The sequence below is a fragment of the Amblyomma americanum genome, chromosome 1, assembly GCF_052857255.1.
Source record: "Amblyomma americanum isolate KBUSLIRL-KWMA chromosome 1, ASM5285725v1, whole genome shotgun sequence".
NCBI lineage: Eukaryota > Metazoa > Arthropoda > Arachnida > Ixodida > Ixodidae > Amblyomma > Amblyomma americanum.
In genome coordinates this window covers 96,046,260-96,189,676 of record NC_135497.1, presented here as the reverse complement: position 1 = coordinate 96,189,676, position 143,417 = coordinate 96,046,260, and the positions used below count along the sequence as shown (strand labels likewise).

General features: G+C 45.1%; 7 protein-coding genes and 1 long non-coding RNA gene across 9 annotated transcripts; 3 read left to right on the top strand and 5 right to left on the bottom strand.

Annotated features, from left to right (window-relative positions):
• Positions 1-2,382: 2,382 nt before the first annotated feature.
• LOC144113286 (uncharacterized) lies at positions 2,383-8,692 on the bottom strand. The gene is made up of 2 exons (XM_077646273.1): positions 7,333-8,692; positions 2,383-3,367 (listed from the first exon to the last, which is right to left on the bottom strand). Exons 1-2 carry the CDS (start codon positions 8,556-8,558, stop codon positions 2,428-2,430), a joined length of 2,166 nt encoding a protein of 721 aa, XP_077502399.1. The 5' UTR covers positions 8,559-8,692; the 3' UTR covers positions 2,383-2,427.
• A 6,172-nt stretch (positions 8,693-14,864) lies between these two features.
• Positions 14,865-21,291, bottom strand: LOC144113284 (uncharacterized). The gene is made up of 2 exons (XM_077646272.1): positions 19,816-21,291; positions 14,865-15,847 (listed from the first exon to the last, which is right to left on the bottom strand). Exons 1-2 carry the CDS (start codon positions 21,039-21,041, stop codon positions 14,908-14,910), a joined length of 2,166 nt encoding a protein of 721 aa, XP_077502398.1. The 5' UTR covers positions 21,042-21,291; the 3' UTR covers positions 14,865-14,907.
• Positions 21,292-23,031: 1,740 nt separating this feature from the next.
• LOC144113282 (biotin--protein ligase-like) lies at positions 23,032-43,092 on the top strand. The gene is made up of 10 exons (XM_077646270.1): positions 23,032-23,501; positions 23,579-23,788; positions 24,399-24,755; positions 28,074-28,256; positions 29,319-29,590; positions 30,611-30,666; positions 36,843-37,003; positions 38,420-38,534; positions 39,405-39,624; positions 41,783-43,092. The coding sequence occupies exons 1-10, from the start codon at positions 23,448-23,450 to the stop codon at positions 41,943-41,945; spliced, it is 1,791 nt and encodes a 596-aa protein (XP_077502396.1). The 5' UTR covers positions 23,032-23,447; the 3' UTR covers positions 41,946-43,092.
• A 2,683-nt stretch (positions 43,093-45,775) lies between these two features.
• Positions 45,776-70,539, bottom strand: LOC144113283 (zinc finger CCCH domain-containing protein 15). The gene is made up of 10 exons (XM_077646271.1): positions 70,364-70,539; positions 66,855-66,956; positions 65,391-65,481; positions 64,856-64,996; positions 63,688-63,779; positions 61,936-62,130; positions 55,180-55,326; positions 52,620-52,739; positions 48,336-48,420; positions 45,776-45,965 (listed from the first exon to the last, which is right to left on the bottom strand). Exons 1-10 carry the CDS (start codon positions 70,433-70,435, stop codon positions 45,856-45,858), a joined length of 1,155 nt encoding a protein of 384 aa, XP_077502397.1. The 5' UTR covers positions 70,436-70,539; the 3' UTR covers positions 45,776-45,855.
• A 180-nt stretch (positions 70,540-70,719) lies between these two features.
• HSPC300 (hematopoietic stem/progenitor cell protein 300) lies at positions 70,720-77,550 on the top strand. Its single transcript, XM_077646269.1, has 3 exons — positions 70,720-70,978; positions 71,059-71,141; positions 77,360-77,550. Exons 1-3 carry the CDS (start codon positions 70,858-70,860, stop codon positions 77,384-77,386), a joined length of 231 nt encoding a protein of 76 aa, XP_077502395.1. The 5' UTR covers positions 70,720-70,857; the 3' UTR covers positions 77,387-77,550.
• A 689-nt stretch (positions 77,551-78,239) lies between these two features.
• Ahcy (adenosylhomocysteinase) lies at positions 78,240-115,507 on the bottom strand. The gene is made up of 9 exons (XM_077646268.1): positions 115,297-115,507; positions 107,821-108,011; positions 103,824-103,952; positions 98,748-98,847; positions 94,516-94,628; positions 89,326-89,533; positions 87,711-87,916; positions 81,919-82,086; positions 78,240-78,484 (listed from the first exon to the last, which is right to left on the bottom strand). The coding sequence occupies exons 1-9, from the start codon at positions 115,325-115,327 to the stop codon at positions 78,326-78,328; spliced, it is 1,305 nt and encodes a 434-aa protein (XP_077502394.1). The 5' UTR covers positions 115,328-115,507; the 3' UTR covers positions 78,240-78,325.
• LOC144113280 (uncharacterized) lies at positions 98,961-102,864 on the top strand. 2 transcript variants are annotated; one of them, XR_013310719.1, is made up of 3 exons: positions 98,961-100,668; positions 102,188-102,295; positions 102,380-102,864. It is a non-coding gene; the product is annotated as an uncharacterized LOC144113280 (long non-coding RNA). The 2 variants fall into 2 exon arrangements; XR_013310720.1 differs by having other exon boundaries at positions 98,961-100,660; positions 102,380-102,863.
• A 22,518-nt stretch (positions 115,508-138,025) lies between the features above and the next one.
• On the bottom strand, positions 138,026-141,960 carry LOC144134010 (tubulin beta-1 chain-like). Its single transcript, XM_077667032.1, has 5 exons — positions 141,741-141,960; positions 140,580-140,824; positions 140,231-140,430; positions 138,410-138,846; positions 138,026-138,259 (listed from the first exon to the last, which is right to left on the bottom strand). Exons 1-5 carry the CDS (start codon positions 141,799-141,801, stop codon positions 138,126-138,128), a joined length of 1,077 nt encoding a protein of 358 aa, XP_077523158.1. The 5' UTR covers positions 141,802-141,960; the 3' UTR covers positions 138,026-138,125.
• Between the last annotated feature and the right edge of the window lie 1,457 nt (positions 141,961-143,417).

The window sequence follows — 143,417 nt, the reverse complement described above, 5'->3', positions numbered from 1 at the left end:
TAGACATCTTGATACATCTTGTACCTATCTTCTAGCTCAGCTAGGGCTCCCACGAGATATGTAGTCTAACTGGCGAAGATTTTTTATGTACTGCTTAATAAAAGCCACCACAGTCGTCCATACAAGCACACGAAACATTGAATACAAACCCTGCAGCACTCACCTTATACTACCAGGAAGCCTTAGCTAATTATCCTTATATACCCCACTCCAATGACCTCCGCAATGTGCATAAGAAGAACTGCCGATCTACAAAGTTACTGAAGATATTTTCGTGTTTAATTTATCCTAGGTGCATTAGAATTAGTCTGGTTTAAGTGCGACGTTCTGTTAGTTGCAAGTCTTGATTCATACCACAAAAGAAAAATAAACTAAAAAATGTAGCTAATTTATGAGCACGCACACGCATTCGACATAAAAAAGGTAAAATAGAAGCGTCTTGTAGACGTCTGTGAAAGATGTCTAAACTTTTACTGAAACATCACTATTAGATTTTGGAGTCTTTAAGACGTACCGTGCTCAGTGAGCGGCCAGGCAGTATAATTTCGGGGACAGCTCAAAATGAGTTCTTGAGACTTCTGATTGTCATGCATGTTTCCTGTTGTAGACTGTCACTCAAGCCAGTGTACACCTCTCGAATTTGTCTTTGAGAGATCTACAAGAAGTCTTGCAAAAACTCTTGTAGCTCAAAAAAAGCGGGAGCATTAGCTGAGCTAGAAGGTGTCTACAGAATGTTTCAAGATCCCTAGAATCGCCTTGTAATCATCTGCAAGATGCCTTGGTCAAGACGTCTAAGAAATATCCAATACCTGTCTCAGAGGTCAGTTGAGATGCCTTAACAAGATTGTTCATCTTGGAAAAACGCATTATATCTGTTTAGTAGATAGATTGGGGCTCAGTGAGCAGGGAGTTGTCATGCATGTGCCACAGGAATCGGAATAGCATGTCCGGGGCAATAAAATATTCCTGCCATATGCAGTCATGCACGTGTGTACGTGTTGGCAAGATGCGAATTGAACTCTTTTCTATTTTCATGTTTATGATGGCCACGTGTCTCTCTAGGTGTTTCCTATTTAAACGTAAATATTGCACTGCAGCTATACATAAGTCACGTCGTAAAACGTCTTGTGAGGAAGCCCTCCAGGCTTCTGAAGCAGAATGCCTTGAAGACAACTTGCTTAAGCGGATTAGTAAGCGTCTTGCGCAGCTGCTGAAAGCGTAAAAATTCTTCCTGAGACAGCTTACGGACATCTTGGCTAAATATCTTCTAGACAAGTATTAAACAGCGTCTTGTAGATATCTTTTGTAGTCCAAGATGTCTATGACCATTACAGACATTTCAAGACATCTACAAGATATTCTGTGCTCAGTGGGCTGCATGCAAAATTCCTAGACTTCAAAAAACTCGCTTGGGTACAGTTCCTGAGCTCTATTTGTGACACATGCGGGAAGTAGTCGCGAGCAAACAATAGCTGCACGTGTGTGCACAACTCGCCATAGCTAAGAAACCTACCATTCGGGGGAGAAACAGCGTCGGCAACGCGTCGGATTTGAGGCGCAGTTGCTTCATATAGACGCCAGATTGCTGCAGTAAGCTGGGATTATAGCTGTACGCATCGGCGGAAAAGTGGCGGCTGCAAACCCTTAGATTGCGGCGATTGTCCAATGTTGACAGCCTGATGCGTTGCAGCCAACCTGCTCGGTTGTGTCCTTCTCTTGGGACACGATGCCTAGTTGCAATACCTCACCTATCCTTGGTTTTACAGCTGACCACACAGCAATTATGGTCCATTTCAGACGAGAAAGAAGCGCTAACTGCAGGAAGCTCAAAATTGGGCGGCAGTATTCGGCGGGAACAAGTGCGCAGACGGATTTTACCCTACGCCGGAAGTGTGTTGCATTGCGTTTAAGTAACGTGCTGAATTCTTACCTCCGTAAATGTGCCCTTTAGAAAACAATAATGAGTAACTAAAATAGCATTACAAGGAAAATTAGTAATCAGTTTTGTATAAATAATTGCGAAAATGGCATGTGACGTTATTGGGGCATGGCCAATGAAAAGGCTCGACCAAAGAGCCATTAGTAAATCATGGGCTTCACGCAGAGCTTTATTTATATGACTAATGCTCGCAAAGACCATCTCTACAGATCTGTTGCGTTTGATATGACCATTAAAAACCTTTTCAGGGGCCCTTTAACAATGGCCTACTTTTTTGTCGTGGAGGAATTTCGTGCGGCGGCCCCGAATGTGGGTGGAGCTTCACTGCAGACTTAAGTTGTATCCGGCTATAAGCACTTGTTCTTGCATACAAATGACAAAAAAAGAAAGCTTTGCCAAAGCCAACCTCTGGGAGAAAAGGCATAGCAATCTTAGAAGACTGGTACCACAACAAAACATGACCATTTATTGGCGGTCCTCTGCCACAGTCAATGCCTAATCACATCAGACACCCTGAGGTACTTGGTGATCTCAGTCCAGCAGTCATTAATCAAACAGTCAACTTGCGTCTGTCCACTAGGGTAGCAGCAGATGCCCCGAATCACCACCCCAGTTATGAAAAGATAGTTACTCCTTATGAAATGCTTTGCACATTCCACCATTGCTGCAGCTTCTGCCAGAGATTTTCCAGAGGCTGCTGCAACACGCTGAAGGAAGCAAGGCATTCCTTGCAATGATTCAAAAGTCTCTGCTCGCCGTCTGCTGATGCAGGCCTCAAGAACAAACTGCACTGCACAGTTCCAACTGCTCAGGTTCCGGTCCACGCATTCATAAACAGTTATGATTGAGCGACTGGCATCATCCCTTTCATCAAAAATGGAAAAATGAGTTAAAGTACGGTTTTCCTTAAGCCCCCTGGCAATGATATTCACACACCATAGATCTACATGATTGCAGTTGAGCAGCAGCTTCTCTAGAGTCTGGTTCTTGGACAAGATCTCTGAAAGAGTCTCTGCTGCACCGGTGCGCAAATCGTTGATTCTCAAGGAAAGTTTTGTTACTGTTTTGTTCTCTAACAAAGCTTTGGCCACAAAGATGCAAGCTCCAGAGGAGATCCCATCTTCTTGCAAGCTGAGGCTCACAATGGACTGGTTCTGGCGGATTGCTTCGTGCACATGATGTCTTGCCTCGTTGAGGTTGGAATCAATGAATGTCACCGAGATTGACTTCACGGTGCTCAGTACGAGCGCGGAGCACACCTGTGACAGTGACATAATCGAGAAACGACTGGAGTCAATATGGCATTCTGGTGGGCAAAGTGACGGCTGCTTCAGCGCATTTACAAAGTTCTGCATGCTGGTCTCGTCCCAGCGCATTCCCACACGGTGGTAACAGTTGGCTGCTGCCACCTGCTTGGAAAACCTGACCCTGCAAGGAGAAGCATTTGTGCACCAATTAGTTTTTTGTTCACAAGCAGTGTGCACTTAGTACAGCTCTGGCACTGAATAACAGGAGGGAAGCTCTCTAAATGTTCAGTTTAGTTTTATGTGAATTTAGTGAGCAAACCAAGTAATCTTGTCATCAAAAACAATGTGCCTTCTATACTCGTTAAAGGGACACTGAGGAGAAATTGAAGTTGGCTTGTATCGATAGAATACCAGCTCCTGATCACAAAAACGCCGCTCTTACTGAACACAGAGCTCTTGTAAGGTAGAAAATAGCAAGAAACAAAATACAGGTATCGCCGCCTCAGGCCAATCTCGCAAGTACAAGCGTGGCGACGTCATAGGACAAGAGACGCCACCCTGGAGGAATTTCCCTTCCTACATGGGGTCACGAATCTCTGAGGCTGACCAAGGAAAGTTACGCGGTTAAATATTGAAGTAAGTTTTGTTTTAAAACCGATAGTGCACTTTTAGCACACAAGGCAGGCAGACAAAAAACAACCTGAATGTCGGAAGCAAAGAAAACCGATACTTGGCGGCGCCACAGGCGGTCAGGAGAGTTTCGGTTTTTTATCTATGAGCTTTGCATGCCCAGTGGTTTTGTTTTTGACGCGCTTCGATGTACAAGTGCCGTACAGCAGAGGAACTCCAAGTGCCGCTTCAAGTGCTAGTTAAACTTAGAAGGAGCCTGTTAAGGCTGGTCAGATAATCGCCACAGTCGATGAAAAACTATGATGGCACGATGGTCGGTGATCGTACAAGGCAGTTTGCAGTATAAAGAGCACTTGTGTCTACGCACGATCCCCCGGCGAAACATTCCCGGCTGTGCCAATCAACTTCAAACTACTTAACGGAAATCGTTTATTGGGGACGGGAGACAAGGTACAAGGAAGTCAAGAAAAATTGCTTATGACCTAGCTCTGTTAGGCCAGGATATACGTAGCGAAAGCACGGAGACTTCTGCATCGCAAGAGTGCATGCACTAGATGCGCCTTTATTAACGGCTGCACCTCGAGCCGTCGTGGCGAAGTGGTAGCGTCTCCGCCTGAAACGCCAATGGCCCTGGTTCGATTCCGAGCCTCGGCACACGATATTTTTTATTCAGTGAGTGGGCGGGGGGTGTCAGTGGCTCCCATAGATGCCGCCACTGAATACGTTGGTTAGCGGTTAAGCCAGGCTCTGTTAAGGCGCGTTTATGCTCCGCCGTAACGCGCGCGCGCTGAACGGCGACGTCACGTCGGCCAAAGCGAGACCCTCTATACTCCAACTGCGCTTGACCGCCGACGCGTTCGGCGGCTTCGGCGCACTCTGACCGCACTGCGGAGACTTGGAGCATGTCTCGATTTCGCGCCGAGTATGCCAGCCGCCCCCGGCCCGGCCACACTGATTCGGCCCCGCGGCAAGGTGCGCGTTGTGACGTAATTCAATAGCTTCGGCAGTTGGGCGGAGCTGTTCTTTTCGAGCTCTCGGCTAATTTAATCCATTCACAGTACAAGTCTGAAGGTACATGCAAGTGGGCGAGAGAGCCCGATCCAGTGGACCTGTTGGATCTAGCGGATGCCGTCGTGCGTCGGCTTTAGTTTCAAGCCGCCAACTTTAATCGCGACCGCCCTTGAGCATCCATCCGTTTTTTGTGGCAAAAAAAAAATAATAACTTCGCCTTTTAACCGTGGCAGACCTCGACGCCGCGCCTGCTGCACCGTGCAACCGCGCCGTTCAAGCAATCACAATCCGTTGGCCCCAAAGCCCCAGCCAGCCTCCGATGGGCGCAGCGCGCCGACCTTGTCCTGGCCCCTCGCGACTCCCCGCACTGGGGTTATGATATCTGATTAGCAACAGCTGCTCACTGAGGAAGGGGGAAACGACCCGCCGGCGCCTAACCTGACTGTGCTCCCTCAAAAGCATCGCACGCTCTCTGGGGCTGAGGTCGCTGAAATGCAGGACGGAGTTTTTGCGAGAACTTCGTCGTAGGGTTTGGGAACGGCATCTATCGTAACGCTGGAAAGACGCCGGTGCAAACGTAAACAAAGTGACAGTAGCGACCCCCGATAGACGCCTACAACGTGCGACGGCGGTAGCTTTCATTTCGGCAGCTGCTAGACCGCACCGCGAGTGGCCAGAAATCACGGAGTCTGCGTTTACGTCATGTTTCACGTCACTCCGTCCTTCGACGTCATAAGAGTTCTCGAGTTTGAATCGGAGCGGCGGGAAAAACTTTTCCAACTTCGAATCCAAGTTTCTTTTAAATAAATGCATCTTTCGCTCCCAGACAAGCGACAACAAAGCCATGAAATGCCGAACTATCAGATTTTGCTAAGAAAAAAAAATTGATAGAGTTCTCCTCAGTGTCCCTTTAAAACACCAGAAACCTTCATCAACACAAAGTCACACATGTGTCTTCCATAAAAAGCTTAAGGGGACACTGACGCAATAGCATTAATGAGTCCCTTCAGCGGCCTCTTTCAGGGTCCTCTTTGTACATCACTTCGCCTAAGTTCAGCTTACATGCCCATATATGCAGCATTGGTCATTCTTTACAATACATTCACAGATCGGGTGGGTCCTCATCCTACTACTGGAGCAGTGGTGCAGCGGTTAAGCGTTGTGCTACTGGCCCAGCAGGTGGCTCTTTCAAACACAGCCACCAGTGAGGCTTGCAAGACCCAGGCTGCTCTTCCTGAGCAACTTCTCGCGATCAAACATTACTTTAACTGCCACCTGCCCTGGTGGGTAGTTTGCTCAAAATCTGGTAGGCACGTTGTGATGATGTACAAGCTCATGGGACCTAGGTGGTAGATGGGCAACCTACTTTCTGCTCACTAGGTCACTGCCGCTGATGAATTTTCTGCAGAACGGCAGCCCTAACACGATCACATTAAAACTCTGTGTCCTTCCAGCAGATGAGGCTCAAAATGGCAAGTTTTCCATTATTGTTGTTAGTAAAAGTGAATCCTAGCAATGAATTACCTAAAGGGTTGGCCTGCATGATAGAGAAGGTCTTGACTCCTACTAGGCACAAGGGGTGCGGAAGAGGGAATGAAAGATGTAAAATTGCCGAATTCGTATTCAGGACTAGAGAATGTGACAGTACGAGGTTCTGGATATTACTCCTGCAACACTAAGTAAGCCATGGAGTCCTTCGGAGTGCTAGTTCAGAGACCAATGTGAACGACAGAGTCACTAATCTTTGTGCTATGTTTCCAGGCATGCATTTCCAAAGAAGGCACCATATTTGGATCTGTCAGCTAGATTTTAAAAATGCAAGTGCTGCAGTGAAATGATGCATTGAACTAGACCAACTGCAGAAGTGCTGCCTGAGTGCAAGCAAGCCATAATTTTAGCTAGAAGAACCACTAACATATTGCTACACATTAGTTTAACATTTGGTACTTTGACTGTACCTATTAAACTGGAGTGCACCAAGTTGTTGGGGGGTCGTCAGCTGTTTTCATTTGCAAAGGAGGTATGAGGGTACCAACAGCAAAAAAAATATACCAGCAACACACTAAAAGCAAATTCTCCGAGTCCTGTGTACCAGGCTAATAGATCATGAAGTGCACAGAATTAGTAACCCAGAAGCAACTACTTGTGATAAATTAACGCATTCATTCTGAAAAGTAAGACTTTTGATAAGATGACATAGAGAAAAGAGTTAGCAGCTGAGATGTTGAGAAACAGCTTTAAAACCTACATCGTACATACGAGCCTTATTTGCAATGCTTGTCTGTGAGTATGGAACCTCATGCATGAATGAGGCTCATTTCAACTTATCCTGCCAGGATTTTCACTGCTGCCGGCATTCTTCTGTTTGCCACAGCTATTAATACAAAAATGAACCTCCACTGTATCCATGGCTTGAAAAACAGAATCATTTCAAGTTCAACTTATAAATGAACAAAATTGTGACTCGTGGTTGAACTCTAATGTTATAGCACACTGTATACATACCGTTCAGAAATGGCTTCTCCATCGGGGTCAAGCACCACCATGTGTAAAGTGCGATTAGTGTAAAGTACACGGCACAATGCTGATGCCACATCAAAGTTAACTCTGCAATGAGAGAGATCAAAACGTTCCAAGGAGGTGTTAAGGGCTAGCCCAGCTGAAATATCTTCAACAGCTAACTCGCTGAAGGTGCAGTGAGAAATCACCAAGCTCCGAAGACCAGAATTCGTTGCCAATGCCGCCCCTAAGGCTGCACCATGTTCCCTTCCAAATGTTTTTTGGTTGTGTTTGTAGCCACTCAAAACAAGGTGCTTTAAGGTGCGGTTGAACTTCAGTGCATCCAGCAGTTGTATGACGTCCAAGCTTTGACTTTTATAATGTAGCTCCGTCAGCGACGCATTAGTTTCGACAAAACTGCTGAGGGCCCCCAAAAGTGCTCGCCTGCGTTCGGCTCCAAACTGGTCCCGAAGTGAGAGCTTCTGAATATTCTCGCATGGCAGTAGCAATCGACCCAAATCGTAAACACCGGTTGTCGTCAAGTGGCAATCAAATGAAAGCTCAGTGAGATGTGTGCAATTTGAGATAGCTCTGATCAGCCTGTCGGAGGCTTCGGCGGTTTGCGTCCGACTTGCGGAAATCACAAGTTTCTGCAGGCTCCCTGAATTCGCTGCGAGGAGTTGATCGAGTTTCGAGACGTAATTGTTGTCGAGGATGGCGCGTTCAATGATCAAGCCTTTCAGTGCGCTGACACGACCCAGGCCGCACAAGAGAATGTCCCATTCGACATCGACGATGCTGGAAATCTCGAGGTACTGCACGTTGCATTCTGGCTGTTGTGGCCACCAATCAGCTCCGAGAAGGAGCCTTACTGGGGCTGGCTGATGAGGCAAATGCTCCCGATGAAGGCTTATCCTTCTGATGCACTTGTGTAGCCGAGGGAGGTAGGCCAGCAAGAAAGCCGCGCTGTGGACTGGTGCTTTGTCCCTGGGTTCATCGTAAACGGCAAAGAAGGTACCGCGCAAGGACTGCAGGCACAACTCCCCAGGCTCCTCCTCCCTCAAGTTGAGACGGCAGTATCGCAAAGCACTGTTCCAGCTTGTCAACACATCACACAGCCAGCAGTCGTTTGACGAAGAGGCCGTGCAAGCTCTTCTGAAGCCTGGCAGATTCGCGTACAGCGGATACGGGTGTGGTGCCATCCTATGGTAGTAGGTAGTGGGGTACGCCATGACTGACTACGTTCACAGCAAGTTCACCCGGAATCACCACGCGTTACCTTACGACCCGCTCTCTCTACACGTTTGACACGTTCTGCACTCCTGAAGGCAGCGAACCAAGTCCGTCCGGTAGCTCCGGCGTTCTAACGGCGCGCTTTGGAAAAAAAAAAAAAGCATAGAGAATTCCAAGCTAGCCAAGCCAAGTCTACAATGAATCCGTCGGGCAAGGTTACAGTACAGTGCCTAGAATATACTGGTATATATTCTAGGCACTGCATTTACAGTGTTCTAGAAGGAGTTGTGCTGGCAAGAGCGAAGCGGGTTTCAATGGGAAGCGCTGAACCAAAAAAAAAAAAAAATCGGTCGGCCGCGCGTGGCGCTGCCGTCGAATTTATTCCAGAGCCTTCCACTACGGTATAGTGGGGCTAGTGGGGTCAAGGAGAGCCCGCGGGTGCGGCATCTCACGTCGACAGCGTGAGATGGCGCCACCGGAGCACTGGCTGTAAAGAAAACGCGACATACCCGCGATACGCGCTGCATTCGCAGCGCTGAGAAAGCTGTGTGCATCTGGTGTAACACCGAAAATCGGACGTCTGCAGCTCTAATGCATATTTTCTTAAAACCTACCTCTGAAGGCAAAGAGCCCAGAAAAGGTGGACATGCCACAAGTTTGGTAAGATAAAGCCGACCCGACGAAGAGAGAGAACCGCCGTACGACGATCCGGTTGCATTTCTAAACGCAGAGCTCACAAACAGGGCAGAAGTAAAATAGTGGATGACTAAATCGCTTATTTTCAATCAAAATTTTCGATGCACGTTCAAGCGCAATCACATTCACTGTTAAAGTTAGCCAAACAATTGCGGCACGCGCACTTATGCATCCTGAACAGAGATATCCCGAATCGACGAGGCTTTATTTAATCAAATTCAGCTTTTATTTTCCAAAGTACGCATTCACTGAAATCTAGAAAGATAATTCCTGCCACGGTGATGCAATTAGTAGGCGGTCACGGCGGTTCCTAAAATGCGCGAAATTTCGTAATACACCTGCAAAAAAAAAAAGTAGGGGAACGTACACCAGTTGGTTTCAAGTGGTTGCCCAAGCAAACCAAATGGTACACCAGTTGGTTTTAATTGGTTGCAGCTTTTCTTCAGATGTGGTATCTGGCCTTTCTCCAATCATGCAAGCATTGGCCACTGATGATTTGCCTTGCTTGGGCCAATAACATTCTGCTGCCTGGTACTTTTCCTGGATATAAACAGTCCAGTGCTCGTTCGACTTTTAATGAGGTGTCAATGCATTAGTTACAACCGCCGGCTGGTGGCTATTTATTTTGCACGGCCATGGCCACGGGAACAAAGGAATTTGAATCGTGCCGTATGATGGAATGCTGCAGAGTTTTAATATTGTGGGCACGATTTCTCGAGAGGTTTATTTAAACGTTTCAACCTTAATATTGCTTTCCACTGGGACTGCACCAAAAAATTTTATTGGTACAACAAACGGGCAGCCACCTCCTTCTCAAGGCACTGCTTACGGCTGCTACGAGAGAGGCACTATGAACAACGGCTTATCTTCGTGCGTAATTTCTTTTTCCGCCGTTCTTGTCGCGATTGGTTCAGCCCTTTTACATAAAAGTGCAGCCTTGTCAGCACATAGAACATCAACTCTGCAGTTGTGAGCTCATCTGCGTGCTGGCTGTAACCTAAGGCATAACCAAAATTTGCCTTCACAAGCAGCATTACATCTACTATGCTCTCACTGCAGAGTTACTCGCGACTGAAGAAAACAGTGAATATATCCTCTAACTTCTTCACCGCCCGGAAAAGTTCTTGCGAAGGATACAAAAACCCTCCCTTGCCACACATCATTGAACTCAGAATTTCTGCCTTCCTTATGGGAGCTTTCCAATAGACTTTGCAGTGCGTGCAGTGGTAATGTGTCAAACTTTCGGGCAACATACCCGGCCATATAATGTATAAGGCGGTCGTCGCTCTTCTGCTCTAGATACTCTCTGTGCTAAGCAGGAATACTCTGAAGCATGCGCTCGGCTGAAGCTATGTTGCCCTTCTCGATTAGCTGGTCGATTGCACCAACCCTGTCTTCTTGAGCAGGAGCATCGCACGCACCCAGGAGAGAACTTATTTCTCCGCTACCTCCATTAAGGTCAGCATTGCCTGAGCGCACTGTCTTGGCCAGATTGTAAAACGACAAGCAGTTGACGACAATTAGAAACTGTGTCGGTGTTGGGTGGTCGTTGGACCCGCACGATTGCCTGAATATGCGAAATAAATTTTCCAGTTGATCCTGGCTCAATCTGGATGTCATGATGTACTGGCAAATTCGGCGTCTTTCCTCATCTTTCGGCACGGTAAACAACGACGGCTGCTTTCCTTTAGTCCACTTGTAGCCGGTTTGACACCCTGGAGCAAAGCAGTGTCGTTGCCGCTGACGGTTCCAACTTTTCACGAATGAAGAAGGCAGCCAGCGAAACAAACTAAAATGATACGCTGAAAAAACGGAGAACAGCGGCGTCTGAGTTTTTTTTTTTTTGAGGAAAAACGCTAAGGCGCCCGTGTGCTGTGCGGTGTCAGTGCACGTTAAAGATCCCCAGGTAGTCGAAATTATTCCAGGGCCCTCCACTACGTCACCTCTTCTTCCTTTCTTCTTTCACTCCCTCCTTTATCCCTTCCCTTACGGCGTGGTTCACGTGTCCAATGATATATGAGACAGATACTGCGCCATTTCCTTTCCCAAAAAACAATTATTATTATTACTAAGCCGCAAACCATGCGTGAACAAACGTGCGAGAGGCAGCACATGGGCGCCACCATCAGTCAGCCCACGCGACTACAGCGCCGCCGCTAACATCCAGGTTGTCCAGGTCCCGTCCGCGCTCGCCGCCTCCCCGCAATGCATGGGACGCGCCGGCTGCTGAACCCACTACCCCCTTCTAGAACACTATAACTACGGCACCTCTTTCTTCTCTCAGTACCTCCTTTATCCCCTCCCTTACTGCTCAGTTCAGATGTACGCCGATATGTAAGACTGAGCCATTTCCTTTCCCCAAAAACCAATTTTCAATTTACTAAAAAAAAAAGACAAAGTGACCTGCCGCGGTGGCTCATTGGTTAGGCGCTCGGCTACTAATCCGGAATTCCAGAGTTCGAACCCGACCGCGGCGGCTGCGTTTAGATGGAGGCGAAACGCTAAGGCGCCCGTGTGCTGTGCGATGTCAGTGCACGTTAAAGATCCCCAGGTTGTCGAAAAATTCCCGGAGACCTCTACTGCGGCACCTCTTTCTTCCTTTCTTCTTTCACTCCCTCATTTATCCATTTCCTTACGGCGCGGTTCAGGTGTCCAACGTTATACAGTATTGTCCGTTTTTATCGTGAAGACTTTCAAAAATTTCCCTGCCTCAACCGCTGGCTCATTAGCAGTGAAACTGCACACAGAGCATGCGTATTATGGTAACTTTTGTATCGTAGCAAGTTTGACAACGGTACTTGCTGAGTTGAGCCGTGCATGATGTGAAAACGTAATTGTCTACGTAGAGATCGGCGAACCAAAACCCGCAGACGACGTTTTTTTTTTTTTTTCGCTGAATGGCGGCTGTGGCGTCATCTCTTTTCGGCAGTAGAAAGCGTAACAACAAGGCCGCCGAGACGAGCGTTGCAAACAATATTATTTGAAAGGTAAAGCCTCGTTAAATCAGTTTAGATATTTTTTACGCTCAATTAGCCGAAAATGTTGTAAGCGCTTCAGTTGAAGCAGACGAAACGGCCGGAACGGCATAATCAAAGGGCCCGCGCTTCTTGCAACGCTCGCCTCGGCGGCCTTGTCGCGAACTGTCTTATAGACATGTCAGCTGGCCTCCGAGACAGATACTAAACGTTTGTAAAATGTCGATATATTGTCGTCTGCTGCAAAAAATATTTAGACATCTTGATACATCTTGTACCTATCTTCTAGCTCAGCTAGGGCTCCCACGAGATATGTAGTCTAACTGGCGAAGATTTTTTATGTACTGCTTAATAAAAGCCACCACAGTCGTCCATACAAGCACACGAAACATTGAATACAAACCCTGCAGCACTCACCTTATACTACCAGGAAGCCTTAGCTAATTATCCTTATATACCCCACTCCAATGACCTCCGCAATGTGCATAAGAAGAACTGCCGATCTACAAAGTTACTGAAGATATTTTCGTGTTTAATTTATCCTAGGTGCATTAGAATTAGTCTGGTTTAAGTGCGACGTTCTGTTAGTTGCAAGTCTTGATTCATACCACAAAAGAAAAATAAACTAAAAAATGTAGCTAATTTATGAGCACGCACACGCATTCGACATAAAAAAGGTAAAATAGAAGCGTCTTGTAGACGTCTGTGAAAGATGTCTAAACTTTTACTGAAACATCACTATTAGATTTTGGAGTCTTTAAGACGTACCGTGCTCAGTGAGCGGCCAGGCAGTATAATTTCGGGGACAGCTCAAAATGAGTTCTTGAGACTTCTGATTGTCATGCATGTTTCCTGTTGTAGACTGTCACTCAAGCCAGTGTACACCTCTCGAATTTGTCTTTGAGAGATCTACAAGAAGTCTTGCAAAAACTCTTGTAGCTCAAAAAAAGCGGGAGCATTAGCTGAGCTAGAAGGTGTCTACAGAATGTTTCAAGATCCCTAGAATCGCCTTGTAATCATCTGCAAGATGCCTTGGTCAAGACGTCTAAGAAATATCCAATACCTGTCTCAGAGGTCAGTTGAGATGCCTTAACAAGATTGTTCATCTTGGAAAAACGCATTATATCTGTTTAGTAGATAGATTGGGGCTCAGTGGGCAGGGAGTTGTCATGCATGTGCCACAGTAATCGGAATAGCATGTCCGGGGCAATAAAATATTCCTGCCATATGCAGTCATGCACGTGTGTACGTGTTGGCAAGATGCGAATTGAACCCTTTTCTATTGTTGTTTCTGATGGCCACATGTCTCTCTAGGTGTTTCCTATTTAAACGTAAATATTGCATTGCAGCTATACATAAGTCAAGCCGTAAAACGTCTTGTGAGGAAGCCCTCCAGGCTTCTGAAGCAGAATGCCTTGAAGACAACTTGCTTAAGCGGATTAGTAAGCGTCTTGTGTAGCTGCTGAAAGCGTAAAAATTCTTCCTAAGACATCTTCCGGACATCTTGGCTAAATATCTTCTAGACAAGTATTAAACAGCGTCTTGTAGATATCTTTTGTAGTCCAAGATGTCTATGACCATTACAGACATTTCAAGACGTCTACAAGATATTCTGTGCTCAGTGGGCTGCATGCAAAATTCCTAGACTTCAAAAAACTCGCTTGGGTACAGTTCCTGAGCTCTATTTGTGACACATGCGGGAAGTAGTCGCGAGCAAACAATAGCTGCACGTGTGTGCACAACTCGCCATAGCTAAGAAACCTACCATTCGGGGGAGAAACAGCGTCGGCAACGCGTCGGATTTGAGGCGCAGTTGCTTCATATAGACGCCAGATTGCTGCAGTAAGCTGGGATTATAGCTGTACGCATCGGCGGAAAAGTGGCGGCTGCAAACCCTTAGATTGCGGCGATTGTCCAATGTTGACAGCCTGATGCGTTGCAGCCAACCTGCTCGGTTGTGTCCTTCTCTTGGGACACGATGCCTAGTTGCGATACCTCACCTATCCTTGGCTTTACAGCTGACCACACAGCAATTATGGTCCATTTCAGACGAGAAAGAAGCGCTAACTGCAGGAAGCTCAAAATTGGGCGGCAGCATTCGGCGGGAACAAGTGCGCAGACGGATTTTACCCTACGCCGGAAGTGTGTTGCATTGCGTTTAAGTAACGTGCTGAATTCTTACCTCCGTAAATGTGCCCTTTAGAAAACAATAATGAGTAACTAAAATAGCATTACAAGGAAAATTAGTAATCAGTTTTGTATAAATAATTGCGAAAATGGCATGTGACGTTATTGGGGCATGGCCAATGAAAAGGCTCGACCAAAGAGCCATAAGTAAATCATGGGCTTCACGCAGAGCTTTATTTATATGACTAATGCTCGCAAAGACCATCTCTACAGATCTGTTGCGTTTGATATGACCATTAAAAACCTTTTCAGGGGCCCTTTAACAATGGCCTACTTTTTTGTCGTGGAGGAATTTCGTGCGGCGGCCCTGAATGTGGGTGGAGCTTCACTGCAGACTTAAGTTGTATCCGACTATACGCACTTGTTCTTGCATACAAATGACAAAAAAAAAGCTTTGCCAAAGCCAACCTCCGGGAGAAAAGGCATAGCAATCTTAGAAGACTGGTGCCACAACAAAACATGACCATTTATTGGCGGTCCTCTGCCACAGTCAATGCCTAATCACATCAGACACCCTGAGGTACTTGGTGATCTCAGTCCAGCAGTCATTATTCAAACAGTCAACTTGCGTCTGTCCACTAGGGTAGCAGCAGATGCCCCGAATCACCACCCCAGTTATGAAAAGATAGTTACTCCTTATGAAATGCTTTGCACATTCCACCATTGCTGCAGCTTCTGCCAGAGATTTTCCAGAGGCTGCTGCAACACGCTGAAGGAAGCAAGGCATTCCTTGCAATGATTCAAAAGTCTCTGCTCGCCGTCTGCTGATGCAGGCCTTAAGCACAAACTGCACTGCACAGTTCCAACTGCTCAGGTTCCGGTCCACGCATTCATCAACAGTTATGATTGAGCGACTGGCATCATCCCTTTCATCAAAAATGGAAAAATGAGTTAAAGTACGGTTTTCCTTAAGCCCCCTGGCAATGACATTCACACACCATAGATCTACATTATTGCAGTTGAGCAGCAGCTTCTCTAGAGTCTGGTTCTTGGACAAGATCTCTGAAAGAGTCTGTGCTGCACCAGTGTACAAATCGTTGATTCTCAAGGAAAGTTTTGTTACTGTTTTGTTCTCTAACAAAGCTTTGGCCACAAAGATGCAAGCTCCAGAGGAGATCCTATCTTCTTGCAAGCTGAGGCTCACAATGGACTGGTTCTTGCGGATTGCTTCGTGCACATGATGTCTTGCCTCGTTGAGGTTGGAATCAATGAATGTCACCGAGATTGACTTCACGCTGCTCGAGACGAGTGCTGAGCACACCTGTGACAGTGACGTAATCGAGAAACGACTGGAGTCAATATGACATTCTGGTGGGCAAAGTGACGGCTGCTTCAGCACATTTACAATGTTCTGCATGCTGGTCTCGTCCCAGCGCATTCCCACACGGTGGTAACAGTTGGCTGCTGCCACCTGCTTGGAAAATCTGACCCTGCAAGGAGAAGCATTTGTGCACCAATTAGTTTTTTGTTCACAAGCAGTGTGCACTTAGTACAGCTCTGGCACTGAATAACAGGAGGGAAGCTCTCTAAATGTTCAGTTTAGTTTTATGTGAATTTAGTGAGCAAACCAAGTAATCTTGTCATCAAAAACAATGTGCCTTCTATACTCGTTAAAGGGACACTGAGGAGAAATTGAAGTTGGCTTGTATCGATAGAATACCAGCTCCTGATCACAAAAACGCCGCTCTTACTGAACACAGAGCTCTTGTAAGGTAGAAAATAGCAAGAAACAAAATACAGGTATCGCCGCCTCAGGCCAATCTCGCAAGTACAAGCGTGGCGACGTCATAGGACAAGAGACGCCACCCTGGAGGAATTTCCCTTCCTACATGGGGTCACGAATCTCTGAGGCTGACCAAGGAAAGTTACGCGGTTAAATATTGAAGTAAGTTTTGTTTTAAAACCGATAGTGCACTTTTAGCACACAAGGAAGGCAGACAAAAAACAACCTGCATGTCGGAAGCAAAGAAAACCGATGCTTGGCGGCGCCACAGGTGGTCAGGAGAGTTTCGCTTTTTTATCTATGAGCTTTGCGTGCCCAGTGGTTTTGTTTTTGACGCGCCTCGATGTACAAGTGCCGTACAGCAGAGGAACTCCAAGTGCCGCTTCAAGTGCTAGTTAAACTTTGAAGGAGCCTGTTAAGGCTGGTCAGATAATCGCCACAGTCGATGAAAAACTATGATGGCACGATGGTCGGTGATCGTACAAGGCAGTTTGCAGTATAAAGAGCACTTGTGTCTACGCACGATCCCCCGGCGAAACATTCCCGGCTGTGCCAATCAACTTCAAACTACTTAACGGAAATAGTTTATTGGGGACGGGAGACAAGGTACAAGGAAGTCAAGAAAAATTGCTTATGACCTAGCTCTGTTAGGCCAGGATATACGTAGCGAAAGCACGGAGACTTCTGCATCGCAAGAGTGCATGCACTAGATGCGCCTTTATTAACGGCTGCACCTCAAGCCGTCGTGGCGGAGTGGTAGCGTCTACGCCTGAAACGCCAATGGCCCTGGTTCGATTCCGAGCCTCGGCACACGATATTTTTTATTCAGTGAGTGGGCGGGGGATGTCAGTGGCTCCCATAGATGCCGCCATCGAATACGTTGGTTAATGGTTAAGCCAGGCTCTGTTAAGGCGCGTTTATGCTCCGCCGTAACGCGCGCGTGCTGAACGGCGACGTCACGTCGGCCAAAGCGAGACCCTCTATACTCCAACTGCGCTTGACCGCCGACGCGTTCGGCGGCTTCGGCGCACTCTGACCGCACTGCGGAGACTTGGAGCATGTCTCGATTTCGCGCCGAGTGTGCCAGCTGCCACCGGCCCGGCCACACTAATTCGGCCCCGCGGCGAGGTGCGCGTTGTGACGTAATTCAATAGCTTCGGCAGTTGGGCGGAGCTGTTCTTTTCGAGCTCTCGGCTAATTTAATCCATTCACAGTACAAGTCTGAAGGTACATGCAAGTGGGCGAGAGAGCCCGATCCAGTGGACCTGCTGGATCTAGCGGATGCCGTCGTGCGTCGGCTTTAGTTTCAAGCCGCCAACTTTAATCGCGACCGCCCTTGAGCATCCATCCGTTTTTTGTGGCAAAAAAAAAAATAATAACTTCGCCTTTTAACCGTGGCAGACCTCGACGCCGCGCCTGCTGCACCATGCAACCGCGCCGTTCAAGCAATCACAATCCGTTGGCCCCAAAGCCCCGGCCAGCCTCCGATGGGCGCAGCGCGCCGACCTTATCCTGGCCCCTCGCGACTCCCCGCACTGGGGTTATGATATCTGATTAGCAACAGCTGCTCACTGAGGAAGGGGGAAACGACCCGCCGGCGCCTAACCTGACTGTGCTCCCTCAAAAGCATCGCACGCTCTCTGGGGCTGAGGTCGCTGAAATGCAGGCCGGAGTTTTTGCGAGAACTTCGTCGCAGGGTTCGGGAACGGCATCTATCGTAACGCTGGAAAGACGCCGGTGCAAACGTAAACGAAGTGACGGTAGCGACCCCCGATAGACGCCTACAACGTGCGACGGCGGTAGCTTTCATTTCGGCAGCTGCTAGACCGCACCGCGAGTGGCCAGAAATCACGGAGTCTGCGTTTACGTCATGTTTCACGTCACTCCGTCCTTCGACGTCATAAGAGTTCTCGAGTTTGAATCGGAGCGGCGGGAAAAACTTTTCCAACTTCGAATCCAAATTTCTTTTAAATAAATGCATCTTTCGCTCCCAGACAAGCGACAACAAAGCCATGAAATGCCGAAATATCAGATTTTGCTAAGAAAAAAAAATTGCTAGAGTTCTCCCCAGTGTCCCTTTAAAACACCAGAAACCTTCATCAACACAAAGTCAGACATGTGTCTTCCATAAAAAGCTTAAGGGGACACTGACGCAATAGCATTAATGAGTACCTTCAGCGGCCTCTTTCAGGGTCCTCTTTGTACATCACTTCGCCTAAGTTCAGCTTACATGCCCATATATGCAGCATTGGTCATTCTTTACAATACATTCACAGATCGGGTGGGTCCTCATCCTACTACTGGAGCAGTGGTGCAGCGGTTAAGCGTTGTGCTACTGGCCCAGCAGGTGGCTCTTTCAAACACAGCCACCAGTGAGGCTTGCAAGACCCAGGCTGCTCTTCCTGAGCAACTTCTCGCGATCAAACATTACTTTAACTGCCACCTGCCCTGGTGGGTAGTTTGCTCAAAATCTGGTAGGCACGTTGTGATTATGTACAAGCTCATGGGACCTAGGTGGTAGATGGGCAACCTACTTTCTGCTCACTAGGTCACTGCCGCTGATGAATTTTCTGCAGAACGGCAGCCCTAACACGATCACATTAAAACTCTGTGTCCTTCCAGCAGATGAGGCTCAAAATGGCAAGTTTTCTATTATTGTTGTTAGTAAAAGTGAATCCTAGCAATGAATTACCTAAAGGGTTGGCCTGCATGATAGAGAAGGTCTTGACTCCTACTAGGCACAAGGGGTGCGGAAGAGGGAATGAAAGATGTAAAATTGCCGAATTCGTATTCAGGACTAGAGAATGTGACAGTACGAGGTTCTGGATATTACTCCTGCAACACTAAGTAAGCCATGGCGTCCTTCGCAGTGCTAGTTCAGAGACCAATGTGAACGACAGAGTCACTAATCATTGTGCTATGTTTCCAGGCATGCATTTTCAAAGAAGGCACCATATTTGGATCTGTCAGCTAGATTTTAAAAATGCAAGTGCTGCAGTGAAATGATGCATTGAACTAGACCAACTGCAGAAGTGCTGCCTGAGTGCAAGCAAGCCATAATTTTAGCTAGAAGAACCACTAACATATTGCTACACATTAGTTTAACATTTGGTACTTTGTCTGTACCTATTAAACTGGAGTGCATCAAGTTGTTGGGGGGTCGTCAGCTGTTTTCATTTGCAAAGGAGGTATGAGGGTACCAACAGCAAAAAAAATATACCAGCAACACACTAAAAGCAAATTCTCCGATTCCTGTGTACCAGGCTAATAGATCATGAAGTGCACAGAATTAGTAACTCAGAAGTAATTACTTGTGATAAATGAAAGTTTTCATTCTGAAAAGTAAGACTTTTGATAAGATGACTTAGAGAAAAGAGCTAGCAGTCGAGATGTTGAGAAACAGCTTTACAGCCTACATCGTACATATGAGCCTTATTTGCATTGCTTGTTTGTGAGAACGGAACTTCAAGCATGAACGAGGCTCGTTTCAACTTTTCCTGCCAGAATTTTCATTGCTGCCGGCATTCTTCTGTTTGCCACAGCTATTAATACAAAAATGAACCTCCACTGTATCCATGGCTTGAAAAACAGAATCATTTCAAGTTCAACTTATAAATGAACAAAATTGTGACTCGTGGTTGAACTCTGTAATGTTATAGCACACTCTATACATACCATTCAGAAATGGCTTCTCCATCGGGGTCAAGCACCACCATGTGTAAAGTGCGATTAGTGTAAAGTACACGGCACAATGCTGATGCCACATCAAAGTTAACTCTGCAATGAGAGAGATCAAAACGTTCCAAGGAGGTGTTAAGGGCTAGCCCAGCTGAAATATCTTCAACAGCTAACTCGCTGAAGGTGCAGTGAGAAATCACCAAGCTCCGAAGACCAGAATTCGTTGCCAATGCCGCCCCTAAGGCTGCACCATGTTCCCTTCCAAATGTTTTTTGGTTGTGTTTGTAGCCACTCAAAACAAGGTGCTTTAAGGTGCGGTTGAACTTCAGTGCATCCAGCAGTTGTATGACGTCCAAGCTTAGACTTTTATAATGTAGCTCCGTCAGCGACGCATTAGTTTCGACAAAACTTCTGAGGGCCCCCAGAAGTGCTCGCCTGCATTCGGCTCCAAACTGGTCCCGAAGTGAGAGCTTCTGAATATTCTCGCATGGCAGTAGCAATCGACCCAAATCGTAAACACCGGTTCTCGTCAAGTGGCAATCAAATGAAAGCTCAGTGAGATGTGTGCAATTTGAGATAGCTCTGATCAGCCTGTCGGAGGCTTCGGCGGTTTGCGTCCGACTTGCGGAAATCACAAGTTTCTGCAGGCTCCCTGAATTCGCTGCGAGGAGTTGATCGAGTTTCGAGACGTAATTGTTGCCGAGGATGGCGCGTTCAATGATCAAGCATTTCAGTGCGCTGACGCGACCCAGGCCGCACAAGAAAATGTCCCATTCGGCATCGACGATGCTGGAAATCTCGAGGTACTGCACGTTGCATTCTGGCTGTTGTGGCCACCAATCAGCTCCGAGCAGGAGCCTTACTGGGGCTGGCTGACGAGGCAAATGCTGCCGATGAAGGCTTATCCTTCTGATGCACTTGTGTAGCCGAGGGAGGTAGGCCAGCAAGAAAGCCGCGCTGTGGACTGGTGCTTTGTCCCTGGGTTCATCTTCAACGGCAAAGAAGGTACCGCGCAAGGACTGCAGGCACAACACCCCAGGCTCCTCCTCCCTCAAGTTGAGACGGCAGTATCGCAAAGTACTGTTCCAGCTTTGCAACACATCACACAGCCAGCAGTCGTTTGACGAAGAGGCCGTGCAAGCTCTTCTGAAGCCTGGCAGATTCGCGTACAGCGGATACGGGTGTGGTGCCATCCTATGGTAGTAGTTAGTGGGGTACGCCATGCCTGACTACGTTCACAGCCAGTTCACCCGGAATCACCACGCGCTTGACACGTTCTGCACTCCTGAAGGCAGCGAACCAAGTCCGTCATGGAAGTTTATCCAGCTTTGTTCGCGTCTTGCAAGAAGTCATGCGGCTTCGGCGAACGAAACAAATTTATAAAAAGCTTGGGGCAAACTTTAACTGATTAGTTGACGTGTGCTGCGTTGACATGAAACACGTAAACGCGGTTCCGGTAGCTCCGGCGTTCTGGCGGCGCGCTTTGAAAAAAAAAAAAAAGCTTAGAGAATTTCAAACTAGCCAAGCCAAGTCTACAATGAATCCGTCGGGGCTAGGCAAGTTCACTATAGGCAAGGTTACAGTACAGTGCCTAAAATATACTGGTATATATTCTAGGCACTGCATTTACAGTGTTCTAGAAGGAGTTGTGCTGGCAAGAGCGAAGCGGGTTTCAATGGGAGGCGCTGAACCAAAAAAAAAAAAAGCGGTCGGCCGCGCGTGGCGCTGCCGTCGAATTTATTCCAGAGGCCTCCACTACGGCACCTCTTTCTTCCTTTCTTTCTTCTCTCAGTACCACCTTTATCCCCTCCCTTACTGCTCAGTTCAGATGTACGCCGATATTTGAGACTGAGCCATATCCTTTCCCCCTAAACCAATTTTCAATTTACTAAAAAAAAAGACAAAGTGACCTGCCGCGGTGGCTCATTGGTTAGGCGCTCGGCTACTAATCCGGAATTCCCGAGTTCGAACCCGACCGCGGCGGCTGCGTTTCGATGGAGGCGAAACGCTGAGGCGCCCGTGTGCTGTGCGATGTAAGTGCACGTTAAAGATCCCCAGGTTGTCGAAAATTTCCCGGAGACCTCCACTGCGGCACCTCTTTCTTCTTTCACTCCCTCATTTATTCATTCCCTTACGGCGCGGTTCAGGTGTCCAACGTTATACAGTATTGTGCGTTTTTATCGTGAAGACTTTCAAAAATTTCCCTGCCTCAACCGCTAGCTCATTAGCAGTGAAACTGCACACAGAGCATGCGTACTATGGTAACTTTTGTATCGTAGCAAGTTTGACAACGGTACTTGCTGAGTTGAGCCGTGCATGACGTGAAAACGTAATTGTCTACGTAGAGATCGGCGAACCAAATCTCGTAGACGACGTTTTTTCGCTGAATGGCGGCTGTGTCGCCGTCTCTTTTCGGCAGTGGAAAGCGTCACAACAAGGCCGCCGAGACGAGCGTTGCAAACAATATTATTTGAAAGGTAAGGCCTCGTTAAATCAGTTGTTCTGATATTTTTGCCGCTCAATTAGCCGAAAATCTTGTAAGCGCTTCAGTTGAAGCAGACGAAACGGCCGGAACGGCATAATCAAAGGGCCCGCGCTTCTTGCAACGCTCGCCTCGGCGGCCTTCTCGGGACGCTTTCTACTGCCGAAAACAGATGTCGCCACTGCCGCCATTCAGCGAAAAAACGTCGTCTGCGGGTTTTGGTTCGCCGATCTCTACGTAGACGATTACGTTTTCGCATCATGCACGGCTCAACTCAGTAAGTACCGTTGTCAAACTTGCCACGATACAAAAGTTACCATAATACACAAGCTCTGTGTGCAGTTTCATCGCAATTGAGCCAGCGGTTGAGGCGTGGAAACTTTTGAGTCTTCACGATAAAAACGCACAATACTGTATGAGACAGATACTGCGCCATTTCCTTTCCCCAAAACCAATTATTATTATTAATACTCGACAATACTGTTGTTATTGCAGCGAACGAAACTGCTGCGCCGGCAGACGATGTAGAAAAGCTCGACTATAGCGACTACAGCGCCACTAGTTCCCACGACCACCGCTTCAGCCGCCTTCCGAGCGGAGCCAGCGGAGTGGATCGCTGAGCTGTGAAACCCACGTGGTGAAACCTATTGGTGAAACGCATGCGCTACTGACTTTCCGAAAACGTTGGCGGGCAGGTGGTCTGATGTGGCGCAGCAACCGTTGCTGTTGCTGCAAGTGGCTTGCGTCGTCACGCTTTATGACGGCCGTGCAGCGGTCTTTCGACCAGCAGATTCTCTGCTATGAGATGCGACCGTGGTCGCGTTTTGTTTACGTGAAAACTTCAATAAAGGAAAGAGGCATTACTCACAAGGAACCGAATGCAGCGCCACGGTGTTGTGATTTCAGTTGTTTACGTTCTCTGCTTACACAAGGAATTTTTCTCAATGGTTGCTTTTCTCATCATTGCCCATGATATAATCGTGATGTGCCATTTTACGTGCACGCCTTGCCGCGCATATCCGGATCACTTCTGTAAATTTCTGTAGCTCCGCTAGTGCTGTGGGGCGCACGGCGCCCACCGTGTTCCGCTGTGCTTGCTCTTTTCGTCGTTTTTGTCCACATGTTGACATCAGTTTTGCATCTATAAATGATCCTACATGTCATTCGACGGGTGTCCTTTCGGCCGTCTTCGTACTTCCTGGTGCGTTTGTATTCCTCGTGCCTTAGCGTGGGCGAGAGAACTGTGACGCTTGAGTTAATTGCTGGGTTTTACCGCAGCTTCCTTTACGTGGAGTGGCTTCGCCCGGTGCTTGCGATGTCTCGGGCATCCTAGGATCGTCTGGCATGGCACCACACAAGCCCCCAAATGTGCTCATTTTCACAAATGAAGATGGATCGCGCCAACCTCGTTTTCATGCTGTAAAGGAAACGCTAGGCATGTGTCTCAGCCCCGATCACTATGTCATTTATTCACTCTCGGAGCACCAGGTTTGTATGTGCCTTATCACCCTTGGTCAGTGTCCTTCGAGAGTTCTGACATATGCACCAGGAAACGTTCTCTTTCCTTGTTTCTGTATATTGCTGGTGTAGCACAATTTTAGCACGAAACGCGCAGAGTATATCTCTCGGGGTCAGGAGGAACGCTGCGTACTGAAAACGTAACACCCAAGAAACAGCCGTTCCACAAGCACAGGAGAGTTCAGGGAATCAGTTTTTCTACTTAAAAAAAAAAGCACAAAGGACGGGACAAGAAAGAGACAACAGGACGAGCGCTGCTTGTCCCGTTCTTCGAGCTGTTGAAATTTCAAGATAAACCCACGCCAACTGGACGAAATGGCTGCCCTTTTGCAACTTTTCTACTTCGTTATACTTCTAGAAATCATTCTTTCCCCCGCAGGTTGGTAGCTGTTGTAGGCTAAGGGTTTCGCTAATAACTTTTTGCCCTTTAACGTTAAAAATTGCACTGCCCTTATTTATGCTACAGACTCTACAGGACTTGTACAACATTGTGCATCTGAGCTTAATATTTATTGCTGGCTTAGAAGCAAACTGCTTGTTAGCCATTGTCAGTTGTTTGATTTGTGTCTACCTTTTGCAGGTCAAAAGCACTCCTTGGTTAGCCAATACTAAACTCCTTATTGTTGCATGCACCGACATGAGCAGCACAACAAGACGGATCTTCACAGAATATTTTTTTCGTGGAGGGAATCTTCTTGTCATGGCTGCAAAGCTGGATTTGCCTGGTGTTCGGTACATGGAACACTCTTTAGGACCCGAAGCCATTGCTACAGTAGTACATGAAGCAGCAGAAGACATTGCAGTGCTGAGAGGTCAAGTACTATACCAGTTTGACCAGAATTGCAGGGTTAAAACTGTCGCACTTGACCAAGAGGGTGCAGGCCTTGTGTTTGAGCTTCGAGGAAGTAGCAACGGAGGATTGGCACTTTTGTCTGAGGCAAGTGGTTCTATTTCTGTGGACATGAATACTTTGACCAAGATAGTCGCGGCAAATAAATCTTGCAGCTTTCCATTGCGCAGATTTAATTTTATCTGCGCTACGGAAAGCTGCAAGATTTGTTTACCGCCGCTGTGACTATCATTTTCACCCTCATCTGGCATGTTCCCCCTAAACTCAAGTCCGCTGTCAACCCGCCGGAAAGCTTATTCCTTAAAGGTTCTCCAATCTATAGTGCACTCTCCTTGCTGCCTTTCAGATGGTAACCATATCTTGTTTTCACAACCATCTGCAACTAGTAGCCATCATAATCTTAATATCCAACCTTTTTTTGCACATATATATTAATGCTTTCAAATACAGCAGCTTCTTTCCACATACTGTGGAGGGTTAAAACTTTTTACATGGCAACATTTGATCATTATCGATTTCTGAGTTGTGTCTGCAATTAAGTCGTCGTGACATGCGGAGGCATTGTGTTTATATTTTATTGTGGCCATGTGCTCTTGGTGCGTGAAATTGTATTTTAATATATTTTATGTAGCCCACTTCTGCTATAGGCCCTGCATGGGGCTGCGGTATTTTCAAATAAAATAAATAAAATTTGATTTTATTAATCAGTACGCTATAATTAGTGGAGCAGTAGTGAAACATGCCGACATTATTAAACACCATCTGGGCTGGTTTTGTAGGAGCAAGCTGCATCGGGTTGAAGATAAGCTGGAAATGTCTGCTAATTTGGTTTCCCATTATACATATCTCCTTTAGCTATGGCTAGACTTGTAGTTGCATTATACGTAAAATTTAATGTGTAGGTACTGCATGTTAGCCAAAAATTAACCAAAGAGGTTACTGTTTACCTCGTAGGTCTTGTATGTCCTTGGTGCGTGCCTTAAGGCAGGGACTTGAGCCACATTCTGTGCTACACAGTGCCTCATATATGTCTGATGGTTATTTTCGTGCCTATTTTTTTTCTGTGCCTTACATTTGATAACCAGATTTAGGTGGGCCCATGCCCATATGACGCTGTGTTCTATTTGACATCTGTCAAAACTTCTTATGAATGCGTAGGTGAACATTACTTATCTGTTCCTAACTGTTGCATCGTGTAATAGTCTTTATGCCATTTTTTTTTCTCCTTGTAGTTTAAAGTGTAACTTGTTTATAGTACAAAGTGATTTAGATTAAAATATAAATGACAGTATAAAGAAAGAATCTCAATAGCCACTTGATCAGGAAAAATTTCTCTGTACGCAGTATATCTTTCAAATATAACTTGGTGTGTTTTAGGTGAGGATCTGAACATATCTCCTAAGCAGAAAGGGAGGTGCACAAAAAATTGATCTGAGTTTAGTTATCAAATCCAACTAACGTTGCATCCGTGTCGGGAAAGCTTCATGCTTAGCCACGTTAACTAGACTGGAAATTCACTTCAGCAACTGTGGCTGCGTCCTCCTGCTCTTTTAAATGGCGAAGTTTAATGAGGCTTATTGTTTAAGTATGCAACACAATGAAAAAGGAGGACATGAGACAGCCAATGTCCATGTCATTTTCAGAGTCAAATCGCATTTGTCGGTGAAAGGTTATTGCTACAGGCAGCATACAGGCACAAAAAAACCCCTAAATGGGCAGGCATTTAAGCTCTGAAAAATCATGTAACAGGCGCTTAAGATCCAAAAGTAAGTGACATGTAATAATTTTTATTGCTTAATAGCAATTGAGATAATAAAAATCTAAAATTTGCTATTGTTGACCCCATCATACTGCTGTTATAAAGGAACAGCATACAACCTGGTCACATTAGTAGGGCACAGACAGCTTCCACTCTTGGTTGCACACAGCGATAAACAGCATACTTAGCTGTGGTGTCTTGTCTCGCTTCGTCCCCGTCTTTATTCGCGCTGTATCGCATTATGGAAGCATACTTAGGTTCTGATACTTGGCGGTTCATTTGTTTTCCACAGTAAAGGCCTTATACTTTGAACAACTTCTTAACATGTCACTTGAGGCCAGTAGTGTGAAATAAAAATGAGAGAATTCACGGGGGCTGAGCTTATCACTTCATGGAGCCGAAGCACACGTCTGATGTCCGAAACAATCACATTGACTTTACCCTTTCCCCGAATAAAGTACCAGTCTACAGAGTGCTGCAGTTGTGTAGTTAACGTCTTGACATGCAAAGCTGCCTTCGCCTGCATGCCACCTGAATGCAATGTAGCATTTACTTGCTACTGAGTTGGTTGCTCCCTCCACACTTATCTATATCAAGATCGTTCTTATCATGCTCATCCAAAATGGGCAGCTAAACAAGGACTCACATAATCACAACCACACCCATGAAGAATCAAAGGGATTACCTGTAGACCTGGGCTCACAAGAATGGATGGAAACGAGCTGAAACATCGGCTCTCCTGCGAACCATTTTAAGACGGATCATGCTTGCTGTGGCCAGATACCGAGAAATTCAGCCACTTGATGGCATATCCCCATAGTGGAGATAACGTAAAACTTTTCCACACAGCTTCAGAACCAGTACCGCTTCCTCCCCCAACACTCCTAACTTTCCCTGAGAGAAGCACAATTCCCCGCTAAGCACAAACACCCCATTTGCAATTCTACAATCCGGGACAAATGGCACTGTACAAAATCTTCAACTAACACGGCTTACCAGCTGTCTTGTACCTTATGGCCAGTTTTTAAGGGGTTGTTCTTTAAACAAAGTCATCCGGTTTTTGGTACTTTGTTGTTGTCTTCATTGCTTTCTGTCTAGGAGGGGGAGGAATTTTTCTCATAAGTTTGCCAAAATGGACATATTTAACATAAAACCTGCAGAAAGGCAGGCAAGTGCCAGAATAACATATTTAGGCATTTACAGGCATTTTTAGACAAGTGTCTAAACTTCCAGGCCTGAGTTATCACATTTTGTATTTATCTTAACATTTCCTTTTTGCTATTTTGCTTTTAGTTTAAGTTATCTCATATGCATACTCAACGGGAGTTATGATAATGTGGTCTTGGTATCCATTAGCTTGTCAGATCCCTTATGCATGTGATCTAAGATGCAAAGCTTAGGTGCATATTTGTGTGGGAGAATCTCATTAAACCTATGTTCAGGGCATGGGTTGTTCATTTTCATTGTATTTGATTCTACAGGGCTAGTAGAATATGAAACTTCCAACTGCTTGATATGAACTAAGCTCAAAAACAGAGGGTGTTGCCTACAGTACTTCCTTTTAAAGTCGTATTTTGCTAAGCAGTTGGTAGTTCAAAACCTTGGTTATTTGTGTGCAGAGCATTCTATGTGTATATGCTTTTCAGATTCACTTGGAACTTGACCCAGTGTTCTTTGGTACATCCGAAGATGTGTTTGCGCTCCTAAAGAAGGCAAATGAGGGCAGGATATCAATGTTGCGAAACATATTATCAAAACACTTTCGCTTAAACTGCAGCCTCAATGCATCTCACAAGTTGTCCACAGGAAATATCTTCACAGCAACAAAGGTCAGTCTACATTGTTGACATGAATGTATAAAGTCATGACTTAACGGTACGGACACTTTGGTTCCTGAGCAAAACTGCCCATTAAACAAACAAGTTGTCCGTAATAACATTTGTTTTGAAGGAAAAACAGCACGAAGAGGGTGTTCGACGAATAACGAGAAGCAGACACTACAAGCGCTTTAATGTAGCACATGTAAGGTGTACTTCTCATTCTTCATCCAACGTCCCTGTTTGCACAGTGTTTTTCCTTCAAAGTAAGCGTCACCCAACTAGCCCAACTTTCTCTGCTAGTCCGTAACAACGAATTGCGAAGAAAAAGTAAAAAAAAAAACATTATGAATAAGGCATGCTTGTGTGCATACTGGTCAGCAGTGAAGTGGAAAATAATCAAATTCTTGGCAGCTTCAAGTGTGTTATTCTCGTAGCTGTTATCTTTAAAATATTGTAGTGCAGTCTGGGACACCTAGCGGTCCATGAGATGCATGATGACATATCTCTTGCTATGGTTTTTCACATCCCATGAACAGTTAGTACATATCTGTACTCATTCGGTTCTCAACTTTGTGTAAGCAGCAGAGAGCATTTCCTTCACAGCCATTTATGCAGTAGAACAAATAGCAATGCAGAATAACTGAGCACCTTGGCAGTGTTAAGCATGAAACCACAAAAAAATATGCTTTTGTGCATTCGAGCTCCCTTTCTCTGGTGTTCTGTGCTCAAAATACAGGAAACGAAATATCCGGTTGGGGCAGTTGAGGTGTGTTCTCATTGCTGTCCACATTAACGTGACAAAAATACATAGGCCCGAATGACCTTTGTGCTGTTTCACCCTGTCCATTGTTCGGACAGCAAGTTTTCTTATTAACGAGGGGCTAATGCATTGAAAACGTTACAAATTATGCCTGATTCAATTCGTCGATATTACGGGGATCGTATTAGCAGGGCACAGATGTATTTAGGAATTGTATAGTGTTCAGTTGTGGTTTTGGATTCTGCCACGTTTTTTGTGACCTTTACTGTTGGAGTAAAAACTGCTCTGTCCTCATCCCGTTTGTCATGCAGGAAGTGCTTCAGGATTTTTTGTCTAGACCACAGACTGCATCTGGTGTATTCGTGGATGGCAATGTCAGCTTTTGCTATGTCACAGAAGACAAGGCTGCATCCATGACGGCTACAGTTGACTGCCTACCTGTGATCATTCCATCTGGTGATACATTTTTCTGCAGCCCAGCTTTCAACAGTGCTATCTACTTCTCAGCATTGAGGACACACAGCTTGGGCCGGCTAGCCCTTTTTGTTGAGAATGCGACAACCACCATGACAGCTATAAAAGCGTGAGATAACATTTCTTTTTTAGTTGTACTACATGTGCTTCGGCTTTTCAAAATGCTGTTTCGCCTGTCATGTGCTGTTGCTTTTGGTGTGGTGGCTTGTGAAGAGTCTGTCACTTTAATCAGTTTTATCACCTATTTTGAAGCCTTGCACTGGCCATTTCTGATTTGGTTTGGTCTATGAGGGTTTAACGCCCCAAAGCGACCCAGGCTATGAGAGACGCCGTAGTGGAGGGCTCCGGAAATTTCGGCCACCTGGGGTTCTTTAATGTGAACTGATGTCGCACAGGGCACGGGCCTCTAGAATTTTGCCTCCATTGAAATGCGACCGCCATGGCTGGGATCGAACCCGCGTCTTTCGGGTCAGCAGCCGAGCGCCGTAACCACTCGGCCACCATGGTGGCTCCGGCCATTTCTGGTAGTAGAAAAATGAACAAACAACTAAATGTGAAGGGTAGTTGTTTTTTTTTTGCAAATGAAAAGCATAGCATATAATTGACTTGAGGGAACGCAGCCTCGTTGTTTTTGTGAAGGTTATTGCATGGGTGCAAAAAGAAGTCGAGCACATTGTAGCAGTTCAGCTCCGCTAAAATTGGCTAGCAAACATTGGGAAGTAGTGTATGTGTGTGCATGACAGTGTTGGTGGTACATTTGCACATGCCATTACTCCTCTGCTATGTCTCATGTGAATGCATTCAGAACAGCAATGTGTTTTCTGCCTACTTCTGTCTATGCGTGTCTACGTGAGCCAAGTTTTTAAGGAAGCTTTTTAATGTTTTAGGTTGCTTCTCATATTGATAGATTGCCTATTAAGGAATGATAGCCAGGATGTACTGTCTTTGGCAGAACATGTAATGAAATTCACATAGTTGCAGAAAATGGTGCTGTAACATAGCCGGCAATTTAGTCCTAAAATCTTGGAAATAACCATAGCAGGTTCTGTTTAGTGCTTGTGACACACGAAGCCAGAGCATCTGACTAGTAAGATTTGTGTAGATTTTTATTCCCTTCCTTTCTGTTCAGTTTGCAGTCCATCCATGGATCTGTTGCAATCGCCACACGCCAGCTGAATGGTGTAGGTAGGTATATTTATGAGAAGTGATTACTAGAACCATTGTATAGATGCATTTATCACTTGTAAAAGCTATCCAGCTGTGTTTGTTAACTTTTGTAAAAAATGATAGCTTCTGTTTATTTGTTCAGATGCGTGGTACAGTGAGTTTGTGGTCACATACTTGGAAAGGGCATTTTTTAGCAGCAGAACATTTTTTGAAATGAAAACTAATTTTTGTTTTATAAAGTCTACAATGAACTTCTTGAAATTTTTTTATTGTCAAATTTAATTGCTATAAAATAGGCTATGTTTGCCAGGGTACCTTCTTTCCTCTTCAGCCCAGTTCTAGCATTGGTGGTTTTTTTCCTGTTCTATTTCAGTCATAATTCATTATTCAGTATTGCCACTGTCCTTTAGGTATAGCATAGCAACTCGCAGCATAGAAGTATGAACCAGCTAGATACCTTTCTGCAGGGTCAGCCTACTCTTGTCACTAAAAAGTCAGCTAAGTAAACAGTTCTTTAAAACTCAAAAAAAAAAGAACTAAAATATGACTTTGAACCCGATTTCTCTGCACTGTGCACAAACCATCAGTCAGCCACTGATCCGAGCTAACAGTGTAGAGTGTTACGTTTCGCCTACGACGCGCGGTATAGCCGGCGCGGATGCAACGGACGCCGGGGCTTCGTTCAAAGTGGCGGTCATTTTGGGCCCGTTCAGTGCTGCCGTAACGCCTCCCGCCAAGCGCGTCCAGGCAGGTTTCGATGCCACGTGTCGTCGTGTGTGCATGTGTGTGTGTGCATGTTGGTTCCCACGCTTGTCAAAGCGCGGCAGCCGGGGAGAGGAGCTCCCCAACTGGGAGGCGAGGAGGTCTGACCGGCGCCGGCCCGGCGGACGCGTCACTTCACGTCTCAACATGTCCGTGCGTCGCCGTCTCGTGCGACTCATCCCTAGCCGTTCCTTCTTGCCCTCGACTCCGAGGGTATAAAAAGCAGCTGCCCCGGACGCCGAAGAGGGACTTCGATTTCTTCCTTCGAGTAACGTGGTCGCCCTGACCGGCTGCTCTTTTGCGATGCCAGAATAAACAAGTTGTTCTGTTGCCAGTCGACTCATCCTTTGCCGGGACCTTCGGATGTTTCCAGCTGTGCCCCAGGCCGCCAGGCCAACGCTACCCTTGGGGCTTGCAACCCATTTGCAACAACTGGTTGCCAGCGGTGAGATCGCGACAACGGAGGCCAGCAGCGAAGATATGCGGTCAACTGTATGCTGAGCAGCTCAACGACCATCCGGGAGCAGTGCAACGAGCCCTGTGTGATGACTGGTTGCCTGCAGCGGAACGACTGCGCTGAATTCTTGGCTGCGAGGTTTGGTGAGTGCGGGACTTTCTTCTTCTGAGTTTTGCCAGGCTTTTGTTAGTGTCAGAAACAGAGCTGGTAATTGTGTTGTCGTTGCTGCCGGGTTAGTTTGCGGCAAGACAATAGTAGGCAGTAGAGAAAGCAGCATTCGGAGCAGCCATGGATTTGAAGTCGTTGCGCAAACCGAAATTGCTGGAGCTTGCAAGAGAGTTGGGTCTGAATGTCTCAGACAAACTCAGAAAACCAGAACTGCTAAGGGCTATTCTTGAGTTGGAGGCTGAGGATGACGAGCTGTCGGAATGCCTTGAGACCATTGAGGAGAGGGAGCAAAAAGAGAAAGACGAGCGCGAACGTAAAGAACAAAAAGAGAAAGAGAAAGAAGAGCGCGACCGTCAACACGCTTTGGAAATGAAGTGTCTCGAGGTAGAGATGGAACGCGCTCGTAATGGAAGTCAGGCACACGGTGCAGGAGAGCGGGTATCGTTCAAAATGACTGACCTGATGCGGCCGTTTAAGCTTGGAGAGGACATTGGTTTGTTCCTGGTTAAATTTGAGCGAACGTGCGAGAAGCAGGGGTTCTCTCGGGAAACGTGGCCACAGCGCTTGCTCACTTTGTTACCCGGCGAGGCGGCCGACGTAGTCGCTCGCTTGAAGAGAGAGGAGGCAGAGGATTTCGACCAAGTGAAATCGAGTCTGCTAAAAAAGTACAGGCTGTCAGCGGAGGCGTTCCGTCGGAAGTTTCGGGAAAATGAAAAAGGCAGAAGTGAGTCATATACAGAGTTTGCCTACAGGCTTATGTCAAACATGCAGGAGTGGCTCAAAGAAGAGAAAGCGTTTGGTGACCACGAGAAAATTCTGCAGTGTTTCGGGCTGGAACAGTTTTATAGTCGGTTACCTGAGAACGTGCGGTACTGGGTCTTGGATAGGCCAGACGTTAGTACAGTGGCTAAAGCCGCCGAGCTAGCCGAGGAGTTTGTGACGCGTCGGGCTCGCGGAGCTAAGGACGGTCAAAAGGGTGAATTTGGCTCCAAGTCTGAGAGGCCGAAGTTCACACCCATGAGAGCAAGGGGGGACACACGTAGTGCGGATGCGAGTGAAAGCAGTCCGACCGAACGTAAGGAGACGGCGGCAGCCGAAGCCGAACGCAGAAAGCGGTTCGAGAGGAGGCAAGCGCGCGTGTGTTATACGTGCCAGAAGCCGGGTCACTTTTCGGCGCAGTGTCCAGAAACAAAAAGAAAAGTCGTGTGTTTGTCATTATGTAGCACTGACGAGAACATGAAGCTTCTCGAGCCTTACATGCGAGACTTCCTCGTGAACGGGAAAGAGTGCCGAGTGCTTCGTGATTCCGCAGCTACAATAGATGTAGTTCACCTTTCTTACGTAGAACCCGATATGTTCACGGGCGAGTGCGCATGGATCAAGCAAGCCGTGGAAGCTCACAGCGTGTGTCTGCCCGTAGCAAAAGTGCTTATTGAAGGACCTTTCGGAGCACTTGAGACGGAGGCCGTAGTGTCATCTATGCTGCCCCCCCAGTACCCGTACCTATTTTCGAACAGGTCCGATCACCTCCTGCGCGAGAAGGGGCTTTTGTTTGGTGAGGCTAGCGTTCAGGCCTTAACCAGATCGAGAGTTCGGGAGCTCGCTGCAAAGGCGGTAGTTGCGGGGCCAACGTTGTCGAACAATGAAAAAGGGTCGGAGGCGCAGCAAGCTGATATTCCGAGCACGTCAGAACTGGATAAAATTGAGCCTGTAGCGTTGAAGGCACCAGGTACAGGAGAGGAAATGCCCGACACGGGAAAGTTAGAAGAGCTTCCGGGACTAGGCTCAGTGACGAACAGGGAAGACACTGATCAGGTCATTAGTGACTTAATCATTAAAGCACCGCTATCGGCTGAGCAGAAAACCGAACTACACCAACTCTTACAAGAGTTTCAAGGTCAGTTCTCTGAGAGGCCTGGTAGGACTTCTGTCCTTACTCATGATATAGAACTTACCTCCCCAGAGCCAGTACGATCCAAGGCGTACCGGGTGTCACCCCGCCAGCGCGATATTATGGAGGCTGAGGTAAAGAAAATGCTACAGCTCGGTGTTATTGAGGCGGGTGAGAGTGATTATACCTCCCGTTTGATTTTAGTTGAGGTACCGGGCAAGGAACCTCGTCCTTGCGTCGACTACCGCAGGCTTAATTCCATCACTAAGGATCAAATTTATCCGATCCCTAACATCGAGGAGCGCCTTGAGAAAGTTAGTAGCGCTCAGTTTATTTCCACCCGAGATCTTGTTAGGGGTTATTGGCAGGTTCCACTTACAGAAGAGGCTAGTAGGTATGCGGCGTTCATTTCACCAATGGGAACATTCCGTCCTAAAGTTTTGAGTTTTGGTTTGAAGAACGCGCCATACTGCTTTTCAAGCCTCATGGACAAAGTGTTGCGGGGACAGGAAGAATTCGCTTTACCGTATTTAGACGACGTAGCGATATTCTCCGCATCCTGGTCTGAGCATATGGCACACTTGCGGGCAGTGCTAACCCGCCTGCGCGAAGCGGGCTTGACAGTCAAGGCTCCAAAGTGCCAATTAGCACAGGCCGAGGTTGTCTACCTCGGTCACGTGATTGGACAGGGTCGTCGCCGCCCCTCTGAAATAAAGGTGGCCGCTGTGCGAGACTTCCCGCAACCGCGCACGAAGACCGATATTCGGTCGTTCTTAGGTGTCGCCGGCTACTATCAGAGGTACATCCCCAGGCACTCCGATATCGCGGCTCCCCTGACGGATGCTCTAAGAAAAACAGAGCCCCAAACAGTCGTCTGGAGCGAGACAAAGGAAAGAACTTTTAGCGCCTTAAAGAGCGCCCTAACAAGCCAGCCTGTGCTACGATCGCCAGACTACACAAAAGGGTTCGTTGTTCAGTGCGATGCTAGTGAGCGAGGCATGGGCGTTGTACTGTGCCAAAGGGACAATGGAGAAGTGGAACACCCCGTCCTGTATGCTAGTCGTAAGCTGACCTGTCGTGAGCAGGCGTACAGCGCCACCGAGAAAGAGTGTGCGTGTCTCGTGTGGGCCGTTCAGAAATTGTCATGCTACCTAGCCAGCTCGAGGTTTATCATTGAGACGGATCACTGCCCTCTCCAATGGCTGCAGACCATCTCTCCCAAAAATGGCCGCCTCCTGCGCTGGAGCCTCGCTTTGCAACAATATTCCTTTGAGGTGCGTTACAAAAAGGGGAGTCTCAACGGTAACGCCGATGGCTTAAGTTGAAGCCCCTAACGTAGGAATCCGCCTCAAAGTTGTTTGTTACTGATGTTTTCTTCCTGAGGCAGGATTTTTAACATATTGCTTTTGTTTAGTGTTTCAAAGTGATTATGTGCTTTCTAGTGCAATTTTCCAATTTGTGGACGCATTCTGAGTGCTGCTTGACTACTGTAAGGAACTAGGCAGTAGTATAAAAGGGGAAAGAGCCTGGCAGAGCTTAGTGAGGGTTGTCTCGTGCTTGCTGACTGAGCGGTTGCGTTTCGGCGTAGTTCTAACGCTTGCTGGGAACGAGCACAAAAATGACAACTCTCCCGAAGTCATTTTGCAGTGCCCTGTTTGAACCTGAACCTGAGAACGAGGCCTTCTCTGTGCGCTGCGCTCAAGCAACGTCGAGGGACGACCGGTTTCGATTACGAGCATCATCGAGCGACATCCCTCCGGACAGCGGATGCAGTCCCCTGACCATCGGGATCTCCTTCTCCCGGCGGGGCGGTCTGTTACGTTTCGCCTACGACGCGCGGTATAGCCGACGCGGATGCAACGGACGCCGGGGCTTCGTTCAAAGTGGCGGTCATTTTGGGCCCGTTCAGTGCTGCCGTAACGCCTCCCGTCAAGCGCGTCCAGGCAGGTTTCGATGCCACGTGTTGTCGTGTGTGCGTGTGTGTGTGTGTGCATGTTGGTGCCCACGCTTGTCAAAGCGCGGCAGCCGGGGAGAGGAGCTCCCCAACTGGGAGGCGAGGAGGTCTGACCGGCGCCGGCCCGGCGGACGCGTCACTTCACGTCTCAACATGTCCGTGCGTCGCCGTCTCGTGCGACTCATCCCTAGCCGTTCCTTCTTGCCCTCGACTCCGAGGGTATAAAAAGCAGCTGCCCCGGACGCCGAAGAGGGACTTCGATTTCTTCCTTCGAGTAACATGGTCGCCCTAACCGGCTGCTCTTTTGCGATGCCAGAATAAACAAGTTGTTCTGTTGCCAGTCGACTCATCCTTTGCCGGGACCTTCGTATGTTTCCAGCTGTGCCCCAGGCCGCCAGGCCAACGCTACCCTTGGGGCTTGCAACCCATTTGCGACAAGAGTAACATATTTGCGGTGTAACAGTTAAAACTGTGTGACATTCTGAACTGCATTTTGAGCTTTTCTCTCTCTCTCTCTTTTATTTGGTGAGATGGTTCTTTTTATTCCATTAGACTAGAATAACTTGCTTCAAAATTTGCCTGGTTCTATCTTGTTCACATATTTGCTTGTGATGCATAAAGACAGTCATAGAGCCACCACGAGCCACCATATTTTTATGAACAGGGCCACATATAAGGTGTGCTGTTGATATATATAACAGCAGTGAATGCTTAACACTAGTGGAAAAGATTGTAAGAACCTACAATGATACTAGTTCAAGTTTTTTTTTTTTTTAAATTACAAAAAGCGTAGCAGAAGTGTTTCAGTGAAGTACTTGCCTGTTTTGCATGGTGTTTTGTCAATGCTGACTTGGTGCATGACTTGAGGTGCATGTCAGTGTATACCTGTTGTTCTTGTAAGATGTTCGAAGCAATGCTAGGAGCAGTTGCAGTAAACTCCAGTTGTGGCATTGCATTACCAGGTCGAGGAGGCAATGCCTGGCTCGGTCCTCCTGGCTGTGCCATGTTCACTGTGTGCCTGCAAGTGCCACTGAATTCACCACTGGGCCAGAAAAGTCCATTTGTCCAGCATCTTGCTGCCCTGGCTGTGGCTAAAGCTGTTCGTTGCACTGAGGGCTATGAGGTAACCTGACCATGTAGCATTAAATCATTCACTGACTTGGCCTTATGTTTAACTTGCAGTTAGTAAACACTTGTGCAGCTAATAATGGGAGCTTAGAAAGAAGGGAGGTAATATGTTGAACTGCTTGCAAAGTCTTGCTTTATATTGCTGCAGCACTTGCTGGGAGCCAAGGAAAGGTACTGTTGTTGCACACTAAAGATGGGTTGAGATGGGTTACCAAAAGTTAGGTGAGTAAAGAAAAAAAAAATGCAGGGTCATTGTTAGAATGCCATTGTAATTGTGCTGTTGTGTCGTCTGAATGTAGCGTTCCAGGAACTGTTTTTGGTGCCTTAAGATGTCAGGTTTGAAGTAGATTAAGGTTGCATATTTTTCTCTCTCAGTTTTACTTCTAATTGCATTTCAAATTATATCTGGCTTTTATAATCAGCCTTTACTGACATGCGTTACTGGAAGTGGAAAGGCATCCTGCCCAGCCAAATTGTATTTGCAGTTGACAAAATGAACAACTTTTCGTTTCTTTTCCACTTCTAATGCCTTGTGTTATAGCTAGGCTGTATTTAGTTTTCTTATGCTAGCATTCAAGAACTCTGTTGATATCGTCATCATGAGTGAGGCATCGATATAAGCTGCCTTCATTGGCATTTGACCTGTTTTCTTTAATTTTTAGGTCTACTTTGGGCTGCTTTTACACTAGCAGAGGCTTCAGGATATGCTATCAACATCTCCCCTGTGCTCCATTATGTTGACTAGTTTTGCTACCATCTGAATCTCTTCCAGTGAGTTGCTTCTGCTCACTTATATGGGGAAGTTGAACACCCGTGTTCTGACGTATTTCACAGTGCTTGCAGAAGCAATGCAGTTGGGTTGGCTCACAACAGGACATGAAGAAAAATGCATTCTAATTCTAATGTTGTTTTAAGAACCATTGTTACATTACAGAAAATATGTCATTTATCAAAAGGTGCAAAAGGTAAGCACGTGCCGTACAGAAAGCACTAAAGACCATCTAGACCACCCAGTCTGGAAAAGATACAGCTGATGATTCGAGATTGAATGCAAGTATAGGCAGCAGAGTGGAGATCCTGTTATCACACAAGAGTTTGCTGAAATGCCTGCTCAATGGCTATCAACATGTTGCACCTAGTTTCATAGGTTCTTACAGAACTGAGAAAAGTGTTGACGGAGTAGTGGCTGCTGCGGAGAAATTCAAGGCAATGCTCTTCGGCCAGCTGATTTTGTGTTCATCTGTGAATGTGTGAGTGCATGCATAAACTGAATGCAGTTTATGCATGCACTATGCAGTATATTGACTTACAAAATGCAAAAATGTTAAGCTAGGTGAAAGGCAAGGTGTGTTTTTATTAAGGTGTGAGGTTATGATACATTGCTTGTAATGGCTGTTTGTTTTCTTCTCAGATGGTAAACATCAGAGTGAAGTGGCCAAATGATATTTACTATGGATCCCACTCCAAAATGGGAGGTGTCTTGGTCTCGTCCACAGTTAATAGAGATTCCATCACCTGTTATGTCGGTGAGCATGAAGTGCAGTATCCGATATCTCCCATTGTGCTGTTGAGCTATTTCAGCTTGGTTGTTTGAGATGTCAAGCATGTTGGCCAAGTAATGGTTTTTAATTCATGCCTGCTCAGATGCAATCTTTGTGAAATTGTTAGTGTATGTGTAAACTTTATTTGTATATCCTGTGTATGCTGCATGGCACTTTTAACAGTCCTGCTTTTTGCTAGTCGCTGAGGTATGTTTCCTTCAGATCAGTAGACTCTCGATTCTGTTGTGTCATCTGGTGGGGTGTTTATACATACAATCTAGGTTTGTCTGCTTGTCAAACTTAGATTGGAAGTGAGCGCCATAACTTTGACTTATTTGCTTTTTGTTACTTTTACTGTTTGTATGATTGTAAGAGGTTTTTTTTGTTCATTTTGTCCACAGAGACCAGAAAGCTACGCATATTTTTTGTCCTTTTCCTGCAGCAGCCTCCTGTGTGAGGCTAGAACTTTGTTGAGAATAAAATAAATGAACATCAGGAGTTTTGTGAAGGAAAGCTGGACACGATTGCATTCTTGCGGGACAGTTACTGTGATATTGTGGTATGACCTCATTAGTGCAAGAATAATTTCTTTTTGCAGTCGTACAGACACTGTTCAGGGAGCTGTAGTGTGCATCATTTCCTAAAAGAATGCGTTATTCATTCTGAATTGTGGACATTATGGTGGAGCACCAAAATCCCCTGGAAACCACTTCGGTTCCCTTGACCAGGCCTTTGCATCTCTCAAATTGATGTTTCAGGGGAAGCTATACGCAGTAGTACAGTGCCATAAGGAGAACTTCACTAGATTTGCACCTTTTGATTTCACTTTCTCTTACTTGGTTATGTTCTTTTCAGGCTGCGGCATAAATGTTTCGAACAGTCAGCCAACTCTTTGCATCAATGACATTGTAAAAGTTGCACCATCTAAACTTGGAACATCGCAAGTGGCTTCCCCTCTGACACCTGAAAAAGTCATTGCTAGAACATTGAATGAAATGGAGTTTCTGGTGGCTACATTCCAAAGTGGTTGCAGTAGCATGGTACTGCAAGAGTATTACAAATACTGGCTTCATGGGTGAGTGCTATGTTTGTACTGGCCATAAATAACATATTTAGACACATTGAAGGAATCACTTTAAGGCACGTGCCGCAGTTGTTCAATGGCTTTGGCGTTCGGCTGCTGAGCCCAAGGTAGCAGGATTGAATCCTGGCCACAGCAGCTGCATTTTGATGGAGGCAAGATGCAGAAGCATTGCAGATTAAATAAATTAATCTGGAGCCCACCACTACAGTGTCCCTCATAGCCCACATGCAGTTTTGGGATGTTAAAACACCACGCACCAATTACTTTGAAGCAGAGGTACCTGGTAACACGTAGTATTAAAATAAACTTCAGTATGCCTCTATTTATTTGGAGCCATTCCTTGCTCAAACCTTATTATGGAGAAAGCTTGCAGTGATGCTATTTTGGTATCATTCTGTGTGCTCAGTGTGTCATTACATCTTGCTTCTGTTTCTTGATGGCTTGGTTTAGGGTTTATGTGGGTTTAACGTCCCAAAGCAACTCTGGCTCTGAGAGATGCCGTGGTGAAGGGCTCCGGAAATTCGACAACTTGGGGTTTTTTCATGTTTGCTGACATCGCACAGTACACGGGCCTCTAGAATTTCACCTCGATCGAAATGTGGCCGCTTCTTGAGTTATGTTTCTTGAATTAGTATTGGTTTGGCAGTTGTAGTTTTCCCATATTTGAAGTATGCATGGCCTGGACTTCTTTCTCTCTCCTTCCTTTTCACTCCCTTCATCCCTTTTATCTTGGTACAGTTAAGGTGTCCACTGAGTCAGGCACTCACTATAAATAGCTTTTATTTCTTTCCAATTATTTTTTTTGTTTCTTCCTAATTAAATGTAATCTAGTCTATGTGGCTATGTGGCAAGTGACCCATCAAATGAGTTCATATGCAGCATCCAGTGCACGTTACACTTTTCTAAACACTGTAGCTAAATAAGCTATCTTCTAAATAAGCTTAGCTTTCACAGTGCATGTTGGTATGGTCGTTTTTGACGCTTGGATACCAAACTTCCTATGTTTGGGATGCGGTGTCCGAAAATTACTCTGCCTGCTAGCTTGTTAGCCTTTTGAAATGCTAAACTTGGAAGGGTAGGAGTGTTTACAGTGCAGTCTCATTATTAATTTAATAATTTATTTATGATCTAAATGTAGCATCAAACCTATTATTCTGGCCACACTAAGAGGTGACTGCAGCTGTTTGTTTGTAAGTACATTACTAATGAGTTTTGCTGACTGCTAGAAGCAACAGTTTTTGCACTCATCTCTCTTTTGGTGCTATGGGTGGATGAGATTTCAGCACGTGATTCAGATAACAGCTCAAATGAAAATTTACAACAGGTAGCACGCACTGTTTAATGTACTGAGGAGCAATCTGACGAGAAGTGCTTTGATGGGGTTAGTGTGGCCACTGTGGTGATGACGCCTGCAAATGGCCTGGGAGTGGCTGCCAGTGTCTCCCCTTCTCCATGCAAGTGCAGTTTGTCATGCATTAGGTGACAGTTAGGGCTTCACATCAGTGGGCACTAAATACACTTAATATACTAAAGATTAACAGGCAGGAGCATGTCCGGCATTGCCACTGTCCAGTGCACAGTAGTCTGTGGCAAGGTGCCTCAGAAAAACTTGAGGGACACTTCAGGTCCTCCGTAAGGGTAAGACACAATAGCGTTAATGGGTCCCTTCAGTGGCCTGGGGTCCTCTTTGCATATCACTTCGCAGACACAAATATTGTTATTTCTTTCACCATCACATAACACTTATATGCCCATATATGCTGCATTGGTCATTCTGTACATACATAGATTGCGGGGAGACCTCCTACCAATCCTGGCGCAGTAGTGCAGCAGTTAAGTGATGCACCGCTGCCCCGGCAGGTGGCTGTTTCAAACACAGCCACCGGCGGGGCTTGCGAGATCTAGGTTGCTCTTCCCAAGCAACCTCTCGTGACAAATCATTAATTTAACTGCCACTTACTATGGTGGGCAGTTTGCTCATAATCTGGTGGGCAAGTAGTGATGACGTCAAAAGGTCACGTGACCTAGGTGGCAGGTGGGCCACCCGCTTTTTCGTTCACAACTCTGCCACTGGATTTTCTGCAGAATGGGAGCCTTAACGCTATTGCATTAACATAACACTTGGCATATTCACTTTTCTTTATTCCAGAGGCCAGGAGGTCACCCTGCAGGATTATGGATGCAAGGCGTTGATCAGGGGCTTGGATGAGTATGGCTACCTGTTGGCAGAATGCTCAGGCAAATTATACAAACTTCAGCCCGATGGAAACAGCTTTGACCTGATGAATAATCTTATTGTTACAAAAGCATAATTGCAGTGCATCTGACACTGCATTTGTTCATATATACAGCACGTTTATTTTTATACCACCAAAGATACATTAATTCACCAATTTATGCATTTCTTTTTCAGATACTGATAAGGCTTGAGATTCTATTCTCTAAATTATATGCAGAGAGAACATGTTGGTCTTAGGGCGTGTTCATAACTTAGTCGTGACAGTCTTTCAGAGGTAATATATTGTTGCCATGTAAAGTCCTGCTAATGCATTTAAAATTGCTTGGTGATGAAAATTGAGATTCCATTTTCTAAACTGAATGCGTAAATGACATATTGGTTTGAGGAACATGTTGTCATGGTAGTCTTTCAAACGTTATTTATCTGTTGCCACGTAAAGTGATGTAAATGGCTTGTAGTCTGTACTGCATGTATAGGCACAGTAGAAACTTGGCGCAAAAGCCCGTGTGCAGGTAACTGGGATAAAGTAATACGGCGATTTCAGCCCACTATTGCTTCACTGCACCAGCCTTTTTCCACTCTTGGAAATTCCTGTAAGCGAGTGTGCAGTAGTCCTTTTTGGTGTGTCACCACTTGAATATTTCAAACTAAGTAGCTTCTCCTGTGGCACTAATGTGTTGTGAAGTGTCTGGTTACTTGGCAGCAGGAAGTGTCTTTTCACAAGCATTCCTTTGGCATTTTTTTCTACATCTAGGTGAAAATTTTACTGCAAAACAATAATTTAATACTCTACAGTGCTGCTGCTCAACCTGTGTAACTGGCCTTTTACTAATTGTTAAGGTTTTTATGTTAAGCCAACTTCCTCGCATGACTCTGGGTGCACAAAGTAGTACTGAAAATTTTCATAATAATAAATACCTATATGTACAACTTATAAGTGCTGTGATGTGAAAGATGTTATGATTTCTTTAATGACATGACATGTCATCTCATGGCCTGAAAATTCAGCATTTCATTGCTGCAGTTGTGATTAATTTTGGGTCAGTGTAAGGAAGCAAACTTAACAATTAAAAATGGCCTGAAGAAAGTGCAGAGTTGCAGTTTTATCTTTATTGTGGCTTTAACCTTTGAAGCCCTTTTTTTATGGCATGTCTTTGCAGTTTTTGTCCATTCATCCATTGTGATATTTGTTCTGAATAAACAATATTTTAAAAAATGTTTTTCATAGTGCAGTACTCTGTATGTGACCTTTGAAAGCATTTTAAGGCACATTAACTCCTTTGCGGCAAGGCATCTGTGTTTGTGCACACGGCTTTTAAAACTTTTTGTAGGAGTCTATAACTGTTTTCATGAAGTCAGTGATGCTGGCAACATTTGAAATCCCCACTGGATAGAATGGTAGGGCCATTTTGTGCCTAGAGAAAAGAATCTCTTTTCAAAAACAAGAAATGAAGATGGACGGACGTCTCAAAGTTCTACGGTACGCCTGGGAAGCACTGTCTGGTGCTGTAACTTTTTTCTTTTCTCATGCAACGGAGTGCTTTACTAAAGGACACTGTAGCTGATTTTTCATTGCGGAAGCTGCTTCGGATACTAAAGGAAATAATTGTGCATAAATGGTTTATGGTTTATGGGGGTTTAACGTCCCAAAGCGACGACTCAGGCTATGAGGGAGGCCGTAGTGAAGGGCTCCGGAAATTTTGACCACCTGGGGTTCTTTTACGTGCACTGACATCGCACAGCACACAGGCCTCTATAATTTCGCCTCCATCGAAATTCGACCGCCGCGGCCGGGATCAAACCCGCGTCTTTCGGGCCGGCAGCCGAGCGCCATAACCACTCAGCCACCGCGGCGGCTGTTTTTTTGAAGAATAGGACTGAAATTTCGTTAGCGTGGAAGTGTGCACCATGCGTTATCTTCGAGCTATTTGTTATTTTTGAGAAATAGAGGGTTAAAAATATACACACACAAATTTTCGAATATTTCTCAATAGTAGAATGCAGCGCGTGTCTGAGAGCATTAAGGACAATTTTGGACATTGTCCATTTGATTTCACAAAGTGGAAAGTTTCTACATTACATTCATGGCATTTCATGCCTATTTTTAGACTTCTTTCCTCACTTCAAAAGTGCCATTCATGCTTGCCAATTTGTGACATTATTGTAGAAGCCAATACAGCAAGTCCAAAGCGTATTTTTTTGAAATAAATGCTGCTTCTTTGGCTTGACTTGGTTGTCTTGGCTTAGTTAGCAACATGGACCTGTGGGTTAACATATACAAGGCAACATGGTGAAAACTGTATGTAATTCATTACATATGTCACACAAGGAACTATAGTGCTATCAGCTATTTTTTTCTTAATTTCTTTGTCTCATAAGCAAAGGTTCTGGAGCATGGCTGATTAATCTAATGGAGTCTTGCATGCTCTGCAACAGCCATAACAAATTCACTTCAGTCTTTCTAAGGGCAAGTACGGCAGCTGAGCAGAAGTTTGGTTTGGTTTGGTTTGTAGGGGTTTAACATCCCAAAGCAACTCAGGCTATGAGAGACGCTGTAGTGAAGGGCTCCGGAAATTTCGACCACCTGGGGTTCTTTAACGTGCACTGACATCGCACAGTACACGCAGCCAAGCGCCATAACCACTCAGCCACTGCAGCGGCAGCTGAGCAGAAGTATCTGCGGCATACTGACAAATAACTTGGTTCATAAAAAGTGCTGCTTAGATTGTGTCTACCACGCTGATTCCTATAACTCCAAAGGGATATCAAAAATTTGCAAAGGAAGCTTTGTTAGCTGGCTGTTTGTTGTGAATGTGGTTCCAATATGCTTGGTGCTTGCGAGTAGCAGTAACATCTATAAAATATCGTATCCTTTTGGACGAAGGTAAGAGAGAAATGAATCTGGGTTTGTCAGGGGCATTACTTGCATGTGCATAGTCTGAAAGCTGCAGAACCACAAGCAAATGCTTATACACATTATTATCATCTACAGAGTTGGGTATGCTTCAAAGCAAAGGAAATGATCTCAAATTGCTCCAGTCTTGCAACAGCTGCACCCATCTTACCTTAGCTAATTTCTTCATCCCGTCACTCCTTCAAACTCTCTGCTGCCCTTTTGCCTTGCCTTCTTTTGGCATCCACTTTAGCAGACCATAGATTTCTAGCTACATGCAATATATGTCCTGTCTCTATTGTTCTCTTTCAGCAAGAATGTTTCTCCTCCAATCTATGCCATTTTCTTTCGCTAACGTTAAGTCTGTCATTTGCCTTTCCACAGTTCACTGTATTGTTCTATTTCAAGCCTTTCTGTTAGCTTCCAAGTTCTTGCCCCATAAGCAGTGGCAACATGCGTCAGTTACTTTCCTTCGGAGCGGTGTCGGCCAGTTGCAGTTCACAGTTTGGGAGTGACTGCTTAATGCACTCTTCTGCCGATATTTTTTTTCTTCTTATGGTGTGGATCTGTTGTGGCTCTTCGACTTCAGCAGATGTATACTCCCAAGCTGCTCCCAGTACGTCAGTACTTTACTGTAAAATTTTCTTTGCCGAACATTTAGGCATTCACTGCAGCTGCTTCTTAAACTTGAGCTGCTTATCGGGGTACTGTCTCAGAGGATGGGATGTTACTGAAGTACTCCTTGCGAAGCTCTTATATTCTCATTTTAATGCACTGAATGGATCTTGAACACGCAGTGAACAACTGCGCAAAGACTACGTCTCCCTGACTGACACTTTTCTACTGGAATTTTCTTCCTTCTCTTGAAGACTAAAGGTCACTGAGCTTTCCTGGTAGATAGGTATATACTGCATACAACTCTAGAAAAAGAGAATGCTGTGCATTATATCTAATTTACATTTCATTACAGAGAACACCAAGCAGTTGAAAAAAGATGACACAGTGCTCTGTTTTACATTTGTTTCATTCACGCTTATTTATTCACAAAAATAATATTGCAACAAGCTTTCAGACAGTTCAACAGATCAATTTACTTAATTTCAAGGTCCCCCAGCTCGTCTTCGAGGTCCTCAAGATCTTCCAAGTCATCATCTTCAAAGAGTTTCTCATCAATTGGAACAGAAGTAGACACAGATGCACCTGAAAGGCAAGACAATTTTTCTCATAAATGCCAATGAAGTAATCCTGAAATGTGGGTGGAGTGCAACAACAGAAAGAGAAGCAATGGCTTAACTATAGTAGGAAACGAGCAGTTGGTAACAGTGGACCGTGGCCCACAGGGTGCTGTATATATGCTGGCAAAACAGAACAGTAAACAAAGTCAGCTTTTCAATGTTAGACAAGCCAAAGACAGCAAAATTCACGCGCTTACAATTTTCTTATGGTGTGGATCTGTTTGGTCGGTCGGACTTCAGTTGGTCTGGTGGTTAGGTTCTTGTTTAGGTAGCAAAAACCTTTAACAGCACACTACTCTTTCGTCAATGACGAATGCAGTTCGGCTACCCCGAATGTGGGTGGAGCTTCACTGCGGACTTCGGCTGTATCCGACTATAGCTGCTAAGATTCAACAGTGACAGCAGTACAAGGGACCATTTGTCGGTTAATGGTGCTGCCCACAGAGTACAGCACACTTGAGTCATGACTGTGGGGAGTGGGGGGGAGAAAGAAATGCACTCTGTCTCGTGGTCGAGAGTAGACATAAGCATGAAATGCTTTGCAGTACCGGTGCAGTACATATTCTAGCGGCTGAAATTAGTTGCAAGGTCTTGTCACAGCCAAACAACAATCCATCCATCCGCAGCGTAGCTCGGGCAGTAAAGTGCGACGTCCAGGACCCCTACCTTCCGCCGCCCTTGCTGTTTACAGCAGGTTCCACACCGCGCCAAAGGATGGAGCGATGGCTTCGCACGAGATCAGTTGCCCACAGGCGTGCAGATTACGCAACACGCGTGGCGCTCTCGCTTTGCTCGAGTCATGAGGACTGCAGACTTTAAAAATACTGAGCACGCCACTCAAAACAACATGTGGCTGCTGGATTGGGACCTGGCTGAGCTACTGGTGTGGCACATGGTGGATATGCTTTCTGGTGTACGCAACAGCATAAGCAGCAGCTACTATGTGCCTGCACCTTATGAAAAATTTCATGGTTTAAGCAATAATGACTTGGAAGCTATGCTTAGTTGTACTGCACCACAGATGCAGCAAGTGGCACCAGACTGACCAAACCTAACCCTCAGAGGAACACGAGGTTATCCAGGCTTGATACACAATTGTAGTGTGGGCTCGGCATGCTTGCTTATGCTCCGATAAATGGGCAGCCTGAATTTTAAAGCTTTTTCAAGTCGACAAAGCTTGGAAGAGTGCACTTCATACTGCAGCGAGATATGTCATAGCTCCCAGTTCTTGTGCAGGGCAGCTATTGCCTACCGAGACACCTCCCACACAATATCCATAAGCGTCGCTACTTGCATCTGCGATAATGATGGTGAAAGCCAACACAGTTCTTGGACGATATCTCGGATAACTGCCGCTAGGCTGGGTCACTGTTTGCAAGCCTGGGTACCCAAGATTTTTTCAATTGTGGATGTATCTATGACGAATTTAGCAAGAAATTTTTTTGGTGGGTTCCCTACAAGGCCAGTGAGAAGCTGTTCATTGACCCTGTTAATCAAGTTCACTTTCTTTTCCTCAGTCATGTTGTGGTAGGCTCGCAAGAAGAGATGCTTCATTTCTTCCATTAACATCATTGCCCTCTCAATCGGATGCTTGGCTTTCTCCTTAAGAATGATACTGCTAAACATGCCCAGGAGTTTTTTCTTCTCCCAAGCTGCCAGAGAAGGTTCCACGTTTTCTGTACCATGTACATACTGCACCATCTAAAGCAAAAGAAGATATTCCTCAGCTCTGCAGGGTTGCCCATGAGTTGAGTGTTGCCACCCATTCACATGCACCAACCATCCTTGGGCATCTTCATAGGGGATGCCAGAGTTCATGGAGCCGACAAAAATCTAGAAGTGCTGACTGAGGGGCAGGCTCTATCTTCAGGGGCACAAATGGCTGATGGTCCAGCACACCGACCAGATGTTATGTAGTGGTGATGGCAGGCAGACCAGAAGGGACGCAGGCAGGCTTGCACAAAACTTAAAACTTGTGGGTTAAATTGTGCACTTAAAAGGAAGTGAGCTTGGCGGTGACGTAGCAACACATGCCCTTGACACTGGTTGGGATCAGAATGCCACATTGCCTTCAGCCGCACCCAATTTAAAGATAGAGAACTTTTGAGATAAAGCGCCTAAAACAGCGGCGACAATCTCAAAAATTGCAGAAACTGCCACGAGTGATCATACTAGTTCCAGAGCGCACTGGTTGTATCTCGCATAGCAAAATAGAGTGGTAGGGCCACCCGTCGAAAGTAATAAAGAATTTGGGAAACCAAACACAACAAGACTTTCTGACAATATGTTGCCTTTACCTAACAAGTAAGAGATGTAGGAATGTATGAAACAATACCTATTGGTGCAGCAGCTGCAGCTTCCAAGTCTTCACCTTGCATAGACTCTACCATCAAGTTTTCCAGGGTTATCTCCCTTACAACCTAGTAACAGAAGCATAACCAGAATATGTATCAGTGACACTTCCTGCAACTCCATGAGCAAAAAAGGAATAAGAGTTTCAGGGTATGCATTACACACTAAATTCACAATACCATATACTTACTTTGAGACTCTTCTATACTTCTGTGGCTGTGATGTTCTGTACTCCAATAGAGTTTTGTGGAATAATTGGCTGACTGACTTATTCATCAAATGATGAAACACTTAATGCCAGTTTCTACAGGTGAATGAGCAGACACTAAATGTCGTGTTATAATTCTGTTTCACACCTGGCATGCAATGCTGTGGAAGCTTCGGAAATAACAAAGCATATCACTCTGTCACATATCACTTTACTTCTTGAAGCCTTCGTGGGGGTTTTGACTAAAACATGGAGCAGTATAAAATGATATGTTTGGCATTTCAAATCATGGACAAGGCAGTCAGGTGTTCAGTTACTGAACCCACTGGTGAAAAAAGATACTGTGAAATTTGTGCTAAGGTTTCACACAGGGTTAGTATTTGATGGTCACTGTGTTGACCATCAACATAGCCCAAGTTCAACTGTCAATTCTCACTAAAGATAGAACTAGTTTTTGGGAGCAAATGGAGACGGAGAAAATAGGTGTGCCATCCGTGCATCACTCTGCTGCATCTCGCTCCTATTTCTCGAGGTATCGATGATGGGCAGGACAAAAACACGGTAAGGCGTAAAATGAAGTGTGGAACGTTGTCAGTCATGGCACTTGAGCTTTGTCACAATGAAAGATGCTTGTCTGTACTCTCGACATTTAACAAACTACTTTTCAGACGCAAACGTATCCAGCACGAAGAGGTGCACTAGCTTTTTGGCAGTGCTGCACACCATGTATGAAACGGAGTATAGTGACATAAATTACAAGAGTAAGGGCCTTTGTGACCCTTGTTGCCTTTATGGCAGGAGTTTCATCTTCCTAGTGATGGACACTACCACTGCCATTTGCAACATGAAATACCGACTGCTTCATCTGGAATCACCAGAGACAGTGGAGTACTTCGATTTATTTTTCATGACACAGGCAGGAACCATAGCCAAATGCAGCATTCAAAGGTAGATTATGCTGTTTCATCAGACTTGTAAATTAAGAAAAAATTTTTTTAGTCAAAGGTGCATTTTTTCAACATGGCATCATTACCAGTGGCAGACATCAGGAAAAAAATTAAGACGAGTTAACCAACAAGCTGGTTAGGTAAGTACTTATTAGTTAATTTTTGAACTATTAGTTAAGTACCTCATTTATTTGGAGATGTATATAGATCATCATTAGTAATATCCACATCAGTTTTTAGATTTTTCGAAAATGTGGTTCTCATTGGCAGTGCAGCACAAAAAATTTTGGGGTCTGCACATGCAGCAAACTGAAACCGCACAGCTAAGCAGCACAACGCAGCCATGCCTACAAACTCTCATTACCCTTCAATGTACACGTCATGTCCTATTTTCCCAGAAAAACCTCTAAATAAATGAGGCACAGACCTTTACAGTTAAAGAGTTAACTTAATATTAGATTTTAGTTAACCAGCTTGCTAGTTAGCATGTGCTAGCTGACATCTGATGCCAGCCATGGGTGACAATATTGTAATGAAGAAAAAGCTCCTTTAACTCAATAAGTCCGCTTTTAAAAAATACTAAACAGTTTTCGTTGAAACACCTCGAATGTTTAATGCCTACTGCAAGGCAGGACTGCTGTGTGCATGACTTGGTGTGACTTGACGTTACCTTGTGCATTTTCTCAGGCTGCCTAAACTAATTTAAGGGCTATAATGGCATTTTTATATGGTTTTGGAGTGAGTGCGTGCATAGGCGTGCGCAGGATTGTACATAAGGAGGGACAAAGTCCATGGTAGCACACATTCACATTTTCTGGGCAGCAGGGAAGATTATGAGACAAAATATGCAGCCCCCCCTCCCTCATACCTACTGGGGCGGCCGCTGCCTCCTTGTATGCATGCCCATAAGTGCATGTCTATGACCTCTTTTTGCCATTGTCTTCTGCACCAGTTCATTTCATCTCTACTGGTTCTTCCCCGCCTCCTTTATACATTTGGATGGTAAATTCTCCTAATGCAGGCGGTTCCCTTCTATCCATAGGTTCACCCCCACTTGCTTGCATATAGCCATCATTATAACCAATCGATCACCACTGCCACCACGATCAATATAGTGAGTATCAAATACTAACCCTGTATGAAACGAGCACGAATTTCACAGTACTTTAGTTGAAAAGCGTTAATTTTTTTTTTTTTTACCTAGCAGGATTGTAGGAATAGAAAAGTCACTCCACTCAACTACTTATTTTCACCACTCAATACATTTTTTTGTGATTGCTCTAAGGTTGAGGCAACATATTGAAAGTATGTTGATGTATATCTGCAGCTCTACTGTTCTGAGATGTCATCAACTGTCTTATTAGGTAGTTTTCAATGAAATTATGCTGGCATAAGTACTCATTTGTCGAGTCTCCCCAGTCCCGCACACAAGTCATAATAAGGCTCATGCGGACTGGCTTATCTAAATGTATGTGCTACTCCATGATGAATGCAAATATTCCTAAACCTCTCCAAATGTAATTTAACAGTTGCCTGAGTCTGGATATGCGTTCCCCGCACACAAAGCCCTTTTTATAAGTTATTAATTAAAATTACAATCAACTGCTTTTAACATATACTTTTGTGTAAGAGTCTGTCAAAGTGATCAGTGCATTAGCTTTGAACTTTCTGCAAAGACAGGACAGGTCACATTGCACTACACTGCAACCACTTCCTGAACCTGACTTATCTTTTAACGCGATAGTGCTAAAGGTGCCTTTCAACAGAGAAACCGCTGTGCATTGGCACTGGTGAGTAGAGAAAATCTAGATTGGTCAAGAGGGTCAGGACATCACAACCTCATGAAGGTAATTAAAACACCCCACAATGACCACACAGTACAACAGTGATGATGTCGCTACACAACTCCTCATTGGTCTACACGGTAGTGACATCATTCCACCACCATTACAAAGTGCCTCTGAAGAAAGAAAAGCAACTGCACTGAAATTTAAAAAAAAAGAAGGTCGAGCTGCGACTTGAGCTGCTGCCTCTTGGGTCGTGAGCTGGGCGCACTACCCCTCGATCACCAAGGAATGTTCATTTGACTTGGTTAAAGGGATGTATTGTGTGTCTTATGGTAAATTAAAAATATAAAGAATCAAATAATATATGCAAAGAGGACCCCAGGCCACTAAAGGGAATCATTACGCTATCGCGTTGTACTTAAGGTCTTTAAAAAAATTTTTTATTAATGAAGTCACAGTTATGCTATCTTCAGGGAACATGTATTTTTTTTGTGCTGATTCTAAATATGCCATTTGATTTCAAGTAAAACACGTCCTTGTGCACTTATGCAATATGTTATGAAAGTCTTTTGGAGAAAGAATTAGCGAAATTTTGCTGCAGGTAACTTGTTGAAATTGAATGCATGCCGTTGGTCTGTCTTGACATCGAGGAATGCAATTCGGGCAAAATTATCATCCTGCCTATCATAGAAGTTGAGTTATAGGGTTTTTAAGTTGCCATTTTTCTTTCCATTTCTGACGTGGCCACTTCAAAAACTGAAGTTCTATGATAGGTGGAATGATAATTTTACCCTTATTGCATTCCTTGATGTCAAGACTAACTAATGACATGCATTTCAGCAAGTTACCTGCAGCAAAATTTCTTACATTCTCTCTCCAAAAGACTTGCATAACATATTGCATAATTGCACAAGGACTTGTTTTACTTAAAATTAAATGACATATTTAGAATCAGCACAAAAAAACACATGTTCTCTCAATATTGTGACTTCAATGATAAAAATGTTTTTCAACGACCAGGGTCCCCCTTAAGTGTCCCCCAAAATTTTTTTCATACCTATTACAGACAATAGAAAGACAGGTCGATGAAGACAAGCGCTGTCTTTGTCTACCTGTCTTTATAATTTTAAAATATACAGGCTACCAGGTGCAGCACAGATACAGAGAGTACTACTGCGATGTAAAGCAGACTTGTGGGTGGCAATAAGTGTTTGCTCCTTGAAGCATAAACTTGCACGAAGAAAATGCACCAAATGTATGCACCAAGAAAAGAAAGAGAGAGGCAGAAAAAAAAAAAAAAAGGGAATGAAGATGGTCTTTCTCACCTCAGTGCTATCTTCTTCACCCTCAAACCGAGACAAATCATATGCTTCTTCATCTTCCTCATCCTGTCCATCATCTTCTGCCAACTCAGGGCGAAACGTAAACATGTCTCTGCCACTCAACTGCAGAAAATAAAATACACAGCTACGAACTGCATGCACTGACTCTGTGCACAGATACCTTTACATAGATATAATAAAATGTAAAACAGAAGCATCACAATATGTGTTAAAAGTTGCCAGTGCCAGCATAACTTACAGCCATACAAAAATCAGGTCTATTTGAGCCAGACCCAGGCTCACTTTATACACTGATGTTTCACATAAATTTGCATAAGTATGATGCACAATCAAGTAAACAGTGCTCAAATTGATGTAGCAGCTCCATCAACAATGTGCTAAAAAAATGAAGAGTGCATCTGTCAATGGCTTACACTACAAAAAGTAACTACAGTGAAAGCTCGTTAATTAGAGCCTCTATAATTCGAATTTTCGGATAATTCGAACTACTCTACATGGTCCGGCCAAGCTCCATACAGATCTGTGTATAAAAAAGCCCGTTAATTCGAAAGCAAGTTGGTTCCGCTATGGATAATTCGAACTACGCGTTGCCCCGTCTGGGCGGATTGGCACACAACACGTGGCCAAAAAAAAGAAAAAAAAAAAAGAAAGCATCTCCGCGTACTTAGAGGCTGCGGGACAGAAGATGGAACCAGATGAAACCGCGGAAGAGTGGGTAAAGCCCTCAGTCACCCCTGATGAAGGAGCCGAGTCGGCTTCGAAACGCTGGGTTAAAGTTAAAATTTTGGTTGGAGATGTGCAGTTTATTATAGGTCTTCAAACCCAACCAGACAGGCAAATCTGTCAAAATGTTTAGTTTTCAAAGCCTATAAGGCGCCATGGCGAGGCGGCTGGCAGTGTGGGAGGGCAGGGGTTGGCGAACGCGGTGGTGGCTGCCTACCCTCTTTTCCGCGCAGCCTCTGAAACCCGGAACTACCGTATTTACTCGCGTAATGAACTCGCCCCCCACTTTTGTCGGCCAGAATTTACTTTTTTTGTTTTCCAGCCTAGCGAGTTCCTCAGTTTTCACTGCTGTCCGCAGCGCTGACCTTGATACTGCCTGCCGCAGACGTAACCACTTGTTTATTTTTTGAGAAGAGCTCCAGCCAGAAGGGTTGGGGGAAAGCAAGGAGGGGGGGGGAGAGCGCGGACCTTAGCAGCGCGCCAAGCTCCTGCCGCCGCCGATAACATCATTTGTTTATATATATATATATATATATAAAAACTTATGAAGGGAGCCAACAGTCACCGAAACCAAGGTGCATAGGGGAATGTTTTTATTTTTGTTTAATGCGTAGTGCTAATCAGTGGGATAATAATACTTAGATTAATCTATCGCTTAAAGAAATATTTTTTTTTACTTTGGTTTACACAGTTTCATCACTTGTAACATTTATTCTAGACATCTAGGGCAACAATACGGCTATTTCATAATTTCCGAGAGCAAGTTGATACATATTTAAAACAAGAAACGACAAAAATGGTACATTTTCATACTTTTTTTTTCGATTTTTTAAAAATATTTATGCCGTGTAAAGCTGCATGCTCCGAATTATATGGCAAGTTAAAATCTGTGCAAATTTAATGAAGAATTTTTTTATGTGTTTTCTAAAATTTTGAACTTGTTATTAATAATTTAACAGTGCCTGGTTTCTCACCTAAATATTCAAACTGCCCTCACCTCATGAATAAATTTTTTCGGCAAAAATATTTCAGGCTTTCATTATGCACATTACGATAAGTGTTCATGAATTTTTTTGAACAAATTGGAGATGGTCGAGCGCAACGTATGGGACGTTGGGCTTGGAATGACCTGTGTATTTCAAGTAATACACATATTTTTAGCGATTCCATGGGATTTGTATCAGCGAGATTCTGCTGTACTGTGCCTAACTGTGCTATAGTGCCTTGGCATTGTTGATCTGAACGCATCCTAGATTGAATGAACAATCAACAGCACACTGTATAGGTTAACACAACACTGCACAAAGTATATTGAAAAATACATTGCAAGCTTTAAATTTAAATCATCAAGGTGGTCTATGCTTACTTAGCAGAGCATTCAGTAAATGGCAACAAAACAGGCCCTAACAGATAGCCCGTATCATTTCTGCACACAAAATGCCTGGATCCAATTCAAACCAAGTACTGCTATCCCACTAATTCTGACATATAATCTCTGACATATAATCTGCTCTGACATATAATCTACAGGTTTTGGCCAGGTCTGCCAGCACACACCTGCTGTCAAAGGTTTATTGAAGGTGACTCTGTCAAAAAAATTTAATTTCTCAGCATCAAAGGCATATTCCTTGGGTTTAATGGTGCATTGTGTAACTGGCATCATAAGAATTAGGGAGCAATATCTATTCCAGGATGCATGGAAAGACAGCAATGATTTTAATTTTTTTGCTAATATTTCCTGCCAGACTTTTTGAGTGCAGGTGCACATAGATAAACTGTGTACACATAAAAAGCCCATGGGCATGCTAAGGATACCCACGCCAATGCTACGGCCAGCCTTGAACTCATCTCGCTTGCGATCTCGCTCCTTCTGCTCACTGGCCTGCTTTTCTCTGATCTTGGCCTTTTTCCATGCGAGGAAACTCTCCAGGGTGATGCGGGGCAGATTGCCACCCAGCTTGGCTCTCTGCAACAGAGCCATTCAAGTGAGAAACCAGGGAGTGCCAGCACAGTGTAGGGGCATAAAAGGGGCAAAATAGCAAACGGGAAATGCACAACAGAGTGCTACAGGAACCGAATGAAGGAAGTCACAAAACTCACAAAAACAGGGCTCAACACCACTGAGTTTGCAGTGACACACTTGTAAAGAGACAAGTGTGACCAGCCTCATCAACATATATCTTTGCAAAATTTCTGCACCACATCAGGCTTGATTCTATGTAGTTATGTGCGGTATCAATAAGGACATTTATAAGAAATTATGAAAACAACCATTTGTGAATCTTTTGACCTCAATATCATGAGTAGAAAGGAAGTGTAGCTTTTCCATGACTTAGTGCCAGACCCTCCACAGCCTGTATCCTCAACATTAAAAAAAAAAAGGCCCTATATACCACTTGGTCAAAAAGACTGCTGTGAGTCCACGTGAAGCAGCACTACTGTGGCCACTGTGAGACGCATTCAAATCACAGATGACAAGAATCAAGCTGAATGCAGATTCATACTTTTCAGATGCTCAAACACTTGGCGCTACGTGACCCTGTAGGCCACAAGGTGCCGTGCAGTAAAACGTGAAGCAGAGGCTGGTTTTTACTACATCTGAAACACCAAATTACATTTATACCGCTGTCACACGGGCACTTTTGATCCTCATTGAGCTCAATCTGCATCAAGATTTTCGAGCACGCTCGAGACATCCGGTGCTACACGGTCATTTTCAATGCTCATTGAGAAGTTTCCCTCATGTGTGTTAGGTGGCACCAAATGTTCCGCCGACAGTCATAACATGGCGATGTCCGGCAACACTGTGCAGTCGGGGGCAGCAGCAGCCAAATCCGTAACCAAATCGGTAAATCTGCGTATCTGCGTCAGATTTATAAACTTGTGGCGCACCTCTGCTGCTGTGCGATGGAGCCCGAGGGTCTGCAACGCCTCCGCGATTTCTGCATGGACTGCGGTGTTTCTCTTCTGGCACCGCAAATCATTTAGGTGGTCCTGCCAGCAGTCGATGACAGCGGCTGTCTCGTGCTCGCTCCACAGTTTCCGCGCCGACGAGCAGGAGGACGCCATCATTGTTTACACTGACGGCAAAGCTTGGAGCGTGGTGTAGAGATTATTTTCAAATGTTTGAATATAAGCAGGCATAGTACCTAAAAAATGTTCTGTATTACATTTTAACCAATTACAACAACAACAATTGTGGTTTCGTTTTGTTAACTTGTGTTTATTTTTATAGCTTCATGAGAGCGAGGTTGTTTTCAATTGTGCTTGGAACCTCAAGTACTCTTGAGGAATCGGCATCGAGTCAAGCAGGATCGAACTCAATTGCGCTTGAAAGTGGCCGTGTGACAACCGTCGATCTGTATTGAGTTCGATGAGCATTGACTCAATGAGGATCGAAAGCGCCCGTGTGACAGGGGTATTACTTACATGTAAATGCAAGTAAGGTAGTTTTTACTACATCTGAATTTAGCCAAACTGCATGTTGAGTTTTGGCACATACCACATGCAAGATGACCAGTTTAGATGTAAGGATGAATGAATGCCTCACTGTTCGCTATATGAATTGACCAAAGATGCCTGTGAACCAGACATGAAGTACTTTGGCGCTGAATATGAGGAACGACAATGAAATGAAAGTGCGTTTTAAAGTGTGTTTTAAAATTCAGTGACTTCAGCCATTTTCTGCACCATAGTTGTACCTGTTAAATGCCAGACTACATGGTGCTGATGGCAGTATTATTTGTCATGGGGCAATAACTAGTACAACTGTAAATGAATAAGAGCAAACATCAGGTGGTGAGTCGTTCAAATAAATTAGGAAAAATGGGGCCCAAAGACAGTGCCTTGGGGCATTCCTGATACAACTAGGGACCCAGGGGAACAGCAATTACCAGAATACATTAGAATCTGAATGCTACTGTTATAAGGTTCTACAGTGGAACCCCGTTCATACGTTTTTCACCGGACCGGGGAAAAAAAACGTAACAGCCGGGAAAACGCAACAGTGAGGAAAGCTCCGAAAATGAATCAAAATGTGCAGTTTCAATTATAGACAATTTATTTCCACAGAGTGCGCTTAGGACTTAAAGAAATCAGAATGGTGGCTTGCCGTTTTTGCCACGAGCCTGCTTTGCTTTCAGGCCGAAGAGCGCGGCATTCCCCTCTATCTCGGCACGCTTCGAGATGATGCTGTTAAGCATCGAGGGTGGGAGACCAAAGTCCTTGGCAATGTCGACTCTCTTCCGCGCTGGCTGCCTGTCGACTGCATTTAATGCGTCCAGCTTTTCCTCAAGGGAAAGCGCCTTCCGCTTGCGCGACGCCGTCTAAGCACAAGTTCGACGTTCACGAGGCTTAATGCACAATGACGATAGCATGATAGAAGAAGAGTCGACCCGTTCAACAACCATGCGGCGACCGTAAAAGTGAGAGCACTTTTCACGAATGGCCACCTAGTGGCGGCCTCTCGAACTGGCGTGCGGCTTCTTGCAGCCAGTTCCATAGCCAAGCCCGGCCAAAACTCGCCAAAAGTCAAAATGGCGGTTGCAGCGCATTGCCTACTTCAGCCCAGGCGTGTTCGGGGTGCTAAGTTGCGACGTATCATGCGGGAACGTTTTTACAGCTACTACGTAACAACGGGGTTCCTTATACATTGGATCCTATGGAAGCTATGCCGGGACCGGATGAAAACGACGTAGCAGCCGGGAAAACGCAGCAGTGAGGAACGTAACAGCGGGGTTCTACTGTACCTCACATGTCCACCAAAAATGTTACAGAGAAGCATTTACAGAGAAATGCATTCAGGAAGTCTGAAGCCAGTGGCCTGATCCACAAAAGTGGCTCACGCACGAGGCCACCATAGCATCACAGTCGCCATCAGCTCTCATATGACCTTCTTCTTACAGCAGTTCAGTATCCGTACATAACAATACATTCACAGCTGATATGAAATTTGGCAAGACAGAAAGATTTCGTAAAATTCCCCGGCCGAAGTGCATTGTGTACAATATGCTGAATTTCTGGTGCTCTTAACATATCCAGCATCACTACGGATGATATAAACATGGAAGCCGCAACTGCCGGCAGAAACTTGGTGAGGAGGCCACAACAGGTTTGGGATACAACAGCATAGCCAAAAAACAGGGGAGGAGGTGAAGATGGGGCAGCATCAGGATGTGGCGTGCGCTATGTATGACTATAAACTGCCAATACCACTGCCCGTAAATCGGCAACACTGTGACCATAATTCACACGGTACTTATGTGCGAACACTGTGCACTGCCACGCTGCCTCCACATCCCCAACACTGTGATCGCCAGATACCAGTACATATCCAATTCACACTTGCACCAGTCAAACCAGACATGCACACGCCTGTGGGTTGAGCTCGGTAAATATTAAGGACGTCTGAGAAAACATATCGACCCAGTTCTAGGATTATTTCCAACCGTAAGTAAATTTGCGTGAAAGCATTTTTGTGCTTGAGCATGCAGAATTCTTTTGTTTTTGAAAATACGAATTTCGAGTGACACATTTTCATGACCCCGCGAGATTTATATCATTCATATTTTACTGCACATGCGACCTGTCAGTTATTAATCAGGAAATTACAAAACTGAGCACAAATAAAATTGTTACAGTTAAAACTACAGAATTTAGGAACAGCCATAAGCGAGGACCTTTGTGGAAAGCCTTCTTAAGTCTTCGAAAATGTTATCAATGGGTATCACTAGGTAAGTGTTGATTGACTGGCACTTAAGATGTCAATGAAGAGTGCCAGTTGGGTGTTGCAAGACCAACCTTCAAGAAAGCCAGACTGGTTAGAGTGAAAGAAATTAAGCAGCCTGTTAATGCCAGACATTTCATTAGGTATGAGAAGACATGTTCAATTAACTTCGTGATGTGGAAAATTGCTTTAGTGTCCACAAATGTCCACGACTGCCAGTAGCTGTTCTGCGTGACTGTGTTCTTGTGTCTTATCTCAGTATGAGGCTGCCACCATGCCTCACACTGAATTATAAATGTTACGTGCAATTCAGACACTGTGCAAGTGATTCTGCAAGAAAGCATAGAGAGAACCTTTAGTTTGTTACCACATGAAAGAACATTATTTTAATTCAAAATGAGGAAATTTTACAATTATGGGACTGATTTTGTTTGGTTTGAATAAACCAAGCTCGTGTGCGTGTTTGATGTCCTTGGGCTGAATGGTTATCTAGAGGTCAGTACTGCAAAGTTGTATAACTAGTGTTTCCGAGTCAGAACCAGTGCAGGCGTTACCAAAAAAAAGTAACTATAAACACGTTACTCGTTATGCTAAAAAAAAAAAGAAATGCGTTACCGCCCTACGTTAGCTACAAAAAAGTTAATGCATCTAACGTCCCGGATCAAACGTCCCAGCTCCCACTCTTTTTTGAACTCAACGCTGAAAGTAGGAGGAGTCAGCCGTTACCGAAAAGGAATACCGCACGTTACTTTGCCGTTACTCCATGGCCATAAATTTTATTCAGTGCGTCTTCGCTACAAGAACTCACGATAACATTTTTATAAAGCTCATATTTCACATAAAACTTCTAGCCCAAGAAACGATTTTAGCCGAAATCCTGATTTAACGAAAATACTTTGCACAAACGTGCACGCGCTTAGCAATGTTAGAGTGGCCTAAAGGAGTCGGATACAACTTAAAGGTGCACTAAAGAGGAATCTGAACTCGTCTTTTTACCGCGGGAACTCGATCTACACGCTCCGGGCATTCTTAGAAACTTCGAATTATTGTCCTGAGCGACCGATTTCCCTAATTGAAATTGGATCAAACGTCCCGGCTCCCACTCTTTTTTGAACTCAACGCTGAAAGTAGGAGGAGTCAGCCAACGCGGGGAGTGCCTTTCATCCAGTCTCGTGGCAGCTTGCCGCTCTGCCATTGGCGAAGTGATATGTAAAGCAGAGTCCACGCGTATATTTATTTCCGTGGGCCTAATTTACGGCTATGTTGTCTGCGACTGAAGCTATTTATTCACAGAAACCTAAAAAAACAAAATAAAAGCAAAGCCACCACGGGACTGGCTGAAAGGCACTCCACGCACTGGTTGACTGCTCCTACCTTCAGCGTTGAGTAAAAAAGAAAGACCGGAGCCGGGACGTTTAATCCAATTTAAATTAGAGAAGTCAGCCGCGCAGGGCAATAATTTGAAGTTTCTAAGAATGCCCAGAATGTGTAGATCGAGTTCCCGCGGTAAAAAGACAAGTTCAGATTCCTGTTTAGCGCACCTTTAAGTCTGCAGTGAAGCTCCGCCTACATTCAGACGCCGCACACAGAATTCCTCCACGACAAAAAAGTAGTCCGCTGCTTAAACGTTTCTCGTTACCTAAACAAGAAGCATATAACAAAAAAATAATTATAAGCTTTAGAATTTTGATACGTGAATTGTTTGATATAGCAGTTTGGCTAGCGGAGTAATACAGGACACAGCGGACGGCGGCCCAGTGTTATGAACTGCTGTTTTTTTAAGTTGTATCCTACTTATAACTCTGTGGCACATGGTGAAGCCATTTTCTGAATGTGACATTACAAACACAAAATGACACTTCATCACCAATTCTAAATTCACAAAGAAAACATCGCAGAACTCTCAACAAATTTACAGTAATTCTGAAAAATGTGATGTTCCAAAATGCTCGGCAGGCTTCCACTCTAGAGTTGTGTGAGTGGTTTGCAAAGAGAAGGTAGGTGGAGGCAAGTGTGTGAATGCGTGCTCGTGCATGAGTTTCGTACTTTATGGGTATTCTTTTTCTTTTAGTTGGGTGTGTCGTCAAGGGCAGGTGTTTTCTGGCATGCATGCGAGCCGCCGCAAGGGTCGTCGAGAGCACCTGTACATTTTGTTCATTTGCAACATCAATTTAGGTGTTCTGTGCTTTCTTTCTCTAAAAAAAGGGGGGGGGGGGACAATTGGAATAAAATCAACTGGTAACGTGGCACCTCATGTTACCGAAAAATGTTAAAGGAAGTACGTTACCCGTTAAAATTCCGAAACGGTAACGAGTATGTCACTAAGTTACCGAAAAAAGTAACGCGTTACCGCCAATACTGGTTAGAACACACAAGCTTAGATAATGAGCTCTACCTTGACCTGCCAGGCTCTGGGCATTACAAATCTGGGTTTGGACTGATATCATCGAGCAGTTGTCGATCTTTATTATTCATCTTGATTTCTTCAGACATTTTGTTAAACTGCAACAGCTTAGGACTGAACTGAGCTATCTTGTTCAATAATGCTGTCTGCTTAGAGACAACCCCATCAAGAGCCTTCATAATGCCTCTGCTATTTTTTGTTTCTGCAGAGCAAGTGACAGAGCTCCTATTTTATTCAACATCCCCAAACAGCAACGAAACTAAGTAACACATATGTGCAGTCTTACACAATGGCTGCAAAGCATGATGCTGTCAAGACTATGGACAACACAATGCCGATTTCTGGCCAATTCAGTTCATTTGCTTAATGAGGCCCTTATTTCCTTAATTTTGACAGCTAATATTTCATTAGGCAATCTCACATCAATGAAACAAAACAACGCTTACCTCTGTTTCAATTAGGTCTTCTATAGTCAATGTATCTTCACCAGTTTTAATTTCATCAGCATTTTTCTTATTCTTCTTCAGCACAAAACCGGGGGGTACTGCATGGCGGTAGTGGCACTTCTGCCCTCCATTTGGGCATTCCCAGAACCAACCATACTTGTTCTGCTCTAAAGCATCCAAGAAGTGCTTGCAGATCTGTGACATGAGACACCAAAATGTGATGTTGTAGATAACAAAAATAAACTTGATTAATGTGGCAAATTGGGTGTGTTAGTACATAACTACAGGCACAGCAGCGCACAAAAGAATTACCACACTTCTGTTGTTTCTACCACTTTGCCACATTTACCACCACATACTTGAGTCGGTTATTACTCTTGACAACAGTGCCCTTTATTCCTGTAACACCCCGTATATCACATCCAATACAGGCTGTACAATAATCAATTTTACCAAGAACTAACACTGCATGGAGTTGTCCTCAGTGTCCCCCTTACACGTTGAAGAAAGCACATATATTCCTGCAGTCTTCTAATGAAAAAGTTTCTCATAACAACCCTGACCATTAATGCTGCAGGATTATTGCACTCTCTGCTTGGTGTGCACTGACAATGCCGCAGACGGTCACTGTGCACTTGAATACTCATTTCCCTAATCGTCTGATGCAGACCATGGCTTTGGCTGCACTGCTAGAGCACCTTGAAATGGCCTATAACATTACAACGATTTAATCCCACACAAAGTTTCTTGGCCAAGTTTAGACATAACGAGGCACAGCCCTCAGCACAGGCAGTCTCCTTTCTTTCAGCAGAGACAAAATGGGTATATATTTGTTGTGTTAATGCATACAAAATTTCACTGGTTGATCATCTCGACTGACAGGTTATGTACCTGGTTGCCTGTGCTGTTCATTTTACGTGAAGAAGCAAGCACTTGAACTTTACTTTTTAGCCCCTCTGGGTTTCTTTTAGGCCTGTGTATCATGTTGTACATCCACTTCGTTTCGTACTGTCATTTTTGTGTCATAACTTTATTGTGCAGTTGCCCATTCGCAGTCCCTCCCATGAATGCAAGCATGGTGACATTCTGAATCCGCTGCTCACATGTTACTGTGCTATGCGGGCCTACTGTGATAACCATGTTTAAGCTGAGCACAATGTGCAATGCAGTACTGTGATCTAGTGGCAGTGCACACCTACCAACGTGCAGATAAGGCAAACGGCACAGACTGTGGATATAGCTTTGTGCTTCCCTCAAAAGGACAGAGAGAGAAAACTCACTTGCAGAGGCTAGCTGTATGGCACATAACGGACACTATCTTGAAGAGGGCATGGCTGAGAGAAGCGCAGTGACACTGCTCAACTGCAATGGCTGTATCTCGGCTATTAATGAGTCCTTGAAAAAATTTTGTGGAAGAGCATATTTTGGACAATGCCTAAAGACCATCACAGTACAGCAAAATTTTGGATTTGAGAAGGGTTGGAGCCCTAAAAAGAATTCCCCAATTGCCCAAGCTCTGTTTTCACAAAGGTGTCAGAACAACGACACAACCTTCTAAACTCTTTATCGTTATTTTGAATAAAAAATGTAAATACCTCCAAACACCTTTAGTAGTACAGTGTTCACAGGTCAACGCTTCATCTCGTACTTCGTTACTGACTAAATCACCAAGAAAGGCAATAAAACTGCTTGAGCATCAACAGCCAACTGCAGACACAAGGCACAAGCTACAAACATGAGAAAGCCACATACAATGTCGGTTTTCGGCATTCGCCTTTCAGCTTCTCCATGCTTCTTTTCCACAACTTCAGCAAGCTTGGCTTCATCCCAGTTGTCCATCGTGTCTGAAAATTATTTCATACTACCTTGAACCTTTCTTTAGCATAAAATTTCTTGTAATGATCACAGCTTGGGCATCAATTAAAACATCCTGCACTCAACATTAAAAAACAAACTGGCTGTCAAAGCTTATTGCTTCCTTTTAATGTGCCTAGTGGGCACTCCCATTAACCATTAGATGGTTTTTGCCATACATGTACAGTGCTAGATTTCCATTTCAAACAGTTTTTGCCGTACGGGAACGGTGCCGACACTCCGTTTGAACTTTCGTGTTGTACTGAAAGTGCATGCTCATGGGGAGGTGCTGACACCTTCTAGGACTTAAGTGTTTGAAAATTATTTATGATACCCTCTTGCAGAGGAAAAGAGAACTGATTTTCAACGTGCAGTGCTATTTACGGGGATGATTTACAAGAACGGGCATTCATGGTTTTGGTTTCTCCCCATGAGCTTTCTCCCTGTGATCACAAAGGACGCAAATGAAAGTTGATTTTTATCTTTATTGGCACTCACTTGCCGAGGCCTGCTAATGTTAATTTCTATCTTTATTAGTGGAGTATTACTGCTCTCTAGGTTTACCGAGTTTCCTGATGTTGATTTCTATCGCTATAGGTGCTCTCCTTTGTTTAGTTCTTGCCGACACTCACACATTGATATTTTTGCTTTCCCGGTTCAACGAGTTTAAGAGTTGTTCAGATGGCTGGTAACATGGCGATATGGCAGCACACGATCTCTCAATACTGCCAGCGATAGCTCTTCCTACTTTTTGCACTTCTAAGAAATCCTGTAACCAAAATACTGTCCATAATCTTTTTCCCGATTTTTTTCCTGTCTTTACTCACTCTGTTTATTCAAAATCTGCAATAAAGTAATCTGACCATCTGGGAAAGTTATTTTTGCAACAATTCGACTATCAAAGCATTACTCAGGGGTCACACGAAAATTGCTATCCTATTACTTGATTAAAGACAGCAGGGCAACAGGTAGATCAGTTCTAACCATAGTTTGCATGCAAAAAAGAAAATAAAAAAGAAAAATAAGACAAGAAAGTCATGGGTGGCTACAGCAATAAACAACATACCTTGATCTCGAACATCTGTGTAGATGTCCCTTTTCTCTGCTTTCCTCTCAATAGAAAGATCATGAGAAAACTTGCATTTATCACCCTTCCCACATGTTCCTTGCTTGAAAAATGCACATAGCACCGACTTTGGATCTGCTCCTAGAAGGAAAATGGTCAAAGTAGAAGTGTTTTAGCTTCGATAAACATGCATAATAGAACAAAAGAAAAAAGCCCAGAGTGCTACAATTTAACAACATAGTCAATTACAACCTTTAAATTCCATTTCAATGACTCCTTAAGAAATGAATTTCCAAAATCTTCCTGCACTTTCTGGTCATACAAAATGAAATCATATTATCATATTCAACATGCCTTTTTGTCTTCATTTAGGTCCCCCCCCCCCCTTTTTTTTTCAGTTTTATGGCCTACAATTCCAAAAGTAGAAAAGGAATTATATCAAGTATGCACAATTAAGCAGGTACTAGTGTTCAAATATACAGCTCATATCAAGTAATCAAACAACCACTGCCGTCTGGAAGAAATGGCAGCATACCTTTCTCTACTTTTTGAACGGGCCTGAAAAGGAGCTGGTTTAGGTCCTCTGCTTCAGTTTTCTTCTTTTCGTTTTTAACTTGTGCTTCCACCTGGAGGAAGTAAGAGGTCTCAAATATTTCCGCACTACCACTTCCTTTTTCCAATAAAATAAAAATCATTTTGAAAGCTGATGCACCTCCTTTGTCAAAAGTTTGTAGCCCAGGGAAGTCTGCTTCTGAGCCACACTGTGTGGCTTGTAATGCATCCTTAGTCATCATAACCTACTGAAGGTATGAGGATTTTTGGTCCTACCCCCTCCAACAGGTAGGACTTCCACGGATGCTGCAGAAACCCCATTACACGGCTTATATCCCTGTCAAACAGGCACCGCAAAAGCCTTTGAGAATCAGGTCCTTATATCCAAAGGTGTAAGGAGTGCAGCTACACAGCACAAATGCAGTGCCTTTTCCGCTAAGGACCTTGGAGGCGAAGGCGCCCGTCTGAGACCTTTCGAGCCCAAAGGCGTGGCCTTTGAGAACATGCAATTGCAGTGCCATAAAATGTCAAAAAGTAAAAGCAAAGAAAAAATCTATGTAGCTAACAATGCTTGAAAACATCTTATAAATATACAAAAGGTCTGTCTGGTTTTGCTTTCTGGATGGGTACTTATATTTTATGCTCAGATTTGAAGACAATAAAGTTGTTGCAGCAGCACCGGGTGCCCCTGGTGGCCCAAGGCAATACACAAAACCTGCTGCTGCTGAAAAAAGAGTAGCTGTTGTAATTCTTTTAAGGAAGCAATAAGAATAAAAAAAAATGTTTGAGCTCAACAAATGAACAGAATACCCCACTTAATTTTAAAACTCACTTCAGCCACCACATGCACAGCAGCAAGTGCTAAGCCTCAATGACTGTTTCGCCTTTGGACTACACTGTGAAGCTGTATCACTACTCCTTTGAGCTTTCGATCCTTTGGTGAAAAGAAGTACCAGCCTATGAGGTATGCCGTGTGACAGACACCCAGGGCTACAAACTTTTGCCAATGGTTGTATGTGAAGTTGTTAAGGCATGCAGAGAGCTATTTATGCACATTATAAGCCCTTCCTGCTTGTCTAAACCATTTACAGGCAAGACAGCACAGTATGTGCTTGACTTGGCAAATACAATCCCACAATCCATTAATGTGCAGTTCTAAATAAAGAAAACAAACCGCACATTAACATCTATCAGATGGCCTGAGACAAACTGATAATATACATTCCACCCATTGTAAGATAAGTTGTGTAAAAGAAGTAAAAGTTCCACTGACAAAGATGAATGTAGAAAATGAGGACATCCCATATGGCCTATGAAAAAACAAGCCTTCACAGCAAGAACTTCTTGGCTATCTCAATAACAGCACGAAAGTTGACTATAAAAGAGAGTTATGTACATTACTGAATTTTGGCAATTTTTTTCGCGCATTGTGTTTCGTGCAAAGTACCTTTTTAGCAGGCTGGTTGCCAAACTTCACTTGGTGCTGGACCTGTTGAATAAACTTCTGAGTTTTTGCTCCTTTCTTGTTTTTGAGGCCAAAAGTTTTGTCCTGAAAGAAAACACACAAAAAAAAAAATTTCAGATTCTTAGTTACCCTGCATGAATAATTGCTCTTTTTAACAATTTTGCATGTTTTTCTTCACCAGTGAGGCTCATGCAGCTAATGCAAGCTGTAAGCCTTGATGCAATTTTTCTTTTCGCTTTACCTCATACAGCCCCACTCTGCCTTCAGCAAACAATGTATATGATGAAATTTACATAAGGCCTTTGTCAGCAATATATAAACAAAGGCTTGTCTGACACCAACACCCCCTACTCAAATTAAGGCAGATGATTTTCTTAACACAGCCTTTCTCCAGGCAATGTAAAACGGCAGTTGATATCACAGTACACTAGTGATTTTTTTCAAACGGAATTCAATATTAAAATCAACCACAACTTACTGCAGCAGTTGGTTTTGGTGACTGCTGGCTTCATTTATATGCAGCAGTAAAACCTAATTACTAAAGAGACACCGAGGACAACGCCAAACAGTTTTCGTTTTTGGCAAAAGTCACTTCTATGACCCTTTCTGACTGTACTCATGTTTGTCTGGCAGCAAAAGAAGCATTTATTGGTGAGGAGACTACATCCTTTCCTATCACTCGATTCAAACCTGTGATGTCTACACCGAAACGACTCCGTGATCTTCATTCTGAAGTGAACGACATGAAGTGTATGTAGTCTAGCGTCTGGGATCCACACCAAAAACTGTGTCAACGCATCGCAGTTCACTTGCAAAATCAGCCAGTGGTGGCGACAACTGCACTTAATTTTTCTGCCTTTTCTAGCTTACAAAAGCTTCGTTTTCAGTGTAAGTAGTGTCATTGTCATTAGGATGCAGTATTGTATCAATACAGGCAAACTTCAATTTGTCCTCGATGTCCTTTTAAAGGAGTATAGATACGCAACTTTTGGGTGCGTATTTTCTCGTTTGTAATGATGCGTAAAGCATTATTATACATGGATTACCACCTGGTATTCTTCTACGACTGCTAAACAATTTATAATTGCATTTCTTTCTCAATCTGTTTCGGTTTCAACAGCAGAATAAGGGCTGTGACATCAACGTGCGCTTACAGGTCACGTGAGACGTGAAAAAAAAAAGCAATATAATTACTGCTTCCACATTCGTTGTCATTCCGGCTGATGAGGAAGGCTGGCTTCAGCACTGTAGTGAATTAAAACGATGAAGCAGCGACTATATTGAACTTTTTTTTAATGCCTCATGCGACATAAAACCACTGTTTGACATCACAGCCATCGTTCGGCTGCTATAACCGAAACCGAAGCAGCATGACAGAAAAAATGCGATTATATATTATTTAGCGGTAGCAGGTGAATATCAAATGGTGATTCATGCGTAGTAGTGTCTTCTGCATCATTGTAAAGAAGTCAACATGCCACCAAAATTACGTGTTAATAGTCCTTTAAGCACTGAGAGATTTCCTTTATCTAGGTGTTCTTTCTGAATGCATTATACATTGTTATAGCTAGACAGCACAAAATGAATAAGTGGCAAGAGGAAGGCCTCAGCTTCCTAGCCAAGGTTTTGACAACAGGACTCGCCTTCTTCATTTGAGCCTAGGCGAAGACACGTCCCTTGTCAAAATGTTAGCCCATCGTACCTAGTGGCGTAGGTAAGGACCTTACATTTTATTTTTACATCTCCAAGTCCCACCATAGCTTCTCTCAAAATGTTGGCTAGTGGCCTACCCCTTGTTCACTTTGTGCTGTGAAGAATTCTGCCTTCTCTGCCCTGTACCTACTATGAATTATTAAATCTAGATGTTAGTGTCACAGCAGTAATATGTCATGCAAAACACATTAATTTAACGCTCTAGATTACATTTACACAGCATGGCATTGCTTCTCCCAATATTTAGATACGGATTCCCTGTAGAAATTTTTTTCAAGCAAAACATGCACACACATTATCCATTAATGAAATCTAAAGTCTGACGAAAACTCGTCTGGTTGGGTAGAAGATTCATGACTGAAGAAAAAGGAAGCCCGCAAGAGAAAAGAATTGGCTGTCACGTCGATATCTGGAATCCCTGATAATCCAAACTACAGACAAAACCCTTAACCACAACGCAGGCAATCTCCTGCCTACATACGCAAGATGCTTGGGGCGATTACTGCGACGTACTTAAGCTTTGTGCTTTGGGCTTTCCGCCCAGTGATCAAGGCTTCCGTATGGAAGCCGAAACGTCTTCGTTTTAAACAACCTTTTGGTCGGCGTTCCTTTTTCTTCAGTCATGAACATTATCCATTACCTGCTGTCTTGTATAGTCTAGGGTTTGAAGGAATGCTGTCTGGTTACGTAGCACCACAATTGTAAAATCTTTAGTCGTTCACAATTTTCACTGCTCTTAAGAGTAGCGTAAATAAAAAGCAACAAGATAGCTTTTTAAATGGCAACACACAGCTCATTTTTTTCCCTTGATTTTTTCTAGACAGCTTTATCTAGAGTCACTAAATAGACTTTTTATTTAGTGACTCTAGCTTTATCCTCTTGCCTCCTCATGTGCTTCAGTGCGTGGAATAAATGAAATGTACTCTCAAAAAGAAAAAAAAAAGAGGGGGGAGCGGTATCCGTAAGCTTCATTTCTCAAAATACCATCAGATCAATTTTCGCACTTTTGAATTTCTTGAATCGGAATGTAAAACGTTACAAGCAGGGGACACAAACTATCTGCGCTGTACTTGCTGGGCGATGAGCCAACTTAAACGCAGAAGATCGATTCGGCGAACCTCAATAACACGCTATGTACTTAAAGAGAACTGAATTCTGGAAGTAACCGAACGTTCCAAGGCTTCAACGTAAGGCACAAAAATGTGTTCGAGCGCATGTCCCTTGATGGCGCAATCCTGGAGCTTTCACAAATACATATAATTGACCTTGCCACACGCACCGACCTCTATATGCTGGCACTACAGTGCGTGAATACATTACAGTACGCACAATTATCACGCGGTTGTCAAGTAATGTGTGATTGAATAACTGCTTCACTTCATCTCCATCGTCCACCACGCGTCAAGTCAGTGCGATATATACCGAAAAGCACTAAAGGACCCGGCTTCGAGTACAAATCTGAGCTTCTTCTCAGGTCTGCTTTTGTAAAATACCAGTCTGTAAATATACCTTTCGAAAAAATGTCTGTATTTGGTATGAGCAACGAGTTCACGACTAACACCATGCGTAACCATGAGCACAGAATTCGCACAACTTGTCACAAATCAAAGCACAGTAAAATAGAATGTTTTCGAAATAATAGTGCCAGTAAATGTAAGAAAACAAAGTGCCGCGTATATTTCGCTTCTTGCAGCAATTTATTGGATCAACGCGCTAAAGTTCCGGAAAACCAGCTGCCCCTGGTACAGACATGTGTACAAGCCTCAACACTGGCTTACCTCAATTACTTTCTCTTTTTTCTTCATTTCAGTCTTTTTACTTGGCTCAGGTGCTTTCTTCTTGGGAGGCATAGTGGCAGTTACGTTCTAATTTCAAAATCTGGAGTATACCACACGTAACAGCACTGCGAAAAGCAAGCACAGTACCTGAAACCTGAAGAAAAAAAGCAAAGACGCATCTTCGCACTAGCGAATATGACTGATCTCACTCAAACCCTTGTCTATGCCCACAAATTTAAAAGTTGTACAAATAAAATTTAGTTAAGATTATTCTATTGTTATCAAAATTATAAAACGTTCATTCAGCATGTTATTTTCATAAAGTCGAAGAAAGGCTAGGTTGGGTCTGAACTGGAGCCAGCTGCAGCCGGATCGTTGCCAGCCAATGTAATTTGTTTGCATTGTTTGTTTGTCTTGCGCGTGATTTGCAACAGTTGGACTCTTCAGCGTCTCCCCCTTGTCAAACTCTTGCACCCTTCAGATTTTGTCCAGCAATGTCTGTACTAGAAAGAGAAGCTATACAGAAACAAATTCAGCAAGACTGGGCGAACAGGGAGTACATTGAAATTATTAGCGGCAGCATAAAGAAAATTGTAGATTTCCTTACTTCGTTCGGTAAGCATCACTGCTGTTTTGTTTGTTTTTTACGTTGCACAAGTGACAGTTTTGTTTAACGCAGCGGCTCGTGATTTCAGATATGTCATGTAGGGCGAGGCTTGCAACCCTAAACGAAAAGCTGACGTCATTGGAACGAAGAATTGAGTACTTGGAAGCCAGAGTGAGTAATACGACTATGCTTTCACGCCCTTGTGCGCACGAAATTCCGAGTCCGAGACTGAAAGGTCTACGTGTTGGAGAAGGCGCACAAGGTGGAGAATGAGAATAAGTAGGAGTAATAGTGTGAGAGTTTTGCCTGTTAGCATTGGCTCGCATGTATTAATTTCCGTACTGAAATGCGATTTCGTTTCACTTAGCCGAAGCCGAGGAGATCGTGTAGACGGCGCCATGTGCATATGTTTGAATGTCCGTGTTTTGAACACACTGCGCGACAGGTACTCCTAGCTAAGGAGCCATGCGCGGAAGTTATTTTGCAAATTCTCAACGTGCCTTGTGAAATTATTTCAAAGGACTAATTCGCAGATTCATAGACAGGTGGGAAAGTATTATTCCAAACTGGTTCTGGTGCTTATAGTATTTAGCTACCATAGGACCGTTTTTGTAGCATAAAACTGCATAGTTAACACTAAACGAGGGCTTGCACCTCCCAAGTAGCTCACCTTGTCGCCATCATTGTTGTACACAGCGGTTGGAAGACTGTGTCAGTTTTTTAGGTGCACTGACACTTATAGTGGCCATTCCCCACATTTAGCCGTTGTGTGTTTGTCGGTTTGTATGTCTGTATGTCTGAAGCCGGTTTTGTGGCAGGCTGCTCACCTACCCACCGGGTGGTGGGCAACCTGCCCACCATTGGCAGCCCATTTAATCGTGAGAGGCTGCTCGGGAAGATCAACCTGAGTCTCAACCTAACCCAAGTACCACCGATAGCAACACCCTGCCATAGAAATCTGCCTTGTGCCACTGCTGCACTGCTCACCTGCCCACTGGCTACACCTTGGCAAGTAAGCCACCCGGTGGGCAGTGGGCATGTCCTCTTTTCACTTTTGCATGGAAGAGCACACACACCAACAACCACCTTAACCTAGCAGAGCAGCGCAGCACCGAAACACATCATGCTAGCATACATTTGGCCTAGTTACCCAAATCGGCATTTTTTTTTTCATGTGAATGCAGTTGAAATATATTTTCTTGCTGCGACAGCTAGGAAATGAAATGTATTCTCCAGGTATTCCTTTGCGCTGTACTCGCAGTTCTAAATGTGCCATGTATCACATATGTGTTGCTATGTCTGAACGGTTGTCAGTATTGAGTGGTTTTAATGAAATCAGTAAAGGAGGAGGTGGTGCTACAATGCCACTCTTAGTTCTATTTTGCCCCATCCAAATAATTTAACTACATCTTGCAGAATAGGAAACATTCCAATATTACAGTATGTTGGTCCTGAAAAGCAGTTTCTTTTATGTTAGTCATCTTGATAATTAAAACTCATCATGCACCTGACATTCACAGTGGGTATCATCAGACTATATTTTACACCCCCTTTCTCTTCCCCTTCCTCACTCCAGCACTCCCTCACAACTGATACACCTCCAGATTTTCTTTTGGTGTCTTAGTCCCCCTTTACAACTGTGGTGTTAGCATTCTGTGCACTATCCTCCAAAATCTACATTGGGTAAACCTGTCCTGCATGCAATTTGGTTTCTTGGATAACTGTGCATGCCTTTTTGCACTGCACCGTCCAACTGAGCAAAATTAGAGCTACAGGTCACGTTGGTCGGTTGAGGGAAGAGGTTTCATGCAAGAGCAGTCTTCTCTAATGCCCAAAGACATGGTCCACTGCCGCCATGGCATAATCTTCCCACTGTATGTGACTTCACGCTAACACTTTCATAAAAAACAAAAGTCACTCGAACACATACTACAAGAATACCTGACTCTGAAAGAAAAATATGCAGGTTGCACAGAGTTTCACATGGATGGCTTAAAGACAGTAGTGCATGTCAGAGAGAGAAAGACAAACGGAAAGGCAGGGAGGTTAACTAGGCAGCGCCCGGTATGCTACCCTACAGGTGGGAAGGAGAACGGAGGGAGAGAACAAAGGGAGGTGATCACTTTTCCACATGTCCGTTGGCCATTACTTAGTGCATGTCAGAAGTGTAGTTATATAAGGCAGATGGGAAGAAACAGTAAAACTGCCAAATTGTAGATCAATTTTTACTGCTGAACGCTAAGCTGTTTGTGTGGCTATAGGAAAAATGTTAAACGAAAATGTAGAGGAAAACGTAATCTATAGTGATTCTCTACGACTGCTCACGGTGCAACATTCCAGAAATGCCAATGAACCATTTGTAGGTAGCATCATACACTACATATAAAAAGTCACTACACAGACATATTATAAGATCCTACCAGGTCCCGAGTCACATTGGGATAAGCAGCAGTAAGAGAGCAGACACGTGCTGCACAAGCTTGCGGTGGCACAACAAATTGAACATGCCCCATAGAGACTGCATGAAGTTGATACATAGTAAATTGTAGAATAACTGACAGAAGGCATGGGATAATGAAGTTATTAACAAACTGCACTTCATGAAGCCCATCTTGACAGGATGGAAGTTGTGCAGGTATCAGGAATGTTCCATAAAAGTAATTTTATGCCATCTTCTCTTTGGAGACACATACACTTTACACCATTTTTTACTGTAGAAACAAGACAAAGCTGAGCTCACAGTAGACCACATTTTATTCTCATGAACAAAGCTGGAAACACCAAGGAAAGCATATTTTACTCTATTCTGCTGAGTGCTATGTCGCTCGGTGAAAATTGGAGAGGACACTTAAGCTTAGCATGACGTGATAGCATAGTGGGTTAGGCTTTCCATTCTGAGCAGTTTGACACCCTTGAATGCATTTCATTTTTTTGTTCAATTGTTTCAATAAATCGATCAATTACACTTAAATTTTCTTAGCATCATCAAGCATTGGCTTTTCATTCTGAGCATTTTGACATCTTTGAACCCCCAATTTTCAAACGTTTTCATTTCTTTAATAAATTAATTAAAATGATTTCATTAACTCACCATCGCCTATCACACACCAATCAATCATCAATCACTAGAACTACAAATTACCATATTTTTTTTTACGCAGCCCCCCCCCCCCCCCCCCCCCCCCCCCCCCCCCCCCCCAATTATTTCAGACACGCGGTGCTGACTGCTACTACGCCGACGGCTTTTCAACCGAACGAGCTGTCGTGTAACACTTCTCTCGGCTTAACCCCGTGCTTGCTCAGGCTCAAATTTCGCACAGGGGTGGCATTAGGTGGTTAGTTTTGTATCTTACTATGTTTAGGTGGAATACTTGCCTGTTTCGATCACAATCAGAAATCCCCATCATCTGTGGCGACGGCAAACTAAAACCACAAGCTTTCGCAGCAATAGTACCGGTAGCTCCATCACGTGCCCTCCGGAGGAAAAAGCGCTCTACTGTGGAGGGAGGCTGCGCAGGAAAGCATGGGAGAACAGCAAGTGGGGCAGGGATGGGGGGCATTGGCATGCCAACATTTTCTGCACCCAATATTGATAAAGTAGTGGCGAAAGCACTTTCAAATCAACTGCGCAGCCGCTTCCTCTTCCTCGCGCATCTCTGCAGCCTCTACTGTGGAGTGCTTGTTCCTCCAGACGGTGCGTGATGGCGCTACCGGTACCACTGCTGCGAAAGCTTGCAGTTTTGGTTCACTCTAGCCACAGACGATGGGGATTTCCGATTAATTCTGATTGAAACAGGCAAATTCTAACTAAATGTACTATAAAACAAAACTGCCCGCCAAATGCCACCTCTGTGCAAAGTTTGAGCCCGAACAAGCATGGGGTTAGGCCAAGATAATTTTAAATTTTCTCTGAGCAACACAACAGTCAGTAGTGCCTGCATCCCTTTTCACCCAATGTTGCTCTTCGATGAAAATGCACTTATTGAGTTGTGCCGTGTTTTTGGGTTCTTAAAGAGAGCAAATGTCATAAGCAAACAATAGATTTGATAAATTATAGTCCAATTAATGCCGCAGACCTTTTCAACCTTGTGTTTGGCACATTATAGCATTAGCTGCTTATGTGCCATAAAATCAAACAAAACTCATTTCCTCCTAGTTGATACTTGGGAAGAAACTTGTTTTTTTATTTGCACTAGTTATCAAAATGACATGCTAAAAAAAGAAGGTAGAGACCCACACAAATGAAGTACAGAGTAAATCACACTTGTCTAGAGCGCTTGAGTCGTGTGCTGCGGAGCAGATTAAATTAAATCTTATCGCAGCTGCTTTTCTAGGGATAGGGCTCTGGTGCCTGCGCGGTTCACGTCTATTAGGCTGCTCTCCAATGCAATTATTATCAGTGAAAGTCAATACCTACTTCAGAATTTCACTTTGTTTCCACCGGACGGCACCGTTCGAGCGCTCTAGACAAGTGTGATCGACTCTGTACACCTGCTCCTCTGTACATTTGTGTAGCAGCATTGGTTTCCCCTGTTTTGCGCTATCTTTATCCTCTTTGTGGTGAGCAAACTGTGCATCAGCCCACATGCCTTCAGGGGTGTAGTTTGTTCCATGCATACACTACCTTGAATGTCAGCCATACCATCCTTAGCAGGTTGCAGTGTGAAAAAAAAAAAAAGGCATGAATGAGGCTACATGCCATATTTACTCGCATAATTTGCGCACTTTTTTGTTCCTAAAATTAATGCTTCAAAAAAGGGGCGCGTAAAAACTCTACAAAGGCCATAACGCGGAATGTATAGGCATATTGCCGCGTGTAATATAAGCCGACCCTGCAACTGACCCCACAACTCGCTCCCCTTGCTGGCCAAAAAAAAAAAGTTGACTCCAAATATAAGTCAACACAACCCCCCCCCCGACCCCAGATGGTTATGTAGCTCCCGGTGTGATAGCATCAGGGTGCCTGGGCAGCTCAAAGCAATAACTGCGCAAGGATACAATCGCTAAGACAGAGCAGTCAGAAGCAAATGGAGATAAAACGGCTCCTTGTCATGCAGCTGGGCTGAGTAGCAGCAAACAGAATACCCAACGGTTGTTCGGATTTTAGAGGGACAAAGGCTACTGGAAGTTCGCTCTCGCAGCCATTGGCACCCAAAATCAACGCGACCACCAGTGCAGAAAATATGGGAGTAGGGTTTTTTTTCTTCTCAAAGATCTGGGTAAAAGGTTGGGGGTGTGCAAATTGCGCGATTAAGTATGGTTATGATTGCAGGGTACCTGGGCAAATATTTTTCTTACTTTTGTTCCTCCTAAATATGCTTGACTGTGTTTTATGAGAATTTACTGAGCAATTACAAGAATGATTCGAGACAGATTACCAGATGTGTGAGGTACGAAGTTACCATCAGGAGTTTAGGTTCTTGCATTAGAAGGGTATGTGAGCAGTGCTGTATTTTTATCCACATAATTTAGTTTATGGGAGCTGAACGCCCCAAAGTGACTCAGGCTATGAGGGACGCTGTAGTGAAGGGCTCCGGAAATTTTGACCACCTGGGGTTTTTTCAACATGCACTGACATCGCACAGTACACAGTCCTCTAGAATTTCACCTCAGTCGAAATTCGACCGCCGTGGCCAGGATTGAGACCCCGTGTCTTTCGGGTCAGCAGCCGAGCGCCATAACCACCGAGTCACCACTGCGGCGCTATCCGTGCGATTTGGTTGCTTGAGAACATCCATTGCTTATGCTTCAACACTAGCAGGGCATATGTGGTCCCAATTCAAGTGAAGACAAATGGACAACTGTGCACCTAAGTACAGTACTTTTGCATGCTGAATACTTTTAGACTATCAAACAAACCATTCGTTATGTTTTTATCGTTTGATAATAGGCAACCTTGGTGTTTATGCATTTTTACAAGCTTGGGTATACAGTTGACGCGGCCCAGTTTGGTGACAAAAATAAATTTTGGAAAATTGTTCAGCTCTTTAGAGCCTTTTTCTTCAGTCTACTGTCTCATAATACTTATTGAAGCAATATTCAGTTCTAATGCAAGGTTTCTTATGCGTCGAAAAGACAGGTATGTATACGTGCCACATTTGAGGTCATTGTACAAAGTCATTGGTACAAATGTGTACCCTTTTCTACAAAACCAATGATCGAAATGGCTTAAAAGCTGAATTTCTAGTAGTTCTGAGTGCAGTTTTACCATTTGTGTGCCATGCGAGACTTGCAGCTTGCACAGCACAATTGGCCAAACAGGTGCAAATGGTAATGACTTAAATCGCTTGTTGAATTGAAACAAACTGCATTACTCTGGAGGTTAAAAGCTTCATATCAGTGCTCTTTTGGTGGTTTTATAATAGTCTCCTCATTGCCATTTTTTACAGGTCACAAAAGGAGATACATTCAACTGACTTTTTTTTTGTTACCTATACAAGAGACCTTGGCACATGAACATCAACCTTTTTATGCATGAAATGCAACCAGCTGGACCAAGCTGGTTGCCAATTTGTACAAGCGTTTAAATGTATCTGTGGTTCTATTTGTTTGTGGCATTAAACAAAGTGCTGGAACTGTGCCCTCTGCCTCACTTTCTGCAAATGATACTACAAAGATTGTGGATAGCCAGAACGCTTGCCTGCAATCTTTATTGTATTCTTTACCTTTAGCAGCATTGTTTCTCTGCCGCAAGAAAATTGCGCACCCACAATCGTGAACATTACGGGTTCCAAAATTTCACATGGCTGCTGTGTATGAATATGCTCAAGCTCAGGAATTCAACATTAAGCTCAATTCCAAGCTTGGGTCAAGCATGCAGTGCCAAAATGCCCAACTTCTGTAATCATAGGTGCACACATGGAAGGCTCCCGCTTCCCCCATACCCATATGTCCAGGGCCTGGCGTTGGGCACAGAAACCCAATCAGTAACAGCAATTTGTGCTGCATGGTATGTCAGAAGATACAACATTCAAGTAGCATAAGTCATAGCAAAGAAGTGAAGCTACAGGCATCGCCTTGGTGCTTTTATTACCATTCCAAGTCTGTGCATGTCAAGATCTTTAGTAATTCCGTTAGGTATCACTGGCAAGAACATGCCGCCCCACTCTTGAGGAGAGTTCATTAAAACGCTCCATTTTACTCCAAACTTGTCACAAACTAGAGAGATACATGCATAGCAGAAAGGCACTTCATCATCTAAACTGGAATGTTTTGAATTGTGACAAGCTTCTCTTGATGCTAAGAAGTATTAAACAGCAGAGACGCTGATTACAATTCCAATTTTATTTTTTAGGTTTCCCGCAACAAGGATTCACTAAAAAAAAAGGCTAACTTGGTATATAGCATCAAAAGGTTTAGTATCTGTAGTAGTCTGGCTTAAAAGGGCCCTCAGTTGGGATACCAAGGTAAGATGACTGCTCCTTGTTCAGTTTGGTCAGCTTCACTCCAAGATGGTTAAGGTGAAGTGCTGCCACCTCTTCATCAAGCTTCTTGGGCAAGAAATATACATCCACCTAAAGAAAGAAGGCAGTTTGTAAGAATACCACAAATTGGAATGTCTTCAACATACAGTTCACTGAAATGCTCACTATGGCCACACGGCCTCGGATGTAAAAGCACTACACAATACTCACTAAGTAAGAGGGATTTCACTGAAAGGAAGCTTTCAAATAAATGCCATGAGTGCTCATACCGCTTTTTTTTTTTTCAGTCTCCAAAGAGGTGTGTGTGCGTGCGTGTGTGTAACTACGAAGCACACCTTCAGACCATGCACCTGCATTATGTTTTACTTGCTGATTATAGTGAATTCCTTTGAAAATAACTGGTACAGGAAATATAGGCTCCATTTTTTTTTTTTACAATGGTGAGCAAGATCCTGGTATTTATAAATTGCCATGTGGTATTCGCAGTGCCTTAACTGTTCCTGTGCTCAGAAAATAGCTGTGGTAAGTTTGCAGCAGAGGAACTACTCGTCACACAGCACAATATCACAATAAAGGCCATGCAACTGAGTGGTTGACTAGGTTGTGTTCAAGGGTATAATATAATGCTCTACACAACCTAATATAACTGTTGTGGTAGAGCTATCACAATCACCACTCCTTTGCCCTAGGGAAAAGTAAAAAGCTGAACTGCTTTACATGGAGTGAAATAGAGTACAACTGTACTATCAGGCCAAACTAACTCTTATCCCACACTTTTCTACAGTGCAGCGTGACATTCCTTTGCAACCGGTTTACAAATGCCTACTTTGCTGGGTCTATTACGCACAAACATTAATCAGATCAGTTGTGTACTATTACTGAAAGTAAGAAGGCAATTATTGTTTTATTGATAGGTGCTGTTTGCATTTCATTTTGGCCTGACAGTACATTCTAAATGGCATTCATGCAATGCGATATTATGAACTTGCTGCCATTCACAATTTAATGAGTTCACCACAAACCATTCAACCATGAAGTTTCTCCACCACACATACTATCAAGTAAACAAAAAATGTACCGTCATACAAGGAATCTCTACATTTCCAATGCAACCAGTGCCAGATACTTCAGAAGGGTTAAAGTTATTTTCCAGAAAAAGTATCTGAACAGTAATGAACATATTTTGTGCTTCTGAGCAGACATATACATTCAACTAAATATTTGACTAGTTTTCCAGCATCAGTTATTACTATCGCCATGGCATTTAATGACATGCAGTACCAGCTCCATAACAGACGGTAAAATGAACTTTAGGTACGAAAACTTATTGCTGCTATTTCTTGTACTTGCGTGTCACAAGTGCAGTAAAACCCTGCTGTTACATTCACAGGTGCTGCGCTTACGTCAGCCAATCCTACCTTAGCTTCCATAGAAGCTTATGCAGGCAGTTGCATCATAATTGTAGCAGCATTCCTGCAGGATACGTTGCAAATGTCACCTAGTGATAGCGCCTTACTCTGTGCCGGCATCCTGACAGCCTACCTACATTTACCGCACGCCTAACAGCGAGAGCATGCGAGCCAAACCGAGACTACACACTATTGGAGTGTGTTCAGTGGCGCATGCTTACAGGCAGCGTAAATTTTGTAGTGGCTGTTGATGCAGTTCCATCACCACTGCGATGCGAGCGCGAACGACAGATGACGCAAAAATTAAACCATGGTGCAAAAGGCGGCGCACGCACCACTGTACAAGATTCAACTGCGCAGGGTGGCTCTCGGGCTTTAATTTCTGTCATTCGCTTTTTTCCTTGTCGCCTGCAGCTTAAAAGATGCAATTTCTAGATTCTTTAGACGAGGACCATGCGGGAATAAAGCGGCCGCCTCGAAAGAAGTGCTGAGGCGCACGCATGCTGCAACTTCGCCTGCTGAGCATGCGCTCCTTCCTTGAGCAAGCGGGCAGCCATCACAGGACGTTCTGCAGAATGATTGTTTGTGCCACTAAGCTTTGCAAGTTCTAAAGAACATGTTGCACTTATGGGAAATTTTTAAAAAAATGCGGCAGACAACTCGGTACAATTTTTTCGCGTGCTGTATTGAGTAATGAAAAAAGTTTTTTCACTACCTAATACACTTCAGTACAGACAAAACAAATGATGATGATGGTGAGTTTCAATGGCACATGGACAGCTTTGGCCAAAAAGTGCCAAGGCAAAAAGGTCAAAGTTTTCCAAGCATTTCGATCCTGAGAAGCCAAGCTAGGGGAAAGTTTCTACTCAATAGAAACCAGTGGGTACTCAGCAGCACTGGGGATTGAACCCTGCACCTCCCGCACATATGAGGTGGAGTACAGACAAAACTGAGCTTTCGCATTTTTTCCCCTCATAATTGAAGGGACACTAATGAAGAATATTTAGTCCACCTAGACTGAAAGATGAATGCCTCAAGACTGCAAATATGTCATTTTTATGAAAACGGAGCTTAGATTAACAAGAAAAATTAAGTACAACTTTAGCAACGCCCCTTGAGAATTCTGACAACTGCACCCGGTCAAGTGAATTCTTTGCTGGCCGCAAATGGTTCATTGCTTTCATGTGCAACATATTTTTAGAGGAAAGTAGTACAGTCAAAATAGAAGGAAAGCGACACAGCAAGTGCTTCCAATGTGAGGACGTGAAGCATCACACATTCTGCATGCCACCCAGCTGGCCTGTGTGAAGCTTTTATGCACAGCAACTTCAGAGGGGGGCCATCGTGTCTTGAAGCATAAATAACGAAAATCGAAAATTATGGGGTTTTAAGTCCCAAAGTGAAACATAGGCCATTATATTATGGAGGCTATAGTGGAGGGCTCCGGATCAGTTCAGACCACCTGGGGTTCTTTAACATGCGCTAACATCACACGATACACGGGCCTCTAGCATTTCGCCCCCATCGAAATGCGACCGACGCGGCCAGGATTGAACCCAAATTTTTCAGGTCAGCAGCAGAGCACCATAACCACCGAGTCACTGCAGTAGCACTGGGGTTCTTTTGCGTGTGCTGACATCTCTCAGCACATGAGTGTTCTCGTATTTTGCACATAAAGAATGGTAAACAGCACGGTGGCACCATTTCTGTATAATGTACAAAGGACCATCTGATAAGTAGGCTATATGATTTCATTTGTTTGTGAAATCTTATAACAGGTCCAAATTCGTACATTTTACGGAAAATTCACACGAGCCTATTACAAGCATCCTACTCACTTACGAACCATAGCCTCATGAAATAATGCAGCCCAATTTTTCACAAAAAAGAGCAGGTACTCGCCAAATATTTGAACATTTTGGTAGGCTCAGGCCTACCATAGTGCAATGTGGCACATTTGAAGGCTGGTGTCTGCTCCGCCCTTAGGTTAATTTCTATTGTATGCACATATGTTGCATGCGAAAGATGTGTACAAAAAACTGTGGGTTCAGACCCCGCTGGCCTAGAACACCAAAAGAAAACCAACCACAATCAGGTTTAAGCAAAGCTGATTACCTTGTACTTGTCATTTTTGGTCCATAGCTCAATCTGAGCAAGCACTTGGTTAGTGAAAGAAGTGCTCATGACAAAGGATGGATGCCCCATAGCACAACCTAAATTCACAAGGCGACCTTGTGCAAGACATATAATGTGATTGCCATTTTTCAGCTTGAAGCGGTCAACCTGAAACGAAGAAGAATTTGCTTGTTTCACTACAATTCTCATTTCCATCCTAAAGGATAAGCCATGCACCTTTTGAGGAATAGTTTTTTTTTTTGTCTCGACCGATTACATTTACAACATACACTTTCTGACAGCCTAAGTGTACTATATTGGCAGCAAAAGCTTATGGGATGTTCTTTCTGGGAAAAAAAATTTATTGTAGCACTGCCTTGCAACCCAGTCACCTGGTATATTACCAACAGACAGAGCATGCACATACCCCCATACATTCAGACATTTCAATTGATTGGCTTGCATGTGTCAAAATCATTTTTTTGTTTTGCACACCTGAATTTCATAAGCTTTTGCTGCTGATAGTACATCTTGGTAGAAGGTGCTGCCAGTGGTTGGTGTACAATCACCACAATGCAATGCACCATTAAATGCCAGGATGTGCGCTATGGCCTCAGTGAAATACTGTATAAACACGTGTAAGGGCTGCACCCTGTTTTCCTGAAGGAAAGATAAAAAAAAGAAGAACCGTGCAAGGGCCGCACCTAAACTTTCAACGACCCACGCGGGAATAACCTTCGAAATGCACGCGCACAGGAGCTTCCAGGTGCTGCCCACGGATGGCACCCGAGGCCGCGGGTAACCATCATCATCGACGTCAACTTTTTCCTCCGCCGCGATCAGCCGCAAGCTCCGCTATCCATATCGGCATCAGTATCACCAGCTCTAGTTTTTTGTGACTGTCAAAGCACCGGGGTTGTGACAGCATGGTGCAGTAGAACCCCTCTATAGTAAAGTGACTTGGACCAGCAAAAGCCTTTACTACAACAGTTGTTGGTGACTGCATGGCTCCGAGGATGCTCTCTGGTAATTCATTGGCTACTTAATAAACACAGAGTTGGTTTACTGAAGAAACACCCACAAATACCTTCCATCCTGCTTTTATTGTTCCTTTATGTGATAATTACTTATTTTGAGTTACCACATTTCATGTTATCAAACGTTTTCAAGTTTGTTTATGTCTTGAGGAAGTACCACATTTGCACATATACAATGCGGCAACGAATATAACGAGAGTTTGATTTCATGTGAAAACAAGTTTAGAGTGAACACGGCGTGATTTTCCGCAGCCTTAGAGTCACTTATTACACGCGCGACACAGTCAAGGCACGGCAGTACAGCTCACAGAGTGCCACCACCCGTCCGTTTCTTGCCATCCTTTACTTCCCTTCACTGTATTCTTAACGGCTTTCCTTTTTAAGCGACCCGCGCCTCCTCCTTTCCGAGTTCATAGCCCGCTTTAACTTTTTTTTTTTTTCCGTGTGCGCCGCGCGCTTTGCCTCACGGATCCAAGGGCTTTAAGGAGTTGGCTTCCCCTCACAGCTCTCGAGCTTGGTGGTGAAGCTACATCAAAAAGCGCCTTTTTATTGTTTTTGGTATGCATTTACCTCCGCGTATCGGCCTAACGCGTGCCGCGTTGTCATCATTCCGCGGGAGGTACGTCGCCACGGCCAGGCCCTCTTTACTACAGCCGTTTTATTTTAAAGAAATCTTTACTATAACCGAAAAAAAAAAGTACATGCAATGTATGTAAGAAAATGTACGAGAGGTGTAATGTTACCGCAGCTTCACTACTATATCCGAGTTTACTATAGCAGGGTTCTACTGCAGTTCACTAGTTGTCGCTTTCGTGTGCTGCTGCCGACGTTGCAAATTTAGCACGATGGGCAAGCACCTTCACAGCTTCACGGCTCGGAGTTTGCTCTCGAACACGACAAGCGTGCGGCGGGCAGGAAATTCCATGTGGATGAGAAGTGCGTCCGGCGATGGCACAACCATAAGGAAGCATTGAGGAACACAAGCTGCAAAAAGCGCACTTTCAGAGGCAAGCCGTGCAAGTTTCCCGAACTGGAAGAAGAGCTGCTCTGCTATTTGATGGAAGTATGGAACAACGGCTACACGTTAACAACGGACATGCTGAGAGACTTGTGGGATGAGCTCGGAGTCTGAAGACTCCGTGAGTGACGAATGAACGTAGGATAAATGCCGCTCATTCCCCGATTGGTGTGTTTTTAGCTATTTTTTTTTTTGCATACACATCGTCTATATATGCCGCACCCCGAAAATTGGCCTCTCAAATCTCGGAAAAAAAGTGCGACCCTTACACGCGGTTAAACGGTATTCATAGATCACTACCTGTAAACTTCCGTTCCAAACAATGCGGAGGTTTATGCTTACATAATCTGATTCAGTTTCTTTTAAAGTCTGAAAGAACTTTAGCATATATTGCTTGGGAAATTTTACTGAGCTCCAGAATTTCAGTGTAACAATGTCAATGTTTTTTTTTATTAAACAATTCAGAAACATAAGAAACGCTTTGGTACACTTTTAAGTACGAGCAGGTACAGGTGGGGACAAAATATTACGAAGCAAGCTCTAGTAGAGAAGACATGATTTCTTGGGTTTACGTGCAAGCGCACCAGCGGCATGTGTTAACATATGGAAAGTACTTCCTAATTAAGGCGTCACAAAAGCAACTACCGAAGCACGCTCTGCAATATGGCCAGGACTGTACATCGTAGAGTATGCAGAACATTATGACACACAGAAGCACAAAAATTTTCCCATTCAGGAGTACTAATATGTGAGCAGCACTATCATACTGGGCAGGAACACAAAATGGCAAAGATGCGAGGGGGTCCCTCAGGAACCTGAGAAAGCAGGTAAGGTATGTTTCCCAAAGGGCAAAACATTTGAAATCTCCTGCTATACAGGATGCCCAAGACAAAAAAAAAAAGTGGTAGAGTTTTAACATAACTAAACAGAATAGACGTGCAAAAGCATGTGTTTAGCCTGGTTGGCTCATGGTTTTGCTTTGCTGGGTTGTCGGCATGTTTGGTGACGATATCAGACTTGGGTTAAGCTCTAATCGAGGTTAAGCGGATATATCGGTTCATTTCGCAGACAGAACTTGATGAAGACGACAATTTGCAATGCACAGTGTGACAGTGTGTTGCAGTTAACATAGGCATGATCAGCTGTGGCGATAGCACAGTGCCCTTGAGCAGTTCACGCCGCCACGAGTTCGAAGCCGAGTCACGGCAATATTGTCACGTAGCTGTTTGGAACACAACACAAGGCTTCATAACGGAACACAAGGCTTCACAACGGAACACAAGGCTTCTACGAGGACGCAAGCCAAGACGCCAGCCAAGAGCACTGAGCTGGAGCGTGACTTCAGCTTCTTCCTTTCGGCGTACGAGGCCCGCGAAGAGCAGCCGCCCAGCGGCTGCTGCTGCAGATGCTGCATTATCCCCTCTCTAAAAAAAAAAGTAGACTCGATGTATCCAAAAGGAAAAAAAAAAAATAATAAGCAGCCATAAGAAACACGCGGTGATGGCACGGCGTTAGGCCACTAGCTCAGCTTTCGTGAGAAATAAGGTTTCATCCGCACAACATGGACCACTTCGGGTTTCTGTGGATGATGAGTAGTTGTGGAAGAGCCATCCGGAAGAACTTGATATGTGACGTCACTCAGCTGACTGAGCACTTTCTAAGGCCCGAAGTACTGCTTAAGCAGTTTCTCGGAAAGCCCTCGACGTCGAATGGGAGTCCACACCCACACTCGGTCATCCGGTTCGAACATCACTACTCGGCGGCGGCAATTATAACGCTGGGCGTCGCGACCTTGTTGCTTCCGAATGAGCAGTCTTGCAAGCTGTCACGCTTCTTTTGTGCATCGGGTAAATTACTCTGCAACGTCAATGCCATGGCCATCATGGATTCCAGCATTGTGGACACCTCGCAGCCATACAGTAAAGAGAAGGGCGCCATTAGCGTGGTTACTTGTTGGGAAGTGTTGTACGCGAAGGTGACGTACGGCAGGATATCATCCCGAGACCGATGTTCAACATAGATATCATGCCAGAGAGAGTTATGTTGAGATATTCGGCGAGGCCATTCGTTTGCGGATGGCAGACGGTTGACTTACGATAGGTAGTGCCACTCAGCTGCATGATGGATTCAGATGATGGGAGAGCCATTCGTTCGCGTGGCAGACGGTTGGCTTACGATAGGTAGTGCCACTCAGCTGCATGATGGATTCCGATGATGGGAAAGTCTGGTTTTCGCCCTCCCTCGCAACCTCGACGAGAGAGCGGAACAAGCAGTCAGCATCATTGTGCTGGCACCCGGACTTGCACATGATGGTCAAGCTCCATCGTGCTAGGTGGCCAGAGGGATCTCGTAAGTTGGTCAGCCAGCATGGTATGTGGTGGTCGCTCACGACCCGAAAGTGCCGGCCGCATAGATACGGACGAAATTTCATTACCGCCCATACAACAGCGAGGCATTCTTTCTCGGTATTTGAATAATTGAATCCAGCATCCAGCACGGGACAAGGTCCGGCTCGTGTACGCGATGACTTGCTCGGCGCCGTCCTGCCACTGAACGAGTACAGCACCGGGGCCGACATTGCTTGCATTTGTGTGGACCAGAGGCTCGGCACGAGCATCGAAGTGGGTAAGTAAGGGTGTTGTTTGCAAGCGGTGCCGTAAGTCATCAAATGCCTGTTGCTGTTTGTCTGTCCAAGTGAAGAGAACGTCATCTCTGGTGAGGCGCGTCAGTGGGCCAGCAAGTCGGGAAAGTCGGCGTTGTGAGCGAAAAATCATGAGCATGACTCTGGCAGGTGGCGCCAAGAGAGCAACTAAGGAGACAGGTTGGCCATCTAGGTCACGTCACCTTGCGGTGTCTTCACAACCTGCCCACTGGACAGTGAGCAAACTGCCCACCATGGCAGGTGGCAATTAAATAACAAATGGTCGCTTCGGAAGAGCGACCTGGGTCGCACAAGGCCCACCACTGGGACCACCTGCCATCGCACTGCAGTGGTGCATCACTTAACCACTGCACCACTGCGCCAGAACGTAAAATAGAGAATGACCCTCTGCATATAAGGGAATTCTGCTATCGCGTCATACCCTTCAGACTGAGTTGAAATTCACGACTCAAGCACAACGGCGCAAATATGAAGGGGAGCTAGCACAAGGCACATGGAGATGGGTGCCCTTTTCCGACGCCTAACACAAGGTGGCACTGGGCACTCGGTGCGCAAGTCTGATAGGTGTTCATGAAGTCATCACTTAAAAGCAATATCCTCACAGTGACGCAATGGCAAATAAGACCAGCAGTCGGGCGGAATCTCGTAGATAAGTCTCACACCCGACAAATGTGTCTGCTCCACATATAGGCCAACAATCCCAATTTCCGATGGGCATTTTTGCAGCCAGTCGAAACAGTTTCAGTGAGTGTAACAAAGCTTCAATGTATTTTTTTTTTCAAGTAATGGCCTTGTGTGTTTGAAAAATGCATAATTTTTATATGCTTACTGTGCCGTTCAAACTTTTTTGTGTGCAAGAGGTATTCGAAATATTCGCTTCAAAATTATTTGAAGAAAACTACCATTTGGTTCGAACCAAAAAACCACTATTCGCATATGCCTAATGCAAACTATCAGAGAAGTGATGAGCAAACTACCATCTGAGCAATGTTTTGACTAAGTGTTATGCTGAGTACCTCAAACTATGCTTAAAGTGAATAGACATATGCTCAATAAAGCACATGTGAGCTCTTACCTGGGGCTTGACTTCCACCTTCTCAACTGCATTTTGCTCTAGCCACTTGACATCAATTTCAATATCAAAGTGGCCAATGTTGCAAACAATGGCGTCATTACGCATTTTCTCAAAATGCTCGCCACGAATGATATCTCTACATCCAGTGGCAGTCACAAAGATGGAGGCCTTCGATGCAGCATCTTCCAAGGTTGTAACCTCATAGCCTGAAACAAAATAAGCATTCCCTGTCAAATATATATGTGTACACATCAGTGTTTTCCAACTAGTGCTCTAAAATACTATTATTAAACTGAAGTGCAACCAACCATTTAGGAACCAAGAAAACCTAGTCACTTCATAAAGCTCTTGTCAGCATTTATACTTGGACCCTTATTTGAAGGTACCTGTCTATGATTCAGTAAAAAATTCCCAATCAGGTAAAAGGAAGAAAGCGTAAATAAGAAAATTATAAAAGTTCCAGAATGTCAACCACATTTTCCCCTGTACTCACCACCGTAACTTGGTCACTTCACCCATCACCACCGGCCAGTTTATGCCCACTGCAGAACACAAGACTTTCCTCCACTGACCTCCAGTTAGCCCCAAAACCCATGGCTACTCGTCCCAGCAATAATTCTCTCTCTTAGTACAGACTCCATTACTTTATGTTATATTATTTTTAGAGAACCTTGAGGACCTCCATTGTGTGAGTTACGGATTAAGAGTGGCTTAGTTGCACAACTGAGAATTCCGAGTGCTGAGGCAAGCTTCTAAGAAACACGCAGGACTGTTACTACTGTGTAAACTGGTATATTCATTGCACGATATATTGAGGTAAAGAACTTGACAGAGACATGCATATATGTGTAGTTACAAAGCGCATGAACCGGGAAATCGTCTAATGAGGAACGCGACGTGAATAGGGCAAACACAGCAGCTTCTTTGCAGTTCCTAAGGATAAAGTATCTGAGAACTATATAATGATATGCTTACATACGAGTGGGGTGGGTCTGGGGAACATGGCATGAAAAGCAAAAACTGCTACAATTCGCCACTGTGATGCATTCTTCGCAGCGCATGGGTGCAAAGCGGCAAAGCATCCAAAGACGACCAGGGAGTGATTTGGGGCACTTTTGCTATTGACGTCGACGGACTGTATGTGTTGCGAAGCTCTTTCCGCATTTAAGACAACGAAAATGTGGACCGAACTCTGCACCAACCAGAAAAAGATCTCTTCAGGCGTTGTGCCAAAAAAAAAAAAAAAAAAATGCTGATCGACACTTGTATGATTTGAAATTGACAATAAATGCCTTTGAACATAGTGCAATTAAATTTTTCCGAAATTAGGTGGTTTCCCTGGATAATACATTTTTATCCCTTTTTGTTTAACTCTTATCAATGAGGTTTTACTGTACTTGTTACTACTACTACTACACACAGAGAATGAGCCCTTAACAGCTGTCACTATAAAAACTAACACTTTAGTAAATACGAAGGCAAAGCAGATGACACAACCAATCAGTGATTCTTAACATGGCAGTTCCTGCAATTTGTTGCTTCATAGTTAAAGGCGAAACAATCCAAAAAATTTGTTTGCTTTCTTTTTTTGGTTACATATTGTCACATTTCATACCTTCCATGGCAGCCTGCAGTGCATTGATGGGATCAACTTCTGTGATGAGCACTCGGCATCCAAAGCCACGCAGGGACTGTGCACAACCCTTGCCAACATCACCAAAACCAGCTACACAAGCCACTTTTCCAGCAAGCATAATGTCTGTAGCTCGCTTGATGCCATCAGCTAGCGATTCACGGCAGCCATACAAGTTGTCAAACTTGCTCTGCAAACAGGATAGCAAAGGTTCATTAGCGGAATCTGATATGCAAAATTATCCAAGGAATACTGCTTTGTTTTTCTAGCCAAACGCTTTAGCTTGCAAGCTACTTATTTCATACAGTTGCACAAATAAATCACAGCCACTTAATATCCCATGTGGTCAACACCCCTCCAAATAATAACAAATACATATCAAATGGGATATGTAAATGTGTGAGAAGAGCTTACCATTTACACACATATATTCAAAGCACAAATGTGTTTTCAAGATACAAAATTTCATCAAGGGAAGCAACACCAACACACTTTACTATTCGTTATATATAAGCCACTGAGAAATTCCAGTAAGTTTTTTTTAAAAATCATATCACGATACACACACTATTTTTATGAATCTCGTCTTTGTAGTAATGTTATAGGTAAGGATTTAGCTCATGCTAGGACACAGCCAGGCTGAGGTCACCAAAAATATAGGGTTGTGGATCTCTACTGCACGCCAATATAGACGAATTATTATGGAACGCTATAACAAAACAAAGCTCTAGCAAACAGCTTTCACTGTTCTGTCAAAGCTATTTGCTTTTCTTTTCACTTCTTACACAAAAATCTGAAATTTGCTTCAGGAATGCAGTTCACGCACAACAATAATTTTCATCATGTGTAATAGTATTGTGTGAATGCATCCATGCATGTGAATAGTGAGCGGTGCACAATTACCATCGATACAGTATCAACAGGTCTTAGTAATTTTTCACATTCTTCACAAGAACTTTTTCATGCCAGATTTTAGCACTTCACTATTTATTCACACACATTCCCAAGGACAGGAAAAAACAAGTTAATAGCCAAGACTACAGTAAAAAGTTGTTCATTCAAACTTGAAGGGACCGGGGAAAAATGTTCATATTATCAAATGACCCCTGAAGAAACTGCCAAGAACTGCTTGCATCATGGTAAATTTATTCGGTGAAATACTGGGCAATGGTTGCCTGACTTTGAGATGAGAACAGCACAGCAACGACAATTTTTTACATTCCGATCAATGCTTTATTGCATGCATACTGTCGGGAATACCGAAGCAGAACTGCTCCGGTATCGTAATGGCCTCCCGCATCGTTCACAGTGCGTATCTGAAGTTTTCATGTTCAGACACTCTACACGTCACCCAGCCCTATCTGCCTACAAAATTCACAAACATCCCATCATGGAGCACCTGCTTGTGTGAGTCCTTGGTCTCTGGATCCACGATGACGGCAAACCCACCCATACCATCACCACTCTTTGTACATCCATCCGTAACGTTGCCCACATGATTCGCTGGCATACGACAACGCGGTGGCTTAGCAGTTCTGGCACTCGGCTGCTGACCTGAAAGACACTGGTTTCGATCTCGGCCGCGGCAGTCGAATTTCGATGGAGGCTAAATTCCAGAGGCCCGTGTACTGTGCGATGTCAGTGCACGTTAAGAACCCCAAGTGGTTTCAATTTCCGGAGCCCTTCACTATGGCGTCCCTCATAACCCGAGTCGCTTTGGGACATTAAACCACCATAAACCAAACCAGGGCACCACAGGGCATGCCTAAGGAAGACAACACTTGTTTAGCCATGGCACTTCGCCATCAGCCGCACACGATATGGCCTCCCATATCACCACACACACTACCCTGAATCAGGTCCACATCTTAATCCGCACACTCTACAGACTGCTCTCGGTCTCCCAATGTGCACGTCTACAGACACAACCCCCTTTCATTCACAACCGCTTTGAGTAACTCCGTGACACGGTCCTCGACTTCCAACGCACTGGTCAGCTCACCCCCATCAGCAGGTAGAGCCACTCTCCACCACACTGGCAACCCCCAGGCCACTCTCAGACCCTCATGGGAGTCCTCTACACTGACATCCGCACCCATCTCCACCTCGACCCTATCCCCCACCACATGCACCACGAACTTCGAATGGCCTTCGACATCTTTGCAAACAGTGTGGCAAACATCTTTGCCACAGCCATCTACATAGATATTGCCTCCTATCCCCACCCACAAACATATGTCTGCGCAGCAGTAGACTGCAACACTTCATACCTGGCCACTTCTTTCCGAGCACCAGACCACACCGCTAAGCAATCACAATCGCCCTCACCATTTAATAGAGTGATGCCCATCCCCACAGCTCGCATATCTTCACCGTCTCACAGGCAGCCTGTCGAGCTTACACAAGCAGTCATGTCCCAAGGCAAGCTCCCCACATTCTGGGGAATACTCCCCAACAAGACTATGTCATTACCTCGGTCCCTAGCTACGAGGGCCTGGCTGGAAACATCAGTGCCGATACCCAAGCTCACGATAAAACTCACTGAGTGGGGCATCCTCAACCTGCATGCACCCGCTATGCCACATGCCTAGAAACCTTGCATCTCGACAGGTGTCTATACCCCCCATTCCACAAACACCTTTCCCCGAAAGACTCCTACCTTCTTTGGAGAGTTCAGACCTTTAAAGCCCTAATCTCCACCACCTCCATCACCTTCATCCAAAAATTACACATAGATGCATGCCCTTGGTGTGGCGCTACCCCTACATTCACCCATATCACATGGACATGTCTGCACAAACCCAACCGACCACCTTGAGTGCAGCTCTTCACGAGCCACCTGCCAGAGCTGGCAGGTGGCGTGTTATGCATGTGTCCAGGGCACCAGTTAGAATACCAAGAGAGACACTGTTCTGGCAGTTTTTTCACTGCAGACATGGTACTTTGGAAATGTTTTCTTTTGTTTTTCAGAAGCACAGGGCAGTGATGTCTTTGGTCCGCACTCTTTTCAGAGCATGATCATTTTCTGTGGGAGGTGGAGCCATAGAATATGGTGCATGTTCAGCCATGGTGCCAGCCGCCCACCACGGAGCCCAGCGAGGGGATGAGACAGGAACTTGCAAGCAAGTCCTGCCCACTTCAGCCCTACATCTCAACTATAACCCAATATAATCTAACACTAGGTTAACCCTAGCTACCAGGAAAAAGGAAAGAAAAAACAAAACAAAGGAAGACAGGAAAGTTGTGAGATAGGACAATATGAAAGTGAAAGATGGAGGGAAGGATAGGAAGAGGCGAATGCTGATTTCTCCCAGTCAGGTCAGTCTGGAGGTGCCGTCTACGGGAAGCTGGGGACAAAGTGGTGTGTTGCTTCCACCGAGGGGCCTTAAAGGTGCACTTAAGAGGAATCTGAACTCGTCTTTTTACCGTGGGAACTCGATCTACACGTTCCGAGCATTATTAGAAACTTCTAATTATTGAGCTGTGCGGCCGATTTCCCCAATTTAAATCATATTAAATGTTCCGGCTCCCACCTTTTCTTTTTTAACTCAACACTGAAGGTAGGAGGAGTCAACCAATGCGTGGAGTACCTTTCAGCCAGTACCGTGGTGGCTTGCCACTCTGCCGTCGGCAGAGTGAGAGCACATGCGGATTTTTATTTCTGTGGGCCTAATTGCTATAGCTGCTATATTGTCTGCGACTGAAACTATTTATTCACAGAAACCTAACAAACAAAATAAAAGCGAAACCGAAGCTGCCACGGGACTGGCTGAAAGGCACTCCCCGCATTGGTTGACTCCTCCTACTTTCAGCGTTTAAAAAAAAAAAAAGGCAGGAGCCGGGACGATTAATCCGATTTAAACTAGGGAAATCGGCTGCACAGGACAGCAATTTGAAGTTTCTAAGAATGCTTGGAACGTGTAGGTCCAGTTCCCGTGGTAAAAAGAGTTCAGATTCCTCTTTAGTGCACCTTTAAAGGTCCAAATGCTCGGGCATCGGCTCTATCACAAGGATCTCCTTTTCCCCGCACAGTGCGCTGCCACGCATGGCTGAGCCTGGCTGCTCGGATCCATGGTGGTGCACTGCTCACCAATATCCCCCTGCGGGGTTCTCCCTGCGGGGTTCTCCCTGCGGATGCTCGGGAAACCACGGTGCCGCAACTAACCATCATCTGCATGTTGCAGATGCCCCTGCAGGGTTGCGAAGAAGCATGTGCCTCCACATGCGACGCGACCACACACGCTTTCCCCTAGCTCGACTGTGGTGGCCTCACCTCCCCCATCCTCCCCACTCCACGTGCAGCGACGTTGCTTGAGCTGCAGTCGTGCTATCAGTGCGATCACAAAAGGTTCTCAGCGTCGATGACTTCAAGTAACAAGGTTTTCTGCAAACATTTTCAAGATGATCTGACCAACATTTATTTCTTATCCTGGTTTGTGTCCTGCATTGTCCTTTCGAGTCTTCTTGTGAAAACTTCATGTAACAAAAAAGCGCTGACTTTTTTCAGCTTCATTATATCTAGGTTTAACTGTAGATACATTAACAAAGACATGACCAATGCACTTTTTTCTTGGGGCAACACACACACAAAGAAGAAGAAGCTACTACAAAGCACACTACAAAAAGATATACCCAAAAAAACCACCTCTGTCTATGTGTGCATGTGGCCAAGTGTCTTAGCCAGAGTAAGTTTCTGAATTGTGATTGCCAAGTTCCTACCAGAGACCTGTAATATAATGGCTCCATTTCTCTAAGGGCATCAATGCATTAAAATTGCCATATTTACTCAATTCTAAGCCCCCCCCCCCCCCCCCCCCCCCCCGCCCCTCACAATCACAATGCCCCTGAAATTCGAAATGAGATTTCAAATGTAATTTTAGATTAGAATAAAAAATTATAAAGTGACCCGCCACCACTTTTTCATAGTGATATCTCAGCAAGAGAAATGAGAGAGATATCATTTAATATGACTTAAATTCACAAAAAAATGACGCAAAAATGATGCGCGCCGATAGCGAGCGTTATAGGGGTCATCTGTAATACGCGTTTGGCGTGTGGTTTCGAGTTGAAGCAACACAAAAAACTTTTTTTTAAAATCTTTTTACGAACAGGAGGTGCTTAGAATCGCGGGAATACGGTAGTGCCTACATTACCAGCCTTGTAACTACTTACCTTAGTAACAGAGTCGTTGACATTGATGCAAGGAATTTTGAGCTTCCCTTCACTTTTCATCTTGTAGAGTTGATGTACACCAGTAGTAGTTTCCTCAGACAGGCCCCGTATACCTGGCAGATAGGATGATGAATATAAGTGGAAATATGTTCAGATGCACTCATACACAGAACAGAAAATGGAGCCCCCAGCTACAGATGCCAAGTGCAGCTGAGGATCTTGTCTTTGCACTCTGCTTAGGGCTTACGTGGCACAAGCGGCACCATGAGAGACCAGTGCAGAAAAGAACATGATACGAGCGCTCCTGTCACCATGTTCTCTTCTCTATGGTTTTCTTCACAATGAATTAGCAACAAGCCCATTCTGCCATCTAAACAAAACTGTTGAACATGCACTATTGCCAAGAAATGAAAGATGGTAATGAGCGAGTGGTTTTCAGTAGAAAGCACTTCAGTAAAGTGGCCAGTCAAAAACGTTCGTACAGTAGAACCTCGCTATAGTAAACTTGGATATTGTTAAAACTGCGGTCCCATTTCGGCTTCCATGGTTCGTACATTTTTTTCGGTTATAGTAAAGATTCTCAAAGAAACGGCTATAGTAAAGGGCAACTGGCTGTGGCAACGTACTTCCCGCGGAATGATGATAATGCGGCACGCGAGGCCAACATTTGGAGGCAAATGGGTACCAAAGACCATAACACAGTGCTCTTTGAGATAGCTTCACCACACAGCTGAAGCTGTGAGGAGAAGCCAACTTATGAAAGTCCTTGGGGCTGTGAGTTGTCTACTCCGATCCATTTCATGCACGGCTCTGACTTGGTCAATGTATCATGGACATTTGGGCAACAACCATGATACTTTGGCGCCCTGTTGAGGTGCTTGCATTCACGCCGTAGATGGTGGTCGCTCGAAAAGTTCTTTTTTTAGCTTACTGAAATAAAATGCATATTCAGTGTTTTCTTTTCAGGAGCCGTCAACTTAGTACGCGACCCGAGTGATCCTTAAAAAAGCGGACTTGCTCGTGGCACACCTTTTCCGATTGTTGAGGAAACAAATCAATGGAGCCCTGCATTATTATTTACACTCATAAACATGTTATTTTTATGTTATGACTGTGGTTTCTTTTGAGCAGTCAAGTGCTCCCGTATGTGAAAAGTGGCACGTGCCGTGCATGCCTGAGCCGATGTGCGCCGTGAAAGCCGCGGCATTTTCTAGCTGGCTACCAATTTCTTGTCCTCTAGTCATCGGCTCGATAATTGAACTCAAATTATCACAAGGTGGCACTAGAGTAACCTTGAGGCACAAAAGGAGCAGAGAAAAGTGCTGTATGAGACGACTTCCCCGCTGCATGTGTGCATTAATTGCAAGTCGAACACAGATTCCCTTCAGCTCGTAGAGCCCTTTTGCAGTTACCAAGCCGCTTGCAAAACCCTACACAACTCGAATGCTTTCACTGCCCGCACTGATGAATAGTCGCCACAGTCTAAATGAGTGCTTGAAAATAATAGTACATCATTTAGTGTTTACTGTGTGTGCATATTGTGGCCTAGGAATGCGACGATCACGACAACTGCAGCCCCGCACTAGCAGGGTTGTTTACATAGGTATGTGCAAACAGTATTGCTCGTTTGCTTGGCATACAACGCAAGGTGGGCTCTCCTTATCTTAAATATTATGTAGTATTGCTCACAAATTGTAGTTTTACTCATTTACACACTATGATAACACTGCAATAAGTGCTGCTGATGCTATATCGCCTGCTTGGGAAACGCTTCGTGTAGGACCAGCGCTTCCCGCTAATTGAATCTGCTTCCTCTTATGTCATCAGTATTTAATTTTAAAGCGCTGTAACTAAAAATACGTTCGGACATAACTTGAATTAATGAAAACAACCAGATTTGCTGTCCACAGTCGACGCCGATGGCTGCTGCTGGCTGCCTTCAGCACATGCTGTGCAGACCGGGCCACATATCGGCACTTCCCCCTTATTGTACTAGCGCCCTGCGATGTAGGCAGTTGTCGCTTTGAGGGTACTGTGTCCAAAACTACGCTCGACAGCTATATTCAGACGCTAAAACTTGCGAACTCGCTCTCCGCAATCGCCGAAATCGCACACACGAATCCTGCGTACTCGCTAGGAATCGTAACGAAAGGGGCTGGTGGCCCACCGTCGGTTGAAATTCAAGCATCTGGCAAGGGTTCCTCGCTGATTAGTAAGACAGTGTGAACGTATGAAATGCAGTCACTAGTTTCGCTTTTTTCGATAAGGATAAGGTACACAAGCGCAGTTTTTCGGGCCGTCTATTCACCGGGCAGGCACCGAATGAAAGCACTGGTGCTTTCTGGTGCACACACATCGCGTATGTCGCCGTGGCTAATGTCATACCAACTAGTCCCCCACCACACTCTGCCAGTTCCCACTAAGTTCACTCTTTACACTACTGCGATATGAGGTCGTTGGTCGTGCTGGCATCGTCGTCGGTCTAGCTTGACAGACCAGTGCGTCAACGATGGCATTTGCATACCGACCAGCCAACCGACCGCCGATCGCCGTCCCATCGGCCTAGTGTAACCGGACCCTATCCCTATACCGAAGCATAACTGCGTTACTATTATCAACGCTTCTACAGCACCAGCCACTCATATATGGGGGACGACAGCTACTTCGATCGACCGCGGAAGTAAAGTGGCGAGTGGGACCTCGCTGCTGCGCACTAGAGTCACTAAATAAAGACTTAGAGTACCGTCACTGCAGCACGGCGGTAAACAGAGGCGGCCATTTTGTTGTTTATCATTGTTGCCAGATTGCCGCTTCGGCGACCTCGCCAATAACTTTGGCCCGGCCATTTTGTAAACAACGCTGTTAGCCACCCTGCGCTGCGGCGGGGATCGTAGCCGTACGGCATGGAGCCGCTCAGATGCAAACGGTACAGCTGTTGCCTTCAGTTTATGCTTTCGTCGTGCGGAGCTGAAATGCTGCGAGGCGCGGAATCCCTGGTCACTGAGTCGGTTACCGGCAGCACTCGCGGCGTCGCAGCACTAGGACTACCACAGTTGCCCGACTGAAAACGCATAAGCCACAAAATGGCAGCCCCCATGAACAGTCGCAGTGTAAACAAATATCACGTGATGCAAACTGACCAATGATCGTGGCGGCGGCACAGAACAATAGGAGAAAAGAGTGCCGGTACTCTAAGTCTTTATTTAGTGACTCTACTGCGCACATTGCAGCAACGAGAGCAGACAACGTTGCTCCGTGTATGCCCTGGTGACGTCACGATAGCATTCAATATGGCGTTCGCTGCCAGTGGGAGCAGTTTCCCAATCACATTTTTTGCAATATAGAGCGCGTCAAGGGCAGCCAAATTTCGGAAACTGAATCATAAGCTCTTGTACTAGTTACTGAAGCACAAAACTGCAATATGAAGAACGACCATGTCATGGCCATTTTAATAAACGCACGTGACAAAGTCAAGCATGGCAAAAGCACCTACGCAGCTCCGCTGCACCTCCGTTTCTTGCCGCTGCTTCCCCACGCTTCGCGCTGCCATGCTAAGAATGCATGCCCTTTTCTTCCCTTTTCTGCTCCTCACTGCACTTTTATTGGCTTTTCTTGTTGAGCGACCCGTGCCACCTTCTTTCCATGTTCATAGCCAGCTTTACTTTCTTTGTGTGCGCTCTTTGCATTACGCCCGCAAGGCTTTCGAAAAGTTGGCTTCTCCTCGCAGCTCTCAAGCTTGGTGGTAGGCAAAGCCACCTCAACGAGCGCATTCGGTGCCTGCCTTGCGATCCTAGATTTCGCGCGTGCCACGATGTCATCATTCCGTGGGAAGTACATCGCCACGGCCAGACGCTCTTTACTACAGCCGTTTCTTCGAAAAAAAAATCTTTACTATAACAAAAAAAAAAAATGTTCAGTTGTCTATGGAAGGCGAAATGGGACCGCATCTTCACTTTGATATATCTGAGTTTTTACTATAACTGAGTTTACTACAGCGGGGTTCTACTGTAGTAAAGACCCTAATATAATCAAGATTTTTGCTGGTCCGAGTCACTTTACTGTAGAGGGGCTCTACTGTAAATCAGCACTCTGAAATGTAGAGTGCCATAAACATGGCGCAAGAAAAAGCCAACAAACACACCACAACAGCGTTCTGCAGTTACTCAAGGCTGGCAGATGCTAAGCTTTGTCCTGATCAGAGCAGTAAAGCATGCTGGCAACTATGCACCTACCAGGAAGGTATTGTGGATACTTGTTGTGCACAAGAGCTGTTAGGTCTCCTCCATCATCCAAAATCATGTTAAGAGGCTGGCCGTCTGGGAAGACTAGAGTCTGAAAAAGAAAAGGAGAAAAGGCTTTTCTTTTTTTTTGCACAGTCCCAAATCTAGGAGTGGATGTCTGTCTGTTAAAAGCATTTCACTGAGGAAAGTAACAAGCCAAATTTTTACACCAGGACCTCGTATTTAATTTGCTTTACACTCACTACATAAGCCCAATGAGTAGGAACCAAACCGAGGCCAGGATAGAGCTCCTTTAATTGGTTTGGTTCACCAGCTTCAAGTGTCAAGCTGGAGCCAGTTAAAACTAAGTCATGGATTTTTTAAGATTTCATAGAAAAGGTGAAGCTGCAAATTGATAGCTACCATGAGAACAGCACAAAACGTTCCAACTTTAGACCAATGTGTGATACCTTGTTTCAGGGATACGAATGCTTCAGTAAAAACCCATTAAGCACAGCTTATTATGTTAAGTATGACTAGCCCTAAAGTTCCATCCTTCAGTTACTACACACCGGTGGTCGTCAGGCATCGATCCTGAAATGTGTGGCCGCAATTTTTTGTTTTTTTAAAGACCCATCATTACTAAGAGCAGAGTAACAGCCATTGCAATCAACCAACTCTGCCACGCTTCTCTGCTAGGCCCTCTCAGAGGCGTTACCTCTCACCCACCCAGGCAACTGGCCTCCCCAAGCCAAATTTCCCTTTCTCCTTCAGCTGCAGGGTATGTTACATGTCAATGTCATCACCCGCCTTGCCATGGTCTTTTTGCTTTCTTTCCACGTGGCATATTTACAGTGGTGCTTCTGCAATTTTGGAGGTATGCACCTGCTGCCTTGAGACATAACACTGCGGTGTGTTGCGGTATGTGTGAAATACAATTATCGAAACTGGGAGGTAGGGGAATGACAACGTGCAAGCAGCTTTGTGTGGGAGACTGAGGATCTGCAAGGGCATTAAAAGAGAATACAGTAAAGCCTCGTTGATACCGTCAAAAAAAAATTTCGTTTATGTTAATTACCGTTTGTTCGCACAATGTCTGAACAGCTCCTTTTCTAGTGCTCACAGAATTCTGACCACATTTGAGGCCGCAATTATCGAAACTGGGGGATAGGGGAATGGCAACGTGGGAGCAGCTTTGTGTGGGAGACTGAGCATCTACAAAGGCATTAAAAGAATACAGTAAAGCCTCGTTGATACATCAAAGAAAAAAAATTTTTTTAAAGTCAATTAGCATTTGTTGCCACAATGTCTGAACAGCTCCTTCTCTGGTGCTCGCAGAATTCAGACCGCATTTGAGTTGTCTTAAGCACAGAAGAAACTCCGCGACACATCCGGTCCATCGACTGCAATGACGAAAGTAGCTAAAATCTCTTCCTCGGATTTTTTGCCCATCTTGCACTTAAGCACAGCGGGCAAGCTGACTGCCGCAGCGGTCTTTACATGCTGTATTCCCCAGACCCCGAATCCTCTTCATGTAGTGCCCCCTGCAAAAACAGCCCATTCATATGATAGCACACCATCTTTTTTGTGCTTCGCTCCCGTGCACCTAGGCACTGCAAAGCAACATAATAGGTGACTGTTGCTGCATTTCAATTTATGTCACATGCCCTCATGTTCGGCCCACTTGCATGCCTGCACACGCGAGGTTTTGGTTGCTAAACGTATTAAATGATGAAAATTAAATTGCAAACATGGTAGCCGGGAAATCATATCCGGGAAAGTACCAACTGGGAGAAACATAGTGCAACTCTATGGACCATTTTTATGCCTACCATTTTCAGCGTACAAACAAGGAATGAATCAACAAGGAATGAATCAATGAGCAGCACAACACCAAGACCACGAAGAGACCTAAATGGACCATGGTAAGAAGGTAATTTTTTTTTTCCCTATAGAAATGAACAGTGCAAAGAGCAAGAGTGGCGGGAGCATCTAGCATCCAATCAGATGATGCCTGTTATTCGCCTGTAAATCGGAACATTTGCCCGTGACTTGGATATACAAAAAACACTAGTTTCAGATTATGCATCAAAATAATAAGTTAAAACAAGCAGCAACATCCATTACACCAGATTAGAGGGCAAGCCTATACTCCCTCTCATAAGTTCCTTGCAGCACTATGGAAGGTAGTGACCTCCTCAGCCAATCAGGAAAGCACGTTAACAATCCTCCGTGCTTCGTTGTCTGCGTGTTGCCTGCGTGTTGTCTGCTCATGGCATTCACAGATGCGGTTACAAAAGAGTATAAATCAATGCTGTATACGACCCATAAGCATTCGCACACTAACGTATGCCAAACGCGAGCTTTGTGCAGGACGTTGTGCCATTTGTCACATTCGCACATTTAGTTCAGCGTATGCAGAGACTCAACAATAAGCTGTGCAAGTTTTCAAAGTGAAGAGGAGGCCTTCTGCTGTTTGTGGTTCAGAACAGAAGCCTAATCTATAACCCAAATGCTTCCTGATCCCAGTGTACCGCATTTTATGTTCACTTTCGTTAGTTTGAACTTTGGTTCATTCAAAGTGTGATTGTGACTGTGTTGCCCTGCAGTTCGAATTAACGAGCTTTTACTGTAAATGAGAACACACCATTAGTTGGAATTTACGAAAGCTTGCCTTGACACGCATTCAAAGGTATTATTATTTTATGTCTGTGTCACTATAAAGAAGGCACCAGTACAGGCCCTGAAATGTCAATAATCCTATTGCAACTTTGTCAGTGACTGTATTTCATTCTTCATCAACAATTACCCAGAGTTATTTATATTCAGTGACAGACTCCTCCCACTGCCCCCAAGTCAAGGTGATAGACTAGCAGCGAACTATACTCCATTTCATACATCAGGTGGAATGCTGTCAAAGTTAGCACTCTTGTTTGCACTGCCTACACCTGCAATCAAAAAGTAGGGCGTTCCTTGTGCTGAGCAAAAAATAATAAATGCGCTCTTATTGCTGATGATACAGTCGCGTTCTTGTGCCTTTAGTCCACTTGGCCACAAAACACGCCTCCCCCCGCTGCGGTGGCTACTACTGATCCGGAGTTCCCAGGTTCGAACCAAACCGCGGTGGCCGCGTTTCGATGGAGGTGAAATGTTAAAACTTTCATAAGCGCACCTATTTCCGTCGATAGTATATTGGCGATGGTACAAGTTTGAATTTTGGCACCTCTCCGAGCGTTATGGACAGCTAACGCCATCGAGCGGGTTAAAGAGACTGTTTTATCAGTTTCGGAGTTGCGTCTCTCCTTTCCACCGCGCGGGGATTTGTAATGCGCCTGCATAGTCGGGGTGACGAGCGCTCGTTGTTTCCGAGATGGCATCTATGTCGCGCGCGTCCGCTCCACGGAAACGGCGAGTTTCAACGGATTCCAACACATCTGGTCACAAATTTGCAGATGATCGTAGCAGCAGACTCAGAAGATGACTTGATTCGTCCTTTATCCCTTCAGTACGGACGACGAAAGTGTGGCAAACTGCCCCAGAACATCGACAGGTATCCACTGGTGGGTTTTGCTGTCTTCTCGGACCGTGTTATCGCGTCGTAAGGATTTCTGGCGTGTTCTAAAGGTCACAGTTCTTATCTGCAGGGTGTCAACGTCGTTCGGACGGGACCATTTGCCGGCAGCCGTGCAGAGAGTGGAGTTTTGTACACGAAGACCGCCGGGAGTGGACCTTGGAACCGCGCTCCGGAGTGCTGCGCGGTGGTTCGTAAGAGCCATGCACCTGAACAGCTTTTGTATATACAGAGCTAATATTTGCAGGCTGATTTCATATGGCTCTTTTGTTGGAGATGTATATTTCGATTTTTTAAACATATTTTTTTTGTGCAAAGCAGCTTTGATGTTTTTATCGATCTTTCTCGTTCTTGTAGCGATTTTTTTGCTTTGATAATTTTTTCTTACTATCATTAATAAATATGTTGTTTGAAATCAATACCGTTGGAAAGATAGTTTCTTCTACAATTTGATACCATACACTTCAACATGAATAATTTTCTGTGGCAGCAAAAAAAAAAATAATTACCAGACTACATGAAAACTATCGATTTTCCCACGGTCACGAAAGTGTTAAGGCGCCCATATGCTGTGCGATGCCAGTGCACTTAAAGATCCCCAGGTGGTCGAAATTATTCCAGAGCCCTTCACTACGGCACCTCTTTCTTCCTTTCTTCTTTCACTCCCTCCTTTATCTCCCCTTATAGCACAGTTCAGGTGTCTGCCCATATGCGAGACAGATACTGCGCCATTTCCTTTCCCCCAAAACTAATTTCATTTTCAATTTCACGCCTCCCTTTGTTTCTTCATGCGGACTACGGACTACTTCCGTACCTTTCGTAGCCTTGCACCTTATGTATAAAACAGAGTATAGGTACTAATGTGTGCTACGAGACACTAGCCACACTACAAACGGGCACACACAAAAAAAAAAGATGCCGCAGTAAATGCCTCCTCCCGCACAGAGTTCCTACATACATGAGCCTGTAGTAACAAGCCTGAGCTCGGCCCACACTTGACACGTATGCCTGGCAGGACCTGCGCTTTCAGACAAGCTCTAGATAGTGGAGCAATCCACATCAAGACCATGGCTCAAAGGCAAGGCCAAATATTGACTGCGAAGGGAATGGGACAACGATCAGTAGGAGCTGGTCAGAAACATCTCAAGCCATTTAATCTGTAAAGATAAAAGACCCGGACCAAGTTTCCCAGCACTACGTTTAACAAGGAATCTTAAGTTTGACAAGCGAGCGCTGCGCAGAAGATTTTTTTTTTTTTTTTCCACCGCAAATGGGAATGCCATTCCAGTAAAAAGACACAGCCAAAGGCTCAGACATTCACCTGCAGACCAATGACAACATTATCCAAGCGAACAAGAGACAGGGCCCTCTGCGAAGTCATGCCAACTTCTGCGAGGGCCTTGGAGTCAGCACTCATAGGTTAGGGGGAATGTGGCATGGTTTGCTTAGCACTGTCATCACCACCCCTGAGCAGGGCAAAAAAAGTCAGCACATTTTTTAAGACATGCACTTCATACCTGTTCAATGCACCAGATGTACTCTTCCTCAGTTTCTCCTTTCCAAGCATATACAGGAACACCACGCTTAGCAATAGCTGCAGCAGCATGATCTTGGGTGGAAAAAATGTTGCAGCTTGACCACTGAACCTGAACAAGAATGAACAAATTAAATAACACTAAAAGATGAGGTAGACAGATTTGTTCTAGTTCAGCAAGAAACCAAGTCAATCTTCATTTGCTCACTACTTTTTCAATGAGCATGCAGGACATGCAGCCTTCCAAAGACCTTTGTAGCTCTACTGTAGCCCTCCAAATTAAATCTGCCCATGTCGCGCGTTCCTCCCCAGCATTTCTTCTCTCAGTTAGAGCCATCTCAGTATATACGATTGAATATAATTAATTCACTCTCTGTTAATTTGGATAATTCAAACTAGGAGCGTGGTCCGAGCCGACGCCCGTGCAAGCCTATGGTGTTAGACGCTTGTTAATTCAGACGGGGGATGGCATTGTGGTACAACCCGCATAGCCAGCAATTATCCAAACAGACCTCTCGGAACTTGAATTGCATGAAACAGTGGTGCCCACACATACCTCAGGCACAGCAACTATTGGAAGTCATTCATTACTGAAAGTTAGCTCACCGACATAGCTTCAGTTGCATTTTTCTTAACTTCATGCCATCCCGCGGCTTCCATCAGGTGCGCAAATCAACCACTCACTTTGTTCAGGAAGCTGCTTGGAGAGTCATTGTTTTTTTTTAATTTGGAATGGTGTCATGCCTTTCTAACGCCTGCTACGCATTATTTCCCTCGCATGCATTCACGTGCTTCTTTCGTTCTTCCAGTACACTCAAACACGCTGTTCACGTTCCATGCGGTGAAACGTCCTCAAAACGTGAAGGGACCATTTGTTAAGAGGCACTACTGCTACTGCATCACACTGCAAAAAGGCCTATGGAGGCCTTTATGATTTTAAAGAAATTCGATACTCCCGACAGTGTGTGCAAAGCAAAGCGCTTCACAAAGCCACAAAAAACTGTTGTCGCCTGGTTTTCATCTCAAATGTAGACAACCAATGTCCAGGCGTCCTTCAGATAGAACTACTGCGATCCATACAGTTTTCAGCAGTTTTTTTAGGGCTATCTGATAATTCTACCACTTTTTTTGGGGTCCCTTGAAGGGCAAATTAAAGAGATTTTACTGCATCACATATGCTGCAATCCTGTCAGAAGCGACATGTTTTGTCCACCAGACCACCCGCCATGTGTGCAAATGACATAGGCCAGAAGATGTCCATATAACGCCCTGCAGGCCATAGCCCATAGATGCCAACAGCTGTTTTTTTTTAAGTTTTACCCCATTGTAACACTTTTTTGAGTTCATGCTCTGTTTCAATACTGTGGCAGACAATTTTGTGCCAAAAAGGCATTTGAGACAGACTGAAGTAAAGAAAGCCAATTGAATACCAATATCACACGTACTAGGTATTCAGTGAACTCAATGCTTCCAGTTCTTTTTTTATTGTTCAGTGTAAGCAGCTACACACACTCTGCCAGTCACCAGGCACCCGTAGCAAGGGAAATGCAGTAAGAGTCAGAAGGAGCCACTGTACTTTGCTTCATGGAACACAGCAGGCAATGCTTGTCCCAGAATGACCACAGGACAAATGCACCTATTCTCACTGACATTGCCACGTACAGTCGAGGCAAGGTTTTGTCACAAAGCACAACTGAGAAACTGGCAAGAGCTTTGTGCTGTGTCCGTTTCCAAAACATCCTAAGAGATGACGCTCATACAGGCACTCCCCTGGTGGGCCAGTGCTTACTGCTGTCAATTCCACTGCACTCTGCTGCAATAAGGTGCCAAATGACAAAGCAGCTGGTACATTACCGCATTCCAATAACAAAGACATCCCTTTCACTGGGAATGAAGCTTTTGTAAGCTAAAACAAGGTCAAGAAATGACACAGGTGTTGCCATCACTGGTCATTTTTGCAAGCAAGCCATTTATTTTCAAACAGTGATCAATGAGTCCTTTGTTTTGGTGTCACGAGTTTGAATCAAATGGCGGGACAAATTTTAAATCCAATTTTCTCAGCAATACACGTGTCTTTTGCTGCCAGAAAAAAAACATCAACATAGCCAGAAAGAGCCAAAGAATAAATTTTTACTACGAACAAAAGTTGGATGGAGTTGATCTCAGCTGTGACAGGTCATACAGCACCCCTTAAGGATTTTAACACTTAAGTTTCAAAATCCAATCAATGAAAGTGGCACACAAATTAAAGTAAATGTCTCATTCATTATATGGCACTTCATACATAAAAATCAGTCACAGTATGCTGTCAAGTAATGGACTAAGATGATGGTGGTAGCAGATTTTATTAAATATTTTAAAAGTAACTATAAAAGCTGTCTGCCAGCTGCAGAAACTGCTTTTTCCTCAGACACCAGGCCTGAAGTTGGCAAAATAGAATGGAGAGCGAGGGTGAGGGGTGGGAATAAAAGACATGAGGGATAGCAAAAAAAAAAAGACTAAAATTAAGTGCAAGGAACGATTCGTACAAGACACACACACAAATAAGATAGAACTGAAAATGGTGGCGGTGTATTAGGTTTTGTGGTGCATAAGCAGCTAAGGCTATCGTGCAGCGCCAAACAACGAGGGAAAGATCTGGCTCTTGTGCTCGCAGACTACTTCTTAAGTGTTACAACTTGATGACATTTCCCTCTTCAGGGAACCTAACAATTCGTGACACGTCTACTACTGCAATCTCTCCTAAGAGCGAGTTGGGGCGCAAAGAAACATGTTTTCGTACGATGTGAAATGCTTAGTTTCTCCCGTTTTATGCACAACTATACAATATGGTTGACTGTGACCCGCTTCACCACATAGGTCACAGAGGGGATTTTCCTGCTTCACAAGTATAAAGTTATATGCAAGATGAGTGTGTCCTATGTGAAGTCAACACAAGATGACTTCAATAAAGGTTTTTTGGTGCTGAGATGACTTTCATTCGTCGAAGACCAGTTTTGCCAGGTGAAATTTGTTGATTTCAGTATCCCAAGTGGATTGACATTATTTTTTAGTTACTCTTTACTATCTATAAGCAATCTTTGTGCGGAATATTTAATTTCTCTAGTTTTCTTTGGTGAACTCGTGCACAGCTGTCTTATCAGAAGACAGAACATTTAAAAGAGTATTGACACCAAATTTCAGTTGTATGTTTTCTTCTTTGTAATGATGCATAAGACATTACTAAACGTGGATCACCACAAGGTATTCGCCTATGGTCGCCAAATAATTTATAACTGCATTTTTTCTACAACCTGTTTCGTTTTGGTTTCTAGAGTTGAGCGATGGCTTTGACCTCAATGGTCACTATAGGTCACATGAGGCATGACAAAAACTGCAATATAATGGCCGATATGTTCTCATTCACTAAAACACTAAACTCAGCCTTCCACAAAGGCCAGACTCACTAGTGAAAAAGCAGCGATTATTCTGCAGTTTTCTTCACGCCTCGCATGACCTATGCTGACATTTTGAGGTCATAGCCATCGCTCGGCTGTGAAACTGAAACCAAAAACAGGTTGGAGAAGATATTCAGCTACAAATTACATAGCAGTCGCAGGCGAATGCGACATGGTGATATAGGTATATCAATGTTTTGCACATCATAACTAAAAAGAAAACAAGCAAACAAACTATACTCATCTAAGGTTTGAAAACGACATTTCACACTGAAGTACAATTCTCTTGCTGACCTCCACTATGGGTTTTGCAAGAGAGAAGTCACCAGCAAACAAAGTAAGCCAAATTCAGATACAGATTGCAGAATGAAGCGCTAATGCACGTGATTTGCAATGGCTCTGTTGAACAGTTCTTTTTTCCCAGTCTTCCACTGCCTGAAGAGACAGTTAACATAAGCAATTAAAAAAATTCTCAGTATCCGCACACAAGCGCTTTGCTGCATATGGGAGAACATGAGCATGCCGATTGTCCTTTACACTTACCTCAGCTCCAAGCTCAAGCAAAGTCTCAATGAGCACAGCAGTCTGAATGGTCATATGAAGACAGCCAGCAATTCGAGCACCCTTCAGTGGCTTTGAAGGACCATAATTGCGACGCAGTGCCATCAGTCCAGGCATTTCATTTTCAGCAATAATAATCTCTTTGCGACCAAAGTCAGCCAACCCAATGTCGGCTGGAAAAAAAAAAGAAACCAATGTTATTGCTAGCTTGCCTTCCTTTCTTATTGGGTGGAGGGAGGAGGAAATAAATTTCTCCCTCATGCTTGCCTTGCTTTACCTCACAAGTCTTTTGGGTCTTCTTGATTACCTAGCTTTGGCTAAAAGCATTCTCCCTTTTCCCCATAATAGGCCAAGTGAGTTTTACCGCTGTTCTTAGACACAACAAAACCCATGTTACCAAATATCTAAACTTCCATTCAAGCAAATGTTGAACAGCTTAGCTGACTGTAGTAAAAGCTTAAAAAATAGTTTCCAGACAAAAGCTAGCAACCAGGTTGGATAACAATTTATATGAAGATGATGTCATGTTTCCTAAAAAGTATTTGACATGCAAAGAAAGCCGCAATCCATGAGCACATGAATGTATTGCATTTTCGAAATAAACTATCTGCATGCCGACACTGAAAAGCTTTTGGAAAAAATGAGTATCAGCAAGTTTTCTTCGTTCTTTAGAAAAAAAAAACCCCTTTAGAAAAAAACACCTGATTAGGCCAATGGTTGTTGACTTCTGCAGATCAATAGAAGCACATTAATTTCTAAAGAAAAACTTGTTTAAAAATTATATCAGAACCAACTATCCTCTAGAAAGTAACATCAGATGTCCTGGCTGCTCACTCCCTAAGTTGCTACACAGCATGCTTACAAGAACAAAAGCTATGTTAATTACAAATCTGTAGCAACGTCATGGTATATTTAGTTTAGCCTATGCGTAAGTAATGTACTGTAATGCATAGTACTGCATATTTCAGAAGTTCTTACTGTTGATATGTCTACAATTCACGTACGCCAAAATGTGATTTTACTGCTCAGCTAGGCAATGCAATAAAATTTCAGGAAATTGCCACGTAGTCAGACATCCCTGGCACAAGTGCAGCTGGCTGAAGTTCCATGCACAGCATGAAAACGAGCTATTGTTGGCCGGAAACCAGTATTCTGGAGCAGGAGTATATGACACAGCAAAACATGAGGGCAATGCAACAAGCAGAATAAAAACCAATTATGAGGAATGTGAACACATGCTGTTCTCATTCAGCCCTCTGGTCTCCAGGAAATAAAGATAAAACCACACATCAGGTTCTGAAAGAGGACACATTCATCGACGGGCGAAATGTGAAAATGCATTTTCTCCTGTACTGTTCCTACAGGTGCTGAGGACGAGTGTTTCGAAGTACAGCGGTGCTCTGGTTATTAAAGTGCAGCTCTCTGTTTGAACCAGCACCTACTCCGGGGCTAATAGATTTCCAGTACGTCAATAAAAAAGAAAGAAAGAAAGGAAGGCAGTGCAGGTGAAACCCAATTTCCAGGCTTGGGTTTCCATTTCATGAAAGCAAAATGGCAGATGTATAGATGTCACACTGCCATGCCAGACCAGACCAGACTCATGAAAACCAGAACTTAAAGCACAAATTACAAAACACTGTGCGTGTGCACTTGTGCATGTGTCTGCGTGCATGTACATGTGTACCACACAGCATTTAATTTTGATTCCGATCACACATGATGTACAGCAGATAGCATTAGGCAAATCTGCCCCCAATACTACAACATCTCTGTTAAAACTGGCCAGCTCATTTTGTACCTTAAAAAAATAAAATTGAAATTGCTACAAAAACAGAGTAACCATAAGATGATTAATGTTGTCTGCGGCATATTTAAAAGATTAAAAACAACCCTACTTTTGATAAAGATCACCCAACCACACATCATAGCAGTTATTTAAGTGCTAAGAGCTAGTTTCAATTATTATACAGCTAAGGCAGCCACCTAGTATGTGCACTTAGAGGTAAATAGCAAGTGTTAAGATGCAGTAATAAATCTGCGTCAAAGCCTTAGACAATTCCTGTATTTTTATCCTATTTTCTTCATGTGCGGCACTCTTAGTACACCTCCTCAAGGAAAAAAAAAGCAATCCCTTGCATTTGCTTACAATGCCCTCGAAAAACATTATAGAAGAAAGTAAGTTTTATTTCAAGGACTATAGACACCCAATTTTATTGCCAGTTTTTTTTTCTTCTTTCAGTGATGTATTAGACATTAAAGTACATGGCCCACCATGTGGTAGTTGCCTACGGCCGCTATTAATTTATAACTGAATTTCTTCTCTCATGCTGTTTCGGTTTCGTCAACCGAATGATGACTAGGATGTGTAGTTGAACTTTACGTCAAGTGAGACATGGAAAAAATGCAATATAAACTCGTGATATGTAGCTTAATTTTAACTTAGTACTTAAACCAGCCTGCTTCAAGAGCTAGAATTACAACAAATGATGTACCAGCCGTTATATTGCCATTTTTTTCGTGCCTCACGTGACCGAACGTTCAACTACACGTCTCATCGTTCGACACCGAAACATTGTCAAAAAGAAATTTAATTATAAATTAGTTAGCAGTCTTCGGCAAATACTATATATGGGGTGCTCCATGTATACCAATGTCCAACGCATCATTTAAAAGAAGAAAACCTGCAAGCGAAAATTTGGTGTCTATAGTCCTTTCAGATTCAAAATTCATGAACATGAATAAAAAAAAATCAGGTATTTTCGAATTTTTGAAAGGACCCTCTACATGCTCAGTTATCATTTCCAGGTCACCATGTACTGGAAAAGATTAATTTCTAGCCAATGCACAGCCAGCACAGCTGCAAAGAACAAAACAGGAAGCATGTTTTTTTAGCTCTCTTTTCTATCTCTGCCTTAGCAGCATACCTGGAAAAAAGCAACAATGTGGGACCAGAACCTTGCAAGCTACAAGCACTCTTTCTCTGCATAACTGCCTGACAACAAATTAATACAGAACAGCAATTTCATTACATTATCCAAAATAAGCAATAAGTGGAGTCAGAAGTCGCTTAAGAACCCATTATTTCACATCTAATGATTCTTGCCTTCAAAAATTAAGCCACAAATTTCAATCCTATACTACCAAAACCGGTCAGTTTTTGTACAAGTGGAAATTGGAGACTGCAGGGAAAAGCACTAAAAATTTTTTTTCAAGCTGTGCCTCGATCAGTTATACAGCAGCTGGAATGAAACTGTCAAAGTATTGTAGGCTTATCTGCAATCATACAGTTCAGCTTGAACAAGCTTTTGGGCGCAGCCTAACAGCTGTTTGAAGCCATAAAAAGAAAAAGCAGAACATCTGTATCCTCCGGGTCAGGCCTTCCACCTCAAAAACGTACAACGGATGTCCGCCACGTGGCAATTGCATTTTGGCTGGATGTTTTGTTCAAGGACAGCCATGACTGTCTGTACACATCCGCCGACTAAAAAAATGCACAGAGCATTTGGCTCAGTGCATGTCACAAAAAACAGTGAACAAAACCACAATTAAAAAAATTCTGCAGCTCTCTCAAAATGCAACCTTGAGCTTGTTAAAGGAGTATAAACACCTAACTTTTGGGTGTGTGTTTTCTTGTTTTTAATGATGTGTAAGGAATTACACATGGATTACACCCGGTATTCTCCTACGACCGCTAAATAATTTATAATCGCATTTTTCTCGTGCTTTCGGTTTCAACAGCCAAATGAGGAATGTGACGTCACCGTGTGCTTACAGGTCACGCGAGTCCTGCAATATAAAAACTGCAATATAATCGCTGCTTCCACGTTCGTTGTCATTCCGGCTCTTAAGAGAGGCTGGTTTCAGCACTGCAGTAAATTAAAACGATGAAGCAGTGATTATGTGGACATTTTCCATGCCTCCCGTGATACAAAAGCACTCTTTGACGCCACAGCCATCGTTTGACTGTTAAAACCAAAACCGAAACAGCAGGACACAAAAAATTTCGATTACAAATTATTTAGCGGTCATAGGCAGATATCACATGGTGATTCATGTATAGTAGTGTCTTCCGCATTATTGTAGAGAAGAAAAAATGCCACTAAAATTAGGTGTCTAACTCCTTTAACTGAAACATGAAATAACAACTATGTTTAAATTTCTGTTCTGTACCTTAGCATGATCATTCTGTTGTCAATTTCTTTCCAGAAGTGTGTACGATAAACTCTACAAGACTGATGACAGAGTAATACCAAAGAATTTTCTCCCTTACGGTTATTATGTGATTAAACAAACTATTTTTGCATTCGCCACAAGAGTTATTAATGGCGTAAGCAAGCTTTTGCATTTCCCACAAATTTCACGATAAATTTATCGCACTGATGCATGTAAACAGTTATATATGAAGGGAAAAGCATTGCAGCACTTTATGGGTTATGTCATTTAAGGTGTTTAAATTGATGACTGATGGGGCTCTTCAACAATGGTATGGCTACTGTATGGTATACCATGTTCTAGAAACTGATTAAGAGCAAAATCATTCAACCTTGTATTTAGGACATTGCTGCTATGACCAGCCCATATTCCTTTCTGCAACTAGTAACTGACGAAATTTTTCAGTGACCACTTAAGACAATTTTTGCTCTTTTAGGAACAAGCAATTAGGAACTGCAGTAAAAAACAGTTTGAATAGCAGCAGCAGAGCAGCAATGCATGCTCACTGGCTGATAGTACAGATAGCTTGCACTGGCGTCATATTGGCAACCATGCTGAAGGACCAGGAGCACAGCAAAGATATCCACACTTGCATAATACAATTATCGCCACCTGCACCACAGAAGCTATGCACGATGCTCCATCATGGAGTTTGCCACTTCACATGCAAGCCATCTATTGGGTAATGAAATGGTCAAATCTCAATGGAGCAAGTACAAAGTAGTACTTTATTTTCAATTCTTATGTCACTCAAGATAATAAAATGGTTCACACTTCCTAAACCTTTCACGACTATCCCTAAATACAGCAATATAGAAGAACTTCAAATGCAAGGAACTGCCCCAAAGCAGCTTGCACACTAAGCAGCACTGCCAGCACTCTGGAACTGAGTAGATCGTGGCATGGAAGCAGACAGCTCAAATATGGAAAGCAGGGATACAGTTTAAAGCAAGCTTGGAGAGTAAACAAAAGTTTTTTAACAAACTAAGCTAATAAAGTACCTCTCTTTGAAATGATCTCATTTAATCAAATCATGGAATCATCAGCGGCACCACTGAGCACACTGGAGATTATATGCAGCACATGGCTCACCAAGAAAAACCTATGAGCCGATATCATTCGCAGCTTCAAAAATAACTGAATGGCTTGAATTCAAGTATTTATTTCTTAATGGCTTTTTAGGCCACACATTAATAGGGCTTGCAGATATCTCAGAGGCCATGCAGAAGCCAAAGCTCCTGAGTACACTAGCATAGGCATGCACAGGTCTCTCTATAAGAGGGGGAGGGCGAAATTCATGGTAGTGCGTCTTTAAGTCTTCTGGGTAGCAGGAAACAATAAAGGACAAAATCTGTGCCCCCTTTCCTTATGCCGGTTGGGGGGGCGGGGGGGCACTGCCACCCTTGCTCCCCACCTCAGTGCAGGCCTATGAACACCAGCCAACATAGTAACACAGTGCACAGCCGGTGCTGCAAAATGCACTGAGACGCGCACAGTCATACTTTGGCCTTTTATCCCATACACTTACAACACCATCAGTTCGCCCAAGGTTGTTGCAACGGCTGGCTGCACTCCTGGCAGTTTTCGACAAAAGCAAGCAAAAGCCAATAAAGCGATACTGAGCAGTCCAGACAAGCACCTCAAGAGTGTGAATGGCAGCGCAAAATGCAGGCAAGGAAACAGATAAGACAGTTAGGATGTATAGCACGCATCCTGTCTTCTGCATCCAAGCCCTGAACATTCCTGCCACTCTTATTTCTCGAATAACAAACCTACGAGCCTAGCAACATAAACTGCCCTGATAAAACAACCCGTTTTAGAGAGCAGACAAACCAAGGTGCCTTCAAATATCACTACCTCTCATGGTACAGGAGCTTGGCCAGTTTATTATTATTTTTCTTTTGTGCTCGAGAAAACCAGTGACCATTTTTCGAACAGATTCACAACAGCTCCTGTCATTCAAACAAAAAGAAAGCAACCACCGAGCCACCCCCCCCCCCCCCCCAGACCTCCCCTCCCACTCCCGTTATCGCATGATCTAGGCCCAACTGAATCACTTGGCAGCTGTGAATTTTCTACAGCAGTTCGCTGCTCGGCCCACATAGCCAAGACCCACCTGCATAGAATTGCCATTGTTATGCAATGACTTCAGCGGATTTCTCTGCTAACTGATCGAAACCACGAAGATTTGCTCCATGAGTTGACACTTTCGAATCCCATGAGTGGAATAGACTCTCCGATAACAAAAACAAAAAGTTGCCACGGCAAATGCTGCTTCCAACCTCAAAACCCATCCTATTATCTACTTGTACGCTCGTTCGACCTCCGAACAGCAAGTACTTGAAAACTTATCTCGTCTAGAGCGGCTGCGGCTTCCACTGCGCACAATCGGCAGGGGCGCATTCGAAATTTCTGTGCGACACTATTGCATGAGGTATCTGCTCATTCGTCAACGCGTACTGCACTCGGCATGGCGCATGCAGTCCAACCCGAAATACACGACATACGATTTCTGGCATCAGTCAATGCCAATGTTTCTTTACTTTCCAGTGTGTTAAATATGTTGCCTCAAAACGTTGTCGTTTTTTTTTTTTACTGCCAACCAAAAGTTGTGTATGACCATAAAACAAATTCGAAATTTGGCGGGCTGGAACCGCCGAGGCGAGAAAATTGGCGACTGCCAAAAAACGTAGTTGCACCGTTGAAAAAGTCATTTGTTCTTTCCAATTGCAAAAAAAGAAACCTTTACAGTTTTCCTTATTTCAATGCACGAAGCCAACATTTAACAACTAAATAAAGGCAAGTGCAAGGAACGTAGTTGCGCCCGAACCACGCGGGAACGCGAGGTGTGCGGCTGATTATAACGCCGGCTGCCGCAGACAACGGCAACACGTGCTCGGCTAGAACTAACGGTTTCACTTTATGATGTGTTTGGCACATCAGTGCATGCTGTGCTGAAGTTACGCAAGTGCTCGCGGCGAAATAGTCAGCGATTATTCATAAAAAGTTGTCTACAGGGAATTATGCTGCTTGCACTGGAAAACATGCACCGTACAGAGCGGACAACTGAATTTACATGCAATATTCGGCTGCGCACGCCCAAAAATCACAAGCCACTTGCGACATGAACATGTTAACTACAGCCTCCCTGCTCATTTCTGAAGGCGAACCTAGCCAAACCAACTGAAGTTTACAATGCAGCCTTTCATAACGCCGGCAGAAACGGATAACACACAAAGTGCTCACCTATTTTGTACGCTGGCTTGCTTGCTGACATCGTGGGAGCTTGGACTGTTACAGGCCAACGGTCACCGGGAATAGTACAAAGCGATGTGCGACGAACGAACCTTTATACTAGTGGCACGGATGAGCCGTACACAAGCACACAAAGAAAAAGCGCGCGAGCTGCTTCCTGCACATGTGCTCCGCCGTTGGAGTGAGTGGGACAGTGAACAGCTTCAACAAACCACGTGAAAAGCTACCCTTTCCACTCTACTGACGATGGCGCCACGAGACGGCTGATTAGAAGCAACCCTGTAGTAGAATGTAGTGGAAAGAACAGAGTTTAGAAACTCTTGGTCCGTTCGATTCGCCTGTACTCCCTGCAACATTCTGTAAAGTTCCGCAGCGGTGCCGTGGCGGTGCCGCGAGCGTGCAGCGCCAGTTCCAACAGTTCAAGTGCTGCCTACTTCCAAAACGAATGGTCGAGTGCAGGCCTGGTCGTCTGCTAGCCTTGGCGTCGCCACCAAATTGCAGCCAGCAGCGTGGCGCCCCAATCAACGGCCGCCAACATCCCAAACCGCGTGAAGGATTTAAAACAGCACATCGCAGCGAAGTGTTGCCATGAATCAACCTCGATGCAACCTTGCGGCAGCTAAGCGAAACGCACCTGTGTTCTTTTACTGAACACGACTGAGGTGTGCGCGCGCCGACTTGCATGCTAAGCGGTTGTTGCAACAACGTGCATCATGCGCTGCATGCACGTGTTTACTTTTTAGTTAACATAACCGGCATCGAGTACTAATATCTTTATTAGTACAAATGAAAGACGCCGGTTACGGGTCCGTCGAGAGCACGAGATGGTCGAGAGATGCAAGGTGCCGGCGAGGGCCGCCGTCCCCACCTCCGTCGCCGCCTTCTCGTGTGGCCACTCACGTTCCATGAGAGTCGGCAGGCCCGTGTGAGACACTGTTATCATCGACGAGTGGAATAATTTGAGCATATCCGCCGTTTATCCCAAAGCGCAAGCCGTCGTCTGCTTCTATGGCGGCTACAGCTGCACCATTTCGGCACCGACCATTGAGGAGGTGCACAGTTTTCCTGCACTTCATTTGACCTGCACAACGTCTGCACTACTTTGAAACGAATGGCGTCGTGCAGACGGCGGCATCTTGTACCGCTGAAACGAATGGCGAAGTGCAGCACTGCGAGAACCAGTTAACGAAGTGCAGGCGAATCGAACGGACCTTCTATGGGAATTGAGATTCTCTGAATGGTCGATGGGGGGTAGGGAGGGGGGGGGGTGATTAAAGGGAGTGCTCAGCCCTATACCTGTCTCCTTTGGGAAGGGTACACCGCAACGGGGCTGAGCAAGGGAGAGGGATTAAAGAAATATGTGAGAGGAGGAGGAGATGTCAAGGGAAGGGGGGGGGGGGGGAGCAGGTAGAAAGGAACACGGCAAAGAGCGGCGCAAAAGCACATCATCGCAAGGTGTGGTGCGAAAGCACATCATCGCAAGGTGTGGTGCGAGCACCCACCTCGCGTTAAGGTTACCGCATAAGCGGATGGCGGGCAAGGAATTTGCGCGCAAAGGAAGAAGTAGGATGCCGCGAAGGGGCTGGGGGCATGGAATGCCCGTAAAGAGGTACAAAGTCGACCCAAGGCGGGAAGGGGTGGCGAGCGAACCAGCCCGACGGCAAAGAGAGCGGGAGGCCACGGGAAACGAGGCGCCCGAAGGGGTGAAGCGGTGGCGGCAGAAGCGGACGCGTCCGGGGGGGTCCCTGCCCATGAACACGGCAACGCAGACTACCGCCCATAGATAGCGCAGGCGTGTCAATGCACCACGTGTGGGGGAGCCGACGCCACCACGAGAAAACCCACAATACGAGCAGGCGGGCCGTTCGCTCGAGTAGGGAATGCCTTAGAGGGCGGAAGTAAGGTTTTAAAAGGAAATGCGACAAGAGAGGCTCAAAAAGAGAAATTAGAGGGCACGAAGTGCGCTAGAAGGGGGGGGGGGGTATGATGGACACAAAGAAAAAGCGGGCCGTTGAGGCGCGCCGAAAAGGGCTAGGTGTGAACACCCGCAGGGAATGCCTTGTCGGCAGGAAAATTTGGGAGTACCGCGTGGGCGGATGGCGGGCAGTGTAGTTGCGCGCAGTGAAGAAAGGGAGCGAGGAAGGCTAGAAGAGAGTATGGCCCCGGGCTAAAACAGCGCGCGAACAGAAGCGCAGCGCGGCGAAAGGACCGGGAGGGCAAGTGCAGAGAGGCGCCCGACGGAGCGAAGCGGTGGCGGCAGAAGCGGATGAGTCCGGGGGCTTCCCATGGCGAACGCGACAACGCAGACTACCGCCCTTAGATAGCGAGGTACGCGTGCGCGCACCCCGTGTGTGCCGTCAACTGCGGCCAACCCCTGGGCGCACGCGCAACAAAGAGAACTCCCGGAAAATGCGCCGAAAAGCGGACTGCCCGCACGCGATAGCCACAGAGGGGCAGAATGGAGATTAGAAAAGGAGGGCGACTGAATAAGAAGCCGTGAATGTGGAATACGGGAAAAACCGCAATGAGGGGGCACAAGTAGCGCGCGAGGGAGAAAAGCGGGCCGGAGAGGCGCGCGGGTAGGTGGAGTAGAAATTACTCGCAAAGGAGTGCCGTGAAGGCAGGAGAATGAGAGCGGGCCAGAATGGCGCGCGGGGAAGAGGGTATTAGGGAGCCCCGAAGGACAAAGTTGCCATTGAGGCAGGAGGGGAAAGCAGGCACACTAGGTGCATGCCAAAAAGTCACCGTTCGTCCAGAATCCACAGGGAGATGTCCGAGCAGCAGACACACGCGGACACAGCACCGTGGTAAACCGTTCGAAGGAGGAGGGAAAGTCTGGTGGGTAAACCGCTGCAGTGCAGGGGCGTAGGAGTTTAGCTGCTGTAGGACCGCAGAGAATGAGGCGCAGCAAGGTTTCTTGGATGACGGTTGAGTAATCCAAGGTAGCGGGCCGAAGTACGGCGCGCGTAGTGGAAGCGAGGGCCTCGGAGGACGCCGACGGGCGAGAACAAAGGGTTTATTGTTACGGATCAGGGTATTCGTCTAGAAGGGGATGAAGCAATGAAACACATAGGAACAAGGACAACAGAAAAATTTAAAGAAATGTTGCACATAATTTATCGAAGGAGGATAAACCGGTTACTGCAATTGCTTCACTTGGGCAAAGAGAGTGGGAAAGGGAGGAGAGGAAGGTTCCTAGTGGCACGTCGACAGGACCAGATGGTATTCCGATTATGTTAAAAGCTAGCACCAAAATCCAAGCAAACATTAATAGAGGTAGCGAACAAAATGATAGTGGATGTCAAAGCTCCCGATGAATGGCGATTAAGTGGAATGAACATGATATATAAGAAAAAGGGGGACAAAGCTGACATAAGCAACTACCGTCCCATAACAGTGACGTCTGTGGTTTACAGGGTGGTGATGCAGATTATAAAGGACAAACTGCAGGCTTGGGCAGAGAACGAGGGGGTGCTAGGGAGCTAGAAAATGGGTTCCGGAAAAAGGAGGTTGGAGGATCAGCTTTCACTGACGCAGTTAAACTTCCCTGCCCTCCTACCGATGCAGGAACGGCGGTTAGCAGTACGAAGAGCACATCAGGTCTTCGTCCGGCGACACGTTGCCGGTTGGGGCAGCAATTCCAACTTCTCACGACAAAACTTATTTATTAAAGACGGCACTGACATAAAAAGGCATATGAGCAAAAGGCAGTTTAAAAAAAGGCTGATAAAAAAGGCTGTTAAAAACGGCCGAGCTTGAGACTCGGCGCGCTCGTCCCAAGACGTTGTCTCCCACGGGTTTTAACCCCTTCGATAATTGGGCGGAGCTTGAGTAATCTAGCTCTCGCCCAATTTTAACCAACCGCAGTGCAGTGGCACCGTATGTGCAAGTGGGCGGAGCCCAGGGCTCGCCGGCGGAGCCCAGGGCTCGCCGGTCCGAGCCCAGTGGAATGCGCAGCTCGCTGCATGCGCATTCGATCCACCGATTGCCACGCGTCGGGACAGAAAAGATTAGTGCCGCAGCTCACCCTAAGCGCGGGCGTCACGCCTCGACGTACATTCCCCGATTCCCCCCCCCCCCCCCCCCCCCCGGGCATGACCGCTCCTGGTAACAGGTGCGGGAGGGGGGGTCCCATCGGCCCTGTGGGCTTCCACAGTGTATAGAGATTGCTGAAAAGGAACACAGGCCCCTATTTATGGATATCAGAGGATCCTACAACAACGTTATTCAAGAGGATTTGTGGGACATACTGGGCAAATTTGATGTGAAAGATGGATGTGGTATATATATATATATATATATATATATATATATATATATATATATATATATATATATATATATATATATATATATATATATATATATATATACCACCGGCGGCATTGTTGTTCTTTCTGCTGCTTTATTAGTAATTTTCTTCAAACCGATTGATTGACACTACAAATAAAAAAAAGAAAGATTAAAACATTCCCCTATGCCCCTTGGTTTCCGTGACTGTTAGCTTCCTTAATATGTTTGTCAAACGAGCCCCTCATTTCCTTTACCTTGTCTGCTATATATATATATATATATATATATATATATATATATATATATATATATATATATATATATATATATATATATATATATATATATATATATATATATATATATATATAAAGGTAACAGAGTGCTTATAAAATGGGAAAAAATGTATCAGGGCCTATAGAGATACAACGGGGGCTTAGGCAAGGATGTCCTCTGTCTCCGTTGTCGTTCATGTTGTACCTGCAAGGGTTAGAGATCAAACTAGAGAGGAGTGGACTAGGCTTAAACCTTTCTTTTTTCAAGCAAGGAGAATGGATTGAAGTCATTACCAGTACAAATGTACGCGGATGATATATAGTGCTAATGGCTGACAACATTTGCAGAAGTTGATAGACATTTGTGTTACAGAGGGAGGTAGATTAGGTTGCAAGTTTAGTACGGAAAAATCTGCAGTCATGATATTTAATAATGAGGGCGGCGAGCATAGAGTACAGGAGTTCGCGCTTGAAGTAGTGAATGAGTACAAGTATCTTGGGGTGTGGATAAATAACGGTGCTGTCTATCTGACAGAGCATGAAAAATATGTAATGAATAAAGCTGGTAGGAATGCAGCTGTCATGAAAAACAGGCCACTGTGGAATTACAATAGGTATGAAGTGGTCAGAGGGATCCGCAAAGGGGTGATGGTTCCTAGTCTGACTTTCGGCTATGCGGTACTGTGCATGAGACCAGATGTTCAAGCAATGTTAGAAATCAAACAACACGGAGTAGAGAGGTTAGCTTTGGGAGCACATGACAATACGCCAAGTCAGGGGGTACAGGCACAGCAAACAAAGTACCTCCCCATGTGCGCCCAGAAAGGATTGAATGTCCCAGTCCCAGTAAAACATTTATCGAACATTTCCAGGCCGTAGAGGCAGGACACAGAAACACAAACAAAAGGGCAGTGCGTCCACTAATGGCCTAGAAACGTTTTTTCGGGGGTGTTAAGCAGAAAAAAAAATCATAGCATTTTGGTCCCAGAAAGGTAACTGGGAGAACGTTTTGGGACCAATGCTTTTCAACAAAAAATACAAATTGACTCCTCGCTCCCTTTTCTTTCTCCCTCGCGCCAAAAGCTACGGGGAGAGAAAGTTTTGCTCTTGCACTCGCCGTTTTGAGAGATCGAACAGTTTCGTTCGAACAGCCAAAGGAAGCGCAGTTAACCCCGCATCTCTCTCTCGTGGGCCGTCGGCTCCATGCTGCAGGCAGGCAGGCGACGGCGGTCTGCCTTTCCATCGCGCCGCCGGAAGCGGCGGTCACCAACATGCCAGTCTTCTATAGTGTTTCCAACTTCAACACGGTGTGGCTGTCCCTGCAGGCATCTCCAATTACCAGCAGTCCTCGTTGCGCCGCTCTCTAGCAGAGGCGCAGTAATTGCCCCCCTTCACTCCTCCGGCTTCCTCGCTGGACGGAAGCCATCTTGCGCACACGTATTCGCGCAGCCCCTAGCCGCTCGCGCGCAAGCCCCAGTGCGCGGCAGCTCTTGCTCTCATCACTGGGCTGTCGTGAACTTCGTAGCTACGGATTCATGACAGCTTCCCGCGCACCTCGGCGTGCCCACATAATTCTTTTTGGAACTGATGCAGCGGCGCGCGGCGCATCGCAAGTCTTTTGCGCAGCTTCACGGCCCTACACCATAATGGCGCTCTTACAGGCGTCGTTCGCGGCAGCGGATTTCAAGGCAATGGGCGACTCTTAGCACGCACTCTGCATTCCTCAGCGCCTCCGACGACTGTGACGTATTGTTGGTGGCAGCGTAGCCGTCCACTGCGGTCATAGGCGGGAGAGATCTTCGGAGGCCCACAAGACTCTTGCTGCGAGTGCCCATGGATTAACCTGCTCTACCTACATTGCCGTCCTGTCGCAGCGGTATAGTTTGTGTTGTGTTCGCGTCGCTGACTTTCAACCCACCCCCACCGGATTACTTGTGCCTTGATCCCCTTGATCTCGCCTCCCACGCCGTATTGTGCCGCACGCGCGGTCTGCTGTACCATGGGTGCGGCGCGCCAGGGCTCCTACCTCAAGACGTCCCTCCTTTCCATCCGGCTCCAAGCAGTCTTATCTCCACACTTAGTCACAAGAAAATAAAACGTGGGTGTAACGAGGATGTAACGCGTATGTTTGAGCGTTCGCTGTGCCGTGAGAAGGCGCAGGACAGAAGGCTATATATATATATATATATATATATATATATATATATATATATATATATATATATATATATATAGTTGCAGCTGTTGCAGCATTTGATTTCATCACCGGGTTTCTGTTGGCAACGTCGTCAAGGTATGTTGGTTTATGTTCATTTTTTTATCGTCGCCTAGTAGAATTAATTTTTTTCCTCTTTTTATAACACACTCAAGCTTACTCCGAGGCTCGTGCGAGAGGCAAAGCCAGAGGGAGGTTTCACCCTGCAGAATACCCGTAACCTGAAACCGCGTATCTGTATCGTACGCTCATGCCGTCTTTTCTTTTGGCACCCAGGTTGCTCTTTACATGCGTTTGCTTTTGCGTGTGCATATATGCTTTTTGTACCCTTTAGAATGTTTGCTTCAGGTGCATCAGCTTTCTGCCTGTATTATGTTTTTATTGCTTCATTTTTTTCAGATTTCTCAGAGCTAGAGAAAAATTTGGCCATTATTATATGCTGCTACCGTAGTGCTGCGTACATTGTGTGTTAAATGGTACATACATATGCGTCTCCTGTTTGTATTCATTTAAATGCAGAGCACATCTAATAAACTGGAATTGCATCTGTATTGCGCTGCTATTTCCTGTTATATGGGCGGGGTCGGGTGACATTTTGAATCCATATTTCCTTTGTGTGTAAAATTCTAGCACATTTCATGTTCTTGTGGCGGGAGCAGAGCAGCACGAAACGAAGAGAGAGGCGGGAATCGACGCTGACTAACAAATTTTTAATGCACGTTCTATACACGGACTATACCAAAACAGCAGCCGTAAGCACAGTTCATTCAGAACTTGACTAAAAAGCACAGTTCAATAACCCCAGGTTCAATATGGAAACATTAAAGTGAAAACACTGGATTATCCTTGATCACCTTCTCAAGTGCAGCTGCATACTAAGCATCATGCTTAGCCTTTTAAAACTTGTAAAAGGTATGCAAGTCACTAATCACAAAAATATATATATTTTAAGACTGGCCTTCGGTTTTGGAATTTTCAGAGTCTGCCGCTTAACGAAGATGATGACGAGAAGCGCCGAACGCTCCGAAGCTCGAGTGCCGAACGCTCCGTTCCTGTATCCAGCAATTAACCGCTTGTGTCTTGGCCACTCCCCCGTAGTGGGTATGTGCCAGCAACGTCTGAGGCCTTCCTTCCTTCCCTCGTGCGTGCTCTGGACTGACCGCTGCCGCTGGTCTGTGCCTGGACTGTACCGCTGGTTGTTCGCGACGTTGTGCTTTACAAGACGTTCCTTATTACAAGTGGTGGAGGTGCCAACGATCCCCTCGCCCTGGAGCTTCGCACCCGTGCATTGCTTAGCTACCACCTCTGCAATGCCTGAGACCATCACCCAAACCGCTTCACCGCTTCCGTCGGCTGTCTTCTGTTCCGGCGCCGCGCGGCAGCGTGACCAGGCCATCTTCAGCGGCACAGAGGACACGGATGTGGAGGACTGGTTGGTCTCCTGTGAACGCGTAAGCGCATACAATAAGTGGGACGATAGCGTCAAGCTCACCAACGTTATCTTTTATTTGAGCGACGTAGCCATTCTCTGGTTCCGAAACCACGAGGCTGACATCTCAAGCTGAGCAGCTCTAAAAACCAGTCTGACAGAGGTCTTTGTCCGTCCCGCAGTGCGAAAGCTTCGCGCCGAGCAACGCTTGCGAAGTCGGGCCCAGCAAACCGGTAAAAACTTCACCAGTTATATAGAATATGTCGTCGACCTCTGTAAGCGTGTCAACCCTTCTATGAGCGAAGCCGACAAGATCAGACACATTATGAAAGGCATTGGGGATGATGCCTTCCAGATGCTCGTCGCCAAAGATCCCCAGACTGTCTCCGGTGTCATCGGCTACTGCCAAAGCTTCGATGAGCTGCGCAAACGAAAGCCATGCACTGGGCGGAAAAAACTACTTATGCTGCGTGGTGGAGGTAGCGAGTAGAGAGATAAGCAACGCTCAACACAGTTGAAGTTAACAGCTTGCGGAAGTTTCCGATAATGCGACGGGTGAAAGAAGTTGAAAATATATGTTCACGTCTGCAAACAATTCAACAAGTCATGGCTCGCATTGTACTCGGCTACTGAACACAATCTCTCCAGCGAGTCACTACGTAAAACGGGTGATAAATGACATGAACACAGGGGACGGAGAACCGCCTGCTGTGCTCATATCCTGTGTTATATCTGTCTGTAATATATTGTTTTATGCCGGATTGTCCCCGCAGACGGCCGCCTCCCTTCCTTGTGTAATGCGCCACCTATGCGTTTTGCTGAGTGATGTGGTGTTGTGTCAAAGGCGGATGGAATCTTTTGTAGCGAGAGCTACGCTAGGCTATAGCCAGCGGCCCATTTCGCGTAAGCGTGTCTAGTCACTAGCCCCGCCGCGGTGGCTCAGTGGTTAGGGCGCTCGACTACTGATCCGGAGTTCCCGGGTTCGAACCCGACCGCGGCGGCTGCGTTTTTATGGAGGAAAAACGCTAAGGCGCCCGTGTGCTGTGCGATGTCAGTGCACGTTAAAGATCCCCAGGTGGTCGAAATTATTCCGGAGCCCTCCACTACGGACCTATTCGTTCCTATCTTCTTTCACTCCCTCCTTTATCCCTTCCCTTACGGCGCGGTTCAGGTGTCCAACGATATATGAGACAGATACTGCGCCATTTCCATTCCACCAAAAACCAATTATTATTATTATTGTCTAGTCACTACTGCGCATGAGCCACTAGTTGCACCGAGCCATAGGTGTTCCGCCGCTGCGACGCGCCACACCTTTCCTAAAAATTCGATTTTCAAGTTTTCTTTTTTCTTGTTTCCATCCCGCCTTTATCCATTCGATCTAGTGTCCACCGAGACATATGAGAGAGTTGCTGCTCGATTTCCTTTCCTCAAAACCAAACAAAGCAAGTGAGCCGCCGGCCCTTATTTGGTGCATTGGTGTTGACAACGTAGAGGCCGTTCATTTTTACGAAAGGAAAGGCGCACAGCTGGCTCCCTGGGTGAGTGGACACCTCACTTTCGCTTTCATGTAAAGTGGCGTTGGCATGCAACTGCAAAAAATTAATGTGGATTAGCTCAGTTAATCTAGGGTATACAAAGCGAAAGGTGTCGGCGTTCACTGTGTTCTTGGCGTTGACAAAGTTCTAGACGACGATGGAGTTGAACAAAGGAAGGGCGCATAACTGGCTGCCTGGATATGCGGACGCCTCATTCGTGATTTGATGCATGTGATGGTGGTGAAAGAGAGATGTGGCCTGAATGCAATAGCGCTGACAGCGTTGTGGCTGACATGCGGCACTGCAGCAATAGCTAGGCCGTAGCGTTCGTTTGCTGATCAATATCTCGCGATCAACCATTAACTGCGTGCCACCTCCCAGGGTGGCAGGGACGGCGCGCTGCCTATCCAGTGTGGGGAACGCAATCAAAGCAGTCTTTTGCAGTTGGACACCAGCGCTACGTGCATGAAAGCGAGATTTAGGTCTCCACTGACCCACGGAGCCGGTTGTGCGCCGCGGTGGCTCAGTGGTTAGGGCGCTCGGCTATACTGATCCGGAGTTCCCGGGTTCGAACCCGACCGCGGCGGCTGCGTTTTTATGGTGGAAAAACGCTAAGGCGCCCGCGTCTTGTGCGATGTAAGTGCACGTTAAAGATCCCCAAGTGGTCGAAATTATTCCGGAGCGATCCACTACGGCACCTCTTTCTTCTTTCACTCCCTCGTTTATCCCTTCCCTTACGACTCGGTTCAGGTGTCCAACGATATACGGGACAGATACTGCGTAATTTCCTTTCCCAAAAAACAAATTATTACATTTATTATTACGCCTTTCCTTTCGTGAAAATGAACGGCCTTTTCAAAGTTGTCAACGCCAATGAACTATGAACGCCGTCGGCTGACTATCTCGTCGGCGCAGTATCTGCCTCATATATCGTTGGACACCTGAACCGCGCCGTAAGGGAAGGGATAAACGAGAGAGTGAAAGAAAGGGAGAGGTGCCGTAGTGGGGGGCTCCGGAATAATTTCGACCACCTGGGGATCTTTAACGTGCACTGACATCGCACAGCACACGGCGCTAATAATAATAATAATAATAATAATAATAATAATAATAATAATAATAATAATAATTGGTTTTGGGGGAAAGGAAATGGCGCAGTATCTGTCTCATATATCGTTGGACACCTGAACCGCGCCGTAAAGGAAGGGATAAAGGAGGGAGTGAAAGAAGAAAGGAAGAAAGAGGTGCCGTAGTGGAGGGCTCCGGAATAATTTCGACCACCTGGGGATCTTTAACGCGCACTGACATCGCACAGCACACGGGCGCCTTAGCGTTTTTCCTCCATAAAAACGCAACCGCCGCGGTCGGATTCGAACCCGGGAACTCGGGATCAGTAGCCTAGCGCTCTAACCACTGAGCCACCGCGGCGGGGCACGGCGCTAACTCCATGCCCAGCTTTCCTGGGCTTCTGGCAACTAGCGCCATATCTTGAGGTGTACACCGAGACAGTTACTGCGCCATTTCCTTCCCACGATAGCCTGTGCGCACTTAACTGAGCCTTGTCTGCGGTTATTCTTCGGTTTTTTACACTTTAAAGGTATCAAAGCTGTATAGCCCAGCACAGAAGCACTAGCCTACAGGTTCGGACATAAGTAAGCGGAGCGATTTGAGATAATTATTTTTTTTCTATTGGGCATGAAGAAACAGTATTTCTCTATATAAGAATGTGAACTAGCGTCTACTACCAGCCCGGAGATAATAAAGCTGTCAGTATCGATTAGGCAGCGTGGGAAAAAATGTTTGAAGGCAAAAGCGTTCTCCGTTTAATTTTGTGCGGACCTGTGCGTTATGGATCGCTAATGTTGAGACCGACTGCATGAAGCACCGCTACTGGGATGCAATCCTTTTAAACGCGCCTAGGTTTGGTGGTTGTGCGTAAAGTTCGAGTTTAAATCTTGCCGCTATGTAGAATAGAGTAGCAGCAGTTCTTCATAATCACTTCATATTATGCCTTCCCTGTCGAAGTTTTAGTCTCATTTCTTTTTCTTCCTCCTCTGAAAAAAATTAATGCGGATTAGCTCAGCTAATCCAGGATATACAAAGCGAAATATGTCGGCGTTCACTGTGTTCATTGGCGTCGGCGTTGACAATGTTCTAGACTCCGATGATTTTGAGGAAAGGAAGATGCATAACTGGCTCCCTGGATATGCAGACGCCTCATTCGTACACTTTCATACGTGTGGCGGTGGTGAGAGAGAGATGTGGCTGAATGCATTAGCGCTGGCGGCGTTGTGGCTGACATGCGGCACTGCAGCAGTAGCTAGGCCGCAGCGTCCATTTGGTGACAAATCTCTCGCGATCAACCATTAACTGCATGCCACCTCCCAGAGTGGCAGGGAGGGCGCGCTGCCTATCCAGTGTGCGGAACGCAATCAAAGCAGGCTTTTGCAGTTGGACACCAACGCCACGTACATGAAAGCGAGATTGAGGTTTCCACTGGCCCACGGAGCCGGTTATGCGCCTTTGCTTTCGTGAAAATGAACGGCCTTTGCAAAGTTGTCAGCGCCAATGAAGTGTATGAACGCCGTCGGCTCACTTGTTTTGTTTGGTTTTTGAGGAAAGGAAATGACACAGTAACCGTCTCACATATCTCGGTGGACACCCGAACCGCGCCGTAAAGGAAGCGATAAAGGAGGGAGGGAAAGAAAAAAAGAAAACTGAAAATTGAAAGTTGGATTTTGAGGAAAGGCGTGGCGCTGCGCAGCGGCGGACACCTGTGGCTCGATGCTACTAGTGGCGCATGCTCAGTAGTGACTAGGGAGCGAGAAAGAGAAAAATATGCGCGGTGAGCCACGCGTTTGTGACGTTATGTGCTTCCTCGGAGCACCGCCACGGCGAAATCGCAAGTTTGCGGCCAGTAAATCCTTCACTTTAAAACCCCATTTGATTGTCTTCCTCACTTTGGATATGCAGCGCGTCCACCCTGCCTCTGTGGCAGGTCGCAGTTGATGATCGCGAGAGGTTGATCATCCAATGAACGCTGCGGCCTATTACTGCAGTGCCGAGTGTCTACCACGAAGTTATCAGTGTTAATGTATGCAGAGACCCGCCGCGATGACTCAGTGGTTAAGGCGTTCGACTACTGATCCGGAGTTCCCGGGTGCGAACCCGACCGTGGCGGCTGCGTTTTTACTGAGGCAAAACGCTAAGGCGCCCGTGGGTTGTGCGATGTCAGTGCACGTTAAAGATCCCCAGGTGGTCGAAATTATTCCGGAGCCCTCCACTACGGCACCTCTTTCTTCCTTTTTTCTTTACTCCCACCCTTATCCTTTCCCTTACAGCGCGGTTCAGGTGTCCAACGATACATGAGACAGATACTGCACCATTTCCTTTCCCCAAAAACCAATTATTAATAATGTATGCAGCCCACATGTCTTCACCATCGTCACGTACCTCAAAGGGCGAATGAAGCGTCCACTGACCCGGGGAGCCAGTTTACGCACTTCCTTAAGCGTCTAGAACGGTGTCCACATCAATGAACACATTGAACGCCGACAGCTTTTACCTTGTATATCCTCGATTAACGGAGCTAATTCCAATTCATTTTATTTTCGAAATGGCCCATGTGTTGCCTCTCTCGTAATATGCTCTTTTCACGGCGCACTACATTCTTGATGAACCACCAAGCTTGCGTCTCAATCTTGGCGGCCTAGGTTTCGCAAGGAACTGATGAGAATGCCCATAGATCAAACTCGAAGTACTTGATTGCGTGCATGGCTGTATTAAACTGACTGCCACTCGGACTGAATTATACTGAGCGAGGATTCGCTGTGCGTACAGAGATGTGGGTACAAATTTATCCAGTTGTGCGGTTTAAAGATTAGTCTATACTGTGCGCTCTTGTGGGTGTGTTTATGTAGTAGGTTTTAAGCCGAGAAGCCCCTTACCGAACACAAAGTTATCCGGCCGGAAGAGTTGTCCAAACGGTCCCGAGCGGACGGCGTCCATGGTTCCCGGCTCCAAGTCAACCAGGATGGCCCGATGCCCGTATTTACCTCCTCAAACAAAAAACAAATATCACTTAGCGGCAACAAAGATACCGTGCAGTTATTACAAGTACCTGCGTCACAACAAAGCCAGTTAAAGAAATGAAAATGGAGCGCGCCAACTGTAGGTGTCATAGCAAATAAAAGCGGCACTACTAGGCCCTTGCGCCACCTCCCGGCCTTTAAACGGCAGATCAAGATATATTTAATAATAAAATATTTAAATAACTTTCATCAGAAAAACAGAAGGTTAAATGTTGATAGATAAATTGAGATGGATCAAAATGATGTCACTGTATTAACGTCCTGTTGCGACTCCTGTTTCGATTCTGTTCCGTATTACTAAACAAACGGTGTCCTATATGGGATTAACATTCCGAATTCTGTACATGGGCTGTCATCAACGCAGTAGTGCCGGCCTCTGGATAAATTTGCACCACCTCGGGTTACTTTACGCGCAATAAGATCGCAGAACACACGGCTCTTTATGATCTCGCCTCCATAGAAATGCGTCCGCCGAATCATGGATGTCATGATCGAGCCCCTTCCAAATGAAGCACAGCGGCGGTATTAGCGAACATAGAGTTAAGAACTCCTTACAAACTCACTGCAGCAAGAGGAAACGTAGTAGAGGGGAGACGTACTATGTCCTCGTCAAACCTGACGAGGGAATTCAGAACCCGGGTTCGAACCCGACCGCAGCGGCTGCGTTTTTATGGAGGAAAAACGCTAAGGCGCCCGTGTGCTGTGCGATGTCAGTGCACGTTAAAGATCCCCAGGTGGTAGAAATTATTCCGGAGCCCTCCACTACTGCACCTCTCTCTTCCTTTCTTCTTTCACTCCCACCTTTATCTCTTCCCTTGCGGCGCGGTTCAAGTGTCCGCCGATATATGAGACCGACACTGCGCCATTTCCTTCCCCCAAAACCAATTATTATTATTATTATTATTATTATTATTATTATTCAAAACTCATTCGCGTTGTTAACATTCATTGCCTATGAGAAAAAAGCCTTTGGTCAAGAACCTTCAAGCTAATCCCTGCGGGACTTGTGGCAATGCAACCTGAAAAGCTGCAATGGCCTAACATAACATGCCGCAAGCAGAAGAGGCCACTAGACGTTGCACTTTGACCTAACTAGATTTGCGCGATCGGTTGTAGAATTTAAAGCTTGAAGAGCAAAGGCCTGCGTTGAAGAAGCTCCATTGACAGGCCAGATATCAGCTTAACAGCACAAACAGCGCTATTAAGGCAGGACCGAGAATAAAGGACAACCATACACACGGCGTTCGGTTTTGTCTTTCGCTTGCTGTTTCTGTTGAAGTCATGTGCCAAACGGCCCGGCAAATTTCCGTAATGCTAAGCAGTGCGAAACAGCCGCAAGGCAAGATCAACTCGACGGGGAAGCTTCAAAGTGAAATTATCAACCGAAATACAGCCAGACGCGTACCGGAGGCCTCATTGTAGTAGACATTGATGCTCTCCAACTGGAGGTCCGAATCGCCATGGTACGCCACGCTTGGATCGATGCCATGCTCATCGGAAACCACCTCCCAAAACTGCAGACGGGAAAAGATTTCAGTAATCAGAGTGGCGTCAAATCGCGCAGTGGCGGCAGTCAAAGCATATTTAGAGGCTGTAATTCACAGCGAAAGCAACATAACTGCTACAGTTCCACTTGTCAACTGGTGTTTGTTGTCAACTCGTCAACTGCCATCGATTCTCACCCGCCATGTGTCTTGCTGATGGCGGAAACCCGGAAGGGCCTAAGATCACTTGAGGCCTTTGAATTGCATCATACGCGAAAACTAGGTCGTGCGAAAAAAAATTACGGCAAAGAATCCTCGCCGATCGCATTTCGGCAGTCATTTGCCATAAAACTGTTCCATGTCACCTCTCCGCCAAGACCGATTGTCTCGAATTTTTTTACAATCGGGAATAAAGTCTGAGCTATATGCCATAAAACAACAACAATAAAACAACAACAATATCTCAACGCTCTCAAAGCGCGAGCAGTAATTAAAAGGTCAGAGCGAAAGGAGTGGTCAAGAACAAGAGCCTTCGATGAGCATTAGCTAGGGCTCAACATTATCCAACGCAAAGAGGCCACAACTTAGAACGAAAGCAGTACGTCTGCTAAAAGCCGCGAATGCTTCACAGGCAATTGCTTTCGCCCGTATCCTGAAACGAGATTCTAGTTCGTGGCGTTTAGGACGCAACGTAATCACCAACGTAAAACGCGCCGGGACCGGCACTGGAACCGAAAGGCAACCGCGATCCGCCCACCTAACCTTCTGCCAAACGTTGCCAGGTTCAGATTGGGTGGCTATGTGCCAATATATGCCTGGTGAACAGCAAGCTATTAACACAGGCAATTTGCGCAGAAATTGTTCATCCAGGCAGTGATTTTACTAGGTATAATGTTCGATACTTTTGATGGATCATGGAATTCTTTAGTAAATGTGGATTCACAGTACGGGCCTCTTGCCGTTCCTTGGTCCGGGCGGCGTTCTGCTTTCGGTGCGTTAGGTATGCACACTGCCCGCGGACAATTGTCTGATGTTGGTGAACGTAGCACGGCGACAGGCCGTGCGTATGCCTAATCCACTTACAGCCGCTTGCTCCGACCTCCAGCATCACAGGTGCTGATAACAGGATTAGACATGCGCATCACCTTTCACTGTGCGACGTTCACCAACATGGCAGCCAAGGATCCGGGGTCCGCCGCCAGAAAAAAGGATATCGGAATTTCTGCTGGAACCCCTGGTGCGCAGATAACCGGGGCCAATGTACCTTGTCCAATCCCCCACCATGGGTACGTACCATTGAACCAGAGGCCAAAATCATCATCATTATCATCATCATCATCAACCGGGGCCAGGCCAGATACGGGCCAGGCGCGAACTTAACGAACTGAAAGTAGAATGTCACGCGAAGCCTGTTTCGCGACACAAAAACTGGTCTCCAGACTTTCTTTTTTGTAATTGTCGAGTTTAACGTCTCGAACCGACACATGGGGTATGAGGAACACCGTAGTGGAGGGCTGCAGAATAATTTAGCCCAAATGGGGATCTTTAACATGCCCCACTTGTCGCTGCAGCACACGGGTATTTTTGTATTACGCCTCCATCGAAATATGTCCGCCGCGGCAGGAATCGAACTGGCGACCTTGGTATCAGCAGACGACCGCCAAAAGCACTGCGGTGTCTCCGATATGGGGTTCATCGTGTAAACAGACCTTAACATAACGTAAGAGGAACAAAATTGGAGCCTTCCTCAATAGCCATGGATATCCGCATACCTAGTGCACAAAATTAAGCGAAAAATGGTTGCATTTGCGCCTTCCCCGTGCTGTGCATCAAAACAGGTGTTTAAGATAACTTCCTGTGAATTAAACATCAGGCCCCAGCAGCAAAACAGACAATTCCTTACCAGCATTTGTAACGGTGGCAAGCTGAGTGCGATTTGGTACGGGCCTCCTTACGCTCGAAATTGTTCATTAACTGGATTAAATATGCTGAGGATTTTTTGTGACAACATGACTCTGACCCCTATCTCGTGAAATTTAGTACATACAATTTTAACAGCTTTTCAGAGTATGTTGCACAGCTTGCGCATTGCTTCCCGCGTTAAGGCTTCCAAGATGCCCGCAGCATCGAGCAGGCGTTTCCATTACGCTCGTCCAACCAGGATCAGTTGTAACGATACTCACGCATTGTAAAAACGAAGTGAGTACACAAAAAGAGACGCGACTACAGTGAGGAGAGCAATGTATTTGTCGTAATGTCTTCCCTTCTGCCGTAACATGGGCTTACGTTTTGCGCTGGTATATTTACAAATGCGACACCTACCCCAAACCCGATCTGCGCTGAATAATAATAATAATTGTTTTTTTGGGGGAAAGGAAATGACGCAGTATCTGTCTCATATATCATTGGACACCTGAACCGCGCCGTAAGGGAAGGAATAAAGGAGGGAGTGAAAGAAGAAATGAATAGGTGCCGTAGTGGAGGGCTCCGGAATAATTTCGACCACCTGGGGATCTTTAACGTGCACTGACATCGCACAGCACACGGGCGCCTTAGCGTTTTTCCTCCATAAAAACGCCGCCGCCGCGGTCGGGTTCGAACCCGGGAACTCCGAATCAGTAGTCGAGCGCCCTAACCACTGAGCCACCGCGGCTGGAATCTGCACGGAAGGAGTAGGTGATTTGTGGTCAACCGTCTTTGGTTGTCGTTGGTCTCGCAAGGTTAATGACTCACTCCCATAAAGAGGGATCAGCTCAGAATCCGGCGAAGGCCAAGAAGTGCGTAAAAAGTGTACCTTATATTATTTAAAGGAAATTTGAGTTTTTAGAGATGAACACATCGCGGAACGTCGCAAACCTCGTCTTCCTCATCTTTGGGTGAATCATGAGCTTGCCGTTAAAAAATATAAACACTGATCGAACTGTTCGTTTATGCGGTTGAATGTAAGTAAATAAATGTTATTTGACTCATTCATTCGTTGTGCTTACCCAAATGAAGCTTTAGAACTTGCATACGCTCGGAGTGCCTTGTGCTTGTCAGTGAATGGAACGAGGAAAACGCTACGGACGAGGATGATGAGCGCAGTGTAGGTCGTAATTTCTAATCTGTAGCATATTTCCTTGCCATGTGATGCCTAGCATTTCCTGTATACTGAGAAAGAATTTGATATATATATATATATATATATATATATATATATATATATATATATATATATATATATATATATATATATATATATATATATAGCAGACAAGGTAAAGGAAATGAGGGGCTCGTTTGACAAACATATTAAGGAAGCCAACAGTCACCGAAACCAAGGTGCGTGGGGAATGTTTATAATTTTTTTTACTTTGTAGTGCCAATCAATCGGTTTTAAAGAAAATTACTTATAAAGCAGCAGAAAAAAACAACCATGCCGCCGGTGGGATCCGAACCCACGACCTCCGAATATCGCGTCCGCTGCTCTTACCAACTGGACTACGGCGACGGCTGTCCAATCTGCTGCTTTCGTGGGTATTTATGTTTACTGGGTGTAAGCGAACCTTGAGAGTGTTCACCAGTGACTGTTGGCTTCCTTAATATATATATATATATATATATATATATATATATATATATATATATATATATATAGACAAGTTAAATGAAATGAGGGGCCCGTTTGACAAATTTATGAAGGGAGCCAACAGTCACCGAAACCAAGGTGCATAGGGGAACGTTAATTTCTTTTTTTAATGTGTTATGCTTATCAGTGGGATAATAATACTTGGATTAATAAATCGCTTAAAGAAAATTACTTATAAAGCAGCAGAAAAAACAACCATGCCGCCGGGGGGATCCGAACCCACGACCTCCGAATATCGCGTGCGGTGCTCTTACCAACTGAGCTACGGCGACGGCTGTCCAATCTGCTGCTCTCGTGGGTATTTATGGTTACTGGGTGTAAGCGAGCCTTGAGAGTGTTCACCAGCGCCACCCTCGACCATAGCGGCGGACGTAGCACGTCCTGTAATACCGCGCGCGTGACGTAGAACGTCATCTAACGGTGAGGGCGGAAACTGTGCGAGAGCCCTCTTATGCTACCTATGGCATCAAGACTGCCAGAACCGAGACCCTCGTTAAGCTATTAGCAGACAAGTTAAAGGAAATGAGGGGCCCGTTTGACAAATTTATGAAGGGAGCCAACAGTCACCGAAACCAAGGTGCATAGGGGAACGTTAATTTCTTTTTTTTAATGTGTTATGCTTATCAGTGGGATTACAGGACGTGCTACGTCCGCCGCTATGGTCGAGGGTGGCGCTGGTGAACACTCTCAAGGCTCGCTTACACCCAGTAAACATAAATACCCACGAGAGCAGCAGATTGGACAGCCGTCGCCTAAGGTCAGTTGGTAAGAGCACCGGACGAGATATTCGGAGGTCGTGGGGTCGGATCCCACCGGCGGCATGGTTGTTTTTTCTGCTGCTTTATAAGTAATTTTCTTTAAGAGATTTATTGATCTAAGTATTATCATCCCACTGCTAAGCATAACACATTACAAAAAAAAAAGAAATTAACGTTCCCCTATGCACCTTGGTTTCGGTGACTGTTGGCTCCCTTCATAATATATATATTGTCACGTAGTGGTGACGGCAGTCGAAGCAGCGATGGAGACAGACGAAAGGGTCGTCTAAAAGAACTGTTTATTGGGCTGACTTGCACCCAAAATGGACTGAATCACTCGGCGGCGGCGAAGCGACAAGCGTGCTCGGCGGTCGTCGAACAGAATGCCCGCCGCTGTCGGCCGTGCTCAATTTAAAGCTGATAGCGAACATTCGAGATAAAGGGCGCAAAGTTACTAGAACATTCCGGAACAACGTAGAATCAGCTTTGCCTGGCTGCGATCAATCGAGATAAATCTAGTCGCGTCTTGCGTCGCAAACAAAGTGATAAGGTGGTGTCGCGGCAGATTTGAAAAACGAATAAACACTGCAAATATTCGCGGCAATATATATATATATATATATATATATATATATATATATATATATATATATATATATATATATATATATATATATATATATATATATATATATGGCAAGCGGCTTTTTTAGGGGGAGGGGCAGAAATTCTGTAACATATACTATTGTTTCTGGTATACAGTCTGCGAGTTATACATGATAAAAATTTATATTTTGCGCTTTGCGGACCATCTGTATATATGCACTGCACAGCATTTTTTCTTTTTCAGCATCGTTGAATGTGGTACAAAGTGCGAAGCTTACTCTATTGCCACGTTTTGTGATACTTGAACTGCGCCAAATATTATTTTATGTGCTGTTCGCAAGCCTGATTCTGATAGTGTATGTAACGAGTGCGGAAAGTCTAGTATTTTTTTTTCTTGGCAGCCGTCTCCAGACTCATACATTCCAGAACCCAGTTATGTGTAGTCTTGATTATCCGTCACAATATTCAAATGTGTGCAAGCTATGTCACCACAACGCGGATCTCAACCATGTATATTGGAAATGCCCTTTTGCCCCCCTGGAGGGAAAAAAAATTCTGTCGCTTGACCAATGGGAGGCTCTCCTATTCAGCACCGATCTGATGATTCAGACAAAGGTCGTACAACTGGCCGAAGACGCCGCCACAAGCCAGGACATTCTGGCTGTCGTTTAGGCGAGGGGCCTAAAGCCTCTCGAACTGTTGGAAATAAAAGTTTTACAATCCATATGCAGCCAAAATTGTGCGTTGCGGACTATACACTGCGTGCGGACTGTATACCGGATATTACGGTAAGGCGATAAAAATGCAACGAGTTCCAATCCAGTAGTGCACGAGTTGTCGCCGAATTTCGCGTTACACTGCCGCGACCTGGATGCTATTTGACCACGAAAATCCTCGCAGTCGCCGACGGCAAGAGATGGCACAGATCCTTGACAGTAACCTCGACTCGCAGACAATCAGTCGTAATTACACCAGCGGTAGCCCCATCGAGAAGGCTTCCCAAATATTCCGCCATGGGGGTACCAGCTAAGAACCACTTACCATGACATGGGCTCTACACACCGGGAATCAAATCACGAACGCCACAGCTCGCGGTCATAAAACCAAGCGGTAGTCGACGAAGTGGGAATCTATCCTGTAATGCAAACGTACTACGGAGACATAATTGAGCCCCCCAGGGACATCAGGAAGCGCTTTCCTACCTGCCATGCAAAACTTGGAAGGATCACTTAAGCTCCGCCCTAAGGATATAACGCGGTAGCGCAATCGGTTAATTACCATATATGCAAACCGTTGTTCTCTACTTTGCATCCAAAAATACCTGGGCATTCAATACCTGGGCAATCAAGAGCTTGCGATTTTTCACTCACAACACCGAAAACACGAACATCGGCACTGGATTTTCGGTTGAACGGGGCCTTTACCGCTATCGCGTTAAGAGCTGGTGATGCTGACGCTAAACTGCTATAGAGACAAAGAGCTGTTTACCCCAGGCCCTCGCCGGAAATATCGCTCCCGCCTCCAACCATAGGGCTTTCAGATCACGAAAGCTCGCGTGGCTTCCAAAGCATCTACCCTCCGTTTCTGTGGACACCACGCTAAGGGATTCTGAATCAATAGCGCAGAATTAAACACGGGCAATGTTCGTTGAGTATTAAGGGTTGAGGGCTCCTCACAGCGGCGAATCGCCAAAACCTTTGGCGACGAACCTTTCTGCGCTGCGTCCCGGGTTAGGGCTATGCCGCTCACAGAAGGACGATATATGGTCCTTGTGGTTCGATCGCTACAGGTTCAGCAGCCCCAAGGAGCTCGACTATCGCTGAACAATGAATTAATGAAGCAGCCTCAACTGCTACTTGATGTCCTGTCGGCGTCTTCTCAACGTGTTTTCCTTCCCTCAAGTAGAAGAGCCCCTCAAGGAAAGTGATTCGATCGTCCTAGTATTGACGAAGATCCCGTCACTGAAATGTTTGTTAAAAATCGTAAAAATAATCGACAAAAGATGATGGCTAGATAATACGCCAAGAAAACTCACGTCAAGTAACACTGAGAATAATAAGCAAAATGTATTCTCCGTAGCGATGTTCCAAAAACCGGCTCGTCTCATATCAGTTTCGACAGCACAGAGAATTTGCCACATCATCAGACAGGAAGTATCCGAGACCAATAATAGCTCATCAAAACTTGTTTTCCTAAGATCACCTTGCGTTCGCTCTAAAAGTGGTTCGATGAGAAGATTTTAGAGTTTCGTCAAAATGCCGAAAACGCCGGTCACACGGCTATTTACAGATGTGCGCACATTGCAAAACAGTAATGTTTAGCTGCTTTGCGTGACCATCCTTGTGACGCAGTCCGGGCCTACGACATATTAAAGTGCAAAAGCACCTGGCTCAAAAAGAAGGATCCATGACAAACAAACACTTTATTGTAAAGCGAAAGAAAAAAAGCACTGCACACAAAAAAACTAGGCCTCTGCCTGGGTCTCCTCGAATTCCCCCTCGTCCTAAGCTGTGGCCTTCTGGTACTGTTGGTACTCTGACACCAGGTCGTTCAAGTTGCACTCTGCCTCGGTGAACTCCAACTCGTCCATGCCCTCTTCGGTGTACCAGTGCAGAAAGACCTTGCGGTGGAACATAGCTGCAAAAAAAATAATATATCAAGCAGGCGGGGTCACACTCCTAGAACTGTTCCCGAAAATGCGGTGTTCCAGAAAATCGACAGCAATGGGTACCTACAATGAAAGCATGTGCTTTTAAGAAGCACTTTCAAATCAAACACGATGGTCACCTGTAAACTGCTCGGAGATCCGCCTGAAAAGCTCTTGAATGGCTGTGCTGTTCGCAATGAAAGTAGCAGACATCTTCAGACCTCGAGGCGGTATGTCACAGACAGCTGTCTTTACGTTGTTCGGGATCCATTCAACGAAGTAACTCGAGTCCTTGTTCTGGATGTTGAGCATCTGGTCATCGACTTCTCGCATGCTCATTCGGCCTCTGAGGACTGCAGCAACTGTCAGGCAACGACCGTGGCGGGGGTCGCAAGCAGCAATCATGTTTTTGGCATCGAACATCTGTTGCGTCAGCTCCGGCACAGTCAGAGCCCGGTACTGCTGGCAGCCGCGGGACGTGAGTGGAGCAAAGCCAGTCATGAAGAAGTGGAGGCGAGGGAAGGGCACCATGTTAACGGCCAGCTTGCGAAGATCACCATTCAGCAGCCCAGGAAATCTGTAAGGAATGGGACGGTGCTTGATTAGAAGCCCGTTTAATTCACAAGGGGAGAGATAATTTACAGAGGTATGTTGGGCGCTCTTGTTTGGGAGCAGTCAGAACAAGATTGTGGTAAGATTATGGAGCAGCTACAACGGTCAGTGGAGGCATCTTGTAGAATGTCGCGATTGTTGCCGCTGTTCATTCAAAGCTTTTGAATATCGGGTCATCACATTTGAAATTCAGTTCTCTTCACGCCAGTGCAGACAACGAAGCCCAATGGAAGAACGAACTCATGGAAATTTCAGAACTGACATAGTTTACACTGCCAGTCTGTTCTAGAGAACATTAAAACTGCATGCCTGTTATTTGCCTCGGCCAAATTACAACGGCGGAGAAACAAACCAGCTCCAGTAAGATAACATGATTTCTTCTGTTGCTGGTTTCGATTCATTGGCAAAATCACAAGAAATAAAAATGGATTATTCACGTGGTCACTGCTTCGTATTCAGCTTCAAAGGTTATACAAATTACTACATTAGAACATCGATGGGTATTAACTTCACCGGTCTGCCGGTTGTCGTGGCACTTTAAAATTATGTGATCGTTCTCCAGGCCCTAAAACACCATCCCCCAACAATGGCAACCAGTATTTATCCCATACTTACTGCTCATTAGGCTAATGTGGTACTCTGCTCCCAACTTCCTCAGAAAGTGCCACTATTTATCGAAGAAAAACTTCCATACCAAAACGTGGGAATTTGTATTCCCTTTTCCCGAAGAGAAAACGGGGATAACCGATTTCACTGTACGTGAGGCTTTATATGGAGGTCCTGTACGCTAGGATTAAGGAGCTGAACGAGATAAATGTGCGCTTTATAAAAGAGAAACAGTTCAAAAAGCATTCTCCACTGACACACACCTAAATTATTTCCAAGAGATTTGAGATGTATGCTTTTTGAACAGAGTAGTTTTTCATCATTTACAGCGCGAGGTCTTAATTTTCCTTTTCGCCTTCTCGCCGCCTTTTCGTTATTGCTGCCGCTGCCGAATTCACTTTCCTTGAAGTGCTTTTCAAAGCTTCCTTGAGCAGCTGCTTGGCTGGCTATAGCAGGTGCGGTGTTAGTTTTTATGCGGACGGTGAGGGTGCTTTTATTTGCTTTCTTGCTCGTCATTGTATTTTCTGAAAATATTGCCACCACATGCACTTTTACATGGAGATTAGCTAAATATTTTGTAAAAGACCTTGGCGACCGCAGTCTTTGCAGTGCTTGTTCCATAATGAACCGATCACTGCCGTCGGAACTAGCAATTCGGCGGATGGTGTCGACCTCTTTGGGCTCTTTATGAACATGCATGAGGCGCTTAAGTGACCCCTTGAACGAAGCTGCGAAATACTTACCTCAGGCATGTGGTCACACCCGACATCGTTGCAGAAACCAAGTGGTTAAGGTCTCCGTAGGTGGGAGTCCTGAGCTTCAGCGTCCGGAAGCAGATGTCGTAGAGTGCTTCGTTGTCGATGCAGTAGGTCTCGTCGGTGTTCTCCACAAGCTGATGCACTGACAAAGCAGCATTGTAGGGCTCGACGACACTGTCCGAAACCTAGAGGTAGCCGCAGGAAGAGAATGAGAACTTTGTGCATAACTACTAATCAAAATTCAAGGAAGACGCCTTATAAAGCAAGGCCGAAATGTCATGTTTGATTTGTTTCAAAGATGCTGAAATTGGGTCCTGCAGATAATGTCACACACCTTTGGAGAGGGCACTACACTGTAGGTGTTCATGATGCGATCGGGGTACTCTTCACGGATCTTCGAGATGAGCAGTGTGCCCATGCCAGATCCAGTACCACCGCCCAGGGAGTGGGTCAGCTGGAATCCCTGCAGGCAGTCGCAGGATTCCGCTTCCTTGCGCACAACGTCGAGCACCGAGTCCACCAGTTCAGCACCCTCGGTGTAGTGGCCCTTGGCCCAGTTGTTGCCAGTACCACTCTGACCTGAAGGGGCAGGTTGTGAAAGGCGTATACTTGCACAAACTGTATCCTGAAGAAAATCAGTACTGGAATATGCAATAAAGGAAAGCCACTATCCAAACACACTTCACACAGCAGCCAGAAAGGCAACAAAAATGGACTTAAGTGGCCTGATGGCCGTAGCCAATAGGGGGATAAACACCGCATTTCATAGGTAAAGTTAAGTTTGGATAATATTAGGATGCTGTTACGTGTGAATTATTTTAATTAGTTTTCAGGCATGTAAATACTATAACAAGTGATGGCTATGTTTCACTCGGCCTTCAGAACTCAATCTCGGCAATAAGTCACTCTGGTAAAAGAGCTATGTGGCATACAAGACGAGGACAGAAGGAGGCTCTCTGCAGGACCCATCTTTTATCGCTGCCCTAATTTTTTTTTGCACTCTGCCAGATTTCTCCCGCTGATGACTACATCCAGTCATTAATTAATATGTCACATACCCGTTTTGCTGGAGTGATGTGGGGCGTTGTGTTCTGCGGTGTACCAACTGCGGATAGAATCTTAATTTGGAAAAAGCACATATATTGCCACTCCCGTACTTACGCCTGTTTCGCTGCACATTAAAGTCGTGTTGAACCTTCAAGCTTACGCGTGAGTCTTGGGGACCCTTCTAACGGAACTTATAAAAATGACTTCATATTCAACTCAAAGGCACTTGATTTCGTGGCTGCATGAAACTGTCTGGCACTTGGACTGGATTGAACTCAACAAGGGTACGCAGTGCGTACAGAGATATGGGCCCAAATTTTAGCCAGTTCTGCGCATTAAAATTTAGTCATATCGTGCGCTCTTGTGACTGTGCTGAGATAGTGTGCTTTAAGATGAAATGGTGCAAAATTAAATATGTTGCTTCAGGAAATGACGAGCAACCCCTTACCGAACACGAAGTTGTCCGGCCGGAAGAGTTGTCCGAGGGGTCTTGAGCGGACGGCGTCCATGGTTCCCGGCTCCAGGTCAACCAGGATGGCCCGAGGCACGTATTTAGCTCCTCAAACAAAAAATAAATATCACTTAGGTGCAACAAAAGTACGTTTGTGTGGTTACAAGCCAAGCGTGCATCACAAAGAAATAAGCAAAAGAAGCAAAGAAAAGAGATCCTGCTAACAATAAAGATGTGACAGCTGATAAAAGCAGCACTATAATAGCCCTAGACCCCCTCTCCCCCCCTCCAATCCTTAAACAGCAGCTTCAACAATATTTAATAAATTTGGTTGGAGTAGCAAAACCACTTAAAATGTGATTAGGACAATTTAAATGCATTAAAATATAGTTACTGCCATTAACGTTGCTTTAAGCCATTCTGTTCTCTATTAGTAAACGTTTAATGCGGTACATGGTATTATAATTGGGAAGGCGCTACTGGGTTATCAGAGGGGCAGTAATGCAGCCGTACGGACTACTTTGGTCCACTTGGGGCTGTTTCACGTGCGATAACATCACCGAGCACATATCTTAACATTTAGCCTACATCGAAATGCGGCCGCTGCCGCAAGATTCGATCCCACGATGACGCTAAAGCCGAACGCCATAGCCACTGAAGCACAACAACGTTACTGTTGCCAAACATGGCGTTAAAACTTTTATCCCACCCACGACAACACGGGGAAACTTTGTCGAGGTGAGACTAACGGTATGTCATCGTCAAACCTGACCAGGTTATGATTCATGACTCCGTCAGCGGCATTGTGAACAATCTTGATTTGTAAGAAAAAAAAATCGTTTTTGATGAAGAACGTTCGAAGTGAACCTAGGCGTGCTGAAAAAAATGTGGCCTGAACAACTGCACTGGCATAACATGCCGCAAGCAGAAGAGGCCATGACGCGTTCAGTGCGACTAATCAAAATCATCCGCGATCGGTTTTACGGTGTAAAACTCGCCAGGGCGTGCCGCTCAAGATGCTCCGCTGAGAGGCCAGGGGTCAGTTTAACAGCGTTAAAGAGCAAAGCGCGCTCTACGGTACGAGAAAGTTCCAAAGTGAAATTATCAACCGAAATACAGGAAGACGTGTACCGGAGGTCTCGTTGTAGTAGACATTGATGCGCTCCAACTGGAGGTCCGAATCCCCATAGTACACTCCGCTTGGATCGATGCCGTGCTCATCGGAAATGACCTCCCAAAACTGCAAACGTGTAAAGACATCGGTACTCATCATGGCGTCACAGTGAGCAGCGACCACTATCAAAGCACATTTAGAGGCATGAATTAGATTCTAACACGAAATAACTCCAAAGACCTTAAACATCATAGCTGAAACCGGTTCAGGTGGCATTCTGGGGCTCATAATCATCAGCATTCCCGATGGCGAAAAACTGGCAGTGCCTGAAGCACTTCAGTCCATTGAATAGCGTCAGGCGCGAAACCTAGACGATACGGGAAAAAATCCCATTAAAGAATCCCCGGCCTCCGCCTGATCCCTTTTGAGGCAGTCAGTGGGCCTAAGACTGCTACATGTCTCCTCTCCGCCAAGAACGACGGTAAAGGCTCAGGTAGGTGACATAAACCAACAAGAAACTCAAATAGCGAGCGGCAAGTAAAATGTCAACTCGAAAACAA

Coding starts and splice junctions, on each gene's coding strand:
- LOC144113286 (XM_077646273.1), bottom strand. CDS start 8,558: ATGGCGTACCCCACTACCTACTACCATAGGATGGCACCACACCCGTAT. Junction 3,368..7,332: donor GGAGAAGCCATTTCTGAACG/GTATGTATACAG, acceptor TTCTCCTTGCAG/GGTCAGGTTTTCCAAGCAGG.
- LOC144113284 (XM_077646272.1), bottom strand. CDS start 21,041: ATGGCGTACCCCACTAACTACTACCATAGGATGGCACCACACCCGTAT. Junction 15,848..19,815: donor GGAGAAGCCATTTCTGAATG/GTATGTATAGAG, acceptor TTCTCCTTGCAG/GGTCAGATTTTCCAAGCAGG.
- LOC144113282 (XM_077646270.1), top strand. CDS start 23,448: ATGATCCTACATGTCATTCGACGGGTGTCCTTTCGGCCGTCTTCGTAC. Junction 23,502..23,578: donor GGCCGTCTTCGTACTTCCTG/GTGCGTTTGTAT, acceptor GTTTTACCGCAG/CTTCCTTTACGTGGAGTGGC. Junction 39,625..41,782: donor TACAAATACTGGCTTCATGG/GTGAGTGCTATG, acceptor TCTTTATTCCAG/AGGCCAGGAGGTCACCCTGC.
- LOC144113283 (XM_077646271.1), bottom strand. CDS start 70,435: ATGCCTCCCAAGAAGAAAGCACCTGAGCCAAGTAAAAAGACTGAAATG. Junction 65,482..66,854: donor GCAACCAGCCTGCTAAAAAG/GTACTTTGCACG, acceptor TACTTCCTCCAG/GTGGAAGCACAAGTTAAAAA. Junction 45,966..48,335: donor TGCAGCTGCTGCACCAATAG/GTATTGTTTCAT, acceptor CTTGCCTTTCAG/GTGCATCTGTGTCTACTTCT.
- HSPC300 (XM_077646269.1), top strand. CDS start 70,858: ATGTCTGTACTAGAAAGAGAAGCTATACAGAAACAAATTCAGCAAGAC. Junction 70,979..71,058: donor AGATTTCCTTACTTCGTTCG/GTAAGCATCACT, acceptor TCGTGATTTCAG/ATATGTCATGTAGGGCGAGG. Junction 71,142..77,359: donor TTGAGTACTTGGAAGCCAGA/GTGAGTAATACG, acceptor CATTTTTTACAG/GTCACAAAAGGAGATACATT.
- Ahcy (XM_077646268.1), bottom strand. CDS start 115,327: ATGTCAGCAAGCAAGCCAGCGTACAAAATAG. Junction 108,012..115,296: donor CAAGCCAGCGTACAAAATAG/GTGAGCACTTTG, acceptor TTTTTTTTCCAG/CCGACATTGGGTTGGCTGAC. Junction 82,087..87,710: donor AGGTGGAAGTCAAGCCCCAG/GTAAGAGCTCAC, acceptor TCTTCGTTTCAG/GTTGACCGCTTCAAGCTGAA.
- LOC144134010 (XM_077667032.1), bottom strand. CDS start 141,801: ATGGACGCCGTCCGCTCAAGACCCCTCGGACAACTCTTCCGGCCGGAC. Junction 140,825..141,740: donor GCCGGACAACTTCGTGTTCG/GTAAGGGGTTGC, acceptor CTGCCCCTTCAG/GTCAGAGTGGTACTGGCAAC. Junction 138,847..140,230: donor GGTGTGACCACATGCCTGAG/GTAAGTATTTCG, acceptor CATTCCTTACAG/ATTTCCTGGGCTGCTGAATG.